General features: G+C 38.3%; 1 long non-coding RNA gene across 2 annotated transcripts; it reads right to left on the bottom strand.

Annotated features, from left to right (window-relative positions):
* Positions 1-34,468: 34,468 nt before the first annotated feature.
* Positions 34,469-143,919, bottom strand: LOC139827296 (uncharacterized). 2 transcript variants are annotated; one of them, XR_011737778.1, is made up of 4 exons: positions 143,525-143,919; positions 139,831-139,970; positions 139,109-139,347; positions 34,469-34,556 (listed from the first exon to the last, which is right to left on the bottom strand). It is a non-coding gene; the product is annotated as an uncharacterized lncRNA (long non-coding RNA). The 2 variants fall into 2 exon arrangements; XR_011737777.1 differs by lacking the exon at positions 34,469-34,556 and having other exon boundaries at positions 133,797-139,347.
* Between the last annotated feature and the right edge of the window lie 260 nt (positions 143,920-144,179).

The raw sequence follows: 144,179 nt of genomic DNA, 5'->3' as shown, positions 1-144,179 counted from the left end.
TGAAGGATTGGCAGTCCTGAATGGTTCACAGCATTGGGCAAGAGGACAGCTGAAAATATATATTTGTCTTGGATCATAGCTTTGATCTTCAGACCTAGTCTTGGGCCACTCTGGGACCTCGTACAAGTTTGCTGACAGGACAACAATTTCAGAGATAACCAATACTATGAGCTAGACTTAGCTCAAAGCACTCCAGCCTTGTAGACAAATTTAATTTTATGGTGTCAGTAAAATGGATTCTGCCAGGGAGGACGTCAGAGAAGCAGTGAGACTTCTGGTGGGAGTCTCTTTTTCAGGATTGTAGGAGGCAGATGGGAATGAGTGCCTGGGAGGAGATTCTTCAGTTTGAAGGGGCTCAGGAAGCTGTGGTCATGGCCTTTTTTGCTTCCACAGTTTCCCTGCCATTTTTTTTCTGCATACAGTCAAACCACTGAAAAGTTAATAAAAAATCCCTCCAGTGTGGATGAGAATTGTGAAATAGCCTGAGAAACCCCCATCTTCTGTTTATTTTATTTTATTTTATTTTATTTTCCAGCATTATTCCCCAGGAGGGCCATAGCACAATCTCACTTTGTGATGCAACCTGTCACTGGCTTGAAAGCAGGCAGAATGAGGAAAGAGGGGGAGGTAAGAGTAGTTACAAAAATTGAAGAGATTTCTCAAGACCCTCCCCTGGAGGCCCTGGAAGATGTTAACATAAGGTCTCCTAGTGGTTAGGGCCAGTGCTGGAGGCAGATTAGCAATAACAAAATAATCTTAGAATAATAAAAGCTGAGAGAGCTTGTGTAACTCATCATGTCCTCGGTTTTAAAAGTGCCAGTATAAAAGGGCCGCTAAAGAAAAGACCTTCAGTTTTCTTATTTAAATAAGTGACTTACAAAAGATATCAATACCAAAGGGTTACCTGTTTCATTGCCCAAAAGCAACATTTTTTTTCTAAAGGACATTCTAAAGTGAATGCAGCCATTGAGGAACACACGTTATTTTTTTATGTGAGAAAATTCTGGTTCACATTGGGCTTAAAACACTCTCCAACACAACTATTTTTTCCTTCCTCAGGGTGTTCACAACAATGCGTGCAAGGAGGTTTCAATATCTGAAATACAGTCTGTGCTCACAAAGTAAATGGTTTTCTTAGTGTCTACTATCTCCATCTCAGCTCCCCTGGTTTACCAAGGAAATAATTGACAAAAGTAAGCTAAATGAGGATACTTAAAGGAGAAGACAGACCATCTAAAAGCACAGCCTAGGAAAACTCTTTTCAGGTTATGACTGAAACTGATGACAGGTCTCTGATATTCAGCACAGCCAGAATTTCCTCCCCTACCCTTCAGTCCTTCTTCAATATATATGATGACTTATCAAATAAGATTAAAAAAATACATAATTTCTTGATCAGAGTTCCTTATACATAACATGGTGACAGTAACAATGTATATTCTTATCCACTTCTGTGTTCCTGGTGCTCCATGTATCAACATCTATAAGCATTTTGTCATCATTATACCCAGTAATTTACATTCTGAATTTATGTGAGGTTTTTCTTTGACTTTGCTGGGAATTACTATTCATGAAGAAAAATACCATTCAGAAAAATAAAATATTTAAGGCCAACATGTCATTATAATATTTATCTCAATAAAAGCCAAGAACTTGCTTTTTTGTTGTTGTGTTGCAATAGTTATTTGATATTCTCAGTTTTAGGCATAAATTGCAATTCTACTGTGAAGTTACATTAATTTTTCAGCTCAAACAAAAGCACGTGATTGAAAAGATATCGTGTGCATTAATACTCTTCAGATTGATGACTTTGGCTATTTAGGGCAAAGGCTTTTTGCTGTCACTCTCTTTATGATATCACTCAATATTTGACTCCTGATTTTTTTAAAAGGAATATACTATTCCTAATTGTTTCTCTGCCTTCTTCTCTATAGCTGAAAATGGAGTAGCCACTATATGCTGGCCAGCTTTTTACATTATCTGTTCTCTTAAGCCTTCAAATACCCTGGATACCAACTCGATCTCCATAACAAGAGAGTGTGAGAGAAGTGGGAAGGCATATTTCTAACATTCCCACCTTCCCCCTTTTCAAATGCATGAATAAGCTTTTCTGTTTTTAAGATGTGTGCTGCGAATCATTGCTTTAATTCCTCAGCAAATCTACCCCAGGACAGATGGGCTGAGCTTGAGCACTCTGAGGACACTATTAACACTCGTGAGCAACTGCCTCCATGCTTTATTTCCTGCTTGTCCTTCCTGTGCAGGGCAGGAACCAGAGCAGTGAGGGAACACCTGTCCTGTACAACCTCACCTGTCATGGGTTTGGCACCAACAGCTGTATCTCCAGCCTGAATCTAAGACTTTCCAACAAGCACATGTCAATAACACTTTCCCATGATAAGATATATAATGTTCTTCTTTGGGGTGGGGAATCTCTATTATTATATTAAAGTTAGACTATTGCAAAATGTTGATTACACTCTGTCTGTTTTAATAACTGCTTCACTCTTTGATATTGCTCAAGTAAAAGAAAAAAAAAAAAGTAATATAATTTTCTCCTTAAATCTGTCATCAAGGGCTCCAACTACTGTCTTAATAAACTTTTGTTGAAAACACAAGTTTTGCCAATCTCAAAGGCTCTCATCTCCAAGGTACATTGAACTAATTAGTAATTTAACAGGAGTAGAGGGAAAAAAGTTCACTTCAGGCACTTTGGTAGACAGAGGAAAAGAACAAAGTTCCTTCATCTATATTAAGAGTTCAAAAAATAGAATTAATGACCTGAAGCTTAGACAGTACCTGGGATGAATTTATGGAGTCAGTGTTTAATTTGAAAACACTCATACACTGATAGTATTTAATGAAACCAACTAGGGACCAAATTGCTTTCCTTTGAATAGAAGGAAAACTACATTAATAAATAAGTAATCTTAAAGTACATATTATAATAAAGCCAGTATTAGACTCATCAGGATCTCAGAGAGAGGCTAAAGTATGGTAGATTCTGCCTTCCATCAGTGACATGGGTGATGCATACTGGTATGTATCATGGTCAAGTGTATCTCCATCCCTACCCCAACAGCAGGAAGCCACTGATTTTGCCCCAAAGCCCTTTTCACTTCACTGTTTCACTTGCTGCTTTCTTACTGATGGGGGTTCTGCTTATTTTTCTAATGAAATTTGATGATTACACTATCAGAATATTTTGTTTTCAAATGCGTAACGCAAGTCCATGCCATTTACCAATCCAGAGTGTACAACCCTTTGCATGGATCTCAAGTACAGCTGGATAGGATCAGCTGCTTTCAGGTATATTAAAGTGAAGAGAACAAAATCCTTATTTCACCCACCTGCCAAATCAGTTTATGGCTAGTAGCCCTGAATTGTGACAATAGGTACCCTTTAAATAAAACTATCAAATTTAGTATCTATACCACAGCGAAGAATTTTACAACAGACCTTGCCATTTCCTCACAGTCTACGGGTCCACCTGGCTTGAATTTCTTGCCTCCAATAGTCCAGTTGCATTGGAAGTATGGTATTTTCTACAGTAATATTTGTGTAAGAGGGTTTTTTAATTGCTTTATACAAACAACAATAAATTAAACATCAAAAATCAGTATCCAGTTAATAATTGTCCATGATGTGTTAAAAACTACATGCATTAAATCGAAGGAATAAACATATAGAAAGGTTTCTACATGTGATAAGAAAGAAGTGAATGGTATCCCAAGAGTGATTGTCCTTTATTTTTTATGTTGACTCTTTTAAACAAGCAGTTCACATCATGAGATCTTTCAAGCCTTCTACAAAATCCTGAAGAATTATGAAATTATTCTGTGAGGTGATAAAAAATGTCTGAATCTTGAGACACTATAAATCCACTGATTTAACATCACTGCCTTGAATCACAATAAGTGTTTTTAAATAGAATGAAGTAATAAGTACTGGTATTTTGATGACACTTGATGAAAAAATTGGTATTACAGGTTCACCTTTGCATGGTTCAGTATTTTTTTCCTTTAGGTATCAAAACAAAACAATCGCTGCACAATTCCCCCAGTCATACAATACAGTTCACTTACTATTTTTAAGGTATTTTTCTCCACTTCGATATCATAATGCTCTTGTAGGAAACAAAATGTCAATAGTAAATTTTATATGAATGCAGTGAAAGGATTTCATAGCTTTTTTTCATACTTACAGGAGATTAATCTCACCTCTATTGGATACTACTAACTGTGTATAGATGTTCTTACATGATAGATGCCTAGTATAAAAATAATAGTCAGAAAGGAATTTTTAATCCTGAGGAAGTTTTTTACCACATAGCCACAGCATAAGGCCTTGTTTTCCCGATTGCTTTAAGTACAAATAGACAAAGCAAAATACAAAATGGAGAAAAATGTTGGTTTCAGTCTCAAAAGTTTCCACATATGCTGGAGCTGGGCACTCCTCTGGGCTGCAGACCCTTGCAACACCTGTAATCCAGCTATAAGGGATAACAACAGTGTAAAGAGGAAGCACGTAGTGAGTTTTTGTAAAAGTACCTAAATTGCTAAATGTGTTTCGTAAAACCTTAGTGTCAAGTGACTTGTCTAAAATGACACATACAGTTTTCAGAAGAGGAGGTCCTCAGAGTCCGTGAAAATTGTTTTAATTACCTCAGCATTCTTTCTCACTGAGAGCTATAAGGCAATAGAATAATTTCATACTAACAGTGCTTAAAAGCTCATCATTTGGACCAGGCAAAGTGAACTGAAGAATTGTAAACTGACATATGGAAAGCTGACCTGAATGGAAAGCAGATATACTTCTCAGTCACTTATTCTCTGAACTGGAAAATTTGAATTCCAAGCTACAGATAAATGTAACCACTTAAAAAAGATGAATAAATGAGTTTTCTGCTGGCTGGGGATACTAGTACTAAAATGCAATGGTATAATTTAAAAATACTCTGAAACAAGTGAAGTCACATCTTATTTCAGTTTCTGAATTTTACTTGTAAATTTTCACAAACATACCATAAGTAAACTGCTTACAGGATACTTTAATCATGTGCCAGTCACAGTCAAATAAGTGAGATTTCTGGGTAGGTCATTTCCTTTGGATTTGAATCCAGATGACAGAAATATTTGGATGTAAAACAATTAAGTCTGTCCAGTTATGATGGCCATTTAATGAGCTTCAGCAAGGCAGAAGGGAGTTCACTCTACCTGTCTAAACAAGGTTTAATATGCCATAAAGCTAACATAATAAATAATTTAAGTGCTGAAATATTACAAAGCTAAGTCTTTCCCACTGACTCAGTAATATGGATTGTCAGGCATGGAGAAATCCAACCGATAACAAAGTGAAAAAGAGTAGATCACAATATTTGACTGCTAAATAGTTAAAAATGTTCTGTCTTTCTTCATAGGAATGTGTTACGGTTTGAGATAGTTGTAACTTGCACTTGACAGACATTTTTCTGGCTCTGCCTATAGGTCTTCTCTCCTGTGTCATGTTGCTAGAAGGCACGGTCCTGAGGAAGAGCGAATGAATGAATGAATGAAGACAGGGAGCATCTCATAGAGTTGTATGAGAAATCATACACTGCCCTATTTTAAACAGAAAACCCAAATGGTTTCTATCAGATACTAAATTAACCCGGCGGGGATTTCTGACTGTTCCAGGCAGAAGACTACTTTATTCATAAGAATAATTGGATATTCAACCAATCATCATTTTTCATATTGTGAGTTGTAAATGTCGGTTCATCCATAAAGGATTATCATGGGGTCCGTGTGTCTTTACAAGGCAATTATGCAGTTGGTTAAGTTCAGCAATGCCCTGAAACCTAGCTTTAGGACAGAGTCAAGGTCCTCAACCAACAGAAGTTGGCCTTTTCAGTGCTGAGCAGGAATGAAATTGGCAGCACAGCGCTAGGAGCCTCCTCTGTCACTTATGACATGGACCATCTAAAAGGAAATGGAAATGATGCTATCAGGAGAAACGTATGGAGGGGAGGGATAAAAGGACCGTCCACCTTTAGGAAGAAAATGTGAAAATTAGCCTTGAGTTATGGTCCTCCAGGAATTAAGGAAGGGTATGGTTTTTACAGCTGCTGAATTTTCCAAATCCTCTTTTCTTTTTGGTGACAAAAATACATGATTCAAAGACAAAACATTTTTCAGCTACCATAAAAAGTTCACATGTTATGAGGTAATTGCATTAGCACGCTGAGAAAAGAGAAGAGTATGCAAGAAATCCTGATTGGCGTTTCTCTGTTTAAAAGGAATTATTTTCCAATACCTGAGCATGCCCAGAGGAGCTAGTCTCTGAGCAGCTGTGAAACAGAACCTTTTTACTTCAGGGTTAGTGCAGGGAGCTCATTAGCACAGCCTCAACCCTCAGCTAAACAGCCTTGTTTGCATATTGAAGCAATAGAATGTGAAGGTGTTAAAAAAGAAGAATTGCAGCCGCTACTCCTGACTGACATGTCTATCTGGGCTCTTGTGTTTACAAGAGAATAACGAAGCTGCCCCAAAGCCCCTACTGGGCCTGATTATTATGCAGAAGCTTCTTAGATTATGTATAATTGATATCCATTTTCCCTCCAGCTAACCAATGGCAGCTCTCAGGAGTAATGCTTACTCTCCTGCATCTTACCAACCAAGCAAACACTGGAAATTGCTATCTTTTACTAGGATTAATAATTTTTAAAGACCAAAAATTGACATTTACATTTTTCAGAAGCACAGATGACTGCACTGTTGGTGGGGTTTTCCTGCTAATAACAATCAAGCAGTGGATATACTGCATTTTAGTGTCATGCTGGTCTGGGGGTATGTTTGTATATAATTTCTATGTATTTATACACGTATACATTCAGTGGACTGTGTATATAATATGTGTGTATGTCTCAGTTTTTCCATACATTAACAATATGGTAACAAAAAGCAAGGACAAGTCCTGAAAGCTTATTTTCTGTCATTTGTGTGAAAGATTTGTAAAGTGAATTACGCAGGCAAGGACATTCCTTCAATTACATTTACTGGTGCCCTTTCTGTACTTACACTAGTTATCTTCATCCTTACAATTTAGGCCAAATGTTCGATCCATAAACCTGACATAGGCATGAAACTAAATAGTGCAGTGCTCATTTTTTAGTGCTTAAACAGTTCTCTGTTCATCCAAGAGAAAATCCCATTGAAGTTTTTCCTCAAAATGAGATATTACATTTGGCCTTTAAATAACAAAGCAGTTATGAGACAGGAGGTTTTTTATTTCATTGGTCAATTTGGGGTTTTTTTGGTCTGGTTCAGAGCTTCTGAAAGCATGTTTGGTAGGGGAGGACTGGGCACAATAACTTTAAAAGTTTTGTCTGCAAAGAGCTGATCTTGAAAATGAAATGCTAGTAGCTTGAGATAAACAGTCAAAGTCTGTATAACCTTCTCTATTCAATCTTGACCTTTAGCCTTTTTGCTGTTTTGGTCCCAGATATCTCTTCAGCACAAACTGGCAGTTGCATAGAGAGTTTCCATCCATACAAATACTTGGCAGAATAAGAATGTGTCCGGTCCAATCATTTGTATGTCAACTTTCTCTCCAGAGGTGAAGACCTAGCTCACTAATCCTTTCTGCTACCTAACCTTGGCAGAATTTTAATTTTAATCTGCTCTCCAAGGAGATGCACAAGAAAATGCAAGGAATATTAAAACATGGGCTGAACTGGGTTAAATGTGAAAAGGTGATCGTTCTTCCAGTCACTTAGATATATACCCAGTCAAAACTACAGTCGTCAGGAGTGCACTAAATCCACCCTCTGCACAGACCAAGTCAAGCCAGCAGAAAAAAAAGACCCAGAATTAATTGAACCACTTTTACCACCTGAACCACTTCCAAAAATCTACATACTGGTTCCATCCACCGAGGAGCCTGAGCAAAACTAGATAATAATAAGCAAGGAGCACATAACCTTTACATAGTTGATTTTTGTTCCAGCAACTTTTCAGAAACCAGAGGGTAGTCACATAAAACTGAACAGTTTGCAGCTGCCCTTACCTTAGCATAACTGCCTTTATGTTACAGAAACGTAAATAGACAGAAGCCAACCGTAACAAAAAAATTTCTGCCAAAAGAGAAGGCAAGTCCCAACAGACAGTCATTCACATAATGATCTCCTGACCTGTACTTAACAAAAGCTGCACACTCGTTCTAAAAACGGTTGAAGTCAAATAGTCATTTCAGAGTAGAACCTTTGGCCAGTGGACCACAGGACTGCAGTACCCACTATCGCACAAGGATTTCAGGACACATAATTACATTCCAAGCAGTGATAGCCCTGTGCTGGCCCTGTAGATCCATTAAGAGATGCAATAGGTCATATTTTTTTATAATGTAAGCTTCTGCTTTTTACGTAAGCCCCTGCAAAGTGGTCACTGCTATTCTGCAGGGAGCTGACTGGTCACATAGGTCTGTCTCTCCATCTCCTTTCAGGTGCTAATTTTCATTAAAAGAAGCTTTAATTAAATATTAATTTATTACTTATTTATTACATAGTGCTTTTCCATGCCAAGAACTGCTGAGCTTGCCATACAGATACTATTTGATCTCTGGGAGGAAAGGAAGAAGGCTGTGTGTCCATGGATGGGAGGAGGACATGATTTGTATTGAGATGCAGCCCACATTGTGACTTAGGTCACATCCAGCTCAAGAGTGTCTCTATTATAAGGCATATTTGTGCTTTTCATACCTTCAGTATATGATTTTGAGATGCTCTTTGAAACTATTTCTGGCATTTTGCCATTAACCTTCCTTGGGGGGAAAAAAAAATTATCAGGAGCACAGCTGCACCTTTGCTTTCACATTCACTCTTACGCACACAGAAGCACAGGTCTTCTTTGACTTCCACCAGTGTCCAAGAGAGCCTACAACACTTTATTTTTCTTCAGAAACATAGAACCACCACTGTGCTTCAGGTTTGGGGTCATCTTCTGCAGGTTTCTGACATGAAGAGGGAGCATGACTGCCCTGATTTGGCAAGAACTTGTAGAAACCATCAACAGATACACAGGCAGTCTTTAATAATATAAAATCTGGATTCTCTCTTATTTGAACATGACTTTTTTCCTTCTTTCTTTCGTTCTATAAGCCTAAAACAAAAATGTGAAGTCACCATTGCTCAGTCTCCTTCTGGAGAGCAGTCTGTGTTTCTGTCTTGGAGAAGACTCTGTTTCTCAGCATACCTTTCCTGAGGAGTGACATAATTAATATCAAATGTTTTATTTTATGATGTAAAATATTAAATCTTTTCCAAACCAATTTCCCATCATCACAGGAAGAAAAACTGTGCTGACTGTCTCACAAAGGACATAATCAGTAAATATGAAAGGTGGTGTACAAACTATGGTTTTGATTCAGTTTGCTAGATGATCCATCAATAGTAATTAAGAAACCATCTTCAAGGTTTGGTCTAGAAAGCATTTAAGTATTTAACGTATCGATACTGACATAATGAGTATAAAAGGATGACTGAGAACCTCATAAGAGGTTTTTCTTTTTATTTCCGTTTGCTTCTAGTTTACATCAGACTTTTCCCACCCTGTGCTGGTAATTCATTTTCCAGATCCAGGTGAAACCAAACCATGCAGCTATACATGAAAATCTGTATTTTAAATCAGCTCTGCAACATTTATTCTCTGCTTATCATTTTCCTTAGTAGTAACAGAGGTCTTTTGAGTAACAGCTTCTGTGCCACACTGATGGCACATGGCAGACAAATGAAGCCACAGCACGAAAAAGACTGCAGGACATGATTATAGGAAAGAATAATTGAAAGCCCGGGAACCTATGGTCCAGAATAAATTTTAGCCTGCCATTCAGTGTGTTCTGCATTCATTACTATTCAGTGGAAGTGCCATACACAAAAACAACTAAAAGTTTACTCCTGACACTAGAAATTCTCACTTGCAAAAAGGCAAAACAGTCCAAACTGGAGACAGAATAACTGTTGGAATGAATATTTAATGACTGCTTCAAGAGGTTAGCACAAGGAGGGTGGAGAACAAAGTCTGCCCTTCAAAGACTGCTCTTGTGTTAGGTCAGTGCAATTTGTTTTACAAGGCTATTGAAATATAACATAAACTCCCTCTTTATTAGAGGGTCTTCTTTGCTTTAATTTGTTGCTGATACCAGATTGACACTGTGAAACACCTGAAATTTTCTATATCCTAAAGAAACAGATTATTTTTATATAAATACAGAAATACTGGTAGTCTCTTTAGTAATCAAACGTCTCTTTAGTGATCAAGGTTCCACATTGTTTCCTATTTCAACAGAGGAACTTTACATAATTGGTTTGCACAAATCAGTGCCAAGAAGCTACCTCAGCTTTTCATTTCTCTGTACTTTGCTGGGATATAACTACAGTATGCTGATCTCAGTACCACTGATCTTAGTGTATTGCAAAGTGTTCTTGCAAAATCAAGTGCCTCAGAATTGACATAATCTTGTATATGAGAATCTCAAAGACAATATCAGGAGATAAAGCAATTCTCCTTGGAGAGACAACAAAAGTACCGCTACATGAGACCATCACCTCTCTCAGCTCAGTATGTTAAAATTTCAGGTCCTAGGAATCTAATTATGTCCATAAAAACATAAGTCCAGAAGTTTTCTAGACGCTATAAAGACCAGTTCCTTATCTATTTTTAAATCTGTTAGTCTTGGTATCTTCCGTGTCTATCACTGGATTTCTCTTAATTTCCTGTCAGACCAGACATATGCATAGAATACTGAAGAGACAAAAGAAAACTTCCACAGCCTAGCACCATTCACTTGGGCTGCTTTTTTGCTCAGAAACCCTTTTTCAGGTTGCACCTCATTGCTGTAACAAATTAATCGCCAAAGCCCTGGTCTGGTAATGAAGTGCTATGGATTTGCAAAAGCTCAAAAGGCATTACATCTGTTACCTGAAATAAAAATGAGGTGAGTCCTCAGCACAAGAAAACTAACACAGCAGTGCTGTCAGAGGCCAGTCTTGCTCTGGAGCACTTACTAGTGAAGTTAGTAAAGTCCCAAAACTCTGATGGTTCATTTTTGGCCTGGGCCAAATAGTCACCTCTATGGTTGTGCTTGAAATCTGAAATAGAGACAGACTTTGCACCAGAGCTACGTGGATCTTGGGTTGTTGTTTTCCACAGGTTTGGCGAAGCAAACAGCTCCCGAGACTGGCATCAGCCTGGTCTGTTAGTACTCACAGAGGTTTGTTTTCAAGCATAGGTTACTCTTCAGCTTGTTTTCATCCTCCCTCTTTCCAAGTCTATCATAACTTTTATCATGTCTTGAAGGAACAATTGTGATTTTATGTGTTATTCAAGTGGATAAGTTAATTAGGTTCTACTTTATCAACTTTTTTGCATTTTGCCACTGATGACAGTTCTGTAGAATAAGACAGATCGCATCTTCAGGTGGCAGAATGGACAGATGTCTTTGGTTTAAGCTATAACAAGAGGATGCATATAAATGCATAAATATGGCATTTCCTGAGTCACTGCAGAACCACTCAGCATATGTCTCCTCTGACACTTAAGGCACAATCCAAGCCTGTTATAACAATCAGTCTCTCAATACTATGCTGAGAGACCTCCTCAGGTCAAGCTCCACAGCTCTTTGGAGAGGGAGAGTCAGCAACCCCTCAACAATGTACTGTTGTCGGTCCAAGCTCTTACCCGTGGACATGGATCAAGCACAAGTAACATCCACCACCAAACATACCAGCTCAGTTCTTGTAGAATGGATACTTTGTGGCTGAGCCAGAGCTTGGCTGTTTGAAGAGCAGGTGTCACCACAGGAGTTCAGCCATCACAATGTTGCTCTGAATCCACTGAAGTCACTGAAGTTGCTCTAATTTTCTTTCCATTTCAGCTGAAAGCAGAATCAGTGACGAGTAGATTGTACTGTCCACACATAGAGCTTGGGAGCTCAAGAGCAAAAATGCACCCTCTGATCTTTTATTGGAAATTAACCTCCTAGCAATAAAAAAGGGGAGAAAATGAAGAGTGTATGGTGAGGTTTCCTATTAAAGCATCACTAAGCATGCCAAGTGCTGAAAACATATTGTACATAAACACATACAAAGACAATCTCTGCCCCTCAGCTTCTCCTAAAGTGAGACATTTTCCTATCTCTCCAGGCAATATACTTCTTTCAGCATGTTAGAATTCCCTAGAGTTCAGGGCCTTTTTCAGGACCATAATATTAGGCAAAAAATATCCATTTGAGATTTCCCATTTAAAAATAATCTATAAAAATATCAGAACCATGTTGCTGCATGATTACAGGCTATCATTTAGAAAATTTTATCTCAGTGAGTGAGGGATATTTTTCATTTCATTTCTCTCACATTTCAGATACCTGTAAATATACATATATACGTAAGTATAAAACCCTAGCTTCATGCCATGGTTTAACCCCAGCTGCTAACTAACCCGCACGCAGCCACTCGCTCACTCCCTGCCAGTGTAATGGGGGAGAGAATTAGCAGAGTAAAAGTGAGAAAACTCATGGGTTGAGTTAGAGGCAGTTCAATAAGCAAAGCAAAAGCCACATGCACACACAAAGCAAAACAAGGCATTCATTCACTAATGCCATCATCAGGCCGGTGTTCAGCCATGTCCAGGAAAGCTAGGCTCTATCACATGTAATGGAGACTTGGGAAGACAAACTCCATCGCTTCAAACATCCCTCCCTTACTTCTTCCCCTGTTTTTATACACTGAGCATGATATCATATGGTAAGGAATATCCCCCTGGGCAGTTGGGGTCAGCTGTCCCAGCTATGTCCCCTCCCAACTTCTTGTGCACCCCCAGCCTCCTCCCTGGTTGGGGGGGGTGAGAAGCAGAAAAGGCTTTGACACTGCTCAGCAATAATGAAAACATCTCTGTATTTTCAACACTCTTTCCAGCACAAATCCAAAACACAGACGCATACTAGCCTGCTATGTAGAAAATTAACTCTTATCTCACCAAAACCAGCACACCTCACCTTCTCAGTACCTCTCATTTTGGTGGTCAGGATTTATTCGTGTGTGTTAAGTCAGAAATCTATGAACTTTTGATACTAAAAAGGCGGAGCTAGACTTTCTCTAAGCCTTTTGCAGGTTGCCATTGAGAGAAAGAGCCATAATAATTAAACAAGTAGGACAGCCACTTAAAACAAAACAACGTGGCTTCATATTTTTTTACAGTGACTGTCAGAAAATCTTATGTATTTTTAAAAGGCAGGTTTCACCAGAAGAGGAATTTTGGGGAAGGAAAATAAAAAATAAACAAATAAATGATAGTAAATAAAAAACCAACTCTGACTGAGTTCCAGACATTAAGAGTCTGGGCATAGCCAATAATCTGCTACTCATGGAACACTCACTCCATGAGAACTAGCAAGCAGCCTAAATTAAAAAATTACCATAGGTAGCAAGGTCCCCCAAAACTCAAGGTAACAAAACACCTTTATGTAGGAACTAGAAATCATTTTAACCATCAGTCATCAGTTCATTCATAGTTGTCATAGCTGAAAGCAACTGAAGTATTTCAAAGAGTGCCATTTCAGAGTTGCCGCCAGAAATTGGAAATGAAGGCTTCACATTATCATCATGGAAAACACAAATCTGGCATAGACATAGTGTAAACTAACAGTAGCAAGGAAAGTAAGACACTGAAGTTCAAATGCCTTTCTTTGTGCCATTTCACCCTACTTTGATGTTGTAGTTTGGAAGTTTAAATCACTGGAACACAGAAGCTGGTCCCTTGTCTAAAAATCAGTGTTTATCTGGCATGTAGCAAAATGACAGCTTGGTCTGCAGTAACACTTCTAGACTTCACAACACAAATGAGTAAATAGCAAATACAATTATTCATTAAGGATGTAATCTTTCCATAAATCTCTTCTTATGGAATACACCTTTGTCTCAACAAACTTTTTTATATCTGCTACCTAGGGACTTCATTAAAAATACAAAATCTATGAGGAAGACTAAATCAATAAATACTTCCATGAATATCCCACTTACTAAAAGAACAATTAACAACCAGCTCCAACAGGAATCATCTGCCTACTGAACAAGTACTTGCAGCACAAAAAATTAGCAACTTCTCTTCTGTGTTCAAAAGCAGTTAGAGGAGTGTGGTAGTGAGGTTGGGATGGTCTACAGATGCAAGCATGGCAAGTTGTGGAGGGGAAAATTATGTTATTCTGTTAGACCAATTTTTATAATTAGAAAAAAAACAGATGAATTTTCCTGCATGCAAACCATTCATCAAGTTCTTCAGAATGCAGTGTTATTCTTTGTGGTTAAAAGTCATATTGCATTATCACCTTCTGTTCTTCTTAGTTACTTCCACAGATCATAAATATTTATCCCATTGACCATTCCAGCTCTTTGAGAATGAATGTCATTTACAATGTAAAAAATTTTGTTTACAGAATATGCTTTGCTTCTAACACCATAAAAGCCTTTTTATAGCTCTGTTACAGTAGGCATATTATCTTTTTTTAGTACTGATTTTGCCTAATGAAACCCTCCTCAAAACTGTGCCATGAACTCTAAAACCACAGCGAGGAACATTCTTGCATTAAAAGCTTTGTTACCTAAATAAAGAAAACAAAGAAAGAATTAAAAAGAAAGCATGTTACAGATGGGGAACTGAGACACACGCTAATTTCCTCAAAAGCGTTTTGCAAAGACCTACAATAAATCAGTGGCAGCAGGCCTGATCCCTTATTCCCTGTTCAGCCTCAAACTTTCTTTTATTATTTCTTCTTCCACATGATATTACTTCCCTACACACAGTAGCAAGGTAATTCTCACAACTATGATGCTATGTTATTATACAGCACTAAGGATGAATAAAAATGTAAGTTATGGAGTATATCACTTTTATACTGTGCTTTTGAATGTCACAGATCTCCACCCATAAGAGTACTGCATCACTGTTTCCATAGTAACAAGATAACATGAGCCACTTTGGTGTATGTTATGGTCTCTGAAAGAGTCCAACCTCAAGATGAGAATACCATATTGGACTTTGAAAATTAATTCTGATTTGTGTGTTTTGTGCAAAATATATCCCTGAATGACGTACCAACGTGAATAGTGCAGTTATTTAATTGGATGACAGCAAAGATATCATAGATAGAAAAGAAAACAGGTTTTCAGGTGTGACAATGAGCTGAAAATGCTTTTCTTCTTAGATAACAGGAGCTACAAGGCATTTTTTTTTTCTAATGTTTACATTATGTTGACAGGAAGGAATTATGGGATGGTAGTGACATGTAAGGCCCAGAAAATACTGTAGAGAATTTTAAAAATAGAGTAGTCTCCAAAATCCACCTGATGGCTGAGAAAAAGATGTGATATGAGATCATTCTTAGTACAAGTATAATGGTAGTAAGCCAGGTGTCTGCACATTATAGACAGGGGAAGTAAAAGAGCCCAACAAGAGGACAGCAAGATACAGTGAAGCTGAAAAATAACTGCAGGTACAACAGAGAAGAAGCTGACTTGTGTGATCAACAGCCTTCTGGGAATATGTACATGGAGACTGTGGTATGGAAGAGAGAGTGAACGGTACTGCAAAGACAGGTAAGAAAAAAAATCACATACAAGGTGTAGACAACTCACACTCATCCAGCTCCAGGAATCATTTCCACCACTCCTAAAAATTTGACCTGAGGTAGGGCCATCCCACACAAGCTTCTTCCCCCTGCTGAGCTACAAAGCCCACCACACAAGCTCACTTCCTCATCTATATTTTGGAATGTTTTTCAGGATATCAGTTGTTTCACAGAACAGTTTGAAATGCAAAATGCATATAATGGGTTGTAAAACATGGGGAATTTTCTGACTGGCTCCCTGTGTGTAGGAATGTGATTGAAATACTGTAACATGATGGATTCTTATAATTCAATTACTTTTTTTCATATATTTTGGCTGTTTATATATTTTATCTACCTTTTGATGTCTTAAATTAATTCAAAAGGTCTGTGCAGTTAGAAGAGCCTCCCTCTGACTTCTAGAGATGTGCATGGCTGGGCTTGTATTCTCCTACCATATGTATCCCTTTTAATGGTTCAGACTTCAAGGGGTTGGCAGTATTTCTTTATCTGATCAATAGCCTCAACAGTTGCTCTGTGTTCTGGCATGTGCAATCGAAGGGGTTCAGCAGCGCTACCTCTCTATAAAAAAGAATTAAGATGAAGTCACTTCTTTCCACAGCAGTCCTGCACACCAGCTCTTCATTTGTGCTGAATGTCGCTCCATCCAGAGGGGAGCTCCACGCCACCTCACTGGTGAGGTCAACACCCACAGGAGAGTGCAAAGGGAGGCTTTAATCAGTCAGTCCATAACCAGTTGAGGAGAGATTAAATTGCCTCCGCTGAAACTCTGGCCAACCCTCACCACAAGGAAAGTCTTCAGTTAAATGGTCTTTTCTTCTCTCAAAACTTTGCTTCGCATCATTTGTGAGAGGAACCTGGGGAAACCTTTGTGAAATCGTGAGAGCAGGGGATAGACTCGTGTGAAAGTATGAAAGTGTAGCTGGTCTACTGTGAAATATTTTTCCCCATAAAATATCCTATTCTTCTATTCCTGTTTCATTCAGGCTGGTGGGGACTCAAATGGCTCTAATGAGACAAGCATGAGCAAAAGACAGACACATAGACTGTGAACTGAGTTTCAGCAACAGTATTTCTCAGGGTCTGGTTATGCTCCTGAGTTTTAAATGCCACTCAGTTATTGAAGGAAGATAACTGAACTGAAGGTGAGTATAAACATGTATCTGAACAAAAGTGAGATTTGCACCAAGTCATCCAGTGATCTCACTCCTCTCTCAGTGAACCAGTCCTCTGACTTGGCCCATGAAAGCTTCTCTTCTTCTTCCCTCACTGGCAGCTCTGAGCATCCTTTTCATCCACAGGTCTCTGCCATTTCAGGTCATCTAATTTAGAGCTGACTTTTGCTCTAGCACTGCTCAGGTTTCTAGGTAGTTCAGAAATGACCTTATGTTATACAGAATTCATTCAAGCTTTCAAACACAGCAAGAAATTTCAGCACCTATTTTATATAGTACCTGTCCGTAATATGACATGCTACAAAACTTCATGTCCTGGCTGCAGAATATGCAGTTGAAATGTATTTAACCTTCAGCACCTACAGGAGGAATACACAACTAAAACTGTGCCTCCTAGTAGGGACATGAGAAACGCAAAAGTATGACAAATAGTGATGAAGCAAAACTTTCAGCAGAAAAGTGACATAAGCAGTCTTTACAGTAATGCTGACAAATAGATGATGATTATTATTATTATTATAAGCATTAGGATGTGTTTTCAGACTCTTCCCCCTTTGCCTTGCAAAGGAACTTGCTAAAAGATACCAACAGGACTCCAGCCTCTAACCCTAAGCTTGATTTAGCCCCACAACAACAAAACATAACAATATTCTTTAAATGGAGACTCCTCAGATTTGCTGGGTGAGAAAGGTAAAACAAAATCTTTGAAAACTATTTCACTCCTTCAAACGGAGAGTTTGAAGGGGATGCTTTTGTAGAGTGTTATTGGGGTTTTTTGGACAGTCCTGATTTGCAAGCCAGCAAGTTTCACCAACTTCCTGTATTACATTGACTCTCCACCATTTGGTCCCCAGATTATACTTCTCTTCATCACCTCTAAACGTTGAGTTTGAGTCTGCTTCTTCTTGTAGATCAGACCTCTGCACTGCTGTCCCAACTCCCTCCTTTCTTATTACCTGTGTTCCATCCCCTTCTCTTGAGGGAAAGTATAATTTTTATTTTCTTCCCCAATGCTCCAGCTGCAGGCAGGATGACATAAAGTAGGTTTCACTCTTACAGTACACAGGATGTGCACAACAAACTGGAACAAACAAATCAAGTGGCTGTATCAGAGATCCCGGTATAGAAAAGATTATCTCTCCCTTTCTTCAGGATTCTCACTTGTGACTTCACATTGTTACAAACTGTGGATGCAATGTTTCCACTATCAGACATCTGCAACGCAGTGGCAGGGGATGAATACCAAAGGGTTTTCTTAATAATCAGCTAAAAGGAAACGGACATCTTAGGGTGGAATTCATTTAACAAATTGTAAATGTTTGTTTTAGACTGAGATGCGTAAAATCTTGCTTTTCAGAGACTAAGTTTTTGAGGGACAAGGGGGGTTTTGGGGGGGCACTACATTGACCTGATTTCCCCAAAGCAAGCCAGACATAAGTGGATCAAAAATGGAAAATATATGGCAGACATTTACTTCTAGAAGATTTTTAAAAAATGGGAGTTTAGTGTCTCATGTTGATCACGGCAGAGTTATATTAGTTGCCTAAGTGGTTTAGGGCACAGTCCTTCGGAAGAAATAACACCATGTGATGAAAAATACCATCAGTAAGTGAAGAATGCACTAGGGAACGCATTAACAGAATGAGAAAAATAACTTAGGACATAATTTAAACCCTGCCCATTGTGAAAAACAAACTACTCATAACCTTCATATGCTTCATGTTTTTCCTCAATAGTATCTGCTTCTTTTCATATCAGAACAAGGAAAAAATCCAACTAAAGCCAACTAAAAATCGCCCACCCAGGTCTTTTTCTTTACACTTCTGGAAAATGCAAGTCATTGTGTTGGACAGCTGGGAAATTCCTGCTCACTAAGGGCTCTGTAACCTCATGTAACTAACCCTCTACAGAAAACTGAATAATTCCTCACCAAGATTATGCCAGTCCTCAGGTTACAGAAGAAGCCACATGTATATTTTCCTGCAAGTCTCTTGGAAATTAGTACTATCTATCTCATAAGTGGATTTATTGAATAAGGAAGAGTAGGGAAACATTTGTATTGAGTTTCTTGGAAGTTTTACCTGATATGGTTTAAAACTCTTTGTAGATCTCCTTGTAATGTCATACTAGGACCTTCCTAATTCATTCTGTACCACACAGAAAGTTGTGATAGGCCTGAAGCTGTTAATATCATAAGAGCACACTGAACTGCAAATAGAGAAATGCAAAGAGATATCATAGATATTCACCCTATATTCCTTCTCCTCTTGCCTCAAAAGTATCACTTTCAAAAATTTTAATTGCAGAAAAAGTCTCAAGCCTGATGTGCTTTGCTGTGTTGATTAGGAAAGTTAGTCTTATAACTAACCAGTACTTTAGCCAGATGCTTGTTAGCGACAAATGTTGCCTCATTAATCTAGGGTTTAGAGAATACGGTCAACTTGCGAGCAGGAAGGTGTCTCTAAAAGGAGCTCAGTTTTCAAAATCCTTTAAGATGTAGGAATACTCCAGAGTAATAAACTGCCAAAGTGCCAAAGGAGGCTGTGCTGTCCAAACTTCACACGGGATATCACTTATCCCCAAACTCTCTGTGACAAGATGGTGGGAAGTGTTCACGCCATGCTTGGGACTCTGCAGCACATGGCTGAGCGCTGGCAGCTCAGGGGTAGCTCACACTGCTTGGGTCATCTGCTCACTCCTCCCAAGGAACATGAATCCCTGCAGTTACCAGCTCACTCAAAGATCACAGAATCACACAGAATCACAGAATGTTAGGGATTGGAAGGGACCTTGAAAGATCATCCAGTCCAATCCCCCTGCTGGAGCAGGAACACCCAGATGAGGTTACACAGGAAGGCGTCCAGGCAGGTTTTGAATGCCTCCAGAGTAGGAGACTCCACAAGCCCCCTGGGCAGCCTGTTCCAGTACTCTATTACCCTCACTGAGAAGAAGTTTCTTCTCAAATTCAAGTGGAACCTCTTGTGTTCCAGTTTGAATCCATAACCGTGACTACTGGGTAATGCTCAGAATAAATGATTACTCCTATTTATACTATCTGGGTAAAGTATTAAAACAAATTATTATAATATTGGGGGGGGGGGGGGGGGAAGAGAGAGAAAAGTAATATCAGGCATCCTCCCTGGCTTGTGTACTGTATCAGTTTGAATCAGTTACCACAGAGGGCTAGTCTTTTACCCTAAAAAAGCTTCCTATTGTTTTTTTGCTAAAAGTAGAGTTTCTCTTCAGCTTTTGCAATGTAACTGCTTGAATGGTTCTTCAGCTCATTCCTAATCCCTGAAGACTCAGTTCTCCTTAATGCCTCCTGAATTTGTGGATTTCCTCTGTCTTTTCTAAAGAGATAGGTCTTCACAATATTTATAGGTGCAGTCTGTGCTAGCTTCTCACAGTGTCCCACTGTGCTGCACCTGGAATCTGCTGTTACATGACTCAGTTTTCTTCACAGCATATAGGGGAGAACGGATGGCCACAAGAGCAAATGAGCTGCTTAGGGAAAGAGCATGAGAAACAGATCAAGTACAGAGTAATCCTTTGATATGTTCTCTCAGAAGCTGACAACTAGAGGCTTAGAAATTCTACTGAAGACTAGAGCAGGACGATCATACCCAATAACTATATATGTGTGTATATATATATATGTGTATATATATATCTATATATATATGTATGTATATATACATAAAAAATAAAAAAGTCACTTATATTGTTGATCTCTGTGACTCTTTCTGCTAAAAAATTCTATGTATTGTTTTGCCTGCTTCTTGCTATGTTATCATTTTTGTACTTTTGCTGGCTCCGGTATTGTAAAAAATTGTGTAAGATGATTCCCCACCACTTCTGTTGATGACTTTCTAGCCCTCTCTCATATTCCTACTGCCTCTAATTGAATGTCTCTTCTCTGAAATAAAATGTCTTAATCTATTTAGTATATCTTCACATAGATATCTGTTTCATATTTATTGCCATACCTCTTGCTCTTCTGTCTAAATATTCCTGCTGTTGCATATGTTTTTTCAGAGGGGATATCAAAACCATTGGCAGTTTTTAAGATGTGAGTTCACCACTGATTTACAAAACATAGGACTCTTCTGATCTTTTGGTCTCTGCTTCCTCCCTGACAGTGTGAAATCATCACAGAAACAGCATGCTGAGGAGCATCTGCTCAGAGGTAGCTGATAGGAAATGCTCGGAGCAAGGAGAAGCCACCACTAAATCCTATCCTTCTCTGGGGTTTTACAAGCTGCGGATCAGGATTAAAAAAAAACACAAAACCTTCTCATGAGGTGTGCTCCACGGCATCACATACAATATATTACATTGTATGCAGAGCACTCACTGGATCTGGGAGAGCTCTGGTCCAGTTTACCCCTTTCTGCTTATGATGATTCAAACCCATCACTCTCAGCTCCAGAGGAGCACTTATAAAGGTGAACTTATAGATGGGTCTCCTTCCGAGTGATGACTTGACTTACATGGGAAGCATCCAACCCTCCTCTGGCTCAGTGGGTCCTGGAGGGGGTTTTGTAAGTAGAACAGCTTTAAAAGAGAGGATAGAGAGTGCCTTCTCTTCAGACTAGAGCAGTAACAGGGCACTTTCTTCAAAGGTAAGAAACATGGATTTAAATCCACAGAATTAAGGAACAGAACTGTGGTTTTCCACATGCTGCTCCAACTAGTGAGCTGCTGTACAAAGGGAAAAGAGTGCTCATACTTTCCAACTTTGTCAAAAGAGGGGAAAAAAGCCAAAGTAAAAAGACTTGCTCCATTTTTACACCCCGTGATCTATCAGGCTCTTTGTGATAATAGGGACTCTATAAGACATCTTAAGCTGAAAAGTTGGAGTACTCAGAAGTTATTCTTCACTCCTGAAATTTCAACTTAAAAGGCTAATTTTTGTAAATGTGGAAATAAAAAATGGACAATTGTGCACTATACAGTGACACTCTTTCAAGAACACAAAAGCAAGACATTCTTTCCTATTTTTCCTGGCAAACACGGTCTTTAGAACTGAGGTTTCTACCACAGTACAGCAGCAAGAAAATAGGGGAGTTTAATCCAACCTGACAAATTGCAGAGTCTAGCAACAGGGAAAGACAGGAAATATTTTTTGCCTTTCTTTTTCCTTTGCTTTGTTGGTAAATTTTTCCTCTAGGTATTGGAAATTAATGGAGCAAAAGGAAAGGTGGGCTTGAGATCAGAAGAAATGAGGCTTTCATCTTAACGAAGGTAAAAATCAGAGCACAGAGAGTATACATATCACTAGGTCAGGGGAAGTGATGTCACACTCATAATGAGCAACAACAATACTTCTGAAATAAAAAAAAAAAAAAAAAAAAACTTCAAAAAATGCCTCCTAGATATTAAATCAAGGGATATGTTTGCATGTTAACTGCCTCCAAGCGATCTTTTATATTAAACTACTTTACGTGCAAGACTTCCAGATCATTTACAGGGCAAACGCTTAGGAAAATAGGGGCTTTCCAAGTGCCTGAAAAGATTGTCTGACTGATTGTCTGTCTACAGGTTTTCTTTTAAAGCTATTTTAAGCATACGATCCCATCCCAGCTATTTAACTCAGGAACCTGTCAATTAAATGCTGCCTAATTGAACTCTTGGATACTGTAGGATTTCAAGTCACAAAGCTTATGAACAAAAATGTGAAGAAGAGGTTTTCTGCTGTGATTTCATTCTTCAAACTCAATTTGAAAAGGTCAAATTTCAGATTGCACAGCCACATTGAGACTTAGGGACTAAACTGGGACAATCAAAAAAAAAGGCAGCTAATTTTTGCTTCTCCTTTTGAAAGACAAGAGGAAGTCTTTAATATCAGTTACTTGTTGGAGCTGATAACAAGGTCTGAGGGTGGGGAGAGGACAATAAAAATTGGAAAAGGGAAATATATGAGTCAGTTTTTGTACTGCTGAGCTGGTAAAAGGATGAATGACAGACTGTGTGACATCTCCTTCAGAGACATTTTGCAATCGTGCTTTCTCTTTCTTGATTTTATTTTCTTCAAAGAGAAAATAAGGGATAACAAACAGAGTTTGGGGCTAAATAAGGGAATATAACTCTGGAATATATTTTACATAAGGCTAGAAATAAATTGTGTATTTCACAACAGCTAGACTGTGGTTCTGAGCCAAAGCTCCCTGAGGTTGAATGAAAACCTTCTTGATTTCAGCAGGCTTTGTGTCAGAACCTAAACCACAGTGTTTTACAGAAATGAGAGTGGCAGTATCTATCTTGACATGCATTAAACTAATTTAAACTACCTCCTCTATCAGCATACAAATGGATTTATATTGTCTCCATGTTTATTGATTGCCTGCATAAATGAGTGTGACCTCAGCTGATCTTAGGACTCCACCAACCCCAGTTGAGCAGTGACAGTTTATGTGAGCAGGCAGATCTGAATCATAAAGCAAAAAGGACTTTACACAGTATGTGGCCATCCATGTTCTTAAATAGTACGAAATATGACTGAGTGAGCTCATAATATTAGCTGATGAACAGTTACCCTAAGGAAGAGAAAGCATCTAACCACAAATGCTCATGTAGCAGCTGGTTTGCAATTACGGTCATCCCCAAATGTTGTCAGAACTATGCCTGGCACCCTCTTTGATATTTAAGGGGTAATTGAGTGTTAATTCTGCTGACCTTATTTGCAGAACCTCTTCCATCCAGGGAGCATTAATGACTGTCAGGCAGCACACTTTACATAGCTGTCTACTGAATGTTTTTCTTTTACTGATTTTTTTTCTACCTGAGGCATTTCAGTCATGTAACTTCAGCAATCAATTTTGGCCCAAAGCAGCATAGATCTCAGTCACAGAGAAGCAAGTATTTGCATGCAAGCTTGCTACTAAAGCACCAGGGAGAAGAGCAAGTCCACAAAAGCTTAAGAAATGGGAACCTGAGTTGAATCATCACACAGTCAGCTAAATTACTGGCCCTGTAATTAGCCTTTTTGGAGGTCACTTAAATTGTTAATCCCTTTGCAGGTTATAATTGCTTTATTAAATCTAAATTAATCCAATGTTTTGAGAAATAATAATGCAATTCTAATGGCTACATAAAACAAAAAAAAAAAAAAAAAAGGAAAGTGCTTTGTTTGAGACCTAATTTAGATTAGACTCTGATGAAACAATTAGTATCAGGAATGATATTTTTTGCAAAATTTTGTTGGGGGAGGGTTGACTTCGGGGGTTGGGGGTTATAATATTTTATTTACACAGTGTATGCAAAGAATTTGTATTTTAAAATTCACTAGACTGGGAGTATTCACTGCGTATGGAAAATGAGTCAGTGCCAAATTAGAACTGGATCGCTGCCAGGAAAGAGAGCCCCCTGGGTTTGACATTTGTAAAAGTTGGATGGGAGGGAAGACAAACCTAAAACACTTCTGTTCATTACAAATCTAGGCTATTTCCTAGCCATTCATCTAATTCTGAATTTCTGGACTAAAATCGCTGTATCTAAAGATGGACATTTGCATATTTTGCAACTTTATTGGGTCCCTGAAGGAATAACTTAATCTGAACGTATACCACCGAAATACCCAAGGGTAATCAGGTCTTATCTGACCCAGTCTGGGATAGAAAAAAAACCTATCACCCAGGTGTCTAGGACTTCCAACACTATCAGGAATTACTTCATTATCTTACAGCACTGGCCTCATCAGATAAAGCAGAGGATGGGGGGAAGGACATGGAAACGCGAGAAGGAGAGCAGATAAAAGGGAACTAGGGAGAAGAAAAAACATGTTGAGTCTTAATCGAGCTTGGAGAGGAAGCAGGAGGAGAAAAACATAGTTTGCTGGGTTATGATTTATTCTCTCTAGTGATCTATGTGTGCAGTGGATTGAAACGTGCTCTCGTTCCTAATATATATTTTATACCTTGTTTATCAAGTGTGAAGTCAAGGATGAACAAGTTTAAGTTATGGGCAAAGTGTGACATTTCTTTACAGTCGATCTCATCAAGCATTACTTTGTAAAGCCCAGTGAGCATGTTAACATTTTCAAGCTGTTAGAGCTGATTCTATTCTGAGCCCCAGCTCAAGGAATATGTTAGTTTAGTCTGTTACAATAAACATTTAAATGAATTGCACTTTATACAATCCCCTCTGTGCATAATGTACAATCTTGATCCCCAGTGCTTCACCAAGAAATCATCAGTGACTGAGCACAATAAGAGAATTTAAGGTTGAATTTGGAAAGATAAAGAGGAAAACAAGAGCAGAGCCAGATACACAGATAAATGCAAATACAACCCTCTTTTTTTTCCTCTCCATTCACTTGTAAAAGCAAGGAGAGATGGTCAAGCTTGGAGGGGTAGCAGGAGAGAACCAACACAATAAACAGAGACCATCGGTAACAAGTCTCCAAGGATTCATACAAAATTATAACTGTTGACATATACTTTGCATTTTTATTACTATGTGTGGAATATTTTGCTAACTTTCAAAGAATTTCTAGAGATTCCATGTTTACATATACATTTAAAATTGTATATTCATATGTACAGATACACAGGGTCATCTTTTTTACAAACTACTTTTTGGATTATTGAGGTGCCATCAGTGTACATGAATATTTAGAATACCATCACAATTAGCCCTGATAGAAATGAAAGGGGTGTTTGAAACTAGATCAATGTACTTAAGCATCTTGATACCCTTGAGAAAGCAAGTGTGTAATAAAATGTCACCTTTGAAATTAAGCTCTGTATCTCTTACACACAGCTGAAAAACTGCCACTTCAGCAGTGAAGCATGACAGCTGCTCAGAAGCATACTACAACTCTATATGCTGTTCTCTTGTCTTGGTTCTGATACCCTCAATAACTCTGCACTTATGGAGCTTTCAGTCAAATGCATTTTAATCTCTACATAGAGGATAATTTTATGACACATAACTATCAAATGATACAGTGCTATAACATGTTTTGTTTTGTTCTGTTTTGTTTTCCATGACCACCAAATTCATAATTCTATAGACAAACAAACAAAAAGAGGTTTATCTGTATATATGCCTCAAAGTCCACATACGTACTACATTTGGTGTCATTAACATGTTGAGGTCAAATTTTTTTCGTCCTTCTTCACACATAATGTAGAAAAGGAAAAAAAAGAAAACAATCTACTGAATCAACAAGCTGCCTATAGGCAACTTCAGGTAGTTAGCAATATTTTTCTCTGTTATTTTACTATTACTTTACAGTCAACCAAAGGTAAATGCATTAAAAGATAAACCATCAGCATCCTTATTATTTCTCCTTCCAGAACATCAGTCCTCATGTCTCATTTACTTCAGGTTCCTTGTTTACCTGCAAGCACTTCTTGAAGTCTTCACCCTTAGCTCCAAATGAGGAGCTTATCCTGCACTAGACAGAGCACTAACATCTGTACCACAATAGCTACCTCCACCTGAAGGAAAGGTATGAAGCATTCTAGGCCACTGGTTTGGCCTAATCATGCATTCCTCAATGATCCAATACCCAGGGAAGAGACATAAAAAATTGCATCATCAAATTAACTATATCAGTAAAAATGGATAGCACAAAACCATAGGTGAAGAAATTCTACAAGCTCAGGGACATGCCTGTGACAGAATTTGAAAGGTAAATAAAGCATCATGAGAAAAGACTTTTAAGCACACTCTTAACAAGAGAAAAAATGAAAAAGGTAGTAGTTAACAACAAAATCCAGTTATTTCCTAGCAAGTGGGCTGAAGTGTTGACTCTGAGACAGGATTTGGGGAGCAAAGTGATATCTGTTATTGGACTGGCTGACTCAGTAGTAAAAAGAAAGAAAACAGGTAAGTTTTCATGAACAAAAACCCAGATTCTGAGACAGATGTGTGTCTATCTTCCAGTTATATCCACTGGAATAATAAAAGAAATTGTCTTTTCCCCACAGCCTTTCCTTGGTTACACTCTTAGGCTATCATAGTTACAGCATTATCACTTTATCTTGAAAGTGTTCAATTATCTTTTTCTTCAGCCTTTGCTTAAAAGATCAGTTTAATGTCATAATCAATCCCATTAAAATCATAAATAGAACGGTGAAAATCAGGATAGAAAAAGGAAAAAATAATGGTAGAATCTACATACATCATAGAATCACAGATAATGTAGCAGGTTTCAAGTCAGCTAAGCCTGATGTAATTCAGCACTGAGGACACAGAAAACAAATTTCAGAGCCATCAGCAATTATCTTTAGCAACTTGAAGAACACAGATTCCAGAAGAGTAGAAAGGGCAGACACTTTTAAAATGTCAAAAAGAAGAGAAGTCTAACTTCAATCACCAGAAAAACATCAGAATTAAGAAAAAAAAAAAAAAAAAAAAGGTCTATTTGCAAGAACCTGGCATATAACCAGGATGTAAGTAAGAGCCAAGATGTATTTTTAATAAATAAATTATGTCAGGACAAATGCATTTCTCTCTACAGCAGATAACAAGCTTTAAGGATAGAGGAGAACAAATATTGTCATACATCTGGATTTTGGTTTTTGACATCTCACAGGACATGCCCATAGACAAGGTAATTAGAGAGTTATGTAGGAAATCCCGTTCAAAGAATAGTTATCAGTGATTCATTTTCAAATGAGCAAGATGCATTAGGTCAGGTTCTGCAGGAATCTGTCTGTATGACACAGCCATTAATGAACTGGTAGACAAATTAAGATGTTTTTTTGCATTTGAAAATGACACTAAGCTAAAAAGGCTTCAAACCCTTCAGAGTGCAGAACGAACATTTTACATGATATTAGTGAAAGGCAGAAATCTGAATTCAGCTGAACACTGAAATGAATTCACATGCAAGTGCACAAGTAAAATTATCTGTACAAATATAAGCTGGAGAATGACTGGCAAGACAAGCATAGAGAACCTAGCAATTAGAATGGATCACAAACAAGCAATAAGATCATAGCACTGCATAAGAAGAAATCATGCTGGCTTGAAGAAAAAGAGTACATTTTATGTGAAACACACATTCTTTCCACTCCACTCTACTCAGAGTTGGTAATCCTTTACCTGGATCCCTGTGACTAGGGAATGTACTGCAGATTATCACATGTGACCACTGCAGATTATCACGTCAAGGAATATATTGACCAGTTTGACAAAGTCCCCAAAACAGACATAGGAATGAACTTTCAAAAAAAAGTGATCTAGTATAAGACTTTGCAAGTATTGGGTTTGCTTAATCCAGGAAGGGAAAGGCTAGGAGGAGGTTTGATAACGGTTTTCAAACTTTCAGAAAGATTCTCTGTGAAATAAGATAGCTGTTTTCCATAAGCTCTGAAAAAGAGAAAAGATTGCAGTAAGGGAGAATTAGGTTAAAGGTGAGAGAAATATTTCAGTATGAAAGGCCAACTAAGCAATGAGTAACAGACCTAAGGAGATTTTTCCTGCTTGTTAGAAATTTTAAGGAGGAATAAGTCAAGCAACAGTGAGTATTAGTTTTCTGTATCGATCTTGCTTTGGAGCACACATTTGAATTAGTGAATCTCACAAATGTTGTACAGAAAGTAATATCAAACAGTATGCAACTTCTGCCCTTGTTCTACTGCATAGACTGTGATGCTAAACATATATCTCTATTAAGGGCATTATAACATAAGTTGAATATGAAAACTGAAAGTAAAATGATTGCAATAAACAAGGATTCAAAATCCCTCTAAATAGACCACATGCTAGCGACTACAACAGAGGGATGGAAACTGGAGATAGATATGATTTTCACAGATCTTTCACAGGAGAATTCTACATTCTGTCCAAATATTTCCTTGTTTCAAAATGACCAGAGTTTAATTATTCATTACACCCACAAAATGTGAATGTCTTTGTGAGCTGTCCATTTACACTGGCTTTTAAGCTTGCTGCATGCTCAAGAGTTTTCTGTTTCTTCATATCAGAAAGTAAATAAAATAAAATTAATTCCTGTATGCTGCAGCTCTTAGTTCTGCCATATCCATTATTTCACAAATACCAATTCTTATCATTTTCTTTCCCACTCTGATGTTTTCAGGAGGTCGTTTCCGTAATATTGTTGGTATTTACATCATACGAGCATGGTTATGGAAAAAACTGTAGCCTTAATATATGTATCAGTATACCACATGGAGGTAAACCCTTTAAAAGGAGTCTGGATGATAATCCTCTAAGTTTCTCAGAACTAGTGACAATTATATCTTGGGCTATTAAAAGGCAAGGTGGTCCTGACCTCACTGACATAATTAGATGCAAGCATTCTCGACTTTGTTGTAGCCTCCAAGTTCTTGTCATTTCTTACCTTAATGTTTGTGAGAGGAATAACATAGGGATGTTTAATTAAGTCTGTGATGTCCTTCACCTCCAACTCATTGTAGTGTCTTAATAGCACACGTGCACTGTTAAACAGACTTCTCAATCTGAGTGGAGAAGGACCACTGAGGCCAAGAGATATTCTGCACACAAAACTGTGGAGGTCAAGTCGAAAAACGGTGAGAAGGCAATGTGCTGAACTTACCCTCACTACTCAGAACTATGCCTGAAGGTGCTCCTCCTTCATAAAACATGTTTCCTATTGTTGAAAATAATGGGGAATAGCAAAGGATAAGTGCTGTTAAGAGCAGCTAATATTTTATCTGTCCTTGTTGCTGTGAACTCATAAAACTCAAAAGTCATGTACACGATTTTACTCACACTGGTAGATATATACTAGAAAAGGCATTCACTAAATCACAGTTGGATTCTTGTATTTAGAACAAATTTCTCTAAAATCAGTGTCATCAAAAATAATATTTGAGCGAGGCTTTAAAGCTATTTTTAAAAACAAATACACATACTTTCTGACAGGAAAGAGAAAGCTTGTGGTGAGCTGTACAAAACCACAACCTACTGCTGCTCTGATCATTATTCTGTGTTCCAAGTTACTGGACCACATGCCAAAGCAGCTAAGATGACAGGGTCCAGGAATAATTGTGTTGGAGCTTTAGAGCTGCCTCTGTTTTTGTTACATCGTTAGACTGCCTCAGTGCTGCTTGTGTTCCTTGTCCTCCCAAATGGCTCTTCCTTTCCTTTCAATATTTTTTCCTATAATTTGTCTCTATTTTATCCATTCATAAATAACATTCCACTCAAACCCTATATACATCCTACTATACACAAGCAGACCATCAAGCTGTGAGTGCAGGTTTTGCTCAGGTGGGCAGATTGATTTAAGAAGAACATTCCTGATGGCCTTGGAAATTCATACCTGAAGCCTTTCTGCTGGAACACAGCCTGCACACAAACAGCCTGCTTGGCTTTCAGTCTGAAGCCTTCACAAATACATACCACACCCTGTCACTCAAGTACCCATTTCCTATTATAAATAAGATGTTCTATTTTTTCTAGCTAGATCCTGGCTAAATCTGGAAAACTCAGAGTTGGCTTTAGATTTCATGTTCCCTGTTCAGCTCAGGAAAGTTTAGTCTGCTGTCTGGAAGCAACTTAAGGATATCTAGAGTTGGATTTGGTTTGATTTTTTTTTTATTCTGCCACTGAGATAAAAATGGAACTGTGAGGTTTTAGGGGGTGTCTGTGTCTACACACTGTTCAGATAGAAAGATCCTGAGGAAATCTAGAATATCCTGTGTGCCTCCACACCAAACATATTTGAGTCACTCTCAGCATATCTAGCTGTACCTCCTGTGGCTATGCACAAAAAAGAACCCAGGCCACAGGTTTTGTGGCATCCAATAAGCCATCTATCACTCAGCCTCCTGTTTTTCCACACTATGCAGATGTTGTGAGCTACCATTGGATCTACCATTTGAAGCAAATCCAGAAGAGTTTCTTGAAGATGATCAGCAGGTTGGAGCACCTCTCCCATGAGGACAGGTTGAGACAGCTGGGGTTGTTCAGCCTGGAGAAGAGAAGGCTCCAGGGAGACCTTATGGCAGCCTTCAGGTACATAAAGAGGACCTACAAGAAAGCTGGAGAAGGACTTCTTACAAGGGTATGTAGTGACAGGACAAGAGGTAATGGTTTTAAACTGAAAGAGACTAGATTTAAACTAGATATGAGGAAGAAATCCTTTATTGTGAGGGTAGTGAGACAATGGAACAGGTTGCCCAGAGAAGTTGTGGATGCCCCATTGCTGGCAGTGTTCAAGGCCAGGCTGGATGAGGCTGGTCTAGTGGAAAGTGTTCCTGTTCATGACAAGGAGGTTGGAACTAGAGGTTCTTTAAGGTTCCTTCCAACCCAAACCATTCTATGATCCTGATTCTACCATGCAGCCCTACATAAGGCACAGGGTCTCACAGCAAATGGCCAAAGAGGAGGGGAAGAAACCAGGGTCTACTGTCAGATGCAGGACACATGGTTGTCAGCCCTCTCCACTGGTTCCCAAGTGCTGACATTGGCAGAGCTTGCAAATAGAAACTGCACCTTTGCATGGAGAAAGGATAAGGTGGCACAGAGGTGCTCATTGGTTCAGGGACCCCTTACTAGGCAAAGCGTGGAAATGCCACCACTGCCAGCCCAGCCACTGAGCACGTACAAGCCTGATGTGCAGGCCTGGGTGCAGCACAAGGGTGCCTGGAAAGGCAGTGATGCTGCTCTTGCAGCTATAGGGCATACCTCAGAGACACAGTCAAAAACATAACCTCCCCTCACAGGGGCTTTCCAGGACCCCTCAGGGCATGCTGCAAGATGTGGGAGGGTGGACAGTCAGGGCAGTTAGCCTTGATGCCACTTTCAACAGTGCTGCAAAGCACTGGGCTTTCAGGTCCAGCTATCATGCCAGCTATCCCAATCACTCCATTTGTAAACCAGTATTACAACATCTTGTATAAATAAGGGCTTGTCAGCAAGAGTAAGATCCTTTAGGGCAAAGCTGCAGCTGACGCTTGCATGGTGTGCTGCAAGCAAAATGCAGTATCTTTTCTAAGCTCCATTCAAGTAGCTCCACACCATCCATTGCCATCTTGCCTTTCACAAGCACAGATTTTTTCCAGTGACAGGACACATTTACAGCATAAGTTCCTTAAGGCCCAGTTAATGCACTGAGAACAAAAGCATGCATTTATAGGAATGCCAGAAAATGCTATGTATGCATTGATAGATTAAAACATAGTAACAAATTGCCTTCTCAAAGATATTAAAAATGCACATTAGGAATCATTATGAAAAGACACTAATATCATGCAGTACAGATGACATTTTTATCTCCAGGGCGTCTTGCCCTGAGTCTGTCTTTATTCATTGTTTCCATAAAGATGGAGTAATCTCTGGTGACTTCACCAAGCACAAAGAGGCAAAGTGATTTGTCCACAGTAGGTAAAACAGTGATTCAGAAACATCCTTCCTCAACCCAATACTATAGCTGCTAAGCAATATTGTTTCACCTTATTAACAGCCTGAGAGATCATGAGAATTAACCACTGTGATTAATTGTGTTTATAGATAAAACGTATATCACAGATTGTGTTTTTATGTCTGGGGCTGGGGAGAAATCACACATTGCATCGAATGACTGTGTCAGTTCTGCTGCAAGTGCATTTCTCACTGTTCAGCTATAAATAGTGCTCACAACACATGCGAAAAGGATCATGCTCCATTCTGAGGTGGGAAATCGCTGAAGAAAACTGTTCTGGTAAACAAGCCCTTCCTGATGGCTGTCTGAATAATTGGCAGCGAGTGCAAGTCCTGGATCGCTCTGCTGACAAAAACTGCCTTGCTCCTCCCTGCTATTAAAGCAAGTCTGTGTGTCAGGGAAGGCTGAGACCACTAACGCAGAAAGTGAGGAGTCTTGGTGCCAGCTTTAGAAAAACCCTCAAAACTACACTCTCTAGCAAACCATCTCCTGGGTATGGCCCAGGTGTTCACCGCAGCTCCCATCTCAGCTGTTGATACCACCACCTTCCTGCCAGGACTCATCACAGGCTCAGCAGCAGCTCAGCTCCACACAGCAGACACAACAGACATATTTTGCCAAGTCAGAGATTTTCGAGGATGATAACTTCACAGCCTCCACATAGCTTCATTCTGTGCTCCTTAGAAAGGCTTTTCTTTTATCTCACTGGAGTCTTATCTGCGACAGCCTAAGCACGTTTTCTGTACTGTCCACCAAGAATATGAAAAACAAACTATCCTTTTTTGCACACTTCTTGGTTTACTTTCGAATATCCTAGGCAAGGTCACTAGACCTGCTAACAATACTTCACATAGCTCAAGACTGTTAAGTGTTCGTATATGATCCTGTTCCAGAAAGTACATGGGATGCAGTAGGAGTGCTGCATTTAATCATTTTATGGCAAGTATGTTTAAGGCATCACACACCTCTGCTGTATTCAGTAGTGTCACGTAACATCTCTGGTGCCTGCACTGAACAGCATTTAATGGTCTGTTTTCCCCCTTCGCAGATCTCATGCACAGTGCTAACTGTAACTGTGCACCGCATCCCATGAAGTAGCCCTACTAGGGAGCCTGGGAATTATTTCAATTTCATACATTTAGCCATATTTACATAGGCATAAAATATGTCAGTTGAGTTTGTTATTAGTAAACTTACCATGAAACAAATAGAAATATTTTTTGTCAGATGTATTTAGGCTGAAAGCAAACACAATGGGATGCATTCATACAATCCCCCTTGACAGCTTGTACAAGTCATCTTTCAGAGGTGTCCACCCCTTTCCACCAACACTAGGAGGAACACAGGCTCCTAAATTTTCATGCACTGGATTTTATCTCAGTCTGACATCTAAAGTAGACAGTGAGTCAATCTTGCACCAGCACCAACGCAGGTTGCTACCTCAGCATAGCCCTTTTGGTATATACAATGTTTCAGCAACACCATACACAACAAACCTTCCACAAGTATTTGACCGGTCAAACTCAATGTCTCAACTCCAAAAGAAGCAGGCCAGTCCTGACTGAAAAGAATTTGTTTCCAAATGCAGGTGAAAGCACAGGAAATATTTTGCAGTCTTCAATCTAATGATTATGATGAGGCACCTAAAGCAAAAGACTTTATTTTGAGTCACTGGTCAGTATAAACACACTTTATGTGATTAATATTGAATTTTACAGTACAAATAACACACTTTAGACTACTTTGGAGATATCCAGATCTTCACAGAGAGAACCACTCAACTATTACACTATTGACATCTAGAATATGTTATTTTTTTTAATTGTCCTTTATATTGGACAGTTACTGCTTAAGAAAAGACTTTAACCCATTACATGCTTGAGGGTATTTTCAAAAAGCATTTAGGGGGAAGAGGAATAGAATGAACACCTAAAAATAATGTCTAAATTAGTAAATTACATGTTCCCAGATGTTTCCTTCTTGAGATCTCGCATAGAGCAACAGCAGCAGGCCATCTGTAGTTTAAGGTTTTCAGTTGTCACTAAATCTTTCCTCCTTTTTCATAAGCTGATCTCGTATTTTCCAGAGTGATGTTGTTTTCACTTCACATCTTCTGTACAAACAAATAAAGTATTCCCTCCCCCACAGACACAAGCACATGCACATGCATACTCCTCTCTTTGGTCTGTGTACAGTAGCCTGGCACCAGAAAATATGTGATGAAGTTTTAACAAGTGTCAAAGCCAAGTGGCTCACAGACATTTACCTGGAGATCAGAATGTGATTTAGGTGCTTTCTGAAATTCAAATTAGCAAGTGTCATTCTTCCTGCCTTCTACCACACTTCAGGGAATGTTTGATCTGCTGAGAGAGAATAAGACACAGAAAATGAGCAAGAGACAAACCCCAGCATACAGGGGCTCAGACTTCCCACTCCCAAGCGCTGCCACTGTTACTTGGGAGCATGTGAATATCCACTGTTTCTCTTGCTTGCATGGCCAGATCGAGGGGCACCAATGTAGTGCACTGTAGAACAGATTCCCTTGTAAGTATTTAGGTCAAAGATTTCAGCATGGAACAACAGTACAATTAACAATTTACAAAACTACCACTAAAAGTTATTTCTGATGACATTAGCTGGAAGCGAGTAGACATGCCTTTGTTATTATCTAGTTTATCATTTGTAACACAATATCAATGGATAACCAATCCCTCAGAGCATTGATCAGAAATTGCATAACTTTTTTTTTGTTTTCTAAAGTACACATTTTATAAAGGCTGTCATGTTCTCATGCTACTGCCATGTTGCTCAGAAATAAAAGATGTTGCAAGGGAAGGAAGAAAATTGAACATTTAATGACCTACATGGCTTCCTTATTGTTAAAATGTTGAATTTAGGTAGTCCCTGTATAGAAAAAAATGAAATAGATTGGTATACAGAAAATGTATTGTATGCATTAAATTCAATATGCATTTTACACTACACAGTGATCAGAATTAATGTATCAGTGTTTGCTTACAGCAACCTCTCCTACCTCTCTAATACACTATCACACAGGCACTTAGAAAAATACGCCAACAAACACAGAAAGTGTTGTAATAGCAGATTGCAGTGTATGAGCAAGTGACCATTTTTTTTTTTTAACTGAAAACTATAAAGAATTAAGTCCGGTGAATTGTAATGACCTCCGTCCCTTGTCCACCTCAGTGCTCCACGGAGCTTCAGCTGACAGACTGAAAAGGGAAGGAAAAAAAAATAAAAAATAAAAAATAAATAGGTAGAAGACACCAAGTGTCAGGAAAATAGGAACTGTCTAGGAAGCAAGTTTTTCCACTCACTTGTGCTCAGTCAGTCCTATACCATCCAGTCATCTTCTACATCTTCTACCTTCGCAGCTGCTATGTTTTGCACTCCCAAAGCTGAATGGCCCATCCTCCAACTTCACACCAAGTGACATCTAGTTATATACAAAATCTTCCAACTTTATACTCACTTGTCGAACTTGGGATTAATCCTTTCCTGGATAGTAATGTAATTCGCGGTATTGATATAAGCAATGTAAAAAGTACAGGGGATGGTGTAGGAAAAACTTGCAAGACCGAGGCACTGCGAAATCTTCATCGAAAAGATTGCAGATTTAGTGTGCTTTTCCTGTGGTTCCTCCCTTAACTTTCAGTCCCTCACTGAATTGCACGAGGACCTGCCACAGCAAGTCCTTGCAGAGAAGGCAGTGGTATGGGCATCCAGCATGTACCTGGCACACAGAGGAGGAACTCCTTTGCAGTGACTCTCCTAGGTGACAGATGGGACTAAATGCAGCCCTGTCAGAGCACGCTCTTGACTGAATTTAATTCTCAAGTGATTTGTTTTCCTGATCACAGAGCAGCATAAGGAAAGGACAAAGAGGAGTTATACATTTGAAACTATATATGCCTCTCATTGTTAATAAAAGTCCACTTTATATATATATATAGAAGAGGTAATAGTGCTATGTCTTATTAATGAAGAATCAGACTACCCCACCCTGGGACTTGTTAATCAGTTTTCTATGTACCTATGAGCATAGGCTGTGCTGTGTACATTAAAATTTTTGCAATAATCCTCTAAGTTGTCTTGGGGGGCTGCTGATTTTAACATGGCTATTTTTTGCAGGCAGCAGGTAAGATCTGAGTGCTTTCTGAAAATGCAAAAGGATTTAAAAGGATAAAGGGTCCAGATATGAAGACATTCTTTTAACTTTATTTTACTTTTGTTCTTTGCATATTCAACAATCTCGTCTTTTCGACTGATGCAATCACTTCAGAAAAGGTATCATAGGAGCAAGCTTGAATTGCAGTGTAAAAAAGCAACAAAGAAATCACTCTGTTCACCTTGTCCTGAAGATTTTTGCCAAATGTATATATATACACATACATAAATGCCTTTATTTATATCTCTGTTGAACTATAGAAGTGAATAAAGAGAAAAGCCTTGAATAATTCATCGAATTTATTCCTTTATCACTCAGGTCCAATGTTCCAAAATAAACGTATAAAACCAAACTGAATTCTATCAAATTATTAATATTAAAGATGCAACTGCAGGATTTTATTAAAAAAAATGTTTTGATAGTCAGCATTGATAGCGTTTATACGACTTCAGCTAGAGACAGACACCTAGATCTGAACCAGCCATCCTCATATCTTTGCATAGTCAACGTAGACGATGGAGTCCAGGGACTAAGACATCTCATCCTAAGCAGAGATCTAAACCATCTGAACACATTACAAAAGTATCTGCTTCTTGCACTGATAATAAGGGGAGCCCAGAATAATGAACGCAGGTATAGACATCTACACCACAGATGTTTAAAGTCACGAGAAACTAAACATTCACTGTGTCCAGTCACTGACGAAACTTAAACAAACCAAATTACAGAAGCTGAATTATGACTACAGGAACTGTCACAGGAATACATATCAATATCCAAAAATAATCTGACTATACTGTTATATTCACATCACTGCAGGTAACTGCAGTTAATATGTGCTCACCAGGAACACTCAACCAGATCCATTGCAGAGTTTATACGCCAATAAAACACCCTCCTATGGCAGCAGAGCTTTGACTGGACTTTGGTGAAACCGGGTCTTATGCAACAAATATTCTTTTTACAGTGTTTACTAATTTAGCTTGCAAGGCTGCATTTAGAGGGATGTTAAGCATTAACTAGCATGTTCTCTATTTGCGGATTCTGTAATTGCCCACACGGAAAGATTAGTATATATGTCTAAAAATAAAGCTCCATCCAGTTTCCCAGTAGACAATTGCTTACTCATTTGAAATGTGTGTTTACTCAAAAGTTGGCTCTCTGGGATGGCCTTATGAAATATACATTCCATTTTAGCAAGGATTCCCAAAGGAGTCAGCTGCCAGGCAGCCTTTCTGTAGCTCCTTCAGTACAAACAATGTAAAGCAGGACACTAAATCTGCAATAGCGGCAACACTCAGGAATTAGAGTTTCAGTTCAGTTTCTGCTGAAAGTGCCTGAAGAGTGCCTGGATCGGAACAATTCTATTAGCACACTGGATAATTCATTCCCAGCAATTTGTTACCTGACATTAATTTCCTACAAATCCATGATATCTGAAAATGTTCCACATAAAATCATGTTAAGGAAGGTCAGGTGTCAATAGGGAATAAATGAATGGGTGAGATTTCCCTAGTTATGAATGTTTTCAGTACTTTTACATCCCAAACTCCTGCTAGAACCTCCCGAAGTAATTTTAGCTGTTTTTGCCTTAGGCAATGGCGATATTCATTCTCCCAGCTGGAATTCTACCTTAAATTCTGTCCCACATTTTGAAAATATGAAGAAAGAAGGAGGGGGAAAAAAATAAAAATTTAAAAATTTAAAAAAAAAAATTAAAAAAAGAGTTAAGAAAATTAAAGGTACGGATTCACATCATTGTATAAATTCTCTAACAAACCACTAGTGAATTCAGCCAAAGACTTAATACTGTATATCACATCAAACATGGTCACACAGACATTCCCCATTTCTAGTCAGAGGCAAATAATATCAATAATATCTATATAACAATGAAAGGATATGTTTATAGAGAAATATTTACTGCAGAAGTTTGTCATGTTTTGAATGAGTATGGTGTTTTATTGTATATTGTAAATCCTTTAAAATCAATGTCACAACCAGTCAAAACAATAAAACTACATTACAAGGTTTTGGCTGAAATGAAGGACTGGGAAATAGTAATATACTGCTTGGCAGGAGTCTTGAAGATGTTTTTATCAGGAGCCATTTAAAACTAAATCAAAAGGGATTCAGGCACCATTGGCTAAGACACAACCCATAAAAACTAACCTCTATGAAATGATACTGAAAAAACCTTTTAAAATGTATTGTTTTGCATCAAAGCCTTTCACAGAGTAAATGTGTGGAAAGAGTTTGTCTGAACTGACAGACAGATCTGTGCCTCTCACTCAGCAAATATAAATCAAGATGAAAATATAGATGGTTTTATAGTAGAAAATTGAGGTAAACTCCAGAGACAACTATTTCACTTTGAAGAAAAATAGTTATGAAAACAAAGAGGTGGAGAATATAAAGGGTGATAAATTCTCCTCAGAGCTTTTATCCAGCAAATAATAGCAGAAGTGAGTGGTACTCGCTACAGGGAAAGCAGAAAGTGGGCGTCTCATCTATCGTCAAATGTAGAATCAGGTCCTGCCCATTCTTTCAGCCCTGTCAGGTTTGTTGCACAGCCATCTATATTGAAACGCATTGAAACTGTAGGATAAGAAAACGTAGCTTATTGGTAGACTTTTCTATAATTGGTCAGAGCTCATAATAAGTGAAATATTAAAAATAAAAATTAAAAAAAAAATAAAGGGGTTAGGATAGGAAAGTGGGTAAGAAAGAAAATGGCTAATTTTTTTTGTTCAACCATAAGCAAATTAATTTGAAAAAAAAAAAATACAAACTCTGTCTCTTTGTAGTCTAAATAAGTTATTTTACAGAACCCTAGAGTTCAGGAAAATTTGACACATAAGGAGGAAATAAGCTGTTAGTTTTGAAAAAGAACATCAAATCCAACAGGCAACATGGTCCACCATGAGAAAGTTACATGAGAATCATTTTACAGATTTGAAATGTTGAACACTGATACACTTAACAGCACCCTTTTGTTTTAAATCATTATAAGAAACTTTCTGGCTGTTTCACAAACCAGCTAGCTGAAGCAATACTAGCCCCCAGCCTCACCATGTGTGGTATTCCATTTCCTGCAGAGATAAAGAGTAATATTAACTATGCAACTTTAGACTAAGAAAGGAAACGATCCCTCAAGCTTCACCAGTGAGGTGGGTAGATATCGTGCTACCTCCCCCCAAGGTGACAGCTATCAGCTGTCCCATCTGTCCCCAGGATGGCACACAGGAAAATCCATCTGTCTGACAGTCGGAGTACTTAACACCTCAGTAAAAAGATAAAGAGATTTTGTTTGCAGAATTGTTACCTCCTGACTGAAAAATGCTTTACAACACTGAACTGTAGTTGTTTCATATATAGAGACACTTGTTCCCCACAACCATAGTGCGGTTGTCTAGGTTACTTAAATGAAAACATCTATTTCCCCTTAACTGCAACCAGTACATTTCTTTTTCATTGCCAAGGCCACAGTCTGGCAGTCCTGAGGTGACATGGTCATCAGAAAAATCACACCCTATCTTCTCTTTCCTGTCCTTGCCCTTATTTCCAGCTCTGCAAGACCCCAGGCTGTGCCAGTGCTAACACCACTTATTTTCCCAAGGTATCAGCTCTTCAATCCAGTTTTCCAAGCAGGCACAGCAGGTCAGAGGGTGCAGAGCAGACAGGACTGGTGGGAGGAAATGGGGACACTCAGGGCAGCGCTACCTTCGTTCAAATGCCCCACAAACTGCTGGCCAGAACACTTCAGTTCAGTTCGATGGCACTATACCATAAGGTACCTGAATAATTAGAGACCTGAGATTTACAATTGCATACACTAATTGCTTTGTGAAAATACAGGTAACAAAAGCTGTCGCGAGAACCCATTTATAAGTTTATTAGATCTATGACTAAAATTTCATTGGAAGAGCAGACAATGGTAAAAGTGTTAAAATAATTATGCCTATAGCCTTACTAAATAAACACATACATATCTACTCTAACTATGTGTCTAATATTACTGTTTACTAAACCTGCCATGGCACTATTATGTTTTCTCTTATATTTTAAAAAAATAATCTGGACTGCTAGCACTTCTGCTTATCTTAATAGATGTGTAAACACCTAAATTCTATTTGTCCATTAAATCACTGATAAAAAGAAAGCAAGCTTCTGCTATTAAGGTTCACCCCTATTAAGTTTTGCTGGATTGCTGTACTCTCTCTTCATTACTGTTGTCTCTCAAAATATCACCTTCACTGCAGCTGTAAATAGCCCAGGAAAATAGTTCAAGCCTTAAAGTGAAACTTCCAAAGGAAATTTTTTTTTTTTCTCTCATAGCTGAGACCTTTCCCAAGGGAAGAAGCCACTTTTGGAGGTGTTAGTGCTTCATGTTTGTAGCAATGGAAAAAAGTATATAGAAATAATGGGTTGGCTGAGTATATTATGAAAGGATTGCTCCTATTAGGGGATTCAGGGCAAATAAGAGTCAAGATAAAACAAAGTTATGGTGGAAAGCTTGCAGAATTCGTACTAGTTTCAATATCTTTGCTTCCATCTTCTAAATTGCCAATTGTCAAATGTCATTACTGGTCAGGCTGTTAGCTGCTTATTTGATTACACCCTTTCCGGGTGAGTGTGTCTGTGTGTAAAATCACAAAATGTGCTTGTGCAGGTGTAGAAGCTCACGAAAGCATGAAGATGATAATTAAATATATTGTTTTGCCTTTTTAATACATAGATACAACAAAACACACAAATACTAAGCTGTTTGCTTCTATTCATCCTTAAAGAATTTGCATCTGTATGCACTTCAGTAGTTACCAAGAGTTCTTGCACAGTTTTAATACTAATTTATAATGAAGCCTACCAAATGAACCACAAGTTATTTAAGAAAATGAAATAAGGGAACATTTGAGGTTTTAGCAGGAAAACAGACTGGAGTGAGAGCAGTCTGATGTAAATGAATAGATGACTTCAATGAAAAAGAAAGAGAAGAAACTCCCTCCTGGGGTTCATTATGCTTCTCAAGTTGTTGGTAGTAAAGTTAATTTTTAAATGCTTTGAGGTGATTAAGAACTCAGGCATCACTCTAAATGTAAATAAGTCCTGTTTCATTTCCTTGTAGTTAACTGATTGCAACAGTCACCAGCTACTTAGCTTGCTGATGTATTTGAGATTCGTAGTCTAGTTCATCATTAACCCCCTTCATATGAAGTGAAAATGCTAGCAAGCCTGGGCTTAAATGTATATAACCAGGATCTGACATACTCACTCAAGAAAATTAATATTTATGTTTGTAAATACTGAGGGTGCCATTTGAAGCAAAAGTATCACAGAATGAAAATCAACATTTAAATTAAAAGTTTGTTCCACCCACACTGAATGCTGCTTTAAAACACAACCAAAATAGATACAGTTTAGAAACTTCAGCGTAAATAGATGAATTATTTATAGGAAAATTTGGAAACCCATTACAGCTGGACCTCTTCTCCCTCACATCTACTCAACAAAAATTTCAATAAGCTGTATATAAATATCACATACAAGTGAAAAATGTCACATCATAATCCATTTTCGTAATGTTTATATACAAGCAATTAAGATTTAACAGCAATAAACTTGTTCAAGGCAGTGACTGGGTCCTGTGAAATCTATATTCTCATTCCAAATGTATTTCAAGGCTTTTTCATGGCTAGGCAAATCTTTCAAAAGTGACTATGGCTGTGCACCAGTTTGTAATTACCCAACCCAGGACATGCTAAGCTGTAAACAATTAAAATATCTCCACTGCATACTGAAATACTGAGGCAGCCAACTCAGCTCTGAAAATGCTGTCCTGAAAGTTCCCTACACTTAAAAGAGGACAACTACATCTCTCTTTCTTAGAAAATGGAGGCTAAATTTGTTCACAATTCTGAAATATTTTAAGTAATCCATTTTTAGCAGAGGTTCTTCACATCTGTCCTACTTAAACTTTGATCATTCCTGTGATACAAGCTAAAAAGAGCATGCCAATAAGAGCTGAATTCAGGACATCTATACTCCCAGATTACAAATGAAATGAAATGACAGTTACTATAATAAAGAGCACTTTTATTTCCTCACACATGTCAGTCTGTCAGGGATTCTCTGCACCCCACCAGGCAGATGGAGAAAGATCAGCCTTTTCTATTTCAGCCCAAGAGTGGTTGGTATCAAAACTAAGAAGCACCCAAGCGTGATATGCTGAAGGGTAACATCCTGCCTCCTCAGCATCCCAAAGGTACCTGGCTACATTCCCCAGACTTTGCAGTTCTGACATGATTGCAGGAGAAGATGCTGTTTCTCAAGAAAGGTGAACCTACACCTGTGTTTTCAGCCCCTGTAAGGAAACAACACACAGCTAATGGCATGAGCAGCATATCTGTGCATCCTGTGCTTCAGTATCTTGTCCTGGCTAATAGGAGTCTCCATGTTCCACACTGCTTATTTCAGGCTGATTGAAGGTGACATCCTATATGTATGTATTTCGCTGCAATGACAGTATATTCAGATCAGATATTAGAAAAAAGTTCTTCATTGAGAGGGTGGTCAAGCACTGCAACAAGCTCCCTGGGAACGTGGTCATGGTTCCAAGTCTGGTGGTGCTCAAGAAGCATTTGGGCAGCACTATTATGAATATGGTTTAAGTTTTAGGTTGCCCTGAGTAGTCATGAGGTTGTGTGTCCCTTCCAACTCAGGATATTCTATGATTCTGTGATTCTAAAAAGAGCAAAGGTATAGGCTTTATTAACTATACAGGTATCCATGACAAAATATGCAATATCCCTAATGTTAAAATATTAGTTCAAAGGCCATGAACCATGGGTTCAGCTCCTAGCCCCAAACACTCATGGTGAAACATTTTTCTCACCTGATGTCAAGTTTCGTTATGACCCACAAAGGCATCTGATGTTTGTTAAAAGATACTATAAATACTGCAAATAGGGCATCCTGCAGAGAAGCCAATTTTCACATCTACATGTGAAGTCATTTCACTTGTTTAGTCAAATCAGATTTAAACTTTTTTTCTTTTTTTTTTTCTTTTTTTTTTTTTAACTTCATGTCCTTTTATTCACTTGAATACTCGAGGAATTGCAGGAGGAAAATGTAAAGAAAATGTAGACCAGAAAGCCAAAAATATCTCACAGCTGTTGGGTACACCTCTGCCTTGCAGAGAAAGAGAGATTGTGCTTCTAGCCACAGCAGATTTAGAAAGAACAAAAAAGCAAAGTAAGATTCATCAGCCAGTGAACTAGCAAGAAAACTATAATTTCCAAGTGAATAACAAAATGCTAAAGTCACTGTAAATAAACTCTACAAAAATGCAGCATTGATATTTAACCCCAAGTGGTTGAAGTGGAAGAAGGATAAATGTCCTAAACTGATCAAGATAAAGACTTCCTAAGCCAGCTGGCAGCCTGAGCTTAGCTCAGCACTGCACCAGCTAGAATCCTATTTCTGCTCCCAGATCATCACAAATTATTAGTAAATTTACTGAAATAAAATTGACTCCACTCATTTTGCAAACAAGGTCTTTCCAGTGACTTTTGCTTCCAGTTTCCGTTCTCACACTGAAAAACATTTTACTCAGTGTTGTTTTCAGATTAAATACTTCATTACAGTTTTATCTAACAAACATCTTGAATACAAATGAACAGCTGGATTGCTAATGCTTTCCTTCCAGAAAACACAGCACAATATAGTAATATTTGCCTAATGAGTATTTCACTAGATTTTAATTCTTAGATTTTACACAAACTAACAGAAGAGTTTCTCTTCTCTGCTCTTCTCCAACTTTTAAATCAAATTACAAGAAGTATTACTCATGTCTCACTTTCTGTACTTCACATTTGTAGCTGGAAAAAGATAGGGAGGTGAGGGAGGTTGATCTAGTCATTTATTAATGTCAGGGAGCTTCAGGCTAGATCTATTCAGTGGGGGAGAAACATTGTTATTGCTCTCAGTAAATTGAGGCAGGTCCCCTCAGTCTTGCAAACAAAAATTCTTCAGTTGTTCACATTTGCTAAATAAAGGTCCTGTGGTCAGCTGCCTGCTGGCAGCCACTGAAAGACAGCAGCAAGAAACATTGTACATCTCTCGGGCACCCGCAGGGGAAGCAATGTTGCCCCATAAGAAGGTTCACAGAATTTCCAAGTAGCAAATGAAAAGCCACAGACAAATCACTAAAAAGCACATATTGAAACAGGTGTCTGATTGTACAGTTATAAAAATAGATTATTTATAAGGAGGAGCTGGCTGCAGCATCTCCAGCAGGCAAGGCTTTCCTTTCCTTTTCTTTTTTCTAAATATGGTTGACTTCAGAATTTATTTTTAAAATTATGTCAAGCTTTGGACATCAAGACTGAATATTCCTGTACACGGATATGTGTATTCAATTATTGTGAAGATGCAAATTAATCTATGATTATAACTAGAGATTAGTCTTTGAAAATGATTCTCAAAGCAAGCTAATACCTCCCGGACAGCACGTCTCAATATCCGTTCTTGTAAGCACAGCAGTTACTTACTTCTATGTTTAAAACTCAGGCCCTGTGCACAGTACTTTAACTACAACCTAAGAATTCTACATCAACGACTTTATTTGAATCACAGCTACATTATGAGCAAGTGGAAGTTCTCTCAAAGGCCACAGCTATAACAAGCCCGTAACATTACCGATTAATACGTGTGGATTTAGAAAGGTAAGTTCTGTTATATACTTATTACCAGGGATCTGATAAAACCTCTCAGCAGCAGTAGCACTCCACAAGAAGGTGTGCAGGCAAAAAGCAGGATATTTTGTTCCTTTTGCTGTTAATCTTTCATTGTGCTTCGCTTTTGTGTGTTAAATGAGGAGGGATTCTTTGCATGGAAGTTCTTCACTGCTCACCTCTCCTCCACCCACCCAGGACACACATCCCCACAGGGAACAGGTCACCCTCACTGTTCTCCTTCCCTCTGGGACCGCTCACTCACAGTCAAAAGGGAAGGTAAAAGTCTTCTCACCTTTTTGACTGGCCACGGCAAAAGTATCAGACATCCTGGCAGGTCTTTCTACCCATTCTGACAGCCAGCCAAAGCAGAAGCAGCACATTGCAGGTGGATGGACACCAAAAGCGCAGGGTCCTCTCCATGCAGTGGAGCAGGTGACTGTGGTCCTGCAGCAGGAATATTGCCTGGCCCTTCCAGCTGAACATCCAGCAGGACAAAGCCACCTCCCAACTAGGAGGAGGGGACTTTCCCCTCACTACTTGCTAAAAGAACATGGTCATCCCAAAAGCAATACATTTATTTTAAGTCTCTAGATTTTTAAAATAATCTCATTGTCTTTCATAGCAGTGAAAAAGAGGACAAATGCATTTTGAACATTTGCAAATGGCAACCAGTATGAAGCATATAAAACCACAGCAAGTGTTGGCACCTTGTTACAGTTGCATGAGAGGATCTTTCACAATATTTAGGCATGTATTATAGTTTTCTTTGTTGTACTATTTAACTAGTTCAACCTCTCCCATGCCTTATCTATCTGGGATAATAACAAGTACTTCTTCAGAGGACTACTGCAGAAATCAATATTGAAATCTGCAGAAATCAATATTGAAATGTACACAGCATCATAAACACTAATGTCCCACTGGCAGGACAGAAGCCCAAGTCTGGCTTCCCCAAGCCAAACTCTGGAGGAGGCTCAACCTCAGCAATCCTCAAGTGCAGAGCATTAGCGGGTGCTCAGCATCTCAGAGTACGAGCAAGACTGAGCAGTGCCAGCCCACCCTGGCAGTCTGAGCAAAGATTTTCATATCTTACTCTCAAAGCTTTTCAAACTCTGATCCTAACAGTGGTCCTAGTAGACTTTTTAGTTTTCCCGTTTCTTAAATTCAATTTAATTTAGTTGCCCCGTCCCTCAAATCAAGGCAGAGAGTTAAAGGGATTTGAGAAGAAATACAATCTTCTCTCATTAAAAGCAGGGTCTTATCAGAGATCTTTGTGATTTGTATTGTCCTGGCAATAGGGAAGATCACGTAACTGGGAGTGTTTATTTTCTATGAGGCAATTAAGGTTGGGAGATATGATTGTAATTCTATGTACTTACTTGCAAAACTTGTACTCACTCACACCTGGGCTGGGCCTGGTCACTCTGGCACCAATTGCCAAAGTTATTTGTGTGTGTACATATCAAGGGCTTTATGAGGTCAAAGAGAGATCATTCAATTAAGACTTGAAAAACCTTGTCAGTGTAAACAAAATCCTTATCAATTTGAGAGAAATATTGATTTTTATATCACATTTCTCTTTTCCCAGCAAATCTATAAAGATGTAGCACAGAAAACTCATTATTACATTTGAGCTGTTCTCTGCAATTTAGAAAGATGTCGTCTTTTAAGGTTTTTTTTCTCATGTTAAATAGTTATTCACTTGAATTCACATCCCATTTTATCCTTGATCATGCTGGTCCGCCAGTTCTGAACACACAAACAGTTCCAGATTGGGTTGGAATCAATTCTCACTGCTCAAGCTTGCCAAGCATACTTTTTTCTGCAGGTTATGCATCATTTCTAGCCACTGACAAAATACTGCTGCCTGTTTTAATATCTCCTGAATTAAATAAATAAATAAATAAATAAAATCAAAATAAAAACACAGGACAGAGAGAAGGTTGCTCGGAGAAGGCTATGACTTGCCAAGTAAGGGCGGCCACAACTGCTGTTACAAAAACACAGTTTTCTGCTGTGACTGGGGACAAGACTTTCCAGTAAAATACAATGCCAATTAGTATTTAGTACAGACCAAAAAGACTGGTTCTTAACCTTCTCTGACTCTGGAGAGAGTAGAAGATGCCCAAGTTAGTAATCTCATACACAGGTACTCAGTTAATCACCTGGTACAACCAGCTTCATTCTCAGATAATCATCCAAGAACTGCTAATTATGAGAAGAATAGATTATACTGAAAAAAAACTCCATATTTTCAAACCTCTCTCCTGGGCAAGGTGATTTCTTCTCCTTTCTTACCCCTCAAGCAAAGACTGAACATCATAAACATCAATATTTTCTTCCACCAGCTTTCTGTTCTCAGCTACACCTAATCTCTCACACCTGTTCAGACTCAACAACCCTTAAAGTTAAAAAATCCTGCAGAATGATACACCTCTTAATTAACTCCACTGCTTGTAAATGAAATCATAAAACTAGGAAGAATTTGGTTTGACAGTTGGCTCTTAATCATTTTCATTTATCGTCCCTAAAATCTGATATAGGTTGACCCGTTTCTTCCCCAGTCAGTGGTTAGTTCCTGCTTAGCTGAGGTCTCTTGCTCTCAATAACTTCTATTTAAAGACCAGTTGGATGAAGATGATCCCAATGAAGACTCTGGTGACAAGAAGAATCAAAGCATTCTAAAGTATTTTTAGCCCTGGGGTATCCTGCTTAGGACAGAGGACCTATATTACTGCTCGATGAGTTTGTCCTGAGTTCATCAGTGTCATCAAGCTCCCATTTAACATCAGCTTGAAGGTAAGAAGAGTAATGAACCCTGACCGGCTGCAAGTTGTCCTCAAGCTCATGTGCCACTATTGTACTGCAGCATCAGAAATGTCCACAAAATCTAAAAACCTTGCACGACATCTTGCACTGTATAACAAGAAATACTATGCATATATGAGGTTTGTTTCCCAGATTCAACAATAGCATTGCAGGGAATACTAAATACAGACAAAAATATTAAACATCATATTCAAGGTAACAGGGCTGATATCTAGAAGACTGATTAAAACTTCTGGACAAAGATTATGGCCAAAAATATCACACACCTGGCACTTTGGGACTTCCACCATGAGGGTGGATTTTGAGGGCTAACACAAAACTGCAAGATAAAACTCCCATAAACCTGACTACCTCCTCCTACCTTTTCACAAGTTTAGTTAGCAATGTATAGATGTATGTGTAGGGATGCTCATATACTCAAAAAAAAGAAAAAAAAAAAGAATTTCCGAACTCTTTATTGCACATGCTTACCCCACTTTTTCTTAAAAATTAATCCAGATGCAGCAGGTGTTAGTTCTGTTAGTTAACACGGCTCTGGAAGGCAGGATGCTGTGCAGTATAAGAATCCATAGAATGCAAAGACTAAATGGAAATGAGATTAGCAGGGTCTGTCTCCAGAGACAAAGTGATTATTCAGTCAAAATGATTATTCAAAAAGAGCAGCGTCTGACAAGGGAAAAAAAAAAGATGGAATGAGGGTCATAGGGAGACAGTGTGCATTGTTCAAATATTGATAAACAAGCAGCACAGAAGGGGGTAGAGCCTAAGGTACCCATCAACAACTGGAATTACTTACTGACTGGATGCTAAGAATTACTGAGACGACTATCTACTGGGAATGGACAGGGAATAAGAATGCAGAAAGACAAACAGACCCATGTGGAAAACTCAGGAACCTCCTGACAGGGATGGATCAATACCCGCCATTTGCAGACTTACAGGCAGTAGGAATGGAGCAGTATTGATTAGTCAGAATGCCTTTTTAATGATTAAATTAAGATTTAAGAGATTCAGGGGTGGGCATTAAAATGAAATGGGATTGATTACATGAGAAATGTTGTTCATTTCTTAAAATTACAAAGTTGGGGGTCCACTTCTACTACAATGTCCTAAGCTTTCCAGCACACTGTTATCTACAATTCCTGGTGTGTAATTAAGTGTTTCACAAAGTGGCCCAGTTACGGGAAGCCATGACTAAATGTTCCTAGTAAATTAGCTTCTTATGTATTAGTCATTCTGTTCATACAGGGAAAGTGGCGCTTGACTCTTCTGTCATGTTTACAACCATTTCGAATTGATGTAAGTCTGGCATCTCACTGCATCTACATGGCATCTACCTTCGCAAGTTGAAGAAGACTCCAATCTGCTGTTTTAACTTTTCAAGAGACATATTTTCCTCTAAATATTAATGATATGTAGAACCCAAAAAAATACTAAGCGATGTTTATAATAGCATTTTTCAAAAAGAATAAATTATTTAACAAGTGTAAGCATAAGAATAAACTTTGCCTGTTTACCATTATGCAGTAAAGGAATGAAGGAGTATGAGGGAACTTTCATGTATATTTTTATGTACATAGTATTAGAGATGTGCATTGACCTTGACATTTCTTTAAATAACAATTTTTTTTTATGACCACAGAGAAGAAAGAAAAAAAAAAAAGTCAATAAAATATTTTTTCTCCTTCTCCAGTCAAATCCCAATAAAAGGGGAGGGGTAGAGAACCTTATTCAAATAGATCAAGATACATACTTCTCTTAAATATAGTTGAATCTTACCATAAAATGGCCGTAAAACTCGTCAGTTCCATATATACTAGCTACATAAAGATCCCTTTTATAGTGACATCATGAATTTTATTTGGAGGAATTTTGCTGACCTTGCCTTTGTAAGAAAATTTTACTCCTTGCATAGGAGTAGATAGAAATGAACAGTTCATGTAGAAGTCAGACAGTTGCTATTTTGTGTCTGCACATCACAGTGGAGTCCTTACCACTTTGCAAAATGTCAGCAACCTGCAAGAGATTTCTTCTTCCCCCTCACAGTAAAATTATAGCAGAATTGCACATGACCAGATTACATCTTTTCATTGGAGCAGACATTGAAAGCTTTACTCAGCTATTATCTTCCACATATTTAAGATATTAAACAGTAAGGCTGACCGGAAAAAAATAATGCTATAGTTCTTTTTTAATGACATTAACGCAGACTGAACTGTCACTCTGACGCAGTATTAGAATATTTTAAAAACTGTTTATGTTAATCAGTTGTGTCAGTGAAGAAGTAAGAATAGGCAAAGAATTATTAACTAAAATCACCTGAAAAGGGTTTGTACTCACAGCTGATCCAGTTCCAAAATGAAGCTGTGAGCTGAGCATCTCCTTTTACTCATATTCACAACATAACTTTGGGCTCCCTCTGTTTTCACAGAGAGACAATAGTTTTCAGTGCTCCTCCTCTTCTAGCATCACCAGGATTTCATTTTGTCCATTTCAGGAAAAAACTGAGTTCATTAATGTAATATCTTGTGCTGTGACTTCAGATTAAAGAAGCACCCAGAAAAACACTATAGCTTCAACAAAAAGATAAGTAGGACTAGAAAATAATACTTCCCCTTGATTGCTCTCTCTTCCTTTCTGATATAGTGATTCTGTCTGAGAAAAAAAGAATTACCTTTTTGAATGAATGAACATAGGAGAGGGACAGTTAGCCTTCTGTGCTTATATGTGGACTAGTTGAGCAAGAAATGTTTCAAAGACCTTGAGTGCAAATCTTTGTTTATCAAGAATAAGCAATCAATCAGTCAGAGCACACAACAAGACCTTGTTCAAACAATGGATAATGATGAGGGCCTCAGTCACACAGCTGAGATTGAACAAGTAAGCCTGACATTACCAGCAAAAAAGGCAAAGTCAACAGTGTAAAAGTCACAGAATAAGAGAGTTCAGGGAGGTCTCAGGCACAGGAATGTTAACATACATTCAAATGGACAGAGGGCTTTCCTGAGATTTCTCTTAAACAAAATGTTTATTATTTAAAGCTATCAAAAGTCACCTTGGAAACTAGTTTAAATAAATCCTCACATTTGAAATCCCTATGACTTAAGGTCCACTTCTGTTAAATTAATTTTCATGAGATTAGTACTGGTAGATTTTCTTCCTATTTGTATATGCTTTCCAGATTTCATTTACAGCAATTACCCCTGTTTATAAGCTTCACTGAAAGCAGGCCAAATGTGAACAACAGCACAGAAGAGAAACAGTCCACATCATTAAGAAAAAAACTAGTGGAAAACCTAGCACAAAAGCAGAACTAATTATTCTGTAAAATACATCACTTTCTCTTTCCAGCAGTTTCTCAAGTATGTCTTCCATATTTCAAATGAAATTATAAGAACTCTCAAATTTTGCAGCCAGTAGATCCTGACAGTCTTCTGATTACCTGATGATGGATGAACTTGCACTATTTATACAGGAATGGGGGGGAATGTCTGGTGAGAGAAGAAAGACCAGATATGGAGAATGATTTCACATCCTTCGGCTAATGAACAATAACAAGATGAGAATGACATTTGCTTCATCAGCCTGCAAAGTGTATTTGAAAACAGAACTTGGTTCAACTTAAAATTTATGGATCTGCTTTATTCACTGATAACTGCAAATTGTATCACATGTAGTCTTTGTTATCCCCCACTTTCCCAGAAGGTAGTGCAAATCTTCAGATTAGCAAAGCTATTTGTGTGAGAGTTTACAAGACCATAAGACCATGTCAGCTGTGTGTAAAACATCGATTGATAACCCAGGCTGTTACTGCAAACCACTTCTGCTCTGCATTCCAACAGCCCATTTCACAAAACATCAGCTGGTTGAGTAAGTTGATTTTCCTTCAGCCCTTGCAGAACTTTTCTGTTCAAAATTTGTCTGTCATGTGGCTGCTGAAATTCATGCATTTATCATATTTATATTTAAAAAAGAGTCAGCCAAGAGCTAAATTGTTGCCAAAAGAAAAATTTGTATCAGAATCTAGTTTTTGATAAACTTAGCATTCCTGCAGCTACAGAAACAGAGGGCATTATATCTTCATAAATAAGTATCACTGCTATCTCATTTATTTCCACGTGCACAGGAGGGACAAACGCTGGAAATGGAAGTCTGAGGTATATTTCACAGTGAACAGAACCAGGATGCATTTCCCCCTCCTGTGCTGCACTTGGACAAGGGCCCTCCAAGGCCTCAGCTTCTGTGGTGGCTATGAAACATTCATTTTCCACAGATAGAAAGGAACAAAATTACACATTGACCACTGTATTCAACTGCTCCTTTTGCCCAATGGGGAAAACACAGTGCTGCATTTTAAATGAAGTGAATTTGGTAGAGTTTCAGAGTATGGACTGTTTGATGCCCTCTGCACCCCGGGGACTGCAGAAAGGAAAAAGATTCTTGGTTCTTCAAGATTTCAGGGCGTGAAGGGCAAAAGTAAAGAAATCTGACTTTGTGCTTTGCTAATTTTCCTCCATTTAGGAAAAAATATGTACACATAAGGAAATTACTACTTATGATAAAGTCTAGGAAATTTCTTCTTAAATGCATACTGACTTTGTTATTTTAAAGCATTCTGTAGATCTAAAACCAGAAATATACACATGGAAAAGGTTCCTATTCACTCAAGTACTAACGATACACATTTTTTTCAAAGAAACTTATTTCTAAGGAGACTTTTTCTATCCTAAGCTTTTTAATATTATTATTATTATGCTATGCTATTAAATTAATTTGGGTGAGATCCATAATCAGCTCTCCAGGAAATTTCCACAATGACAGAAGAAAGCTTCATCTAAAATATATGTAATATTTTAGCCCTCTTTTCTACTGATCTGGTCATAGGGCTTCCCCAAAGGATTGACATGACACTCTAGCAAGTAGGTGGCCTACAATAAGCTGGATGAAAATTTGGCTAGACTGCCACACTCAAAGGGTAGTAGTCAACAGTTCAAAGTCTAAATGGGGGCTAGTTAAGGGTGGTGTTCCTGAGGTGCCAATATGAGGGTTGACACTACTTAATATCTTCACCAGTGAACAGGGACGAAGGTCTGGGGAGGCTCATGGCTGATGCCAAGCTGAAGGGAAGAGTTTCTACCCCGGCGGGTAGCATTGCCATGTAGAGGGACTTCAACATGCCAGAGGGATGGACAGACAGGACACACATGAAATTCAGCAGAGGAAAATGCCAAGTCCTGCCCTAGGAATGGAAACTCCCCTTGCAGCAGTACAAGCAGGACGGACTGCCTGGCTTGTAGCTCTAAGGGGTAATGGGATACAGTGCGGCATTAGCAGAAACGCATCGCCAGAAAGACAAGAGGAATACTTCTACTCAGCACTTGTGAGGCTGCATCTGTGTCCAGTTTGGGGCTTATCAATAGATGAGATATATTTGCCAGCTGGAAAGAGTCCAGAGAAAGGCCACATAGCTGGAGGACGGAGCACATGAAATCCGAGGAGAGGCTGGTGGAACACATTTGTTCAGCCTGGAGAATAGAAGGGTATGGGGGAATCTCATTGAAGCTTCTGCTAGAGAAAGAGGTCTCGTGAGGGTGGAGCCAAACTCTTCTCTGAGGTGCTCAGTAAGTGGCAACAATCACAAGCTGCAGCAAGACAAGCTCTAATTTGACATGACAGGAAGAAAATACAGACTGAGAGTAATTAAGTACTGAAAGAGTTTGTCCACAGACATGGTGTAACTGGACAAGGTCCTGAGTAACCAAATTTAAATCTGAAGTTATTCTTGCTTTGGGTCAGACTAGATGACCTCTGGAGGCTTCTTTTAACTTGTTTCTTTGCATCAAGCTCATCCTAATGGGCAAAACCATCTCAAAAGGATAGAGATGGACTGTGGTCCCTCTGCCATGTCAAACAAAAGCACAAGACCTGGTTGCCTTCAGCAGGTCAGGTGCAGCAGCAGCATGCAGCATCACTTCTGGAGGATCATCTGGGCTACTTCACATCTGCTCTCTGCTGCAGAATCTGAAAAGGACTGTCCGTTGTTGGAGTTTGTTTAGAGCCCAGAGGAGTCTATTATGCACAGAGAAGAGAGCCCAAACAGAAAAGTAGTTTGCCCAGGAGGCCTGTGTTCTTGTATCCTGTCCTGCTGTCATAAGTTTCATTCAATAAACTAACTGAATCTCTCTGGGAAGCCACAATGAGATGGTCTTCACATTTACTTAGAGCACAGCCTAGTGAGGTCCAGCTTTATAAGATAAATATTTATTAATTTGAGTTACTATAATAGCATGTTTACTGTCTGTAAGAATTGCTTCCTTTTAGCCTCCTCCCTGCGGTTTTCTACAGCTGGAAGTTGTTCTTTCCTTCACACTGCCCAACTGCCCTCTGAACTCCCCCTCACCTCTCTCCATCCTTCCTGTGTAACTGCTGTTAGGCTCTAACCTCAGTTCACTTTTCAACCCTGCTACTACTTCACCTACTCCTTCCTCAGCACAGCCAGCCTGGGAGAACTCTCCCTTGCCATTTATATGGATTTCACATGTCATCTGTCATTCCTATCATTCCTGCTACCACTTTCTGCATTGTTTTGCTTTGTCTGTTTGGATGTTGTGTCAGACCAGGTGCTCAAATACTCACAGGAATGGGTGTGGTGAATAAAATTGGTAGCTTATGGTAACAGGAACTTCAAACAGCACTCAGAATATTTGGAATTAGGTGAGTGCAAATCCTGTAGGAATCCACAGGGCCAGGCAAATATCCATGAAGGAGCAAAAGTAGGGAGATAGATATATTTATATCTGCAAACAAGACATCCTTTTTTGAGTCTGACCCCTGCAGCCCCTCCTCTGGTGCATGGCAGCATCACACAGCAGTGGCACACCTTGGCTTGCAAAGGAATGAAGACAGCTGTCGCTTCTGCAAGCTGCAGCAGAACAGACACTCATACATGAGGGTTTTCTCGTCTTTCCCATGCTGTATGCTCCTCTACCACAGAATCAAATGTTACTGTATTTGAGGATTTTGTTATCGTTTTTAAAAAAAAAGAAAGAAATTGTAGGTGATTACTCAACACCAAATTTGTGGCACTGCCTTTTTATTAGCCAAAAGATAAACCAAGCTGTTCTGTGAGTGCCCAGATTAATCCAGCCTGGTGGATCAGAGCACCACGCTGTGATTGACATTGTGTGTCGGGGTAGGCAGGAGTTGTGGCTGAAGCTTTCTGTCTGGAGATATTCAGAAATTTCCCCTCTTTTGATTTTCGTGGTGTTCCGTGAGCAGTGAGGTTATCTTGCAATGTGCCAAGGAACAACTACAGTCTGTCCCTTTCCTCTCCCTACCCACTTATTTTTACAGAACTTGTAGAAAATTATTTGGTTTTGACAATTTTACTTTCTGGCCAAACTTGGGTGAAATCAGCTAACTGTTCAGGCACCACTGTAGGAGCACACCCAGGAATCAGTACATGTGCTGTTCACACACACGTACACACAGAGGATGAGCACACAAGCTTCATCTTCTTAGGAAATCTGGCTAAACAAATGAAAGCAAAGAGATGGAGCAGAGAGATAGATTTAGTAGTCAAACAGGTTTTGGTTGGTTGGTTTTGAATGAACAAATAGTTTTGGGACACTTCGTTCTACTTGCTTTTGGGCAGCAAAACATTTTTGACACCTATAACTTTATTTTTTCCTTCTACTCTACAGCATGTGTAGGTAGCTACCAAATCTCAGGCTTTTCCTGTTTCACCTCCAGGTTTCCAGTGAAGATGGCAATATATAAATGCAATAATGCAAGCTGCTTTATACAGACCATGAATTTAATCAACTGTAATTTGCATTTATCAGTCTGTCAGCTGTAATAATTACAGCAACTTTTGAACCATAAACCTCCAAAACCATCAGTCTTGTAGCTTTTGAAATAAATACAAGAAGATATTAATAAACTTCAAGGAAAAAATCATGCTTCTAATTCCTACACATCTTCACAGTTGTATTTTTAGGTTATATATAATAGACAGCAATCTCTGTTTGGAAGCCAACACACACTTCCCCAGTGAACTGCAGGATACACATAAATAATCAGGGCTGGAAAAAGGTCACCACACAGCTAGAACTGAGGTTAGCAACAGCACCATGCAAACCAATTGTTCAGAAAGCCTTAAGCAAAGCAAATCAAGCTACGTGTGACATGACTGACTGTGCTGAAAGCTGAAAAGACTTAATCTTAGGGATGAGCCAACCCTGAACCTCACTGTTAAACACATTTTTTTCAGAATCAACAAATAGGGGGAGAAGTTATACAGTTAAGCCATAGCTCAAGGGAATAAGAGTGCAAAAACAAGATGAGGAGCATTTAATAAAGTCTGAGGACCACTAGCTGAGCTAGTAAGAATCAATAATTAAGAGCTTGGTCCCAAGGCCTCCTTATTGCTGCAGTGAAGAACATACTAATGGTACATATTGACTTGTAATTAGGGATTCCTGAAAATGTTTCCCTTTTAACTTTTGCAACATAACATTTAGTTAACAGTAAAAAAAATAATTTATTGATAAACTGTCTGCTTTCCATCAGAAAAAAAAAAAAAATAGATTTCATCAAGAGCTACTTGTCTGAAAGTTCAATTTTTGCATCTGAAAATTGAGTTATTTACTTTGCAATGCACCTGGGTCTTGTCTCCTGGTCATGTCATGATCACATTTGCTTCGTTGGGCCAGAATTCCTAGACAGATTTACCTGTACTTATCTTATGCCTAGGTACTCCCATGCTGTAAGCAAGAGAGTCTGTGCCCTAAAGTGGGAATTGTCTCATGGAAGATACAGGTATTTCCACAAAAAAAAGGAACCCCTTACAGCGGCCCAAAAACTGAGTACAGAGTATATAGCATGCTGAGAGTCAGGAGGATAGGTGGCAGAGAAGAAAGCAGGAAATTCAGAACTATTATACACTTCGCAACTGAATTGTTGTATGCCTTAAACACAGCTTCATAACACTAATTAGGAAACTAAGCCCCGTGATTTCCTGATAGGTTCCTAAATATCTTTGAAAATCCCTCAGGGAGCACTGTAAAATGCAGGAACTCCACAACTGGACTGTAACTAAGCAGACTGAGTTTTGAATCTCACTCCAATCTGTCCACAAATTCTGTTTCCTATGAAATTTCTTCTGTATGTTCCATATCAAGGAAATATATTTGTTTGTTTGTTTTTCTTTTCTCTCAAAAGTTTCCCATAAGCCAGATAAGACATCTTGCTTTGAATTCTGAAGGCATTTAAAATTAATACTGCATACTTAATCTTGTCTTAACATGCTTCTTTGTTTATTTTTGGTTTTGTGTTTGGTGCTTTTTTTCCTTTTGCTCTGGGAGTTATATTTGATGGGATGCAGCAGTTGTACAATCATACTGATTAACTGATGCTCACTGCTGCAGGAACATTATGAAACAGCTGAAGTTTGTAAAAAGCTTTTCAGGATCTTAAATTAAAGCTGTTTCTGTTTGAGCAAGAAATAGCTATCAGGAGTAGAAAATGAAAAAAAATTATGCATAGGAAAACTACAAAACAGAGGATCTATGCAAATCTCAGCTAGATGAACACTCATTTGTAGCTCCTTTAACAGATATACAGTGTTTGAATACCATGTGCTGGAGCCTGATATCATTTACCTTAACTGCGCTGTTGGAAGCTGAGTTACTTCTGATTTACACCAATATAAACAAGACCAGAATCAAAGCCATACAGGAGCCCTAGAGGTGTGCTTAAAATGAAAGAAGGAAGAAAAGGAAAGAGCTCCACACTAGACAAACCCACCAGCCCAGGAGGATTCCTGGTTTGAACTACTTGCTATATGACAATTACCAGTCCTCTAGCAAAACTGCTGCTTGCTCTGTACAAATCCTTACAATCACGAAGAAGAACCTTCCTCTTCCACAGAGGATATATAAAGACACTGTTTGGGGAGGGGTCAATATCTAGTCATTATCAGAAAAAATGATCTGGTAAAAACATTTCCTCCTTCCTTAGCAATCAAATTTATTTCCTGTATGACTGAAACAAACCTGCTTAACTTACTGACAAAAGAGGCTTTTTTTATGAGATACCTACAATCTGGTTGTTCTTTTGAGCCAAATCTGAAGCACAAGGTGAATCTTCTTTTACATCCCCAGCAACACTCTCGGTGAGGCTTCACTTGCAGCCCACACAGGTGCTGTGGTGGAGTTACAGCACAGCTGGGTGTGAAGAACACGATTACACTTTTAGGTGCACTGGTAGCTCTTGAATAAAAATTGAATCTGCACATGTCTGATGGAAAGGTCACTTGGATACAGATGTGTATGCCTGCAACATACCTTCGCGGGTAACTTCAAAGTAAATTCAGTGCCAAGCAGGACAGAAGCTATTGAGAAGCCGTGAAGAACAGTAAGCCCAAACAGAGAACGTTTGCAAGGAGACTTACAGCCCACACTGGCCCAGTTGGTTCCTGGACTGTTGTTTGACACAGATCCTGTTTTAGCATTTAATCTGTAATTTTCACTTAGTTCTTTTCACCTGTAGCAACCACCTGCTTCACATTGCAACACTGCATAGAAAGACAGTGTCGCTGTACAGTTATTCTTGCCTTACACCCCAGAACCCCATTGTGGGGAAGAGTCTAGATTGCATACTACAAACATATCCAAAAAAGTGCAGTTTCGTAGAGTTTTTTAAATCCCTCAGTTCTCTTGTTCATTAGCTGAGTAGTGCCCTTTTTACATATGTTGAATATGCTTAAGTGCATGTCACAATGTATATGTTTCTACTTATGTAACATACATTTCTAAATACAGTAGTAAAATTTTATTATTTTCTCATACAATAAATGTAGCTCTGTCTCAATCATATTTACTTCAAGAAAGCTACTGATTAAGAGGTGTCATCATTCCCTCTTTAATTTTTAGATCAAGGTCTAATATAAGATTTCTCTATTGTGGATACAGTATTTTTGGCTCAGAAATTACAATTTTAAACTTTTTTTAAAACCCGAACATTTTACTTTTATACTATCATATTTCTAACACATTGCTCACACTAAAGTCTCGCAGCGTAACGCAAGCTATTTCCATTATTAAAAAGTACTCATGAGGGACAGTACTTTGGGGTTTTTTGGTTGTTGCTACCACAGTAGATAACAACTAAATTCTTTGTCACGTTTTCCTCTTTTAAGACCCTGAGAGCAAACACCTAGAATCTTTGCATTGTCCATCATTTTGAGACTTTTTTTCCCGTTGACATACAACACTAATCCTTGGGGAGTTTTGCTTAACTGGTCCTTCCTTAGTTTTGATAATAAATGTTAACTCTCTCCATCATGCTTTTTTCCATCTCATGTGCATAATGAGACAGAAAATATCTGAAGTCTGTTGCTTCTTCTCACCACAGAAGGTTGGACAACATTGCACAATCACCCCCTCCTGCTTGTTCAGTACATTTCTGCTCATCACCTTCTATCTCCTGCTGTGTACAATGGTACCCACTTCTCCTACCTGGGGTGATTAATAGCAGACTACTTTCATCCTGGTTTTCACTTTTTTTGGTTCCTCGGCAGACAGATCCCTTCTTCATAGATCTGATATGCCACACTACTTTACTCATCCTTTCATTTAATTTCCCTGCTCTTTATCTGCCGGACCCATATACTGCTGTATTCGAACCAAGGTGGCAGCAAAAAAGGGACAGATTTGTGTCTTACTCCCTTTTCATTTGCCACAATCCTCATATTTTCTACCTTTTGCTTTTCATGTTCTGTTTTGGTAAAGCAAATTTTTATCAGCACAAATATTTGGAGAAGGCCAGAGGTCTTCCTTATGTATCTTTCTTACTGTTCACAACAGTCTTTCTTTGTATCCAAGACATGATATAATATGGCTCTGATTACACCTGCACAACTGTAAATCTATATGCTTAGATTGAGTTAATCCTGACGTAACATAAATGTCAGAGCAGTAAGCCCCATAATTTCATAGCATAGCAACTCACTTTAGCTAAAATATGGGTTTATTATTATTTTGTAAAAATAAGATACTTTCATTCTGACCTAGATAAGAATCTCTTTCCCCTCCCTCCTTAAACAGCTATGAAAATGAGATCGTAAATCTCCTATGGAGAAGAGACTTGGACAAATCAATAATTTATGTTATGATTTTGAGAGATTTTCACATTGAAGAAGTGCCAGCCCTATCGTACTTCTGTAGATCTTGTTTGAAAATGCTCTCCATTACTAATTGGGAGAATCTTTTTATTATTATTTATACACGGCTCCTTTGATTTCCAGTGTGTGACACTTAGGAATGAAAATGGTGTCTGCATTAATTAAAAACAAAGATGAGAATTCTTACCTTTCTCCCTTCTCGCTTAAAATCCATGTAGAATGCTGGCAGGCAACACTCAGCATGTAGTACTCTACTTCCAACCATGAACCCCTTTTATAGATTTCTGTCATTTTATCTGCTCCTGGCTAAAATCTCTGGTTATAACAGTGAGTTGCAAAGAAAAATGAGCAGACAGTTAAGACTAAAGCAGGGGATAGGTACACATAGCAATTAAATAAGCCTTCTGCAAATCTCAGGCAGAGAACATGTCAGTCATACAGCTCCTCAACAAGACCCTGGCAGTGCCAGGTTCATGCTGAGGCCTTTGGGGGAGAAAAACTTATGAGTTTATGCCCAAACATCTTACTTTTGACCTCCAGAGCTTTGTCAAGTGCAGACTGCCATGTCAACAACTCACTTCCCCAAATCTCCCATTGTTTCAAGAAATCTTCATTATAACTTGTAGCAACATGTTCGAACCACTTGCTTGCTTCCTTCCACAGGATCTTTTAGAGATGAGATAACGTTATTAATGGTCACCCTTTCTTACCCATTGCACCATCAGTCAAAGCCACTCAAAGCGAGGAAGCATGCCTAGGAATGTCCACATAAAGTCATGTACAAGAGCTCTTGGAATGGTACAACCAACAGCAGGAACAAGTCCCCATTTCTGAACCCTACCTAGAGATAGCAGATGACCTTCAGTCCTTCTGGAAGCTGTAGAATTTGTGTCTGACTGCTGTACATCAAACAAATTTATTCCTTTACCTCTTTATACCAAACCAAATCTAAAACATGCCAAAGGGCTAAGAAATCTGGCAGAACAGGAAATATGGAAAAAAATAAATTAAGGGAAGAGTTCTTTGGCCTGGGATTTTCAGTATTAGCAACAACTTTCAACTCTACTGGATTTAGCCTTAGTTTAAAATGAAGCACCATGCCGCACAGTTTTTACAGATTTGTGGGATGAAATTACTTGCTTTGTGCAGACATTTGCTTATCACTCCAAACAGCCACCCTTTCTCCCAGTTCACTGCTACCATTGTGAAAAAAGCCTTCTAAGCTACATGATGCTGGAAATATTCATAATCTGAAGAAATAATGCTTCATTGAAAGTGAAAAAAAAAAAAAAATAAAAAATAAAAGGAAAAGGAAAAAACACCACACACTATGCCTCATTTAAGTTTCTCAAACTTCCCAAGTCTTGACAAAGCTTTATGTTGGAGTCTTACATTCCTAACATAACAGGACATCACATCAAGCAGGGCACAAATCTAAAACAAACTCCAGAAACATTTTTCACTGAACAGAAAGCATGGTCTTATTTAAGCATTTTCTTTTCCACACACAATTTTAAACAACATAAGTAATGAATGAAAAGATAGGGTAACAAAGAACTTCATGGTCCCTGGTGGATTTAAGATTATTTAATCCTTATTTCAAGATGAAAAATAATAATTCTTGGGTTTTCCATAAGGCAAATAATTGGTCAAAACTCCCAGTCCGCATCAAGAGTTATACTGGGAAAGAAATCCATACAACCTATAAAGATTCAGATGTATAGACTGGGAGCTATATAGCTCAGACTCCCTCCTAACTCCTACTCTCACTTGCTCCCTCCCCTTTCTCATATTAGATGTTTTTCTCTTTTCCTTATTTCCCCTCAGCCCTACAAAGCAGCTCAGATATCCACATATTTACACAGCATTCATGGCAGCAACTGTGTGACTATGACAAACTGATGAATATGTAACATGATCTCAAAAAATGCATGTGAATTATGCAAAGGCACCAACTTAATGAGTACTTTCATTTTGTCCTTTTATTGCATTGAGGGGTCAGTTTATCTAACAAAGAGCATCAGAATAAATCACTTGTATTCTGAAACCCAGATAATTCATCTGGCTAAACAAGCAGAATTACTTGAAATGAATCAAAGCACTGGAATTCTTCTACCATAGGATGGGATAGGGTGTGCCATTTAAAATGTCAGGGCATGCAGTACATTTTGGTATGCCATCAGAGGTCTAAAAAAGTGTGACATAATAAGTAAGCTTCCAACTTAACAGTCAGTAAGCAGAAACTTTTTAAGAATCTTCACTGCATGTAGAATATTGTCATAACAATTATTTGTTTTGATTTCTGGAACTGAAGGGGTGATGTGACTATTTTGCAGAATGTAAGAACAAAAAATGTGCCATCATTTATCATGCCTTTGCTATTTCACCTACCTGCTCATTATCATAAAAGTTATTTTTGTGTAGAATCTTTAAGGGTGAGAGAGATGGGTTTTTCTTTGTGCAGTGGTGCATGAGGAGTATATAGGAAACTACAGGTATATTAGAAATACACATTCAGAAACCTCATAGATTGCTGCCTTTGGGTATTGCCTATAAAGTGCAGCCATTAACTTAAAAAAAAAATCTTATATACAGTTCTAGTCAGTCTGGCAAGAAGGACATTACCATGTAAGTTGTGCAGATATCTTAACAACTTCAGCATTTGAAAATATCAGAAGCAATACTCAGTGGAAAATCTGATACAAATTATATTTGCATCGAAGTCTTCAAATAATTTGGAATTGGCACATCCCTAATAATTCTCAGCCATGTTTGTTTGGAAACAATTAAACAAACCTGGTTTAAAAGATAATCTGTTGATGTATTGCCTTCATCTCTTCCAACTAATAATTCAACTTCAGAAGTTTCACTGCTGTTTTTATAATGTATGCTCTTTTTTTTCACCTGGGTCCTTTCTTACACATGTGAAAGTTCTATCTCACTTTTTGTCTTCAACAGTTTGAAAACTTTAGAGAAATCATTAATATTAAGAAGAATGCAAAAGACGATAGTTTTCTCATCTTGTCTTTGTTTCTCTTTTCCTCTGGGCCACATAAGGCTGTTCAAGTCAGCAGAGACAGTGTTGCTCTTTAAAAAAATTGCTGATTTAATATTTAGTAGGTGATGGATTCCACCTCAACAATCAGACTCAGGAATAAAAATAGTCTGAATCTCACTCAGTGCCATGCACAAATCCGTAGGCAAAAACCCAAAGTATTGCACAGCACAACATTTCCTGCTCTGTGAGCCGGAGACAAGCTGCTGTGATTCCCTATACATACACATATATCCTGAGCTGATGCCTGTCAAACCAGCCCCTGGTTAAGTGGCAAGCATAATATAGCTTCCTTTCCCTAGAGGTAACTGTCCTCATTACTGAAGCGAATGAACCCCTAGGTGTATAATAGAATCTTCTTTAAAATATTCATCATATGGCATCTGATATTTCAGCCATATTTGGCTGGAATGCTACATTTTGGGCAACTTAGGACCCTGTAGTCAATTAACCTAGTATATTGCTCAACATCTGTTTTTTTTTTTTTTTTTATCATAAATCATTAAATATTTATGCTAGTCTGTAACTTGTTACTTTCCTATTCAGGGCTGAGCAAGGAAGGGGTTTCTCTACTGCAGCAACATCCATTAAAACATCTGGACTAGCAAGGCTGAAACTTTCCACTTTTGCTCAGCTGGAAAAAGCCAACTTCTCCAAGGTGAGTCACAGCATCCAGCATGGTTCTGTTTCCTTCATACTTCTCAGAATCAACACTTGTGGCTGTGAAAACCTCCCTCTGCCAGCAGGTCTCAGGAAGACCACAGCCAGACAGGGAGAAATAAAACAGGGGCCAGAATACTTCATCAGAAATCAGAACAAAGAAGCTATGTAAGGAGAGAAAGAGAGACAAATGCAGTGGCAGGTTATTCAGCCCAAATGTTTCCATTCTCAAACACCAAACGATCCTTTTCATTTTGCCTCTCTATTCTTACCTATTTCTTAAAAAAATACCGCCATTTTCCCTGTCTCTTCCCTGCTTTTGTTTCCCTACCTGTTCTTAATTACAGCCACAAACTTCAATAGATCCTATTCCACCTACGCTTCCACTGAACCCCCTCACAGCACAAGTACTTGCTGCCTCTTCAATTTAACCTTTGAAAACCCGCCCCAGCCCCGGGCTCACGTGTGGCACGTAAAGCAAGTACAAATAACCCCCGTCAGAGCAGAAGGAGGGTGTCACCGACATGCAAGGCTGCACAGGACGTTTGCAAAGCACTTGCTCAGCTTCTGCAAGCCTTCCTGACATCAACACAACATTCCAGCACAATGGTATTATTTTTAAGTGATTTCTCATGTGATTAGGACTGTCTCTGTTCTCACATGCCACTCAAACACCAGTGGCAAAAAATTCATCGTTACTCTCACCAGGACTTGTTTGTCATCAGAATCTCTCTTTAGTTTTAGTCATTTGCTTAGTCTTGATCTACTGATCTCATTAAGCTCGTCTAATTAAAATCATTTGCTGATGAATATTGTCAGTAGTGTTACAGTTGACTAAATTAACACTGGCTTAGCCTTATCTTTTTTATCAGCTTAACTATGCAGCACTGAGCATTTTATAACAGGAATTCCTTTCTTCAGGTCAAAGGCATAAAAGGAAAGCTGGAGGTCTGAATGTGATATATCAACATGTATCACCAAAGACAGTCTGATATAATTGTACAGAAGGCAAACCAAATACACCTCTCCACAACTTCCCCGCAAGCTAGGTCATAACAACCGAGATGCATTTGGCCCAGCCTGTTAAAACAGCAGGAGCAGACCTTAATATTGTGCTCTAAAATTGCTGTTATAAGCAACATATCTTGTTGTCTGACTCTTATTTACTTTTTTTTTTTTTCTTTTTGGCATAAATTGAGTATTTCTAGACCATGAGTATTCCTACAGGCAAAAATTAATTGCAATATTCATCACCGTATATGTCTAAATGATAGGGATGCTGGAGTGTTTTACAGTGAAAACACATCCAATTTTAATGAAGTTCAAAAGAAGAAAGGTTTATTTATGGATTAAAGTACACAAAGATCTGCTGCTCACACTTTCTGAAATACTGACAGCTTTTCTCTTTTTTTTTATTTTTTGTAAGGGAAGCAAATACTGCACATCTTGTACATAGTTGTGGTGAGTGGATCAATGTTCCCAGCAGACGGGCAGAAAGCTCCTGGGTCTTTTGACACTAGCTGAGAACAGATGATATATATACAACTGGAGCTTGAAGACAAAGTTGCCTCTAAGAGGTTGCCTCTGGTGAAAGGGCAGAGATGCGCTGATAGCCCATCGCAGCTGCAGGGGGATGTCTCAACACGTCTGCATATTTCTCTGTTTGGGGCTCAGCTTTGCTACTGTTCAAATTCAGTGACATCATTTTAACAGTCCTAAAGTTATTCTGCAGAAAAGAGGTGGAATCCAAGTTAGAAGAATACCCTGGAGACATTTATTTTCTATTTAGTAGGTTCTTAAGAGAAAAGAGCATAATTAATGATCTAAAATTAGACCCTGTATTTAACACCCAAATAAAATCCACTTTAAGAGGAGATGTGAAGGTCTCAGAGTGACATGTAAATGTAACAGAACTATGAAAAAAAGAAAAATAAAGAGAAAATTCAGCTCTTGGATAATAGTCTCAGAATGCTCTTCCCCACTTTAGCAAGTTTCAACCACCATTTATTGAAAGAGGGCTGCTGCTAATTGTCTTCATTAACTGATGGCATGCAAAAATATTACTAGGGGAAATACTAGACTCCCCAAAATACAGATTCAGCCTGTTTGGAGTCAGACACTGGGAAATAAAATGCTAACACCACCAGAAAACTGTGGCTGTGCATGGCCTCCACAGTCCTCCACTGGATCAAAAAGAATCCAGGTTTGCACAGGCTCAAACAAGTTAACTAATGCAAGAAATCCTGACTGGCTAAAAAAAAAAAAAAGAAGTTATTCTTGGATTGCTCTGTTCAAGCTGTCTGTCTGTCTGGTTAGTTCATTTCTGGGAGGGGCAAAAAGGGGAAACAGAAAATATGACAGGCAGGTAATCCTTGCTGCTCTGAGAGCCATTGCTAACACTGATCTGCTGTCAGACCATCCAAAGAGAAGACACAATCTGTTGCCATTATTACAGTCCAGATCCTCTACGGATTCAGCCACAGGAAAAGAGTAAGTCCAGAGTTAGACCTTAGCTTTCAGTACATGGACAGAGAAAGAAAAAAAAAAGAAAAAAAAAAAAACACACAAAACCCACCTTTTGCTAAGGCAGCTAACAGTGTGCTGCTGCAATGCTCTGCCTCGGGCCACGCAGCCTCAGCTGCACCATCTGCCCTGGAAAGACTCCAGGGAGGAAGGAGCAGCTGGGAGTGCAACAAGTCGAGGATCCAGCACAACCACAACTGTTCTGCACTAGGAGTTCACCTGAAACCTCACCTCCCCAGATCCTATTTCTTGTTCTCAGACACCTACTTTGTGAAATTGTTATGTCCCCTTCTATTCAGCTGTCTTAATTACTTATTTCCCTGTAAGTACTAGTTTCATATGTTTTTCCAGTGTGTAACCTCCCTGAATTCACAAGGGACGCCATCCTGGGTAACAGGCACAGTGAAATGCCACAATGGAGGTATTAGATACCAGGAATAAAACACAAAATGAGATTTTTGTAAAAGCAGTAAAATCACTCTCAAATGTTGGTGACATCAGCTATCAGAGATAGAGGTAACATGTTTTTTCTTATGTTCAGAAGCAAAATTCCCATTGACTTCAACACTGCAGGATAAGTCCCTGTGCACTGAAACAAATCATCTGTATATGAATGCAGACAGGAAGAAATGGCCTCCAGCAAAGCACTTTTTTATCTTTTGGTTCTGAGGAGTAATAGTGAAAAAGTCACTCCCTTCAATGCGTATCTCAGCGAAGTCACCCACAAAGAGATGTAACATTCTGGATCACAATCTTTTGTTTTCCTTTCCTTGACATTTTACTATGCTTCCCATTTTGTTTATACATTTTCTCTTTATTCTTGACATGCAAAAGTGCCTGACTTCATATGAGGCCATAATGCAAAAAAATTTGTGCCTTCTGAGGGTAGACAGTGTATGCTAAGGAATAAAATTCAATGGTCTCCTACAGGGAAGAAAGAAAAAGGCAGTATGAATCTTCTGCAGATACAGGTATGAAAATCTCCATTTCAGCTACCAGATCAGGGAGCAGACTGGGAATACTTAGGTTGTAAAGTGCAAGTCTACAAATTCAGCCAGAGAATATTACTATCTTGCTGGCAGGGCAACAAGACACACACCCTTTGCAACTCTCTTTCACAGGAAAGAAGAAAGCAACTCGTGAGCTGCACTGCCTCGACCTGCAGAGCACAGGTGCAGCTGTCCCCACTTACCCACCTGTACACCCCAACTCCCTTTCTGCTGACCATGGAGGCAGCACTTCCCACAGGACATCTCTACATTGGGCCGGAAGATGCTTCTGGCAGTGCAGAGACTGTTCTCCTAAAACCCGTCCATGCTCCTGCAGTTGTACACAGGTCCATGTGACAGGGGTGGATCCCTCATACTGAGATCTGAGTATAGGCAATGACTTAAATATTTTTATCCTCTCTTCATGACATCAATGTCAGATCTTACATTGCCTTTAGCAGGAGCATGGCAGGAACCCTGAATGGCATCAGACGAGTTGCTGAATGGAAGACACCTGGAATACAATACAATACCTGGAATACAATGCAATACAATATCTGGAAACTGTCTTCAAAACTCATTTTAAAGAGGGACTTTGGAATGATCTGCCATTGTTTTCATCTTTACAGATGGGTTAAAAAAGACACCTGTAAATAATTTAGAAAGCTCCCTATGTTTGTTTTTTTTTCATATGCATACAAAATATTTTCTGCTTATGCTTTTTTAATACCTAAATCCTGATTATTTCCACTGGTCTTACTGCTCAACAGGAAAGAACTGCTTCTCTGCTGCTAGTTCCTCACATCCCTGAGGTAAGGGCAGGACCTGTTCTTACTTGTTGAAAATGACTCTCTTGTCTCAGAGCACAGAACAGAATTTAATAATCAAAAAAGTACGTATTACAGAGGCAATTGCAAACAGTTCAGTGCTTAGGATTTTGAAGGAGTTTCTTTTTCTAGCACAGTTATGTGGAATGTTTTCTGAAATATCCATCCTTGGGGCCTGGATGTACAGCAAATGGATTACAAAATCTGATTGCAACTGTTTTATTATCACTGCTTACTGCTGCCAAAGCCATTCATTTTGATATCTCTGGTATAATCCCATCATCACTTCAGGGAATATGAAGTGATACCCAGCAGACTAGTAAAGGGTAGAGGTGGTCAAAATTACAGGAGAGTCAAATTTCCAAGGTCAGAGAAGAATGTAAGGAGAGGTGAAGGAGAAGGAATGAGCAAAGCTGTCCGCTCCGCTCGCTGCAGCGGGTCTGTGTGTGCAGGGGTACATCTCTCCAATGCATCCACGTTCAGTTCTCAGACCACAGCCATCGCTTACTCTTTTCTGCTTGTGGAGAGGCACATAAGGTCACACATGACCTCTGTCAATGAACACCAAACACGCTGTGAGGCTCATACAGGTAGTTGTAGGAAAAGGAAAGAGAAAAAAGAAAAAAAAAAAAAAAAGAAGGAAAAAGCAGCATAAAAATACTCTCTAGGCCAGAACAGGTCAGAAGAGCAGTCACAGGATGCAGATCCAGCCATTCGTTGTCAGTTCTTATCCAGTGCAGTATTTACTACCTGAGGGCCCTTTGGCAGCTCAGGTTGAAGTAAATCATTTCTTGCAGGGAGCACCCACCAGTGTTGTATTACCACCACACTCATGCCAGCTGACACTGTTTCGGCTGTATCATAAAGCAGAAGAGCAAACCATGCAGGGAGACTTAATTTCTATTCGTTAAAGGGAGAGGACTGGACACATTAGGAGGATGCAAATGAAAAGTTATCTGTAATGACTTTGCTTAGCACAAATGCAGGGGCTTACAAGCCTATCACTTTCCATAAACACATTTAGAAGGAGAAAGTTACCTGTCGGGCACAATTTGACAGTTGTGCGATCTATTTATATCCCATCATATTTTCCACGAGTGCCAGTGTGCACAAGGCAAACTCCTGCTCATCCAAACAAAGACAGTAAGACAGAGCTGTTCTGTGATACCACAGGATACCCCTCAGCAAAACCTATGGCAGGAGGCAGCAAGGACGAGGCCAGCCCTGCTCACAGAATGCTTGCTTTCCTCTCCTGTGGTCACACCAGAACACTGTAGGCTGTGTCTATGCTAAGATGTCTTTTCATGCATGGGAAAAACCCCAAGGAATATTTTAAGATAGCAGTCTCACCATTGCAGTCATGAGCTTAATGAAGATAGCCTTCACAAACCAAGTGAAGAGCTCTGGACACGATCTGAAACAGGATGTTGGGAAGAAAATTGCTGACAATAAATTAGATTCCTGTGTCCAAATTTTAAAGTATGTAATTGTGTTGAATTTTGAAGCTATTTCCCTCTGTAACAGCCAAGAAAGATGGACCCTGGACAGAAATTTATAATAAATAGTTGCTCTACAGACTGTATCTGAAATTCTCACTTCCCATACTTACATCCTTACCATTGAGATTCACAGTACCAAACCCTTCCATGAAATTACTGGCCAAAATAACACTAATGCAGTTAGTACAAGTAGTGCAACATTCTGTACAAGTTTAGGTACAATACAAAAAATAGTATGTTTATGAATTATGTACCCAATGCTTTTTAACTTATCATCTTAAATATACCTCACTAGTCAACTACTTGTCTTTATAAAGTAATATTACCCATGACACAAGTGGTAGCATCTGAGTTATGACAGGCATCAAAATTTGTGATCCAGGCTTCCAGATTCTTGCAGGCGGAGATCAACAAGGTCAGGCAGACAGCAAGAATTTGCACAGAATACAACCTCAGGATCAGTAACCTTTACTCTTCTTCAATGACATTTTACATCTACCTATTCCTTTAGGCTTTTAAGGACCAAAATTACTCTGCTTTAGGGACAAACTATTCTTTTCCCTAATGGGAATAATTTGTAGCAACCACTTGTCACCTTTTTAAGAGCTGCCCATTCAAAGACATGTTCCAGAGATGCACATTAATCATACGAAAAAACACATTCTCTAGTAAGCTCTGACATATTGCAAATGCACTGAATGCTTGACATTTTTATGATTATGCTAATATTGTGACATTTGATGTGCTTGTTTTTGAAAAAACATAGTGCAATTAGGTTCTCTGAAAGAAAAAGAGAAAGAAACAAATCAATCACTGAGAAGGCATGAAGAATGAAAACTGCCTCTACCAGCTTTGGAAACAAATGCCTGCTAGTGAATGGCAAACAACATGTTCGAACTAGATATTTCAGGAGACTTGTCACTTTTACTCTGAAATTAAAGAGCACTGATAGGGTGACTTTCCATTTTTAGCACAAGCACTGGCTTGACTTTCACCTGTTCCCTCTACCTTTGAAGTATATTAGCATCTGTCACAAAATGAGTCCTTCCACCACTAAAAGAATTTTTAAAAAATTCCGGTTCCACTTAGACAACTTCAAACTATGGATAACCCAGTTAGGTCATGGAACCTTGCTTTTAACTTCATTCTCATTTAAAACGCATTGCCTGCTTCAGTTATACCCCAAATCAAAGTAGGAGAGGAGCAAGATTTGTAAACACCAAAATAAATAATTTTATAATTCTTCTCGCCCATGTACAGAGTAGAAAACAAACAGGAAGAACCAGGGACCTGAATGAGGCACTACTGGACAGCAGAGTGCTTGACAGCACAATGGATCAGTGCTGTAGAGTCAAGAAGAAACACAGAAGAGCATCTTTGGCAAAGGATTCAGAGAACAGATGATCAGAAAAGTACCAGGGGGAGTTAGAGTGAAAAATCCCCAAGGGCCTGGAGAATGTGCTGTTTATCTCATGAAGTACCCTAGTATCAAAGTGTGGATGGGGAACTCTGCAGAGCTCTAGCAGAATCTTCAGAGGGAGGGAGGCAATAGTTTCTGATACACAAACTGAAAAAAAAAAACCCACACTACTACATCGAAGGTTACTAAAGTCCCACCAACATCTGATCTTACCAGTGCAGAAAACACTGGAGGAGAACCAAAGTGAAAAACAACTGCATATTTTTGGTACAAAGCTACAGGAGACATAGAAATGGCTACAGCTTAATTACAACAATGCTAAGAAGGAAGATCCAGCTCCCCCGCCAGATCCTTGGAAGCAGCAGCTCACTGAAAATACTGAGGTAACTTAGTAGCAACCTTGGAAGCAAATTAAAAGAACATTCATAACCTCAGGGACTATACACATTTAATTTCTTGTTAAAGACATATACCAGCCAGATTGAGTTCAATAAGCCTAACTCAATGGAGACTTAATATTGATGAAATCAAGAATGAGCTTAATTCTCAGAGATCCAATTCCTTACATAATACATAGTCAAGGTAACAACAACAAGCTTAGGAAAACACAGAAAAATACTCTTTTAGAAAAGGGGTTTGATCAAAATAAATTGAACTCAGAGTCAATTATTGGCACATCCTGACTTAAACTCTGAAAACATAAAGAAGAAGCCAGAAAACTACAGAAGTTTCAGCACTTTTCTGTGAGACAGTGCAAGATAACAGATTTAAGTTAAAGAACTGGTCTGGAATTCAAGGGAAGAAATAAAAAGATTATTCAAACCAAAAGGAAGAAACTAGCATAACACAAAGCCTAAGAAAATAATCCTTCCAGCACACTCAGAAACTCCAACAACCTTTTCTGTTCCTAATAAAATGTGTACATCTAAACTTTGTTAATGGTCTCAGTATTTGTCTTTTTTCAGATACGTGCACTCTGGGATTAATAATGTAGACCCACCTGACCTACAGAAAGAGCTCCTTATATAATTGGCATGATAACAGATGCAGCATTTCTTTAACAGAGGTGACAATTAGTGTGTACCTCTTCTGCTACCCATCCAGTGTGACACTAACCCTTTCTGAGTTACTTTCCTACACTGCAAAACTAAGCCCAGAGTGTCCCAGATCAAACATCCTTCTCTTGGGATGTTTTAACTTGGGACAGCTCAATGCCCCATCTATTTATTTCATTGGGCTTGGAATCTAACGAACACTTTCTATTTTCTTCACCTGGGACCAGCTAGTTCCAAGCTGTGAATATTTTGGGTGGGCTTCATCTCACCTTATTTCAGTCACCTAGAGGGTAGATGTCTATATCTGGGTGAGCAAATGTAGATTTTTGTTTAGAGAAGAAAAATAAGCATTCCAAGATGATTCATCTGACCTATTTTAGTTGATCTCCATTACAATGAGATTGATGACACCTTACATTTTATTGTCTAATGACTTAGTCTCTGTCTGATTTGGTAAATGGAGCATAACTACTGGCTCAGATATTTTGAAAACACAGTGCTGACAATGAAGAGAAGACATGTGCAGGTTACTAGAATCAGTCTATCTAAATTCTTCTCCTAGTGCTCTGAATATGTCTTATACAGAATGTGTGAGCCCTCCACTTTATCTTCCAGCAGCAAATAGGACCTTTGGCTTTCTTCATCTTAGCTCCCTTGTATGATTTTTGTAATGCAGAGGAGTGAGAAGGTATTTTGCTTTATTATTTTCCTCAGTGTTCAGGAATCCAAATCAGAAAAGGAAGTGTATCTAAGGCATTCAATGCTGCATATCTGGATGTCCCAGATTCTGCTAGATACAGAAAAGAGCCAAATTCTGAATCTTGGATTAAATTTGCTTTCTTAGACAAGCTCTACTGGTAGAAATAGAATAGGATCTAATGGAGTAGAATACCAGTCTTTAGGCCCACCATGAACTGCTGTGTTCTTTTTAACGCCAAACCTGACTAACAACCTTTTTTCAAAACTTAAACTCATTATAATTAAATGTAATTACAACTCCCACAGCTTTAAATCAAGGTTTGCTCAGAACGAAAACAGCTTCTTCTAAATTAAATTATTTTTCCCTGTAGGTGGCATGGTAAAAGTTGAACTAAATAAAGGAAGCATATAAAAATACCAAACAAATGAGCTCACACATACATATGCATTTTTTTTAATCCACTGTCATTGTAAACTCTAATTAATGAAGTAGACATAATTATTACAGTAAAGTCAAATAAATAAAACTCAAAATAAGAGAAATACTTTCCAAATTGTCTGAGATTTTGGCTACCACTACTTTTGCATTGCCAGGTGTGAAAAGCCAGTTCTCTCATTTCAAAGTGTTAAATTCATTACCATGAAAACCAATGGCAGCTGGGATTATTCAGCATCTCTGAACATCAGATTCAGAATGCCACACCTTCTTCCAAATTTAGAAAATCCTTTTGATAATATTTTCCAAAGTAGTTTCCTGATATACTGTACAGCTTCTCAAACTACTGACAAGGCAGTCCTTAGACCAAAAAGGTCAAACCTCAGTTCCACCAAGCACAGGGGAAGATCTGATACTTATTGAATGAGGCAAAAATTAGCCTCTGGTGCAGAAATAAACTGGAGGGGGAGGGGGCAGGTGTATATGAAGATATATGTTGCATTTCTTATAAGGAGTGAGCCTTACCTTTGAGTCATTCAGTGATAAATATCATATCATTACTCAATTGTATGGAAATTATGATTAGTCGTTCTGAAAAAGTTTTGTTTGGGATTTGCATTTTCTCATCAAAGGACACTTCTCTGCCTTAATATGCTGTCAGCCGCCTTCGGATGTGACAGCTCAGCACAGAGTTGCCTTAACTATATCAGGAAGAGGATGTATTAGACCACAAAAAAAGTTCAGCCACAAGACCTCAGCAATGGAGGGAGTTGGGGCAAAATATTTTGGGTTGACTAAATATCATGCCCCAAATTTAAAATACTGGCAATTCTTCAAAAAAGAAATCCCAGAGACTAAGGCATAATGAAACCCAGCAAGTAATTTTAACTTCCACTCCCAATTTCTGGCTTTGAAATATTTTTACTTTAAGATATTTTACATTTCAAACTTTAGGGGTTCTGTATAGTTTAAACAGCTGCCAAATACCTGTGCTGTAGACGCTCAGCCATGAGGGAGTGGTTGATAACAGGGAAGGTTCATTAGGATGGGGCCACCCTCTGTTTCAGAGCTTCTGAAATAGTTCTGGTTTTCAACAGGTCTCCCTCACCACGCTGGTATAGTCAAGGAGCTCCAAAACTGATTCGAGTTGTGAAGATCATGTTAAGTAGAACTTGCTATAGCACTTCTTTTCTTAGATAGACCATACAGACGAGGTTTGGTTGGGTGGGTTTTTCTTCTTTTTTTTTTTCTTTGGCAGCGGGGGAGTGGAGGAAGAAGGGAGAGACGGGGACAGCAGAGTTTACCTGAGATTTAAGCTAAATCTAAGTACTTCTGAATTCATTCAGGTATCCAAAAACAAAAAAGAGCCCTCTGAGTTGCATTGGTTTTGCTAAGAGAAATTTCCCACAGGTTTACTGCAGGCTCTCATTGTAATGCTAAGATAGAGATATCCATTTAAAATGCTTTTCAGCCTTGCAACAGACAACACAACAAACTACTGCTGTTCTTTCAGTTTGTCTGAAACTATAATTCTGCAACGGCATGGCATAATTCTGCATGGCATCCTTTATACAAGCATTTCTGTAAACTACTTATAAATATGCATTGTGTTGCCAGCATGATCATAACAACAGTTTGAAATTAATGGACCTTAACTGCCATTAATTCTGAATGGATACCACTGTGAGCATTAGGGATGTGAAACAGCCCTTGCAGTTGAGGAAGCAAGTGTTCATACAGGATAGAAAGAGGACTGAGCCACAAATTCAGCCTATTGGACACTCCTGGTGTGGGAAAGATTGATTACGAACCATTGGTTATTTAAACATTAAATGTAACAACAACAGCAGCAGCAACCATTTGAAAAATGTTGGTTTGCCTTTGTAAAAGGCAAGGCTTCAGTTTTGTCATTCATGATATATAAAAACATTTTGGAGAATCTAACAATTAAACAAGATTATTTTTTCTTCTTCTTTTTCTTTCTTTTTTTTTCTTGTCTGTGAAAGGATTGTTCTGAACTGATGACTTTAGAGGATGACATCCTATGCATAAAATATTAATTAATAAAACATAAACAATGGGTGTGCTTCTTCCAATGGTCTTTAAAGATGGAGGACAAGTGAACACAATGCTGAATTTTCTAATACCAGAAAGGGTGTTATCTGGAGCTAACTGAGATGTACATTTACAGATTAAGGATACTACCCATCAGGGGTGAAGTGAGCCTACAAACTCATTCCACCACACAGATGTGAAACAATAACATCTTTAGTCGCTAAATGTAAAGCCAGATGTTGTGGTTTAACCGCAGCCAGTAACTAAGCACCACGCAGCCACTCACTCACTACCCATCCCTTCCCCAGTGGGATGGAGGGAAGAATCAGAGAGGAAAAAGTGATAAAACTGGCAGGTTGATGTAGAAGCAGTTTGATAAGTAAAGTAAAAGCTGTGCATACAAGCAAAGCAAAACAATGGATTAATTCACTGCTTCCCATGGGCAGGCAGGTGTTCAGCCATTCCCAGGGCAGACGGGCTCCATCACACATAATGGTGACTTGGGAAGACAAACGCCCTCACTTCAAGTGTCTGCATCTTCCTTCTTCTTCCCCGAGCTTTATATGCAGACCATGACGTTATATGGTGTGGGATATCCCTTTGGTCAGTTGGGGTCAGTTGTCCTGGCTGTGTCACCTCCCAGCCTCTTGTGTACTCCCCACCTTCTTGTTAGCAGGTCAGTATGAGAAGCTGAAAATTCCATAAATGCTTAGCAATAACTAAAACGTCAGCATGTTATCAACATTATTCTCACAGTAAAGCTAAAACACAGCACTATACCAGCTACTAAGACAAAAATTAATTCTATTCTAGCCAAAACCAGGACACTAGGCTATAACTAACAACCCAGCAGCTGCATATTGCATATTCTTCAGTTAAAGGTTCCCATTTCTGCTCATCTATTTTATTTCACATGATCAGTAAATGGCTGCTCAAACAGCATTCTCTACTGCTATAGCCTACATTTGAACTGTCACTGAATCTACTGCCTGCGAAAGCCTGGAAAACAAATACAGCACACATTCAGAACCACAGGATGATTGAGGTTGGAAGGGACCTCAGGAGGTCATCCAGTTCAACCCCACTGCTAAATCTGGGCCACCCACAGTCAGTTGCCCAGGACCATGAACAGACAGCTTTTGAATATCTCCAAGTACAGAGACTCCATCAACTCCATGGGCAACCTATGCCAGCGCTCAGTCACCCTCACAGTGAAAAACTGTTCCCTGATGTTCAGAGGGAACCTCCTGTGTTTCAGGTGGTGTCCATTGTTTCTTGTCTTGTTACTGGGTACCACTGTAAAGAGCTTGGCTCCGTCCTCTTTGTGCCTTCCCTCCAGGTATTTACTTACATTCATAAGATCCTCTCTGAACCTTTTCTTCCCAAGGCTAAACAGTCTCAGCTCCATCAATCTTTCTTCACAGGAGAGAGGCTCAAGTCCCTTAATCATCTTCATGGACACTCATTGGACTCTCTCTAGCATGTCCATGTCTCTCTTGTACTGGGGAGGCCAGAATTGGATGTAGCACTCCATGAGTGGCCTCATCTGTGCTTAAGAAGTGGGAAAGATCACCTCCCTTGACCTGCTGGCAACACTTCTAAAACAGCCCAGGATACCTTTAGCTTTTGCTGCAAGGGCACATTTCTGGCTCATGATCAACTTGGCATCCACCAGAACCCCCAGATTCCTTTCTGCAAAGCTTCTTTCCAACCAGTTAGCCCCCAGCATGTACTGGTGCATGGGGTTGTTCCTCCACAAGTGCAAGTCCTGGCACCTCTCCTTGTTGAGCTTTATAAGGTTCCCGCTGGCCCAGTTCTCCAGCCTGTCATGGTCCCTCTGGATGGCAGCACCACCCTTTGATGTACCAGAAGATAAACAGGTGCCTGAAGTGTAAAACTTGGGACAACTTCCTCATCATTTCTTCCAGGATCTACAACTACAAGGCCTCAAGACTGGTCTTCAGGTGAATTACCAGACATCTCCTTCTTGGGCAAAGCATCACATACACAGGTTCACTAGGTACACTGGCCCAGTTCTGTGTTCACTCCAACAGCACAAGGGATAGCTGCATTTTACAGTTAACCTTTTAATTAGGCTAATTACATTCCTCATTAGAATGCTGTCTTAAAGGCACTAAACTAAAAAAGGATTGTGCCTCACTCTAACTCGTTCGCAGTGATTTCTGTTCTATCAAAACAAGCCTCATAAAGACAGATCCTTTCTCAAATATGCCAGTATTTTTTTAAGAGAAAACAAAAAATAATATTTGAACAGGGGAAAAAAAGGAAAAGAAAAAGAGAGGAGAGGTAGATTTATAAGAGAAGTGAGGAGTTTTTTTCCTGTGGAAAAAGATTAGTGTCACAAGGTTCAAGTATTCAAAATATTGAATCTATTGGCTGATTAAAATTCACTATTACAAAAATGTTATTCAAGGGAATTGATGAAAACCCTTGCCAAAAAGGGACATAAAAAACGAAAGCTTTGATTTTTGCTAGCAAACAAAAAAAAATTGTGGCTTAATACTACTCATTCCAACTCTTCTTTACAGCTTTTCATTACATTCCATTAACTTATGATAAAATCCTGAGGTGTAGTTAAACTTATTGACTTCAGGAATGATTCCAACAGCACTAGACTAATGAGAGAATCAGGCCCTAAGAGCTGCTTGTATAAATACTGTCACACCTTTACATAGCAATTTTTTCTTTTTTTTTTTTTAACATTATTACATTTAAGTGGGAGGGCTCTTGCAGGCTGCATATTCCTCAGTCATTTTTGCCAATTTGTAAAGCATGTGTTTAATAAGGTTGGGATCAAAATGAATTCTTCATGTTTACCTGGGTATCGTAAGTGAAGATCTTTTGGACTACAGTGGTGTGAATTATTATAATACATCAGCCTGCAAACAGGGCTCCGAAAATAGAAAGATGACTGAATACTCAAAGGAGAGAGGAACTTTACAGTGCCCCAAAGAGAAGCTTTAATGAGCTCTAGAGGAGACACTATATCAAGGCAAATTGAATTAATCCCAGATTTATTTAACAAGGCTGGACCAATATGATTCTTGTACAGTTTACTTCACAGCTGTTACTCATTAAACACAGTTTAGATAATCGTCTGATATTCATTTTACATGCAATAACATAATTGTACATCTTAAGAACTTCATTGACAATGTTCCCTTAGGAACCAAATTATCTGCAATGTAACGCCATGAGTTGTGTCCCTCATGGGTCAGCCAGTTTGTAAATACACATGAAGTGAACACATATCATTATTACATTAGTCTGGTGCTGTATATACCCCTGCCTTACTATGCACAGTAAATATTTTGTCCTTCTTTGTGACTATCACTGATTCACTCCTTCTGGAGACTCAAGAGAGGAAATAGAGGGATTGTAGGCTACTGTTGTACAGTTACCTTGTTCTTTCCTGTTTTGAAATAATTATTTTTAGACCAGATCTCTAATATCTTTCTCCAGACTTCAAGGAAACTCCTCCCAGAAAAATTACTTTGGCCCTAATCCTGGAAGCTGATCTGTGTCAATGGACATACACAATATCCCATTGAACTCAGTGGAGCTCAATATGAATGTGAAGGTTTTGTGGATTTAGTATGAAGAGCGAAGTAAAATTCAAAGGTTTTCCAACGTAAGGTTTATACTCACATCTACAGTGATTAACCAGCCGGTGTTTGGCTTCAGGTTATGCTAGCCTATTTTCCTAATGAAATGTAACGGGAATCCAACAAGAACAATAAAAACATTTCAAATTCTCAAAGACAATTTTCTGTACTGGAATTATATTCATTTCAGTGACTTTCTGACAATTTTCTTTCTAAAAACATTTCAAAATGAGCTTATGGAAATAGATATTTTTGTAAACCCTTTTCCTCCTAATTACCCAATTTTAAGTTACACAAAAAGAAACACTCCTAGTTCATCCTTCGCCTGAAAATTCTGGTTATTCTGGTGAATAACCTCATTAATCAGAACTAAAGTGAAGGTGAATTGCATGTACCTGTTCAGAGATGATTCTTGACAAAATCCTACCCAAGTTTTAAAGCTTCCTTAAGTAGAAATCTAATAAACCTGTAGCCACTAAAAGCTGGAGTTTTTCAAAGACTTTAACAAGCTGCTTGTAATTTTTTCTGACTTATTGAAGGAAAGGGAGTCAAGAGGAAAATTCCAATAAAACTGTATGTAAGCCAAAGGTTTGTTTATGTTTGTATGGATTAGCATTCACACGTTTCCTGTTACTAGACTTCCTATTAGTGATATTTAACTTTAACCACATATCCCAGGTTAAGGAATGACTCCTAAAGTCAATTTCCTGATTAGGTTAAGAGAGGTCAAAGGTTAATTTTGCAGCCACATAGTTAAGCTACCAAAAGCTACTGCATAGCCTTGTTTTAACATACAAAGTTAGTGCAAATATTAGCTAAAGGAGGTGGCACGCTCTTGTGACTACGCGAAAGTGTTGGGAAAAAACGATCCCAGAGGTTTATTCACTCTAAGTGAAATTTACTCTATTCACATGCGCACACGAAATACACATCAGTAGAGACATCTCCCAAATATGCTGAGGGCAAGGTGGCAACTACAAACCTGCACATCCTTTTAAACATGGCTGTGTGACCACTGCCAGAGCCCAGCTTTCATCCAAGAAACTTCCCACTGTACATCCAATTATAAACTGTCTTCATACACTTGCTGCAGACCCTCAAGAAGAAACAAGGTTTAATGGCAACATAAGGATCCACAAACTTAAATTTATCCTATTCTTAAACAAGAGGCACAAGGATTTTTGCTTCCTTAGAAAAAAAAGGCTGATGGATGATGCATTCACAAACAGCACTGCAGCAGATATTCCTGTTGTAGCAAAACAGCAGGAATTGATGGATCAGTATTTCTTCCACTTAAATACAAAAAGAACAATACTCTGCTCAAACACTGCAGATGAAACAAGTATCTGTAAAATTCGTGAGGCTTCTGTCTGGAGGGCTACTTGTTTTCAACAGTAAAATCTTTTTCATTTTTTAAATAGTAACATGAGGAACAACAGCATATGGACACATATCAAAAACAATGAGGAAAACCAGAGTTAAAGCTGATAACCCAGATTCATTCAAACTGCACAGAATTCTCCTCCCCTGGTGAGTTCTCGTCTACAAATAGTTTCATTCTGATTCAGTTTTGGTAACCTATCTAGCACAGAACATGAGAGTCAAATGAATGTAATCCCATGTACCGACTTTACAATTTTTTTCAGATCTGTGAGATAGATGGTGGGGAAATTTGACATTGGACTTAGTTACTTGTGAGTTACTCTTTTAGTCTACAATAGTTATAACAAGGTAACTAAACACCAGACTAACCTCACTAAGCAATTAGGGTTCCAAGTCAGAGTTTGGAAAGTGAAACTTGGTTAGACTCTTATTCAAGGCCTCACATCTCTTTTGGGATGCATTCTCTGTTCCTGTCTCTCTCACTTTACCATATATACTTGCATCAGTGTGGCAGCATTTTACACTTGTTTTGCACAGTGAAGGCCTCTAGATAAGATGCATGACAGCGGAGACAATCAGTCATAGGTCTTTACTCAGGACTTCCTGACTGCATGTAAACAAAACCAAAATCTATTTTTTTTGCAAGAACTAAAGCATTTCAATATATATAGAAATACAGAACACCTGTTTATTACACTTAAATCTGGTTAAGTCTAGTCACAAGGAACTGGTTCCATTTGTACATTTGGGCTGTTTGCAAGTAAGACATAATTTTTGTGAATTATTCAGTCATTTAGCATTCACTGCTTATAAACAAAGCAAATATAAGTGGATGCACATGAGCTGTTCTTTATTCACTTGTGGACTTAACATCTGGAATTCACTTTTCCAGCCACATGACTGGTTTTACGAGTCAGACAGTACAACTTCTGTTCTCTGACTAGAGTTCTTAAACTCTGTAAACAGGCATAACACTTGAAAAAAAGTGTTCTACCATCCACTAAAAACAATGAAGATTACCTGAGAAACAGCAACTTTTGCCAGAAAGAACGGTCTGATTAAATTTGTTATACTTTAAGATATCTTCTTTCTTCTGTGCTAAGGGATATTTCTGTCTGGCTAAAGATATACATTTCAAACTTTAAAATACTCCATTTCTTTCCCAACATGCAGTGGAGCAGGGGAGAAGGCACAAAGATTTCAATCACATTTATTGTCTGGATTTCTCTTGTTACAATCACAGCAACTCATCACTATAAATGCAGCTTTCCTGTCTGTTCAGGAGCTGTCACTTCACTGACCTCCTCCTCTTCCTCCTTCCTCTCCACGTCTCCACGGCTTTAGTTCAGTCTGATGGTTCCTCTGTTCAGCAACTTTGGTATTTTATGACTTGATTAGTTATCCCAAAATATGAAGTTCTCAGACTGTTAACGTTTTACATTTTAAACTCTTTTGTAGAACACATGAGGACGTTTCAGCGGCACAAGCTCCACTGATTTAAACCCTCCTGTCCCAATATTTGACTATACTGCAGGTACGAATTCCCTGTATTCTCCAGATGGAATACAGCTAGGTCCACAGCCAAGGAATCTCACTTGCTAGAGTGCCCTTGCCCTCTTCTTTCTATAACTGGGAATGCCCATACTATTGCATCTTGGAAAATTACTACATTTTTCAGACTCCTGTTTCCTTACTGCCTATACTACCTGCATACATACATCCAGCACATACACAACTATTGGGTAGATTATTCCAATAAAAACACAACCTTTGGCAGCCAAACCCACTGACGCCCTGCACCATGCATCTTACAGGTATCCCACAAAGAGGATAGCTGCCACTGTGTTCTAATAGCTCTGAACCTGCAACCCAACAAAGGGGCATAAAGATCATAAAGATTCTAGTTTGTGTAACTGCTTTTTTGGTGATGGAGAGCTGAGGAATTAACACAAGTTCATTCATGTAGAAATATTTCACACTTCTCAACTCCATTGGTTTGAAATCCCAGACAAATGGCCACTGATTATGAATGGTAGGACTTTCCATCACATGGGCAGTGAAGTAGATTATCTATTTCTCTCCTGTAAGAAGACATATTGTATGCTTTTTACACTAGTGGAAATATTGTCAGTGTCCTTGCTTTAAACAACAGTGGAGCAACTAAAGTATGTAATCAGATCCCGAGAGACTTGGGTAGTATGTTCTCCTGAGATAAAAGAAAGTGCCCTAAACCACTAAATTAAAGCTTGATCAAAAGTTCTCTAGTATGGCATTGCACTGCATCACAGAGCAATACAAGAACATCTACAGAATTCACCTAGAACCTGAGTCTGATCTGAGTTTCCTCTTCAGAAATGAAGGGAGAAATCTGGCCTATGGTTAGATAATACTACGCAAGATTTCCTAGAATACAAACTAACTGTATTCTTTATTAATTACTGTCTATTTCTGTCAAGAAAATACCACAGTATCTCCAATGAAGTTACAACACACAGTAGTACAGCTGATAGCAAAACTTGGCTTGATATCCTCAAACATAAATGGATATTTTATCTGTTTAGTGCATGCTGTCTCTTTTATTGAAACTGAAACAGCGAAACAAAAGTCATCCTGAAGAGACTAAAAGAAACCTAAACATGTATTTTTTTCTAAGAAAATGAATATTTTATGATCTATGGTTTCCACAGTGCTTATTTACTTCGTGTGTTCAACATTTTGAGTTGTCAGAATAGGCATTAGACAGAGCAAAAACAGAAAAATGGAAAATAAGTTAGCAACGAACAGAGTACTTACATTTTTCCCTGGCACAGAGACAAGAGTATATACCCACAATCACCGCATTGCAAATAACATATTAATTGTTCATTCACCCCAAACGTAAGCCAATACTTCAACAATCCCCAAAAGTATTTACTATATAATTTGAAAATAATTCTGGCCATACTAAAATGTAGAAAAGACTAAAAAAAAAAAATTATAGCAGTAGAAGCCAAGTCAGGTATATTTTGAGAAGAAAATAGTGTGTCTTCAGTATAACCAGTTTTTCAGATTAGCAAATTTCTTACTAATATCTACAATGAGATATTTTCAAGTCACTTATTTGTGAAAATAGTTTCAGCAAAGGTTAAAGTTATCAGGGATTTTTAAAAAATCCATATTAATACAACTTCCTCCATTTATCATTCCTTCTTCGTCAGAATTAAATCCCTGCTTGCAGTCAGTATTTTAGTATTGGTTTTAAATGTATCAAAATTTACCTCTTCCTTTAAGATAATGATGGAGTGGGAAATAGCAAAGAACAGCTCGCTTGAGAGATGCACGATATTTTTGACTGTATCATTTCCAAACTCTGTGTTGTCTTCCAGCGAAAAGCAAATAGCAATATTTTAATTATTTAATTGCCTCCCAAGGCTCTGCCTAAACTCCTCCTTCCATGAACCTCAACAAGAAGGCAAACTGAAAGCTTTCTTTGTTATCCTGGTCTAAGGCACCTGAATGGTGCCAAACAAAACTCAGAGCTCTTGGGGAAAGGATTTCTTTCTCCAGCTCCTTCCTGATACCCAAAAAAGGGGAAAAAAAGCCTTGTTTTCCTCTCAGTACTAACTAAGAGCAGAGACAATAAAAATATCATCTCCCTGACCTGACAATTTACGTACACTCAGCTTCCTCCTTTTTTTGTTTTTCTCTTTCTTCTGAGTCTCCATTTGATTTCTCATGGTAATTATTCGTCTACATAAAGGCGTTACCTCTTATGGTATGAAGTGGTTTTATGTGGAATCCTTGTAATGCAGCAACTCATAACCATAATCTAGGCTAAAATGTGTTATCTCAATTGCTGTGGTTTCAAAATTTACAAAAATGTATTTCCTAGAGCAATTTAACTTCTCCTTTTACTACAACAACAAAGTAAACCCATTAGGAAGACTATGAGTTTGAGCAATTAATTACATACTAAATAATAATTTATTATTCTACCGGCTTTAAAGTTCTTTCCAAATATTATGATTCAGATCCTGCTACCATTCCTCACACAGACTAGGAAAATAAATGGAACTACTCCAAAAGCAAATATATATTTAGGTTCTAGGAAAATTTGGGTTCAGATTAAATATTTTTTTTCTAAGAATTCAGTGAAATAATTCCAACTGTACACATTTTGCAGAATGAGAAATAGAAACACAGACATTAAGCAACTTCATTTAACAAAATGATAGAAAGCCAGGGTTTCATTCTTTTAAGAAAAAGCTTTGACTCTAAGTATCTTGCAGAGGTGGAGAGCTCCAAAGGTACAAAAGGTGGTCAGCCACAGAATAACTAGGGAAAGCCTCAGAGTTGGATCCTACCTCACATTTGATTTCTGTAAATTCTCCCTTCACTATGTTACTGCACCATAAGAGCATAAAGAATGAATAGCTAACTATTGCTTAAGAGTTTCATGTTTATTACATAACTAATGCCATAATCATATCGAGAAGATACATAAATTAAAAGACTATAATAAGAATATCTAAAAATCTTCAACATTTCAAGCTTACCACTGACATGGCAAAGACTTCAGCCACTACTCAAAATACGTGGTTTGCAAAGGCATCCTTTGTCAAACAAAATAATTCAAATTTAGGTTCAAAGTTAGAAAAAGAAAAAAAAAAAAAAAAAACAACAACAACAAAAAGACGAGGACAAATACTGGTTCTGATATACCTAAGTTGGAATTTCGAAAATACTAGGAAAATATTAGCAATTTAATTATGTTGATTCAGAGAGTATTATCTATTTACTGAATGTTTAATGAAGCCAGGTACAAATTTAAAAGCTCAATACGTATTTCTCAATTCTGCATATAAATCCTCAGCCTGGCTGTTGGAACCACGTCAAATCAAATTTTTACCAGGTTTGAAAAAAACCTGAATATATTCATGGTTTCCACAGACTAGTCAAGAGGTTGAAATATTGGTCTTGACTATCCAGTCAAGACCAATTCTTTGCACAGGAAACTAATTCTCAGAGGAAATTATTTGTCACGCTACTTCCAATCTGAAGATCTAAACACAGACTTTCCTCTAGCCTTTGGCATAACCCATGATAATTGGACCATACCAGAAAGCAACAAAAAAGTATATCCACAAGATGCATGCCAAATATCACTACTGGTTCAATCATTTGCTTTCTCACCTTTCCCCCCCAATCAGGAATAATCAGTAGCTGAAGTATTAAATGACATGTCATACTCATTCACTGACGGAGGAGCAAGACAGAATGACATATTCTGCTGATCATTTATAGCTATTGGTTTTTATAGGGTATTAACTTATAGTACACAGCCCTGTTTGAATTTCAAATGAGCAGATGGCCAGATGGATTAGCCTATAAAATTAATATTCCAACCCATACATGGCAGGACTTTGTATGGATACTGACTGCTTCAAAATCCATGAAGTCAGTTTAGTTAATTTCATTTTTTAGGCCTTGTTTATTATTTCATATACACACGCTGAAACCTGCAACTGCAAAAGGCAACTCTGGAATACTTCAGCATTTTGGTGCTGCCGTTTCCTTTCTTTCACAATGCCAAGAGCACTCATGGTGCACACCTGGTGAAAAGGCCAAAATTCATTCATCTATTTTACCTGTAAATATTTGTATATCCCCATTGCACAATGACGTGTACAATGCATGAGAACTATAGATATTAGGCACCTGCTTTTGGCAGCAGGTTTTAGCAACACTATTGAAATTATTACCCAATAATTTTCTCAGTGTTTTTCAGAATGATTCATGGCCTTCCCCTATTAGCCCCCAAAACAAACATATATGTACAGATACCTGGGAGATGTCATCTGTGGTTCTCGAACTGAGTAGAATACTAATGCAGATGTGTTGAAACAGGAAAGAGTAACCAGTGATTTCATAGTGATAGAGGCTGAAGTCAGCAATCGCAGCCTTGGACAAGGTGACAAGTTCCAGTTCTGAAAATCTGCAGATTTGTCATGTCACCCAGATCTTTCTGAAAAGTTTACCTCAATTGCCATCACTCTGCCTCGGCCTCTACCCATTGCCAATGAATATAATAAAAGTCTTGAGGGAAACTGCTGTATCTTAGAGCCACCAATTCGATTATTATTGATTATCTGCTGGCATAGATAGTGATTCCCCTTTGATGGCAGCACTTCTGCCTGACTGCTCCTTCTAGGATCTAAGTTTTCCGTTTGTTCTTGTTTGGTTGGTTGGTTTTGGTTGGTTGATTTGGGTTGAGTTTGACTTTTGGTTTGGGGATTTTGGTTTGGTTTGGTTTGGTTTTTTGTTTGTTTGGTTTCTTTTGTTTTGTTTTTTTCCCATATTGGTTCCAAGAAATGCATTTTGATTACTGTTTTGAGCAAAGCAAGGGAGGTAATAGAAGGGAAGGGCTCAGCTCTTATCATGGCAGGAACTTATTAAATAAATCCCTCATTGTTCCAGGCTAATCAAGAAAGCAACTCTACTTTGAAAATTAGACATTATCATGAGGCAACTTTTCCTTTCCCCCTTTAATGGGGAAAAAGATCTTTAAAATAAATAATATATGAGACATTAGAGTACCCCAATATACTTATAATGTCACTAGATAACGTGTGGATTGAAAGGGTTCCTACAGTTACTTTACAGTGCAATGGAAAACTAAGTTTAGAGCTGACTTTCAAATATGATGACCCAGTTGAGTGGTTCAGTAGCAATGAGGTTGAGCCTCCAAGTGAGCAGATGAAGCTTTTGTTTTATTTGTTTGACAGTAAATAACTGGCCTGTTGCTTAGCAGCCACACACAGAAACAAAGGCGTTTCCAGACAAAATAAACTACATTACAGCAGGTAAATCTTTCACAGCAATTACCAAATGGAAATGAGAACTGAACTGATCATTGCAAAACAACACCTTTGTTTCCTGCAGATGTTTTAAACACACAAATGGCAATTCAGGATTTCTTTATAGCAGTGTGAGAAGAATTAATATATATAAAAAAACAATAAAAATGAGTATACAGATTTTGAAAAATTATATGCTGAAAGTCCTAAAAATGGAGACCAAAGTTTTGAAACTTCTGTCAGCTTTTAAATCCATATTTAACTACATTAAATAACTAGATTCTCTCTCAGAGACAGTGGGTATTTACAACTGTTGCCAAATTCAAGGGAATTTGCATGTGCCCTAGGAGCACTGCACTCATCTGGAACTGAAATACAAAGAGCATCAAAGACTGAAAAGCTTTTGTGGATATTTTAACAACTCGATATTAATTCTGTCAAGCCTTATTTCTACCTTTGCTGTCACAAACGCATCCCCACATCTCAAGTTCTCAGGCCACAATCCGTGCCTGACACTTGGCCTTGCATTCTTCATTTTCATGGAGAAGTCTCCAGCTTTTCCAGGACTCACCTCCTATACCCAGGAAAAAAAAAAAAAAAAGGAAATGCCAAAGCTACTCTTGCATACCGCAGCTGTACAGCTTTAAGGCAGGTATTTCACTGAGAAAGCAGCACTTAGCCTCACTGAGCAAACAGAAAGGGCCAAATTCTGCTCGCAGTTACCCTGGGGCATTCCACCACAAGAAGGAATCTACATGTGAATAACCGAGGGGAGAAATGTGTTTCCAGACACTAGAGCTTAAAGACTAAAAAATGCTGCTGTGAATTCTGTGGTTTTATATATTCGATGAGGGTTTTTTGGGGGTGGGTTGTGTTGTGGGATGTTTTTTTACCCTCAGAGTTGATCCACAGGGCATTGTCATTATGTTGCTGTCTCACCTTTCAGTTGATAGACAGACTTCCTGCTGGAGACACATTATTATTTAACCGGATCCACTCATCCTGCCACTGATTTGTTTTACTTTTGTTCCTGGCAAAGAACAGCAACTCTAGGTAATGTTTCTTTTCTCATTTGGCTAAGTCCTTCAGAACACTTCAGTAAATTAACCCCATGTAGCTCACTTAGTAAACACAGGATCTGCTGAAAGGATTTATAAAACTAAGTTACTTCAGAATTTCCAGGCAATCTTTGTTTTTCTTTTGTTTTGTCTGATGCAACTTAAGACTCAGGAAGCAAACATCAATGTTTAATTCCTCAGCAAATAGGAGCTGTAAGCACAGCATGAGAGAATCAAAGCAAAAATAAGGGGTTTTAATAAACCATATAAGCGAAGACATGACAATTCTGTTTCTGGAGTAGAAATATTAATGAATCTGCAACCTGTTTTTAATTACAACAGTCTTTTCTAGCTAGGGTTACTCTTTAGCAATTGTAATCCCTCTGGAAATTCACATCTTCAATTTGACCACAACCAGATTCTCATTCATTAAATTTAAGCTGCATGTACATACATATATGTACAAATATTTATGATGTATCCTGTAGTGTACAACACTGCTCAAAGAGAAGTAATAGGCTTCCCAAAAATACTACTGAGTAAAAGCTTGACATCTCAAGAACACCAGGCCAGACAGTTATAATAATGTCTTACATTCATCTACAAATCTAGTATGAAAACATGCTCAGCATAGCTGTGTTCAATGGAATATTCTCTCGCACACATTGAAAGAGTTTTGAAACTTCAAATGGTAAAAAAGCTTTAAAATACAAGGTTGTAGATGGCATTCATAAAACCTTCCTTAACAATCCAGTCCCAGCTTGTCCAGTAAGCGATGAAAATATTCCAGTTAACCTAAACAAGCCCTGATCTGAATTGTAGAGTGACCAGCCACCCACCAGCAATTTCATACATAGTTTCTCTTTCTAACTACAATTAGGAACACAGTTTGCTCAGTGGTGCCTGTGTCCTAAACAAAAGATTTATCTTCCTACAGTGACCAAACAGGATCTCAGAGACATGAAGAAATCACAGTACGATGAAATCTCAGAGTGATACAATCATCCCTGCAGGATGCCAGAACATCCAGCACCTCAGCCCCAGACTAGCATGGTACCTGACAACATCACAGCAGCACCATGGTGGTTCCCTGAACAAAAACATGTATACTCGGGCTGGATTGCAATTCTTTTAGAATCATTCCTATTTTTTCATTTGCAAGTAAGTTAACATGACTGAGTCTTGTGAATACTTAGCAAAAATAAATCCACACATGCTGAATGTTCCTGCACAGCCATTTTGAATGGTCTTTGATTTAATTCTTCAATCAAGAGTGGTATCAGTTATTCTGTCAAAGAGAAGAAACAATAGATCTGTTCTCAAGTAATTAACAGCACATAAACAGACAAAATAACTTGTAAATACCCCATCGATTAAAGTATGTTTGTAAAAACAGCATTTGTAAAACTCAGAAATTGTAAAAAAAACCAGGACCTACTGTAAGACAGTAGGTGAACACAGTAAAGTGCTGGATAACCGGAACACCACAGCTCTGAATCCTTTGCACTGGCTTTATTCAGGCTAGGAAGCTGGAGACCCAAACACTGATTCTTTGCAAGGGAAATGTGGGAATCTGCAAAATGAACTGAACTGCAATTGTCTGTAGGGAGAATGTATAAGGGTCCATGAAAAATATACAGATCACTTTATTTTTGCCTCCACACTCCCCAAATGTTCCAAGAATCACCAGGACAACAGGACACCTTCCAAAGTCTTCATTAATGCAGACCAAAAAAAAAGAGGAAAAAAAAGAATTGTTACCCAGAGTAACTATTAGACACATGGGTACAAGAGAAGAATCCATAGATTGACAGGCTCAGGGATATGCTTTATACGGGAAAAAAAAAGATGCCTCTGATTTTTAGAAGTTAAGCAGGAATATTTTCAAGCTCCTCGGTTGGGATTTAAAAATATAAACGGGACAGAGGAGAATCACAAACATACATGTAACCTACTTGTAGTCTGAAAATATACAAAGCAGCTTTAAAAAACCTAGTACAAGTAACAAGAACAGTTTGGCTCCAGAGCACAGAACTCTGCAAGCTAATTTGGGTGATGACAACATTCACCTGCACTAAGCTTTAAAATGGATTAACCCTTGCCCAGAAATTAGCTCAGTTAAAACCAGTTTATATACCTCAACACTCTCCTGTAGTCTGTCCAGCCCGGAGAACACCCTAAAAGCTTTTCCCAATAGAGCTGTCAGCAAGCATTCTGCCCCAGAATAGTTACAAAATGGAGAGGGGATTTCTCAAGCAGGGTTAATATGTTAATGTTGAAGCAGCATGAGCAAAACCCAGCAACTCTGCACAGAAAGCAAAGTGAAGTACAAGCAGATGGGAGCAAGTACTGCAGGCGGGCAGGTCTGACTAGGAAAAAAAATGTTTCATAGAAACTTTTGAAGATCAATTGGGCAGTGTTACCTCTGCATCAGCTTCTTCTAAGTGAAGATCTTTCACACATTGACCAAAGGTGCAAACAAAACCATTAAAAACAATCCCTCTGAAGTCCTTTGTCCTGTTAGCTGTCTGGGCTCCCTGTCTGTACGGTATATATTGTCTCGGATATCCCATCATTTGTTCAGCGAACTCCTTCCACTTCAAGACCCCTTCTTCCAGCTGAGCTTCTTTGCAGTGACCAATCCAGAGCTGAACATCAGTATTTTGGCAAGCCCAGGATGTGGCAAACCCAAGCCCATAATGCATAGTACTTAAACCAGTAGCAAATCCCAGACAAAACTGGTGTACGAGTAAAACGGTGCTTAGGAACCTGCCCAGCAGTAGGCACTCGCTCAATCTTACCATTAAAAGCTGTGTATATCCAAATAAATTCAGACAGTGCAACTCACCACCACTAACTCCTCTCTACACATGGCAGTAAATCCCTATAGGTGTTCTCTTTTTCTTGTAAATACTCTGCCTCAGTGTGTTTAAAGCTGTGAACACTTGAAATTAATAGCTTTTGACTTCAATCCACAGACAGTACGGGACCTATTTCCTAATTACATACATAAAAATCTGTTTCCCCTCACCAAAAGAAAAAAATAAGACAGCCATAATAATGCACAGACATTTATTTATAATGAATTCAGGAGACCTGAACAAGAGAAGTTTGCAGCAAGATTTATTCCAGTTCTCTTCACTTTCAGTCTCCCTGCCATGGTTAACAATTATTAGACCTAAAGCCGAAGTTCCTCGGAAGGAGAACAAGAGCTGGAACTGTCAGCACAGAGGCTTAGGCATGAAGTTAACAATTTAGTGGCAGCAACCTACCGGGTATACCAGTTCACATTCCTCCTTTTCTCCGCAGAAACATCTTCTTCGTGAAAGAATTTCCTTGGGAGGTCACTGCTAGAGAAGAAAGTAGTCAGTGCTATCTGCAAGGAAATGCCTATTCCAGGCTCCAAGAATTAATCTGGGTAACTTGCACAGACTTCTTTAAATGAATGGTAGTTATATTTTTTAAGAACATTAAATCCTTTGTACAGAACTGTTCTGCCACATTGCAGCATTTTATCTGATTTGAAAATAATTTAGTTCTTGCCCTTGTGAAGGCCTATCAAGAGATTCATGTAAAACATACAAACGAAAATTTTAAAAGTGTAATTAAGCTCTTCAAAATCTAAATTTTAAGTTCAGATAGAAAAAGACTGAGGGTGAGTGAGGTATATCCAAAACCTAACGTCAAATCTTGGGCTGCTGGAAAGAGTCCATTCTTCTCTTCTTATAAAAGAATGTTTATTCTCATGCATTACTTTTATCTATTATATATTTCCCATTTTTTGAGGTCTTTGCAGTTGGCAGTGCAGGTAAATATTACCATTACTTCTATTTCTCCTTAAAAGAGTGATCCAAATCAAACAATATTTCTGCAGAGCATCATCAAATATTATATATTCTTCAACTATGATATAAATGGAATTTTCTAACTTCAGATTGTAAAAATACGCTAAAACGTAATAAAGGTGGTACAAATGAAAATTAGTTGGAAAAAAAAAAAATTCATGCCATGACTCACCTCCTTAGCCAAGCAAGGCAAAGTGCTTATCAAAATAAGTTTTAGTGATCAGCTCTCCAAATTAAAAATACATCTTTCTGTCAAATTTCAATTCTCCTATGTTCTCCCATGTTCAATTTTTTGCTAGGTACAGGAGAACAAATTAAGGGAGTTTTATTCCACTGAGATCCAAATTTATCTCACTAACTGCATGAATTTCTATGGGGTGCCTAATTAGGGTCCCATCAACAAAGGTTGCCTATATAAGCCAGTGCTGAGAAACAGCTTTAAAAGATAATTCAGTGTCAGAACTCTAAAATTCCCTCTTCTCATGGTCTATAGAACAGGGCTCCTAATCTCAGCTGAGTATTACAATTAGTTTAAATTAATTCTGGCCCCAGTCCCTAGGATTCTTTCAGTAGTTTTCCTTTTTTCTCATAATTCTCAAAAAATATTTCTACTCACAAACCCAAGAAATACATAGGACCAACGCTCCTGTCTTTCACTTGGCTCTGCAGGCTTCTGGCAACCTGTGAAAAATACCATTCTCACTGATGCCACGGCTTCACAGACTCAACCATTGTCACTGTCTCAGACTGTGCTCCATGTTCCCCGGTAGACATTTCTAGCTAGCTTTCTTGAACTTCAAATTCACCCCACTTCTAAGTCATTGCAATGTCTAGCAAGGAGCTTCAACTGTCTAAGGTGGAATGAAAGAACCAATGACATGGATCCCCACTGCAAACCTGCAGTGTTTATGAACACAGATGGAGAAAGTAAAACAGAGCCCAAAGGAACTCTCTGCATCCACGGAATCAGTCCACTCTGGCGTTCTGAGGATGGACAGGATACCCAGCTCTCACACACGTACTCTGCTCCTTAAGTTAACTGCTTGTGAATTTGGCACGGGAAGAATACAGAGCCATGAAACAGAAAAAAGCATCAGATGCAAGTATTTATTTAACTTCTTCTCAGGATATACTTTGCCACAGTCAAGGGACACAGCCTTGCAGAACCCCATTCCAAGCCAAATCAACTCAGCCAAGTCCAGTATTTCTCCAACAAACCAGGTAAAAAAATAAAATAAATTTAAAAAAACCCACGAAAACAAACAGGCTAATGACATGCCAACACAGAAAGGGCCATTTAGGAATGCTAAACGAGAATTTTCAGCTGTCTATGGTTTGGATGGGGGTAAGGGAGAGAGAAAACTACATTTCCCCATGCTCCATTTCTTGAGACAATATTTTTTTTTCCTCAAACAATGCTTTGCTAAGGAAAAAAACTGCTCTATATGATATAAAAAATTATATATCTATATATATATAGGATATAAAAAACTAAAGCGTAGAATCAAGAAGATGATTCAGCTTGGTTTTACAGTCAAAATTCACTTTTGCATATTCTGGAAAGGCTGCAGTGACTGAAAAATTTATGAAATTATGATGTGAGAAAAAAAGAAACAGAAAGCAGAAAACCCTACAGAAATAGAGATTGTGTTTTCTGGTGTCCTTCAGCCAAGATTTTCAAGAATGACTAATGATTTTGGCTATTACAATGCCTGAATCGCCTTTGTGGAGACTCATTTCCAGAAAGTGCTGAGTATCTTTCCTCTGGAAATCAAGCCTCTTAAAACTACATATAGCTGAGAAACCAAATAGGAGGCATGGAAAATTTTATTTAAATTTAGAATAATTTTTTTTAACACCCACTTAACTGCAATGCCCAAAAACACGCTTGGAAAAAAAATAATATCATTGTTAAGGGATTGGATTATCTGCTATATAGTTACAGTATTGCAGTACATACCCCTGAGATATTCAAGCAGCTCATGAGGAAAACTAGGGATTATAATGTATTATGTGACACATGTAGAGTTTAAAAATAGGCAAAAATAATGCCTCCAGACATTTTTTTCTTCGGTATACCAAGACTGATACTTTTAAAGTACTTTGTACATTTACTCGACATTTACCACATTAGCCATAATTTAGACTATTTCGAAAGAGTTGTTTTACAGAAATTTGTAGGGTTTTTTTCCAAAAGTAGACACTGTCCTGCAGTTATGGATATACATTGTGAACTCATACATGAAGGCTGCGGAAATTGATAAGTCTGATTTGCATGTAAAAGTTCGTATAGCTACCAGGCCAAATGGGACTACACAGATGCCTTCAATGAAGAATGTGTTTGGCTGTCTTTATAAGACTGAGGACCTTACCCATGTAACATGACCTTCACTGATATACAAACATTCAGATAGCTTAATATCCAAATATTTAACACAATCCCCTTGAAAATACACCACAGCACACAGAGTTATTACATGCTACACGATACTATTACTTACTTACCACATTCACTGGGAATTAAAAAATTGCCAGCAAATTGCAAGAAGCAATCAACTGCATGCATGATTAAATCTCCTACCTCCAGCAGTTTTGCAAAAGTTTTACATGATATATGTTCATCACACAAAGCTAAGTGACTACCAATCAAACTGCTATGAATACCCCCAAACTGGTTCTCTCTTTAGAAGATAAAGTGTGCTGTTTATATAACTTATTAAAAATTGCACCCTTGCATTCTTTTTTCATATAAAAAGTGTGAGGGCACTGCTTTATCACTTTAACTATGTGTTTCTTTGAACATATTTGTGCTTTAAAGTAAACACCAATGCTAGTTTTTTTACGACTACTAAAATCAAAACACATCTTTCCAAAGTAATCTGTACAATGGTTGGGAAGAGCCTTTGATTCAGTACCGTAATTATAAACAGGCACTTAAGTCAGACATACTAAAAGAGCATCAGTCATTTAAAATCAAATTAACAGTTTGATTAATCAAACACCAGACTGTCAAGTCAGATAACATACCTGATGGCTTTGTTCATTTATTAAAGAGGCTTTCCACTTTAAGCACCACAGATTTCTTCAGCAGAAAAAATTTACTCAAGCAGAAAATGTTGGGTTACTTTAAACACGATCTATTTTATTGCAAGGAAAATTCTCACCACAAGCCAAATTCTGCTTCACTTTCATGTGATCACATGGCAAAAATTGAGAGACTTTACAGATGTATTTCCTGTCTCTTTGAGGCCCATTTTTCAGGGAGAAAAGTGCAGTGGGATTCAGGAGGATATACATTAATAGAATCAGGCCATGCTTATAAAGCATACCAAAGTGGTAGAAAAACAGTTCATTGACTTATTTCTGAAAGTTGGTAATTATTTATTAAAATAGGTATGAGAGACTTGCACTTAGCAGATCATACTTTGAATGCGTTTTCACACCTCATAATGTTAAAAGCACTAAATGAGAAAGCTCATGCTATGTCACTACTCCCTCAGAGTAACAAAATGCACAGACTGGAATGTATCATGCTAAAACAGCCTTGCATCTCTGGAACCATCACAGAAAACACCAGCCCTCTCTCACAAAGGAGCCTGTTCCTTTGTACCAAGAGTGTGACTGAAGAATTGTCTTCTGAAGGGAAGTACCTCATCATTGATCCACTACAAGAACACACAGCAGCATGGCTGGCAGGAGGTGTCACCAGGGATGTTGTATTTGATTTGTGAAGAAAAATTATGCTAGTCAATACACAAAGGTGGCAGACACTTCAACTGACCAGGAAGGTCTCCAACCTTTCTCTTTCTTCTGCAATATCCAGCTGCTCCTGATGCTGGGTAGAGCAAATCAGGCAAAGATTCTGGATGGTCCAGAATCGAAGTTTTCAATCCCTTGGCCTTCACAAATAGCCTGAAAACATCTATGAAAGTGAAACTAGAGAGAGAGTTCTCACTGTATTGGTTTACCCTCTATTATTAGACATTCAAAGATTGCACCTATGACAAACGCTCTGAGTTGTGAAGCGGCATCAAGAAGCAGATGTGTGCTTCTGAGGATAGGCCTGTTTTCAAAAGAATGATTGTAAATGCATGTCCTTCACAATGTCTGATCTGGAGCCCAATTCCAGCATGGCAAGGAAGGATAAAATGGAAGCATGCCAAGTATACCAACATAAAACCTCTAAATTCATAAGAGACAATTAAAATGAATGGGAATAAGGACCAATTCCAAATTAAACAGCAGCAAAGGAAAAACTTGAAGAAACAAAACCCACCACCTCATACACCAAAGATCTTTCTCTCATGATTCGTATGCAGCTTGCAGAACATCTGTGGATACGTAACCAAAGAAAAATCAAAAATGCCTCTTGTAAATGGTGGTTTGAAAAACTGATAAATTCTTGGCTCCCTTCCACCACCATTTTTGATATTTGTTCATTCATGATTATGATTCAAACTTTAAATATGCCTCTATGCTTTCAGCATAAAATACACATTATATGCTAGCTGCATTCTAAATGACAGTTCTTTCAGGAAGGTTTCTGCCTATGAGGCCATTCGGTAGCTGAAGAGTCTAATTCAACTTCATGCATCTTGGTGTTCAACACTTCCCGTTGATATGCTATGACTCTTGAATGTGAGAGACCTATTGATGTGCAGAAAGTCATTGGACAGTGGGATATTACCCCTCACATTACAAGAAAACCCCCTAAACCTGGTGGTGGGGAACAGGGGAGGAACACAAAACAAAACACATTTTAAGTGTATTAAGAATGAAAAAAAGATCCTGGGTTATAAGAAAGAAAAAAGCTTATGGTAAAAGCATTTCTCTTGCTTACATTGGCATAAAGACAGACAAAAGATTTCAAAGAAAACATATGTGGTTTTTGCCAATTCATTACAGTATTTCTGCTAAAAGGAATTTCCAGCACAGGTCAAAATCCAATGATATATGAACCACAATGTGTTTTGAGGTTTGGATTAAGTATGCCCCGAAAATTACGGCTGCTTATCTAAGCCCTGAAGTTTCCTTTCTTCCCTTTCTCTCCACAGTTTCGATCTCTCCCTCTACAGACTCATCCCAGTTTGCTACTATCTACCATGCTGACCTAAGAATATTTTGGATCAAAGATAAATTTGATCGGGCACTTTTCTGTGGGGAAAAAAAAAAAAAAAAAGGCACAATTTTAACAAAACGCAAACTTTTAATCAATATTGATGAATCTTAGATGTGATAGTTTCTAATGAACAATTTCTGCAGTATTTTTCTAATTTTCATTTTATTTCTATTTCATTACCTCATTTATTTTATACCTTTGCCCTAAAATACTGATATGTAGCATGTTTCAATACTGAAAAAGCAAAATCACTTACGTGCCAGGTTACAACAACTCAATGTTTTAAAAGCAAAATTTCTCAGAATTCCCATCCCATGAAAAACTTCAGGTTTTGCTCCAAGCTAGAATAAAAAGAGAAGGCTTCAACACATCTTATCTTGAACAGAAAAATGTCATTTTCAACCAGCAATACAATACCTATTTTAGGAATGTCATTTTAGCGGTCTTACATGAAATGAAAGTGTTTAAAATAGATACGGGCTTCATTTTCAGAAAAACTCAGAAACACAAAATAATGATCAATGGCCAAGACTGAATTTGTAAACAGTTGGATTCCTTATTTTTCTTCTCTCTTTTTATAAATAAGAAACAAACAAACAAAGAGCCCTTTCTTAACAGTATAGTCCCAGCTACAGGCAGTGAGGAATCATTCTCTTCCAGGTCCTAGAGGACATCTGGCTCTCTCAATGACACCCTGTCAGGCTGGCCACTCGTATAGGAAATCTCAGCATAAAGGTAAAAATAGGGATGAACTCTTTTAACCTTATTGTCTTGTCCCACATGAATATTCAGACCAATGTATTTTGTCACTTGTGTTCCAGAATATCTTCCTGCGCAGACACAACATTCTGGAACAACACAAGACAGCTACATTGTAAATTAACAGTTTTGCTCATAAATTAACAAATTTTATTCTATAACAAAATCCCTACATAAGAAGCTATGCTGGAATAACTGCAATAAAATCTTAATAGCTTATTTTCTTATACATTGGTCAGTTTGTTTACCCATATTCCATAGAGAAGGTCACTTCTAACTGATGTCCAGGCAAACTGTTACCACACCAACACCTGCATGGCCACTAACAACAGTAATACCTGACTCAGGTTTTAGTCTCATAGTTTGCCCAAAGTCTAAAATCATTTGAAATAAACAAATGAAAAACTATTTATCACATTTCACAGCTTATCTAAATCATATTGACCTAAAGTAAAGCATCTGAAATGAACAGGAAGGGAGAAGTTCAGACAATTGAGTAAATGCATGTCCCTCATTTGCTGCAGACAAAGATGACTCTCTTTAAGTCTGTCAAAGATTCAAACAAAACTAATTCAGGCTGAATGAGTTTGATCTTTTTCTCTCAAGCATTTGATCAATATAACAGAGTTCAAAAAATATCAGAAAGACAGTGAACTTCTCCAGAAGGCCACCTCAGCTGAAATCTATAGTAAACTTCCATCTGCTTTAATCTGGCATATATAGCATATATGTATAATCTGGCACACCAACACACATATTTCTCACTATTCACAAGAATTTGTAGGAGTCTGGACCATTTCCTTCATAAATCTTAGGAGTGTAATAAAGAGAAGCCTTTCACAGTATGTTACTGTGATTCTAATTCCATTAACAACTTCATTTCAACAGAAACTCTGGCCCTCCAAAAACGTGCTCCTGAGACTGCAGGATTTTCTTTTCCCCTTTGCATTAGTTTTAAATATGGGCTCATAGAGCTGCATAGAGTAATAGCACTCAAAGGAGACAAAAAAAAAAAAAAGCTATTATAGAAGGCGTTGTAATCAGCAAAATTCCAGAAAAGGGGGAGAAATGGGATTATTTTAATAGCTTTTTCATATTGGTACTTGCTGTATCTTTAGAACAAACATTTATGGAAATTAAATCAAGACTTTCTCAGACTTCCTGCTTCCTTTGCAATATTCTCTCCTTTTTTGGTCTATGCACTGCAGAATAGATTTTGCTCCCTGTCCACTTTCCACCTTTAGATTACGCTTTCCAAAGGGCATTTGAAGGAGAACTGCACCTAACTCGGTCAGCCCAGCAGAACCAAACTGCATGGGATAAGATCTTCCTAGATCAAATAAACTGTGCCACACTATTGTTTGTATTTTTAATTATAGCTAATCAAAGTGCTAATCAAAGACAGGTGAGTCATCTGCATGAGAAGTTAAATTATCGTAACATTGTTTTAAACATCCAAAAGGTCAACACCAATAGAAACGTGTGCTCACAGTGAAAAGTTCCCTTATTTGACACCATCTTGCTTAAGTCTAAAACCAGAGACTGCAAACAGCTTAGCAACTGGCTCGACAAGTACAATGGTATTCACCCCTTTTTTCCACTTTTTGCTCACTGCAATATGAATAGGTGTCATTAAAGTAGCACTGGACCATGCTCTCTTGAAGTCAAATCTGAATTCACTTGCCCCCTTCCAGGGTAATTTTCCCTGGCTGTGGGTTTGAGGAAGATAACTTGACAGAGAGTATCAAATTCAGGCCTCTTTTCTTGTATACTCACCAAAAGACATTAATCCAGGGCCAAGCCTACTTTCCTAACAGTGGAGATTTAGGAAAGACGACATATTATTTAAACAAAAGAATGAATTATTTATTCCATTGCCAGCAAAATTCTAACTTACACTTTTACAGTCTTACATAAAGGTCTGTGATCTAGAAAGAGAAGGTGTATCTCAAGCAGACTGTATAACCTCTCAGAAAGACTGGCTCCTACCATCTCAGCTTAAAATATTGGTCATGTGTGTGATGCAGCAACATCTAAAGATCCCAGATAAACCTGGGACTCCTTGTGTTAGACACTTCAATCATATATGCCAGGGGATAGTGCTACAAAGAATGTACTATTTAAAAAAAAAAAAAAAAAAAAAAAAGCACAGACAAGGAGAATGAGAAAATATGTAAAATATGTTTATTTCCAGATTACTACTGTAAAACTGGGGCACACATGAATCAGGCAATGCTGGTAGAGTGTAGAGTTCAGTATAACACCCATCAAGGTATCTCCTGCTGCAGAATCACAAGGTAATAATTTCTGTGTTACTCCAATGTCTTTTTGAATGTACAAGCATATATAATTTGCTTCTTCTAAGTAGGACTCTATTTCCAGTGGATTTTCATATTTTTAGACAGCACAACATTCCTTGAAATGACTCCAAACCTGAATAACAGTGTTTTAAAATTTACTCCAGTCACAGTTTCATTCACCCTCAGTCGGGATCCAGCTCTGGAAGGGGTTGGAGATCAGAACCACCCATGATCACATGTGTTCTTACACAAGAGTGGCCACAGCGGGTCAGACCAAAGGTCTATGTGGTTGGATATCCTGCCTCTGGCAGCAGCCAGCAGCAGCAGCCTGAGGAAAAGCAGGAGAGCAGGGCGAGCAGGCAGTGATCCTTCCCCTGGTTATGCTTCCAGCATCCTGCGGTTCCAGGGCTTCCTGAGCCAGAGGTTCTGACAGCAATTTTATAAACTAAATTACAGGATTCAAATCCCCAGCCCTTTACTCTGTGTAACAACGGGAGAAAGAAATGTTTTGCAGTTAATTAATTCATGTGATAAGCAAGACCTGTTTATTTAGCCTCAACACAATTTAAGTGCTCCTGCTGCAAAATTACATTTGTTTAGGCACATTTCCATGTCACACATCTAGACACGAAATCCATCGATCTTCTCATTTCGTTTGCTGTTTGAAGCTGCAAAGAATTCACAGTTTGTCCATAACAGATGCCAAAAGCCTAGAAACTTATTACACACTGCTCACAGTGTGGGTTCAGATACATTATCAGCATAAAAAGAAAAAGGCAAATTAGGCCACAGTAGGAGAACACATTTTTAATATTACAGTCCACAGCTTGCATCTCTAATTTAATGTTGCTGTTTCCCAAAGTTATGGTGCATCATTCTAGGTTGCTGAATCGAAGAGATGACAGCGAGCTAAATTTTTAGAAGCAACTGGGCAATGCAGATAGGCGGTGCACTTGATGATTTCCACATAAACCTTCAGGGCCAAAGTGAATGAGACATTTTCAAATAATTCTTTAAGTATTCATACTGACAGAAATTAGGTATGAATATGTTCAATGTATCAAACTTGGGGAAAAGGGAGATTTTAGTGCATTCTTCCAAAAGAACAGGAAGGAAAAACACTCAGCATCTGTAAGCAAAATTAATATACCCCCTTTTAGCTGTAAATGCTCAGTCCTGTTGATTAAATACACGTGCCACACACAAACTTCACATAAATTATCATCTCAGGAAATCATTGCTTACTGAGAGGATTATCTGTGCCATTATGGCTTCTCTCTGGAGCTGATAGAGAGTTATCTTTTATATCATATCTACTATGTGGTCCAGCTACAGCAGAAATCTTGACAGTAGATATCAAAGAATAGCAAAGAAATACAGCCAGCTATGAAAAATAAGTTGCAGAACTTGCAGTTTTGTGATGCATCTTCCCAAGATCCTTTTCATCTGAGGCAACTATGTTTTGCTTAAAGTTTCTTTTATTAAGAATCTCCTGACTAAGGATTAGATAACTGATATTGAAGGATATCTCAGAGATAATTAAACTTTAAATTATGGTATTTTTATGAAATTACAGATTTTTCTGTTTAGGAAGGAAAAAAAATCAGACAGCTCATATACATGGAAAGTTTTGACCTGGTCAGATGGAAGCAGAAAGGCAAAAGTCTGTTGACTTTAGACTAAATAGAAGTCTTTAATATTAGATAGGTTCAATTTCAACAGTTCCAGTTCCCTGAGATTTTGCAATACTTTTCAGAGGAGACAGGCTTATCAGAGTCTACCTACTAAAATTACTGCCAAGGGATGATGAGTTCCCACCTTGTACATTTACTTTGCTAATATTCAGAGGATGCACATGTGTGCACCACAAAACCAGTCACCAATGAACACCATGTCTGCTCTTGCTGCTAGCTACTAGGTGAAAGGCACAGTAGAAAATGACTCAGAATTGTAATTAATCTCATGATTATTCAGCCAGCATTTCATTTAAGATGCTTACAGCAGGTCACTTTACGTTGTCCAAAATAAGCAGTCTGCTACCATTAGATATTTCGCTCATGCAAACTAAAAAATTCACAGCACAGGAGGATTTCAAAAGCACTACGTAATAGTCAATTTTCATGTCAGCAAATTGTTATCAAAAACGGCAAAAAACTAGCTGCTCTTCATGATGGATATTCAACATGTTTGGGCCTCTTCTGCTTTTCTTGCCTTGCTCTGGGGAATGAACAGTTTGAGACCTTTTGGTCTCTATTATAATCCAAAGTATTGTGTTACTTGAGCAAACAAATTAAACACAGCAATTAACTGGAAAGAAGGTGTCTGTGTTTCTTGATATCCTGAAGTGGAATTAAGTTAGCTCTGGCACTCATGTATTGAACATATTATTACTATTAGATGTTTATTCAGAAACACTGCAGTGCCTCGGAGCCTTTAAATTAAATTTACATGGCTAGTTTTTAAATAAAGAATCAATAGTGTATATGTCTGTACTGTTTGAGATACGTATGGTTTGCTGGACTGAATCATCAGGCAGTCTTTTAATTGACATATTTATCATTATTTTTGCAGGAAAATATATTCATATAAGAAGAAAGGAAATGTTTAAAGCTATGAGGCTCATTTATCTCTCTCAGGAAGAAATCAGGATGAAATCAGGATCAATTATTGAAAATACTAAAACAAAACGACTTGGTTGTTTCAGGCCTAAACTAATTTATGAAAATAACATTCTAAGTGTATTTTACAGATACTAGCCTGAAATACAGCAAAGTTGGTGAGCTCTGAGTGACAGACGAAATAGGGGAACAGTGAATTGACAAGGTTCAGCACCCACTTCCAGACAAAAAGCTCTGTAAATTAATTAGCAAAAGTAACAAACCTTCTAAACCACCTCCATGGACTCCATACTGAAACAATCACTTCAACCAGCAGACTTCTTTCTTTCCATTTCAATAGTCTTATAAATCAAGAACATAGGCAAGGGCACACTTGACTCATAAGAATATAAAATTGACCAATCAAGGTTGAACTGAAAGTCTACCTCATACCAGAAGGTGGAGAGCACAAGATACTTAAGGAAATACTATAGAACCAAACAAGAATTTCTTCTATGATACTCTTCCAGTTTTGGCAACATGCAGTTTAGGGATAGCCTGACCCAACAGCCATATCCACACACTCCTTTATGGTTAGCAGTTCATCATAAACATTTATTAAATGATTCATAAATATTTTGAGTAGTTCGAGTTGTACTGCAGACTCTATGGGAGAACACAATGGCCAGCCCTTTATGAAAACCTGTAATTTTTTTCTACCCCCTGTTTTTATCTTTTACTAGTTATTACTCTATAAGAAGGCAACACATTTTAACATTTCTTTAATAATGAGGTTGGTTAGAATATAAATTCCATGCTGTAGCTAATAATTCAGCAATTCCATATTTGAGTTCTTCTAGAACTCCTGCAATGGCATTGTGAATCCTGGGACATAATTCATCTCGTCCTGCTGATCTGTCATTTGCACTTCTGAGTAGTACCTTGTTGCTGTACTGCTGGCCAAGCTGGCTTTAGGAAAAGGTTCTTTTTTAATTATTTTCTTTGATAAGTGGTACACTTTTCCTCTGAGCCTCTAATGCAGGGTCTTTAATCATTTTACCCTGTTGGCTGCTCTTTTAAATTTCTTTTCAGGAAGCTTTCTTATTTTTATGTGTTTTCCCTTTCTGAAGTTAAATATTACTTCAGTGGGTTTTTTTTCCTTCCACATGACACAAACTTTGAATTTGTCCTGATCTCTTCAGCCTGACAAGTAGTAACATCTTGGCCTACAGTGTGTGTCATGCTGAGGATTTATTCAGACAGCACTTCTCCTTTTTTAGATTTTTGACTCATCGCTAACAGAGAAAAAACTTTCTAGAAAATACCAAGGATAGTACTTCTTAATGGCAAAATTGCAAGCCTGAACTGCTTCTGATGCATTAGAGAAATTCCTATGCCAATGAGTCAACCTCTGCGAGTATAAGACTGTCACAAACCACAAATCACAGGTTGCTGATTAATAAAGTTCATAGACACCTTTCATACTACGGGGTAATTTATTTTTTAATGTAGAAAAAAATCCCGAAAATGGCTTAAACTGTCTACTTGTAATTGTGATTTTGCTGCATAATACTAATATTTACTCATTTTTATATAGAACAAAGTTATTCCATCATGCTTATATTTTGAGTACATATGTAAGGTTAGCGAAGTTAAATGCAGCTTCATATTCAAGTTCCAAGCAAGCACTGAATGGCTGGTTATTGGTCAAGGTATCAATCAGAATCTCAAGAAAACTAAACAAAAGAGAAGACTTGCCTACAACTGAAACTTTCACTGCCATACCTTTGTTAAAAATAGGAAAGGATTATGGTAGACCAATAAAAATCCTGGCATAACTGAAGCAGTATCATGTCCCCAAAAAATTCATTTATTGAAGTCAACAGTCAAAATAAGCTCTGGCAAAATGGTTCTTGTTTGCAGCTGTAATTATGGAATTTGCAGTCTTAACTACGGAAATTTGTAAGCATAACACAAACAGTAAACCTCACATAGATAAATACAGCCTTAGCCACTTCCATGAAATATCAGTACAGTGTTTCTTAAATGCAAGTAGAGCAAAGGCTAAAACCGCTTCAGTACCAGATCTGAGGCCCTATGTGCATGAAAACAAGTATGATGTAATCTGTATTGCAAACATTACTACTGCAAATTGATTTTGAGACATTCTGGAAAGACTAATTTTAAACATCAAAGGCAATTTCATTTTCAGAAATGTGCGGTGTTTTAATTTAAATAAACATTAGACCTTACATTGTTTGGAACAGATCTACATTTGCTTGTCTAAAGCCACAAAATAAATAAACTACAGTCACCCAGGTGTTATGTAGTTCATATTAAATTCCCCATCTCAGGATGTGTAGATGACAGGTAGGACTGGAATAAAAATACTGACCACCTGTTTCTGCTAAACTGATTATCAGTAAAAATTACCAGGATTGATATTTAAAGGCTAGATTTTAAAAAAAAACTCAGCATTTGACATTTAGACACCTAACTCAGCAGACAGACTTACAAAAGAATTTTCTCCCCATTTTGGCACCAAAATGTATTAGTTAGATTTCCAAGGGCTTGCTCCTACAAAGCATCAGGCCTTCTGGCTCTGCAGCAGTGAAGCACTTCAACACATTTAATTTAAACATGTAAATGGTTATTTGCACACTTAAAAGCCCTCACACAATCTGTTGTGCTGCTGGGTCAGGGCCACAGTTTTCAGCACCTCACAGGAGTGACCCCAAAAGTAGCAATGGGCATGTTTGAAAATCTGCCATCAGTACTGAGGCCTGATTAAATTAAGGAAAGTTTGTCTGAGAGTTTGCCAGTAGCTGGGGTCTTGCTCACTTCCTTCTATTTGGAGGAGGAAAGAATGTATATGAAGTCTTGCTTTATTGAACAGAAGAAAAAAAAATACCAAAGATGGAGATAATTATCTTGAAATCTAAGTCTGCTCTTCCGTTAAGTACTGTATATCTAAGTTCTGCAACGATCTCTATATTCCCTGTTGTCATCTCTGCTTTTCTTCATCCACCTTCCTGTTCACTGATGTCCCTCATCCACAGACACCTGCAAATCAGCTGAACTGGCAAGCATTCCCTCTGGAATGTCTTATCCCATTTTAGGTCGTGTTTGGCTTTTCCACAGTCTTGGACATTGGCTTCTTATTGTTTCTACCATCACCACATAAAGGCAGAGGTCACTGTCCTTTCCCTTTAGCTCAAGTGAAAAGTGATTATTGCTGGTGAGGAGCAGCTGGGCAGATGCCACCTTTAATAAACACAAAATAAAATGCTGCACAGAAATTGCCCTAAGGGTTGCTATAGCACCAGTGTGAAATACCAGTCACAACTGGATCTGTGATCACTCTGCAAATTAGAGATGGCAGGCACTGCTGTCAACATGAGTTGTCCACTCCGATGCTACACGATCATACTTCTTCCCTCAAGTCTCCAAGGCCACAGTAATTCTGCGACAAGGGGTCTACTCCTGCGTTTCTCACCCGTATGCAGGAGCTATATGAGCCATACCATCTGGTTTTACAGCTTACATTAGTAGCACTGTAACAGCATTTGCAACTGCTTCTGTGGGACATTTGCTTTTGTTTCTGTGAAGCCTGACAGCCTCCCAGCTGCAGCTCCTCTCTAACGTACAGTGAGCACTGGTCAGGATGCCAAGGTGATAATGTCAGTTCCAACGTTACATCTGATGGCATCTTTCTGCTACCATGTGCAAAACTTCACACAGTCTTTTATCCCTAGTCTGTGCTCTTATATATATACACATACAGCTGTTAAAATTGCCAGCATTCTTCACGAAAAGGATGTTAACTCCTATGAATTTATCACTTGTAAAGAAAGCTTTTTGGATAAAGAGAATTAAAACTGTTCTTTAAAATGACACACATTCCTATTATGTGTAGTAAACATCACACTGAAAGTGGGGGGAAAAGGAAAATAAAAAGAGCATTCCATGCAGCCAGCAGCTGTCAAGCATCAAAGAATTTATTTCAACATTATGTCAAAAATCGTGATGCTTTAAGGCTCGTCAAAACACGAGCACATCTCCAAGGCAGATGTCTTGACTCTTGAAGCTGTTGAATGGCTGAATTACAGAAAACTTACCAAAAAAACTATTTAAAAAAAAGCACACCCACCCACACATCTATTTTTTTTTAAGAAAAAAGCATCTATACAAACACAACAATAATAGTTATCCTTACTTTGGCTCTCTTTCTAACTTGAGATTTGCAGCTACCATATGTAGCGCTCTTTTTCTCAGCTGCTAAGGCCCTTTCAAAGTGTCTTTGGATACTCTTTTGGTTCCGATTCGTCTTGTTCTCCAGCCTCAAGCAATTGTTACTGCTTTTCAGTGACATTCTTCTTCATTTCTGTTTGTGTAGGTCATACAGATTTTTATATATGTTAAAATTTGCATTAATAGACTCTGCAAGAATGTATCAGGTTAAGGATAAAAAAATGATATAGAAAAAAAAAGCGTTTAATTTAACTTTGGTCTAAGCTAACATGTTACCAAGCACACAGAATCTGTTATATACCTGTGCTCTAAAACTAAACAGTGGGGAAAAAAGTATTCTCCAGAACTCAGTGGGGTTCAAATAGAGAAATTCTTCAATTCCATTGGCTTTAATTTGGCCTCAGCACAACTAAAAAAGCTGGTGGCAGAAGTGTTCAAGATATAAAAGATCCATTAATTGCATAAAGATGTATAAAACCAGACCATATTGGATTTACGAACCAAATTACATCAAAACATATTATTAACTTTAAGGTTCTGGGGGAAATAGCCATTGACATGAACTATAGCAGCAACAGATATCTAGACTCCCAGAAAGCCTTTGACAATTTTTCACTCGATGGATTAGTGCATACGGTATTAAATATAAGCTGCCCTAAGGAAAATTTTGAGACTAAATAATTGGTTTATAGACAGAAAGCAGAAGATCAGAATTTAAAGTATCCATTCACCATAACATGGCAAGAATTGTTTTGCATGGGATTTGTATCAGATTGTTATTCTTAATATTTTGATGAACAATTTACAGAAAATAATTAAAAGATGAAATTCATCTATTGCCATCAGCATTAGAGATTAGGAACTGGTTAAAATGCAAAGAAATATTTACATTTTTATTAAAATATAAGCTCAAGGTGATATGGGAATTTTAGGTTCCACATGTAAAACGATGCACCCAGAAATGGTAATTCATTAATTAAGTACAGGCCAAATAACAGGAAAATGGTGTAATGGAGAACGTGATCTAATTAGACATAGTCAAACTTTTTACATTCACTGTCTAACACAAAGCAGAAATTTTAATGTATTTTGCTTTTCTCAGAAAGGTTCTTTTGTAAGAAAGAAATCCTCATGGAAATCCATGAGTGTTTCCCACTAATTCCAATGGGTCAGGGTTTCACTAGAAGTGTCAACCATTGTTGACTCTATCTAAATTAAGAAGGAAAATGTCACATGAGTACATGGTGTGGTTAAATACAACAGGAAAGCTTTTCCACATGAGAGAAAATTGTAACAAGTGCAAATTGGGATGGGTAAATTTACCCTGATGAATTCACTTGACTAACTTTAGGACTTACTTTCTGTAAATCAGCCACAGTCAGATGCATCAGATGCAAATGGGCTTGTCTGAAATTACTTAACAAACGTTTTCTGCAAATATACATTATGCTCTAGAAAGTTCAGTTTCCTAAAGATATGCTTCTGTCGCACACCCACCTCAGATCTTACCTTTGTGTGTAGAAATGTACAGTTATCACCTTGTGGATTGTTTCCAGAAGGTCAATAGATAATCTAGATGTCTCACAGATTTTGTGATGAACATGCTCTCTCCTTGGGCCTCAAAGATAAAAATGCACAGAAGGCCATTGAATTGTAAGTATGACTGGGGTTGTTAATTGTGCTGGAGCTGCTGTAGAAAGCCTATTTATTGAAACCTTGTTTATCAGGAAAATGTGGAGCCTAGGACTAGGGGAAGGTTTACCTTTGAAGGATATCATCTTGAGGTATATCCTTATAGACAAAAACAAAAAAGGATTTCATACAAAATTACTATAGACTTCCTCAGAAGATACAGTTCACTGCTACTTTACACCACGGTGTTCCAGAGCTAGCACAGGAACTGCAGTCTCCAAACAGATGACCATCGCTCATTCTTCATGCCAAGTTAGAGCATTTTGTTTGAATTAGGTTGCCAGCTTGCAAATTCTGTCAGATTTAGGTATGAAACCAAAAAGAAATTGCTGCCTCAACTTTCATCCCCCCTACAGTAGGAACAAAATATTCATGAGGTCACTCAGGCACCATGGTTCACTGTCCAGCTCATTTATGTAAAACTGCAATCAACTTCAGCCTCCGTCTTTTGCTTCTTTACTCTCCTGAAACAACTCTTTGGGTTTCCTCTTGCCTGACTGTGTCTTAGATTCTTTCGTCTGCATTTCTTTATCTACAAGAACCTTCTGTTATATGTACCTTCATTCTCCTTACAATCACTTGTCCCTTTTGAGATACCATATACTAACTACAAGTCTAAGTGGAACTGAAAAATCATGAAGTTTTGGAATCCACAGTGCAATGATATTGAAAGCAGGGTAGAAATCACTGCTTCAGCGATATTCAAACTACATAGTAAATATTTTCTTAAAAATTATGGAGAGATCTGTAGAATATGAAACTACACCGGAAGACGGGGAAATTTCATGGTGTCCTAACCACTACACAAATACGTCAATCAGAACGTAAGTCTGAACACCTTCTTCTGTGCAGATGGAGGTCTTAGTGACCCTAGGTGTGATTCATCCTGCAGAGCACTGGCATTTAACTGAGGTGCTTAAATAAGTAGCCTCCCAGCTCAGGAGCCTTCTGCTATCACAGAGAGACACAGACATGCTGATTGGCTTTCTGAGTAATCCTGATCCATGGGAGTCTAATTGCAGAGAGAGGACAAAACAGAATATCCTTAGCAGTGATACTTCAGTCTAGTGCTAGATATTAGCTGTAATAAACTAAGGTTATAGAATTTTGCCTAGAACACCTATTAGCAAGCATTGTAACTTCAGAAAAAGATTAATGTTAGCATTATTGACTCTCTTAGAGCCTGTTTACATTCCAACTGGGATTAAAAGGGCATATGAATTTTAAATGGCTGTTATGAACAACTAGGAATAACCAAGAGTGTGAAGAGATTTATTTAGAATAAATATATAGGTACACCAAATCATTCAGAAAGAATTTTGGAGTGGCTACTTTTGACTAACTCAATATATAGACAAGCTCTCAGTCAAGATGGTCAGGGGAACATAGGTCAGGGGACATGGTTCTTAACAGAGAAGTCCTGTATTACAGACTACCAGCCTTGGTCAACTGACTTGCCCTCTGGAGGTGCTCATCTATCATTAGGAATGACTCACACTCTCATCTTGTTTTGGCAGAATATGTGAAGTTATATGAAATAAACTGTGGTCATATCAGTCTCACAAGAGTCTGGAGCAGTTGGGAAGAGAAAAATTTAGGAATTAGTATTTTTCATCCTTTGAGATAATCTCAAAGTTAATTTATCCTCTGTGGAATATTCTCACTTCAACAGAAACAGCAGTTGCTCCACATAGAATTCAACCAATGCTTGACAGCCCATCCCAAAACTAGTAGGGACAGAGCACGGAGCTGGCTGATTCAAAGAGAAAGAATATCTGGTCGTGGGAGGAGATTTCTTGACACTTCCAAAAATCTACATGGACCTCTGAAAAAAAAAAAAAAAGACAAAATGGGAAGTATTGTCCCAGGTCATCTATCCATAGATTATGAACAAAACAAAAAACAAAAAAACAAACAAAAAAAATTTAAAATTTATTAAAATAAATTGGAAGAGTAAGGATAAAATGGCATTGTGAAGAGAGGAATAATGAATTTCCAGGAAGAAGTGGCAAAATTAAGTGTTATTAGTGTATGTAAGTACAGAAGTGGATAACAAAAGCAGTTTTCAGTACGTTTGAGTATCCATCAGTTCAGCACCCACAAAGGCATCTCACCTTTCTGGGACTCATTGTGTATTTTGTATTCGTCATATATTTTCTCTGCAATACTGGCTATGAACAGTCCGGTGTCCTTTCATTCCCCAGCAGAAGGTCTAACTGTGATGTTCACCCTGCTTTGACCAGGGATGCGGACTAGATCAATGCTAAAGGTCCCTTCTAAGCTGAATTATTCTATTATTCCAGAATATTTTTAAGACTCGTGATTTCACAAATTGATCAGGTTGGGAAGCTTATCTTATGTCCCCAGAAATTAAAAGCTCCTTGTACCACATTCTATATTGAGTTAATATAATGCATTGCCTCACGGAAGCCAATGTTTTCAATAAAGGACAACGGCCCTCACACATCCATTGCCCAAAACCTACAACCAGACCCATACGAATGCTAATCATGGTTGTGAAAAGAAAAAGCCCTTGGTACACATGCAGTACTATAGAGGATGAAACTTCTTACCTAAGGGCTCTGTCTCAGTGACAGAAGTTTTTGTAAATACTTTGTTTCTCAGTAAATGCCAGATAATCCCTTGTGCCATACTGCATTATTCTGCTTTGGTGCGAAAAGTCCTCAAGTCATCAGTTCCAGACTATTTATTCTTCTCATGGAAAAATGGTTATGAAGAGTTGTTGTTACCCAAAAACAGCCAATGATCATTATTAAAGGTTAAACATGATTAAACTCTGTACATGTGCGTAATTTTTCTACTCTTTTTCACTTTAAATATCAGACACTTCATGTAAAATTTATTCATGCTGGCAAAAAATGAACCTCTTCTGCAAGGAAGAATAAAAGATTGACAAAAATATTAAATATAATTCGAAAAATATATACATCTCCTTTTTAATGTTCATCCCATTATGTAACAGCTCTCACAATATGTTCCTAGAATCATCTGGGTTAGGAAAAATTTCAGTCTGTAGGATTTCAAAGGCTATCTGAATCCAAGCTTCCTGCAGCATAGTTTCACTAATCCTACACCGCCCCTGACAGAGAAGCATCTTGTTGAGTCTTGCATATTCCAATGATACTGGTTACAAAACAGCCCTTGGCAGACTTTGCTATTGCATAATTGCTCCTACAAGGGCTGAGTTGACTTTGTAGAGTTTGAAACCTAGCAAATATCTTATCCTCCTTTTTGACGAGTCACAAAAGTAAAATCCAAATTTGGGATCCATTTTTCTTATAACTGAAACTGTTTCTTACCAGGCACAAAAAAGCTAGGCTACCTTAAGTTGGTACTGAATATTTTGAATACATGGAAGAATTTTGCTGTGAGGTTGCCCTGTTCTTCCACTATACCTTTATTTCTGAAAGCAGGCCATTTTTTTCTCTTTTCTACTCCAGTCCTCCCTTCATAGCTCCTCCATACAAAAAGCAGATTCAGTGGTTGAATAAGAAGCGATAAATTTGTCTATTCATACTTCTCATCACCAGAGTGCAAAGCGTTCTTATTATTCTTAAAATAAGTGTTTTCTCCCTCCTGCTGAAGTTTAAGGCTATTCATTCATGTTGTTTTCTTTTTAAGCAACAGGAATAATTGATGACAGTAATCCACAGATATCCCTTTGAATGCTTACAGACATAATCAGGACTCTTTCATTACACATCTTTAGATTTCAGCATGCAGTGACAGCATCTATAACATTTTATTAGCTCAGTGCATACTATTTTGTTTTCTGTTATCAGAGCAATAAACACTCCTCATACTAGAAAGGGACAGTGCCATCCACAGCAACGTTCATACTACATGCACTCATTCAGATTAAAAGACAGTACAACTGATGAGTGATTTGAATTAATAACACTCTCAGGAGATGGAAGAAGCTACTGCCCCCTAGAACCTGCTTTCCTACTATGAAGTATATTCCAGTTTTACCCACAACTTTAATAAGAGTTGTTTACTTGACTGCTGGAAACATTTGATTAGCGTTAGGAACGTTTAAATTCCAACACTCATAGAAACTATTTTGACCCCTCTGGAATATTAAAAATGCTCAATGAAGGCTCAGCTGCTATTTGTAATTTGTAGACTGTGAGTAATAAATGTTTCAAAGTGTTTTGTTGGTGAACTTCAGTGAGCATCATTAAGAAGGAGCAATGGGTAACCAAAACAAATAGAAAAAGGCTGTTGCTCTGAGCCAACATTTTTTTTCTGTTCTTTAATACACAGGAAAAGCCACCAACACATAGGGGGGAAAAAAAAGCTTTTACCTTCACGGTACACAACAGCCTTTGCTGATTCTTGGATCTTTCTCCTGTGCTTCCTAATAACATGAGCTGTCAGTGTTTACTCTAATACTTAGAGCAGCTCTCTAAATACATAGTGAATTAGCAAAAAATATCATATATAGTCCCAAATATAGTCCTGAATATGTTTGAATGTTATGACATTTGTCAATGTAATTATTCAATGAATGCTAAAGAAAATTAAACTAAGATATTATTTTGATGTTTCGTTTTTTTAATTCCTCATTTGATCAAATCCTTGGTCAAGGAACTTAGTTTCTAAGTTAGAAAGCAGCACAGAGCTTGCAAGCAGAAAACTATGTTAATATTTAACTTGGACTAGAAAAATTCCCCATGCGTTGGTGGAATCAATGCACAGTGACTACAAGAGTTGGTACTGACAATACACCTGGGATAAGACCTCAGAAAACTTTGCTGTAGTGACCAGGCAGCATATTGCAATTAAAATCTTTGCTTTCCCAGTTTAACCTAATGCTTATGGCAACTGACAAAAATAAAGCATTTCTGGTAAATGCTTTTTACATGCTTTTATTTCTCACAAACATCTAAGAAGTTAACTTTCATTTAACAAGGCTGAATTTCTGCCTACTACTTGTCTACTTAATGCACAGTGATGCTCTTGTTGTAATGGTGCAGGACCTGTACAGTAAGGTGTCCATACCAATGTCAATTATATGTGAAGGAAACTGAAGCAGAAGCAAAAGTAAAATGTTGGAACACTTTTTGAAGACTTTACAAGGTATTTATCAAATTCCACAGAGGTAGTGGGTCCAGCATCTTTTTGCAAAATGCATTCTTTAAAAGCCTTCTCAGTCCTTGACTCAGCAACACAATGAAAAGATAAGCATTACCTGAAACCTTACCAGGATGACCCAGTTCTCTGTCCTACTGTCAGTCATCATGAGCAATTCCCAAGTCATGGTACAAAGCTAAGCTTCATCCTGCTTTTTCACAGAACTCAAATACATTCCTGTTCTCAGTTGAATCAATAAAGCTTTTATATCCATAGCAAGAAACAGAACGCTGCCCTGCATCACCATGCTTCTACATACCTAGTTGCAAATAAACATGTAGCAAGTTAAACAATTCAATTAACTTTTCATTTCTCTCAGTCAACTGCAGATCACAAAGGAAGTTCCAACGACAGCAAAGACAGATGATGAAAACCTGATCAATTGCTATCACTTCAATTTAGATAAAAAGTCGCCCACTTTTCAGCTCTGCTTGGTGCCCAGAAGAGATTAGATTAAAACTAGATCAAGAGGAAAAAAGTCTAAACAACAGCTAAAGAAAACCTTTCCCAACTCTTATAAGTGTCCCCAGTTAATCCCACCATGTCAAGTCAGGCTACCAGCAATGGCTAAAAGCAAATTCCAAAAGGCTTTTGAAAGTTATCAGTGCTATTGGGCCTCCAGAGAAAACCAGCATGAAAAGTTATACTCCCTGTTTGCTAAAGTCGTCCCCCCTATACTGGATTTTAGAAAATATTAAGAGAACTTTCTAGACTATTATTAGGGCAACGATCACAAATTCTTGTGTCTGCATTAATCACTATTGTGTACTGTCATACTGTGTGTGATTCCAAGAGGAATTTCTGCAGTGGCTTTACAACTGAATAACATCAGAACCTGGTGTTACTCAGTTGTAAATCACTGCAGAAATTTGCTAACACCTATCTATCACACTCTGAATTATCTCAGTTTTGTGGGTTTCCACCCAAAAACTCGATGGAGATAAAGCACTAAGATGCAGGTTCAGCAACTGAGACTTTAATTTGTATTGGATAACAGTCTTGCAAGTGGTTTCATAAAGCAAAACACAAAGAACAGTAATTTAGCTCATTGTTACAAATAAAATGCAAGAAAAGGGAGAAAACATCTATTTCACCACTATGCTGCTGTCATAACATATAGGAGTCTCCCAAGCAATAGAAATAAAAAATCTTCACTTTACTTAAAAAAAAAACAAAAAAAAAAAAACAAAACACTATGCTTTATTCAAAGGCTGAGGAACTACATTTGGTTCTTCCTACCAAATTCTGGACACAGCAGCAGTTCAAATATGAATAGCATATCTCAGCAGGCAGAATTAGCACCAAAGGAAACATTTTAACGAGAACAATATTAATCCTAGATTTTATCTTTCTTCCGTCAACATTTGTCACTAGCAGAAATCACGCAGTCACTTAACCCGTTGCCTGGTGATGCCCAGCCCTGTGGCTGCAACACACATCAAGGTCACCTACCACAGCCTTGGCCTTTGGAACCACACGTACTGCCAGCATATGACCATGCACCCCACAGTGAGATCCCCGTGAAAACATATATATCTCATCACATGACTGAATATACCCCTCTCACACAGCTGGGCTTACCAACCCCAGCCTAGGATTTAATGTACACCCCATATGAGACCAGAGCTGCGCTAAGGAGTGCAGCAGGGATGGGGACGCAGGCACCCAGGACAGGTCATCCATTGGCACCCTCACAGCTGAGCAGGGAGCAAAGGGAGCACAGAGTGGATCACAGACTGTGTCAACTATTCTGCTGGGCTATATCAGGATCGCTATTGCCATCTCTACATGATATGAATAATCCTTTGGCTTAAATTCTGTCTTCTAGCTGTCAACAATCAGCATAATACAAGAAAAATAGAATTTTGCAGTAGTCAAAAAGGATCAAAATTTTTAAAGTATGATAAAATATCTTTCTTATTGGAAAAGTCTTGTGTAGTATAACTTGGCCAAATCACCTTATAATGCCCTGTGATGGCTCAAAGCTGAGGGCACTAATGAAACTGCAAGACAGAAAAATTTGAATGCTTTTCTGTCTCTGCTGCTAAAATAAACTGGTTTTCCTTCAAACTTTCTATGATTTAACTCATTCAGTGCCATAATCTTGGTCAGCTAGTTGTTTTGAGAGAAGGTAAAGGGAGACAGAGAGCAACAACAACAGAGAGAAGGTAAAGAGAGACACCACACAAGTGCAAGTGCTGGCTGTGTACTCACATATTTAGATGAAAGAAAAATGGGATAGAAAATTTACACTAGACCAAGGAAGCAAAACAGGGGTAGCCTAAAAATGCAGCAGGCAGAAAGAGGATACAAAGCTGAATGGCAGAAGCTTTCATATCTCACAAAAACCACACAACTTCCAAAATACTCAGAGGTCCTAAAGCTGACCTGAGTATTGAGACAGCTTATTCACAATCCCTCTTTCCTGCTTTATGTTGGCTGAGCCCACTTTCATTAACCATTTGTCTCTCCAGTTCCATATAAACTGTTAATTAATATTAACATTGTCCACAAATTTTCTCCTATTTGGACAATCAAGTCCAAATTTTAGCTCAGGACTGCAAAACTTCATGCAAAAAGTAAAAGGCTTGATTGCACGGTATCCAGAGCTTATATCCCTCTCGACACCGTCATTTATATCCAGAAGTTATCTCGCTATGGTGACTGTTGGATATTAGGTGATCACACAAGCAAACAGCAGAGGAACCCTAACAAATTTTTGCAGAATATCACTGGGAAGACAGGATAAATGCACGAACAGTGCTTTTAGTAATGAATACCTTTATACTTTACACTCATGCAATTTCACTCAGCCAACATCTCAACAGTTCCAAAGCTGTACACCACTTGACATGATTCACAAGAGAAGTTAGCTGGCTGACATGCACCAGGCTAGTGTAAAGGGATGGAGGTCAACCAGCCACAAGCATGGACAAGCCTTGAATTTCACAGTTGGACAGACACTTGCAAAAGCATTGTTTGGCTGTGGGGCTGTTGTTGGTTTTCATATTCTTATACATATTATTAGTCAACTACAAGAAGAACACGAAAATGGCTCGATGAGTAGCATTTCTCCAGTAAGGCAGGAAAAGGGGAGGCGTAGGTCCCATGGTTAAATTTTCACTGAAGCACTTCATGCTGGAAAATATCAGTTTAGGAAACTGCTGCTTTGGTTTCTTTCTTTTCTTGCCTTTTTTTTTTTTTTTCAGGAAACTATCTCTATTAAACATTTCTCACTAGAAAAATGCAGGACTCGTTCTTCTGCTGCACTTTTAGACATTCATCCCTAAAATTACTGGCATTATGCTCCAAGATTTAATTTTTATACCGTTATTATTATTCTAACTTATATCCATAAAAGCACTGCACAGTGCCATGGCTACTAGAGAAAAACAAGGAAATAAAGAAAAAGCAAAAATCAAAATACACATCAATATAAATCCTCATTTGGAAATGAAATTACAAATTGTTATTTTGGGAAAATACAGTAACCCTGCCCTCAAACAAAAAGAGACACGCGTCAATTATATTCTCATTGTTTCCATTCCAGAGGAAGACTGGAGAATTATTACTGTAACAAGAAACAGAAGAGCCAATATTTTACACAAACAAAATGTATTACTTTACCCAACCCTATACCTGCAGCATCCCATCTTCAAACTACATTTTCTCCCCCCTCCTCTCCACAGATACGTGGGAGCATGAAACCTGTCCGCAGGCTTCACCAGAACCAACAGCTTCCACATTTATGAAGACTCAGAAGTTAATGTAGGCTTACTGCTGAGATGATAGTTGTGTCTAATCAGAGCAAATACATAAGAAAGAAAAAAAAATTTTAAAAAGAGAGAGAGAGAAAAGAGGTGAAAGAAAACACTTGAAGTAGAAAGACGAGCTCAACAATAGCTTTTTAGATCTTCCAAAAGCAGCAAATGAAGACAGAATACGGGCTGACCAAGCCTTGTATAAACCAAGGCTGCTCAGAGGGTATGTGGTAGCAGAGCTGAGAAGCCTTAGCTTGTTACTGCAGTGATGCAAACAGCACACGCATCCCAGGGTGATTTTGCATTATGAGGAACTTCTGCCACATAAAAACAGTTCCACTTGGTTATGTGATTATATGTGGAATCCTGGGATTTGTTCAGCTTTGCTATGAATTTACTGCTATATTATTTTGCAGAGACATTTCTTTTCCTAGGTGCCTAGAGTCAGCATTTGATTGATTAGTGTGGTTTTTCGGGCTTAGCCACTAAATTGATTTGAACAAGTCATTTGTTAATATAGTGAAACACACGTTCAAGATTACAAATTGTTTAACAAGTCTTGACAAACAAGTCCCTTGGTGGTCTTGAAGTTTCTCAGAAGCAGATGGATGAGGTACAATTTTATAGATTCTCTTTCCTATTTGTGTAAAGCTGCTAAGGTCTGAAATAGGCTTTAGTGTAAACAAGGGGCATTGTCACACAATAAAGAGACAATTGCCTGTGTTAGCACAACAATTAATTTATTTGCAGAGAACCACTCAGTCTATTTGTTACCAGAAAAGTGCTAATTATTCCTGCTAATTACATGCAAAACCTTCATTATCACCTATATGAGGAAGAGGACCCCTCAGGTTTCAGTGACAAATTAATTACTGTGTTTTCCTTCTGAATGCACTTCTAGACAGTCCCTGTTATCTAAAATATAAATTGGCTAGCAGGAAGTTTGTCTCTCAGAGACATTCTGCAAACTAAAAGCAAACATACAAATATCATATCAAGTTACTATTGCTATTTTTTTCAGGCAGGTATATCCTGAAGCTCTCAGAACTACTATATTAATTTACAAGCTCTTAATCCTAATAAAATATATCATGCACTGCTAAATTCCACTATGTGGCTGCTTTCAGAGCCTTTTACACATCTATAAAACAATGGATAAGATAGCAGAAACCAAGTTTTAAAGATATAGCGAATAAGCCTAATGGTAAACTACTCAGTCAGTAAAACACAGATATAATTTCAGTGAATACATATGATTTAAAATTCATAATAGCTGAAAAGGGCAGCAAAATGGCTGAATTACCCAGTCTTTCATTATCATCATTTTAATTCAACACATAGGACACTTGCCATCAAGTACTCACAATGCACATCAGGGACAGGGGAAACTTCACACAGAAGGGTGGGGAGGCACACAGGACCAAAGTTTTGGTTTGGAAGGTAGGAAACAGCATGAGCGAAGGAGTTACAGCACAGTGAATCTGGCAGAGGGACGAATGGAGAGGCTGCAGTGAATTCTCAACACACAGGCAAATAAATCAACTATTTTAAAAATGTTTTTAATCCTCTTAAATTTTGCTTAGAACCCATTAGGTAAGTTTCAGCCATTTCTGTATGACACCTTGCCAACAGCCCATCTCTGCTTCTAATCAAAGGTGCTCTGGAGTTGAGGCCTCCCCAGTTCCTGTGTTTGGCACAGCAGAACATCAATACCTTAACATTTCAGAGTGTCAGCAGTATCCATTAATGGGCACATGAACATCATCGTATAATTCCACTGTGTGGACTTCAACCACAACTTCAGCAGCACCAGTAACACTAGGTTGTACAAAGCAACGGCTAACCCATGGCTGGGTTAATCGTGCAGTCTTGGCAACATGGAAAGGAAGGATGGAGTAGTGCCCATAGGGCTACTGAAAGGCTAGAAACACAGTTTCATAGTGAATCAGGTGACAATTCACATCCATACAAAGTCATATTTCAACAGCCACTGCACCTGACCAAGATAAAGCAGGAGTGGGGGTGTGGATTCAGATGCTAGATGTCTACAAGACACAGCCCCACCTCTCCAGACCATCAGCACACAAAGGCAATGCCCAGGAGCAGGGAACGCAGCCTGAGAGACTTGTTCATACATGACTCACTGGGTCTATGCCCTTCCATCACTTTAATCTGGGTATCATTGTCAGGCACTCTTCTCTACTACATAAACCACAAGATACTTAGCTTCATCTTTACTTGCATTTGTAGCCCTTTCCTCAGACCCTCATACCTATTTTGGGTATCAAAAGAGTGACTTAAGCCTTTAATTCACCCACGATACCTCCCGTTTCTACTTCTTTCTTTTTTTAAGTAACTGTGTTAGTGCTTTCCGCAATGTTGCTCTACAGAGGCAGGAAATCCCATAAATAATTATATGGCAACTTCATTATTCTTCAAGTCTACATTCATCCTCCCCTTTCACTTGAGGCCTTCAAAAACCTCAGTAACAATAATGTTAATGCAGATAACAGAACATTTTACATATGAAGAATTCTCAGCTCTAAATCCTAGCTTATTACCATGTTTTCTGCTCCAAAGCACAGGAAAGTTTCCTTGGCCTAAGCAAAAAATCCCATCCCTGAAATTTAGAATGCATTTTTTTAACACGCTCTATGACTAAAAACCTAAAAAGATAACAGAATAATTAGCATTTCTGCTGCATCTCTAACAAGTGGCCTCCAACCTATTGTACATAAAAGTAGCTCAGATCCAGAAAATGTAAAACTAACCCATGATCAATCCATTGAAAATTGGTCTCAACAAGCAAGAGTTCAGCAGCAGAATCCAAAGCAGAGCATAACTCGCTCAAACTCAGGACACTCTATGATTCTATACTTATGATAGAAAGACCTTTTTTTCCATTTATTATTGTCAGGTTGCTCAGCAGATTCTTTTATTTGTTTGTCGATAGCAAGAACAGCAACATTTGACTGACTTTGAGAGACAGTTGGCAACAGGGAGGCCACATGCCAAGAACAGATGGATTATAAATTTGAGGAGAAAGTGACAGAGAAGGGGGATTGAACTGAACAGGAGAGGTGCACAAAGAGAGTTGCATGGCAGCAAAAATTATTGAGAGCTGGAAGTGAAGGGGAAGATGGAAAAGCAGGTGATTTCAACCTATTTTTTCTATGAGCGGAGGAGGAACAAGACATTCCTTTCACAGTGAAACATTTGAGCAATAAAACCATGAGTTTGGCTAGAAGGCAAAACCTTTCAATATGGGCCTTAATATCTTCTAATTTGCCTGGACTGAATTATGAGCACACCTTTTTGGCCTGGCCTATACCACAAAGTATGAGTAGGATTAAGAACATTCAAAGTAGTTGACAAGATGCTGAAGCAGAAAAGAATCTTCCTGCAGAGACTAGAAAGTAGGGGTCAGCACTGGATTAGCTGACACATAGGCTGCAACTTGTATTCCAGTAGCTTCATTGCTTCGGCAAATACTGAAGTTGGAAACAACTGATCTAATTCAGAATTAAACTACACTAGAATCTATTTTATGAAAATCCATGTGCACTAAAACACCAAGTAATGTTGAACTCCTTTACATCTGGTGGGGATGGGGAAAGTAGTTGTTGGGTATGGGATTTTTTTTAGATCTACATTTTCCTTCAGGTTCTCACATACGTGCTCTTGCATAAACATTTCCTGGCTCAACATTGTGTTTCCTCACACCACAGTTCTTCCACAGAGGCATTTGCTTCCTGCTGCAAAGAAGGGGGAGGGAGGCAGCGTGCAGTGTAGCACCGTTTATCCATTTCAGACAAGGTTTGATTTAGGAAAGAACCAGGCACAACTTGCTGGGTACCAGGAGCCAAATAAATTATTTTACTGTTTGATTATCCACATCATTCAAACACAGTCTAAGTGGCAATTGGTCTGCTTTCTGTCCTACTGGGACCTGGGTTGCACAACGGGTCTTGCACAGAAACACTAGGTTTCTGAAGTTGAAAGGCTCCTGGAACTGTTAGCTTTCAATTATTTTGTCTTGCACTGAGCACCTTCACTCCTCCCTGTTCTCCAGCACAGCAGCTAAAATGGAGCCATCCTGCTGGAGCCTGTACAGGCAGCAGCTTCCCTAGGGACCCCCACACCTTTCCCCTCACATTAATGAGTGACTAACTAACAGAGTAAATAGAAATAAATTAGCAACTAACTTAACCTGGTAGATGTCAAGCAGGAAGAGAATCCCAAAGAGGAATTTAAACAGGGAAAAAGATGTATGAGCTTTACAGTTTCGCATAAGAAAGAGCACTTGGATAAGTTACTGCATATAAGAAAATAAGAAAATGGTTTTAAACAAAACAGAAGGTAAGTCTCCAAGGCTTGCACCATTAATGGAACTGAGAGGAAGGATGAAAAATGTTAGTATTATCTCTGGCTCAGGAAGTCCCAAAGCCATGATTCAGTAGAAGGTAGGAGAGTACACCAAGAAAGGATCATTACATGCTTGACATTTTCTTATATGCTCCCCCAGGCTGCTGTCAGAAACAGGATACCCGGCTAGACAGATGTTTAGTCTGATCCTGTATGACTGTTCTTACTTTGTGATAGTAAGACATAAATGTGGATAGGAAGAAAGTTATGTGCAACTCAGGGGGATCACATGAAACTTGAAGCTGATGCAGGCACAGCTGCCAACAGTCAGGGGATCCAATGTGAGGGTTGTCAGCTCTGGGCAAATTCCCATCACTATGGACTTCACACCTGGGAGAAGTTCATACTGTCTAAAATGCTCTCATACATGTCAGGACTTGTCTTTAGGACACTCTCCTCTGGTCCTTCCCTTCATTTTTTCAAAAAACAATACAAAAGAAACCAAAACAAACTAATTTCTTTCCTCTCTGCCTGTCAATTAATATCTGTCATCATGCTATTGCCAACATGGACATTTTCTGCATCGCATTTTCTAGGTCTTTGGAAGAAGACAAATATCCCAGCTGCCACCAGTCCTTCTTATACGTAAGTCAAAACATACAAAGTACAGTGTCCATTATCCCTCCAGCAGGCATTTGAGAGCAAAAGCAGATATGCAGAGATATTTTGCATTATAATAACAATGTGAAGATGTCAGTCATAATTTCTGAGTTGTACATAGATGCCCCAAATCATCACAGTTCAAATACAGCTGGAACAATGGGTCAGGAAGGGTTTTATTTCCTACTTTAGTAGAGACTACAGCAAAATGAGGAGCAACAGCCACAAGAACTTTTCTTTCAGCATTGTCATCAGAAAGAATACCATTTCTTGCTCCTAGCCATTTTAATTCATGATCTTGTTACAGTCAGGCAGACTTGCTAAAGAAACTGTATATAGAAAATGTTATACAACAGTTGCAGCAAGTAGCCTATACAGCAGCTTATTTGCTGTGACAAATTGCACAGAGCATGCCACACACCAATACTCCATATTCTCTTCTGGGTCACTGAATTGATTCTGGTTCAAATTCCAGGCAAACCATTTCATATGCAAAGCCATTAAAGGACTAGTACTACTTTGTTTTGCTAGCTCAGACTAGTTTCTGCTCTAGGAGCTGGGTAGTCTGCAAGACAATATGCAACATGGATGCAAGCCCACCCAGACCTTTCTTGGATGACTACCTAGCCACTATAATGTTATGTAAATGGGAGCTGCATGGTCTTTCTCCCAGCAGTAGCAGCTCATTTTATGAGGAGATGAAGCTGCCCACAGATATTGAGTGCTCTGGGAACATTTACCAGATCAGTTCTCCCAGGTAACTCTGATCCCAGAACATCTGATTCCTGGATCCCAGCCAAGCTCAAGGAGCAGAGCAATGAGCTTTGCCAAAACAGGACCATTTTGGACCTCAGCTGCAACAGCTTGCCAGGCACCATGGAACAGTAAAATTGGTCTTGGAGCTCAGGTGTCTCCAGGGCTAGTCTGCAGTTAAGGAGGTACTCTTGCAGCCACAATTTTGGACTTCAATAGCTTACTTTTCCAAATCTCATTTCAGGTAAAAAAAGAGGGGACTTCAGTGATTTATTTCACCCGAAGTATTGTACAGTCTACAGATTTATTCCTCAACTGATTAAGAAAATGACTTATTGGTTGTGTGCACCACAGCCTGATCCCTAAGATGAATCTTCAGGATGGAAGTGCTTTATAAATAGTTATAATGGAATGATTTTCACTATGGAGTTATTCACCTCACCTCATTTCAGCCATCTTTTAAAATCCAGTATTTTCTTAATCAGTGATCAGTACCAGCTAAGGCAGCATCTTCAACAAGGTCTTAAAGAAGAAAAATACTTACAAACAAAGTTTAAAACAAATGGAACAGGTGGCCTGGGCATGATACTTTGTTCTGACAACGGATGAAGAAGCAGAGACAACTAGCTTAAATTAGAGAGCAACATCCATGTGCTTATGTTATGATAGTCAATGTCATCTTGTACAAGAAGAAACAAGACATATGCAGAAGGAGTTATTTAAAGCTAATGCACTTTAAAATACAGTGACATTACATTTTTAGTTAACATCTATAAACGTTTTCTGTTCTGAGATTCTTGCAGAGTTGAGACTTGTGCAATAGGGCAAGGATACCAGGCAAGATCCACACTACATTGTGAACGAGAAAAAGAGAGGTCCTCAAATCAGCAACAGAATTGTCTAATCTACCTTACCCTACACTGTTCCTCAGAGTAACACTAGTTCTTCTTCTTAAGAGAGATACAGAGGTGGATATTTTGTTAATTTAAAAAAAGGCTACAGACTTTTAATCAACCTTTACATTTTAAGGAGTGTTTATCATTTCTATAACAACACTTATTCCAGTCATAACAACGTGCTCTTATGGAAAACCACAATTAATCTGCTACCCCCCAACTAAGTGACCTCGGAATTATTGAAGACCCCTTCCAGATTAATAGCTCCCCATGACTGAACCTGTGTACAGGAAAAACTGTACTGGGGGCGGGAAAAAAAGTAATTTCTGTTAAACTTATAATGTTTATCAATGATATTGAGCAGCAACATTTTTGATGCTGGCTGACACCAGATGAGAAATCACTTTCTAACTAAATGGAAAAGTAGCATATATGAGGTAAGAGACAGCTTCTGAGCATGGAAACAGTACCTTTTTGTCATTTTGTAGGGTAAGTCTGCCCTGCTTCCTTAAAAGACACAGTAAAGGAAAATGTGACCTTGGAAAGATTTGCTGTGTATGGCATACAAAAACTGTTATTCTCAAGACTCCACAGCCCCTAAGTGTTTCAAAAACAGGCACAGAAGAATGAAAAACTGGACAGGTGACAATGATGGCATCAGCAAAATACCTTGTGCCTCACTCAAGTATTTTATATTCCATGCGCAAGTTACAACTCATATATTTCATTAAATCTACCTAATTTATACCAGAATCCATTGCCTCTTTGTATTTCAAGGGAACAGAAACACACAAGATATTGTGGACAAAACTGATATTTCTTGTGGGAATAAAATCCAAACAGAAAAAGAGAGAGAGGACTTAGGCTTAATCTTCCTTATTATTTGATAAGAAGCATTTTCTGAGTAAAGGTACAAGTCATTTGTGGTTCAGATCACTCCAGTATGCTGTTCCATACCTAAGCATAGAAAATGTTTCAAATATTTAACAAATCAGGGCTAATTATATAGAATAATTGAATCCTTAATATAAAGCCTGAGAGACTTTATTCTTCTAACGTTCGTTGCTGATGATGTGAATACCATAAGAAGAGATAAAGCTACAGACCTGTTAATACAAAGAAGACAGTAAAAAATTATTTTCACTTTTGAGAAAAACACTAGGCTCTGGATACAAGTTAATTATTAAAGTTCAATTTTCTTTAAAAAAAAAAAAGTTATTTTAATTACTGCTTTTTTATGCCAAGCGTCTGTTTTTCTTAAGAGAATAAACTACTTTCTACTTGAAGCAATGCCTACTAGAAATAAGAGTTACTCAAGGGCAGTGTTTTATTGATAAAGCCTTTTTCTTTATAATCATCATATGTCATAACATTTCACAGAATTCATGAGGTTCATATTTTTTCAAAGGCAGAAACAACTGGAAGTTCTGATCTGGAGCTAGCAAAAAACCCCAAAGCACTGTCTAGAGTTGGAGTAATTTTTGTATTTTAAACCCTAGATATAGTAAAGGACAGGGCTTCATAAGAGTAGGAAAGGTTGTTACCCTAAGAGCTACCATTTTTAAACTGTTATGAGTATTTGCATACATTTACATGCCCTGAAAGCACAGCCATTCAGAACAAACAAGGTTCATTATGAAGACAAACATGCAGAGTATGACTGAGTGACAATCTGCACAATGGCTGATTTAAACTTTATCGGTCTCTTCCATTCACCGACCATTCTTCTGACGAGGAGTAACAGCTAAGGAAGCCTTACATCTCTTTGGCCACTTTTTACTCTGGATAAACCCTGGAGCTGCCTCTGTTAAGGCAAGAGAATACGCTAAGCAGACTGTTCAGTCTCTCAAAACCTCCGACATGCTCTCGGACTTGTAACAGGCAACCTTAAATGAATCTCTCTCTAGCAGTGGAATAGGTAGGAAAACTGGTTTAGCAAAAAGACAAACACAGTCCCCTTAAACAGTTCAACTTTAAGGCATGTCTGCATGCATTCCTACCGCCTGTGACAATAGTAACACTTCCTTTCAGCCTAATAGGTCCTGAGCCCCATCCTTTGTCTGCTGATTAACTGCTCTATTCATTGACCAGAGCACTAATTGCATGCTCCTTATAGTTACCCTACATTACTGTAAGAATTAATGAGACACAATTACAGCTCCCAGAAATCTCAGGCCCAGCCAACTGCAAAGCACTCCAACTGAATAAGAACTCCCCAAGAATAAAGAGAAAAATTCAGCCCATTGTTCACAGGAAGCAGAATGTTTTTTGTTAAAAAATTGTATTTATTTGAAGCTGTTTCATAATTAGGCCCTGGAGAAAAAAAAAAAAAAAAGAGGAAAAAAAAAAGGATAGAATAGAGAAAGAACTTGGGAACCAGCATTCACTGTGAAATCACAGTGTATGCAAAGAGACGCAGACTGTCCAGATATGAGGAGAAAAAAACATAAGGGGTGGAGTGCCTGAAAAATTAGTGCTATGAATAATACAAACACCTATAACCAATCAGCTGTTTAAACAGAGCATGTCCCACTGTATGGAAATTACGACTAATGCAATCTTACATTTGACTAACATAGCTTCAATCTTGAACAATTTAAAAGCTTATGGCATGCTTCTGCACTCGTGTCTCTACTATGAGATGGAGGAAGAGGAATTTAATTTCCCACTCCTGGAATTTAATATGCATTAGAAGTCAGTGTCATTAGCCATGAAAGTCAAAAGGAAGGACAGAAAATGAGGTTTTGGAAAATCAGCCATATTGAAAACTGCACTCACATTTAATCTGTGTAATCAACAGTCACAGCTATTCAAAGTCTTAGTGACTACAATCACTACCTATTAGCCTGTAAGTAGTTCAAAAGCTATTATTCTCACTTGAACAATTTTCCAATACACGAGAGACAGCATTCAGTTAATGAAGTTAATATGCAAAGTCAATATTCTTTGTTATGAAGTCGTCTTCTTCCACTGGTTCATCTTCAACATATTTTCACCACATAAATTTGATTTAAATTGTATATATAGTTTGACAAATCCACTGGTACTTAAAATAGAGCTTGAAATGCAGCACTACACTTTATAGTCCCAGTAACCATTTTCCAGGGCACAATTTATAGCGGCCACTGAGACCCCAAACTAAGAATGTCATAGACAGGCACTGCTATATTCCAGAATCAACATCTTTGGACAGAGACAACATTTTTGTACAACTCTACAGGGATTCTCAATAATTGCACCTAACTGCGGCAATAGTTTAAATTCATAGAAAAATGGATGTTCTTCTGATACTATCACTCACTGATATCACAGCAGAATGCTTTCCTGCATGAAGCAGACAGTTATCACCATGTGGTGCTGAAACCCAAGCAGGAAACAAGGCACGAAATGGATCAGAGACCTTCGTGTTCAGTGTATAATAAGTCCAATATCCCTGTCATAGAACAGCAATCATTAACTCAGGGATCTTTTGTTAAATGGCCCCTGTGGCTGAACTGCTAACAGCAGGGACTGAATTTGCAATTTCTGTACCTCAGAATATCTCCCTTTTGTGATTATGATCGCATCCAATGCCACAGTTCTACCTGTAGTTACCATCCTCAAGACTAGATTCATCCGTCAGAGAGACTACAAGCCTACACATTCATGCATTTACAAAGTAAGTCTCTAGGACCTGAAGTGAAAACACCCATTTCCTTTAACCTTGGCTGATTAATCAACCTCAGTGCAGGACCACAGAGCTCTGGCAGTATTATCTGAAATGAGTTTTCCGCATCTCTTGAAAAAAAACCTTTGAGAAAAAAGGAAACCTTTGTCTCAAATAAAACATCACCTAGCTAGTTCAAGCTATTCCTGTTTCAAGCTCAAAAAAACACAAGTCCAAATTCCTGCAGAGTGTAATGCGAAATTATTTCTCCTGGTGCAAATAGTGTATTCTGGTATCTGCTCCAGCCTTCATTTCTGACGAAAGGAAATAACTTGAACCAATACCAAATATGCATATGCTCAAGGCTAGCTGCAATTTCTAGTTAGGGTCTCTCTCTGCATCAGTGAAAAGGGAGTCTTTCCTGCAGACAAACACTAAGAGCCCACTCTTTAGGTGGTCACTTTCAACTAAGGTATAACGTCTAAGCGAAAGATAATTAAAGAGCCATACAAGAACTGCATCTTAAAAGACAGGGAAGGTTTCAAGTTGTAATCTGAGTTCACTCACACCATTTCTACTCTTCTGCTTCACTAACAATTTCTTAAGAGCTACTTGTGGTTTGTGGCACTGCATGTAGTATCAGAAAAGGACAATCCTGATCCACCAAGTGCTTCCACGTGCTTTTTTTTTTTTCTGGAAGTGACTCACTGAAGGAAGCTTCCACTTTTGTACTTCTCATCCTTTAGTTTGTGTGTTGCACATCACAGGCGCTGCTGCCAGGGTTTCCTTCCTTCCTTCCTTTTCATTGTCGTACCTGCATCCAGCCTCCTTTTTTCCTGCAAGTAGTTCAGTTAAACAATGGTTATGCCTATACTGTCTCCGAATTGTGGCCTCAAAACTGTTTAGTACTAGAACCACCAACAGGACAGGTGCTAAACACAAAAATTCATGCATTGCCAGGCATTATTCACGCAACTTGCAGCTGTAAAACAACCCTGCAGACAGAATATGAACAGGAGACAGAGATCACATACTATTCTTAGAGTTACTCTAGAGGTCGTTCTTCAGAGCAATGTAAGCATAGTCTATGATATATCGTCTCTGTGTGCAGTGACAAACTTGCATATGAGTCCCTGCAGGATGAGGCCTACAGCTGATTTACACAAGAAAGGTTAATATAGAAATTATACTAACAAAACTCCTCTTCCCAAGCATCTTATACCTATCCCCCAAGAGAAGTAAAACGTACTGGTAAAAGAACTTCTTACACAGCTTCTACACTAGGGCTTTTGCTGGCATAGCTATGTCAGCAAAAAAATCATATCCCTCCCTGACAGGCCTCCTTGATAACACTTTTAAGTGCAAACCAGGTGTCAGTATTTCAGTTATGACAGAAAAAGAGTTCTACACTAGTCATGAGCTGAATATGTAGCTTTTCATGACCTGGCAAAGCCCTTGCTTCCAAGGAGGTCAAATCCCATGATCATGTTTTCCACCAGAGTAATCTCTCACCAGCACTGATTAATACAGTACTAACATGCTACTGTAGTAACACATAGAGGTGAAAATATCATATCAGTCGACAAGCCACTTATATTCTGCATTCCCATCTAAAAAATGGTTATTTACACTACATTAAATCCACAAAAAAAAAATCCTGTGCGTGGGAGGCACCAACACTTCTATGTAAAAATGTGCTGTGATTTTTAGATTAGTGTAAAAATAATTTTAAATCTTTCAATCTCTGGACATTTCAGTTGGTTGCATTTGACATTCAGAAAGATTTAGATTATTTTAAGAAGAGATTCTATAGATTGAGAGTTCCCAGATGCACCTGACCAGGAGACAAGATGACCAAGTACAAACATCTTCCATTTCCAATCAGCATCCTTAAGTAAAAAGTTAACAATACTGACTGGTTTGAGAGTAGCTAATAGCTTTTAAATAAAAGGTTCATAATTAAATACATAGACTTATCATATGGCATTAGGCAACAAGCCCACAGCTGAAGACTGGAAGAAGCCATGCTACCACAGAAAGGGTTACAGCGTCTCTCGAGGATTACCAACATCGTACCTATTCCTAACCTACTTTACCATATTCTTATTGTCTCCAGTTCAGTTGTTCTCTGATCCTATGAGATTGTTTATGGAACATGTTTAGGCCTTGCACTAATGTGTCAATAGATTTGGCCCTTTGAAAGCACACCTCACGGAGGGGGAGCGCAAGGGCCATGGTCCACCTGGGGTGCTCCTCAGTACAAGTGATGGTGCCCTGTGATGAAAACCAGCACAAATAAAACAAAGTGTTTCTAACTACTGAGACATGCAACACTCATGGCCATTGATTAGCCAAGCAACATGAATCTCTGAGCTACAGGAAGTCAATTGCATTAATCTCTTTAATTAATGTTCTTTTATTGAATATACAGAAAGAAAACAAGTTTCACAAGCAAAAAGCAGGCTGTGATATCCAAGTGCTTAAACCACTATTGCAAACTGTATCCTACTTCTGAAACTTTTTTTACTATGTTAGTATTATTTATAATTCACTAAGATTACTCATAGCCAGAACTGTGGCAAAACTGGGATTGTATGAAAACTGTTCATATACCACTAACTGAGAAAAAGACTGGTATTAGTCCAGAAACCAATTTACTCTCATAAATCAGCTTTATTCTTGCAAACAACGCTGAAGTGAAACTATTTTGCAGTGAAGCAACAGCAACACAGAGTACCTCATTCACTGCCCTTCCGAAACTCTTTCTTCCATCCATTTAGCTGCACCCATCCTTGACAGGGTGATTTCCTCTTTCCTGTGTGGTTGGTGGGCTATGTACCCTCAGCATTGTGTGCTCTTAGGCTTTCTCTGTCAAAGTCCATAAGCTACACAGGTAAGACATTGCTGTGACCCCACCCAGAGGCTGGAGGCCCCTCCCTGCATTCTCCTTCCCCTGGTATAACTTTACTTACCTTTTAAAAAAAAGAGTGTGGTACAATACACACTGTGATGAAAGAATCAGAACCCCCCACCTCCACTTGTTCACCCTTTCCCTACTCCTCCTAGGCCTAGAAGCTTTCTGTTTCCCTCACCAACCCCCTAGAGGTCCTACTGACACTTGTCCAGTGCATCATTTGGGTGGCTGCGGAAGCCAACATCTCCAGGTTATTTGCTTTCTTCCAGCCACTTAGGTCTACCAGGACACAGAGCAAGGGATCCTCTTGCTGACGACCACTGTGGTCCTGAGGAAAACTTGGTTCATGATCACATGAAAAAAAAGAACGCAGTGCAATTGAAAGAGGGTAGACCTTGTTTATGTCTGTTTTCATTCCTCTCCACTTCCGAGACACTTTAAGGAAAATTGTACTGTGGAAGCTAAAAATCTAACATGGGAAGTAAGAGCTATGCTGTCATTATTCACTTCAGTTACAGATAACCTGTGTAGTGAGCTACAGAACAGAGAAGTCAGATCATGCACAGTATCTATTACCTAACACACAGCCAGAGGAAAGATTGATTTATGCCCTGATTTACTGTTACTAGATTCAGAAGAGCAACCAGCAGAGTCATTTCAGTTACAAAAGCATTAGACTGACATACAGTTTTGCATTATTTAACTATCTGTGGCACGTACCCCTAGCCCTACCCTTTTTGTCAGTCAAAGCACAATTTGGCTAATATGTAACTTGCATATGGGGCACACATTGGTCAAAAAACAGACTGAGCAGACAAAATAGTCAAATCCCTGTCAATTTTGAGCCTAAATGATTCTTTTTAGAGCATCTTTACAAGGTAGTTAGCTCCATTAATACCAAAGGTCTTATGTTTCATACATGCCAATCTGAAAGGGAAGTTAGTAATTGGAAATTAAGTGTGCTAGTGCCTTTATTAGGTATGCAAAGTGTAAGAGTGGAAAGAGCTGTAAAGGGACAGACAGTCCAAAGAAATAGAGGATAAGACTAGGAAGAAGTATATCCCAAAACAGAATCATAATTAAGCAAGCAAATTGCCATTTAACAGTAAACAGCCAACAAAGAACATGCATGGAAGAATGCAGAGATATGTGGAGAATTAAAGGGTTATATTGCAACTATGTTTCATTCATGGAGAATTCCAAGGAATTTAGGCTCCTAAATCCTACTTAGGAACTTAAACTCCCACTCAGTCCTACAGGAAACAAGCAACCTCCACACCCCTCAGGATTCGGGCTCAAGGATCGTTACCACGCGGCATCAGCATACACACCTCTCTGGTGCCTGTCTCGCTGCATCAGGCGAGCAGAAGAATATTACAAAGAAAGTTTTGATGCACCAATGACTCAGAAAAAACTCCCACTCTACCATAAATACAGTTCTTCACATAGGACCATTTAACGAGACTCACTAAAAGCATTAGAAGAGCACTTGCATTGTAGAAACACAGAGTATGGGGGAAGTTACAGGTAATTGCTTGTCCTGAACCTACCTACAGGCTCAGAAAAGCTGCCAGTCTTTTTTCATACGTAATTATCACGTACCATTTGTATTACTGTAGAAACTACAAGCTCAGGTCATGGATCAGTCCCACACAGATGCAAACAAAAAAAAAGAATATGCCTACACATGTGATGAAAGTCATGCAACCCAAATATCAGCCATAACACAATTTTTTAAAGTTTTATTAGCTTAGAGTAAATCTAATAACTATCATCCATTGTAGAATTATCATAATACATTCTTCATATTACAGTTGAACAGGCTTCGAAAGGGGAAATATGCATTGACCCACTAGGAGGAATGCAGATCGTTACAGCGTTACATATACTCTGAGCAGGCAGGAGAAACACTGTCTTCGCATGCAGTGAGGGCTTTTTAATGTAGCTAGCCAGATAAAATGTATTCCATGTAAATGACTTACAAAAACTGAAGAAATTGGAACCACTCCAGTAATTAATATCTTGGAGAGCTTTCTGTTATAAACATGAGAATATGTTTGTATATCATTTATAACACGTATTGCCCTGCAATAATTTTTTCCTTTCACTCAGAAACCTTGTACAAAGATACTTCACTGCTACACATGCAGAAAATCAAAACTTATGAGAAAGCAACAAAGGAAATCTGCATCTTTCAGGCAACATGATACTAATATCTTCATAGGGTAAATTATATTTTAATGAAGATATTCTCAACAATACATGTGTTTATACATTTTTTCTTCATACTTGTTTTTTATTTCATTTATGTCACTATGTACCCTGCAAGTTTAAGAAGTGCATCATTTATTCATGACCTCTACTTTCTTTCAGACCTCCTCAGCTACACAGATGACCAGGTTAAAGAAAAATCAAGTGGTTTGTCTAATAATAGTGTCAAAGCAAACCATATATACTGTATTTCTTTTAGCTGAAGTCATATTTTTTAAAAAGAAAAAAGAAAAAAAGAGAAAAAAAAAAGTGCTTGATTTACTTTACCTTTTTCCAGAATAAACTCTCATAATCTCATAATTAAAATTTCCACTTCCCCAAGTCGCTGACTATGTATTCCTGCACAGCAGGAGGTTTTCTCCACAGACATATTGACTTGGACAATAAACAAAGCAGAAATCCCTGACTAGAATTTACAGCTAAACTTAACCATGCATATTGTTAGCAAAATTTGCATATCTGTCTTTCAACATTAAGAAAAAATAAAAGTTGAAATTCAGTGAATTTGGGCACTGCATTGCTTTGCAAGAAGAAAAAAAAAAAAAGAGAGAGAGATTTAAGTTGCAATTTCCATACTTACTGAGGCTGTATGTCAAAGGAAATCTGTGCAAAACAAATACTGGTGCTGCCTTGATGAGATTTGAAAGATGACAGCATACGAATAGTAAAGGAGCTTCTGCTTAAAAAAGATGCCTTAAACAGTACATATAAAACACTGCTGAAGGGCCAACAACTGCTAGAAAACATTCCCAGCATCTTTTGTCTCTTTGTCCTTCAATTATAAAATACACAGAAGTAGTCAAGATGCTTTGAAGAGATACCCACCTTTTCCTCTCAGTGCTGACTTTCCCCAGAATCAGTCAGCATTGGCTTCTTACAATTGTAGATGGCGGAAACTTTCCCTGGTACTCTTTCATTGATTTTTTGTCACAGCACTGCATCATCACTAACCCTCCAAAGCCAGGACCCAGCAGTAGCAGATATTCACTTTCTCTTTTTTGATTTTTGTCTCTATTTTCTGAGCATCCTGGACACCTGGATGTCTTAGGAACTTGATTTAAAGGAATTAGGGTTTCTAATTCCTTTAAAACTAAGTTACTTCACCTGTGTCTGCCTATCCACAAAAAATGAGACACTGGGATACAGTTGCCCCGCCATTAAATGTGTTAGATCAGCACAAATACTTCCCACTGAAGAGAGAAAGTCATGCTACTTTGAGGTACTTTTCCAGTACAAAAGTTAGATGTATTCCAGGGACTAAACTATCGGTTGGGTGGTTTGGGTGTGTTTTTGTTGTTTCTGTTGTTTTCGGTTTTTTTATTTCACAATTATTATTGCTTATTTTTTAAACTGAAGCAGTGAATTTTTATCAGTAAAGCTCTCATTAAATTATGAAAATGCTCACACTACCACAGTACGTACTTTATGGCTTTCCATACATGCACTTATAACCTATGTTTAGGTCTTTAGAGTTTGGCTACTCCTCAGCCAGAGGATGAAGAAGGAATAAATGGCATTCTGGCAAAAGTGAGGAGCTTGGTCATCACTTTAAGACATTACCTACAGTTGACTGTGCAGATAAGGGGCCCAGTCTTCCTCTTCTTAGGCTTCACATAAAACAAACACACCATTAACACTGAAATTACCAGATTTCTAACACCCCAGTGAGCTGCACAGATGAGCTCACACCTCTCAGGGCACTTCTAGCATCCCTTGTAGACTTGAGCAGGAGATGTCTGAATCATGCTCCTGAATTTTTCCTGCAAATATAACTGCAACTTCCTTATTTTCTAGTAAACAAGCCGTGCTGTGAGAGAAGTGCACCACAACCACCACCTCTGGCATTCAGGCTGTGGCTATAAACAGCTTCATATCATCACAAGGTCTGGCTGAGGTTGGTGAGACTCTAAAATAGCATGACTCCCGACAAGGTACCCCTTGTGAGACCCCGGCATTGCACCTTTATATGAGATATTTTGCAAAATGTTGCATTCAGATATCGTGTGACAGAGACAGTTGAGGAAGTGCAGGAGTAAGTTTATTCTGCAAAAGTGCAATGAAGACCAGGTAAATGACCTCACTGACAGAGCATTTACCTGGAGGTCACCAAGAAGCCATCTGCATTCTGGTCAAATCATAGCAAACTAAAAACTACCAGAAAATATGATTTCCAGTGAGGTAACGATGAGATGCTGAGAGCTCCCTGGGGTGTGTTCATGACATTGGAGTCAATGCGAGCCGAGGCCCGCAGTTCGCCAAATACAAATTGCTGAGTAGGAAACCAAGCCAGCAGTTAAACATTTCAGTCAGGCACTGAAATTAATGAGTTAAAGATTAATTCACTCACAGACTGCGTGTACATGGTCACCTCATGGGGCCATCACCAGGAAGACAAGAGATGTTCTAAGGAGAACTGGCTCTACCTAAGCCTAATTAACAGTTATGCTGACTGTAAATAAAAGCAGGAGGTGGTAAACAGAAAAGAATAGGAAGTTTGATGGGGCTCCCAACTGATGCTGTGTGTCAATAAACGTCAGTTGAAACTTAGATGCTGCTTTTGTACTCTCTTAAGGAAATCATTATTATCACATTATTCTGTAACACAGTCTAACCTAATCTCCATGCATCGTATTATGGAAGGTATTTTTAACCAACTCTACATTTGGTAATTTCAAAACTAAGCTTATTGAAATAATTTTGTTTTACAGAGAGACTGAAGCAACTTATTTAAAAGTGTCAGTTATGATACTCAGCTTTAGTGCCCATAAAACTAACAACCATTTCTTATATCCCCATCCAAATTAGTGACTCTTTTAAAAATACTGTTTGTTTCAAACCCATTAGTGAAATAGCATAAACAGCTGTATAAAACAGACAAGAGACTGACATACTTGATGGCAATTAGACTTTTTAAGCACAGAAACACTTTTTCAATTTACCTTCATCATTTCCTAAGCCTGTGGAAGATATATCCCTTAACTCTCTGGATTTTGGCATTTTGTATTTTTGGTATGTATTTGTACGCATTTTATCATAGCATTTTCCTTCACTGACTCTTTTACAAATCTTGAGCCAATATAGGGTCACCTATAAGAAAAACAGTTTTGATAGTACTGAACATTGAAAAATGGTGATATTAATTGTTCATTCTCTGCCCCACACTCCCAAAAGTTAATTCCCACTGCAAATGGGATTTTATCTGTTGTTTCCTCATCCCTTCTCCCATTTAAAGACCAGATTTGACAAACCTTTTCTCAAGCAAACAGACTTCAAAATAACCAGGATCTTGAGGACAGACTAGTTTGCATGAGAAAGTTTTGCAGAGTGCAATCTTTGCTTTTCCTTGAAGTTTAAGTAGCTACTACCTACTACTTAAATGAAAGAAATGTAATAGTCTCAGTCCAGTTACTTGTGAACACATTTATTTTGCACCCAATTACTTCCCACAATTCCACCAGTTTCAAAAGAATGGACAGATTTGGCAGCTCTACTTGCTTCTCACTTCTTGACACTAAGACTCAGATTGAGGCACACAAACGGTGTGAGAGAGGTTGCACTGCTCTCGCTGTTCTTGACACACTTCAGGGAGAGGTTTACAACCTCTCCTTTCACTTCACACAATTCATTTTAAAAGAATTTACATATTTTCACCGTATTTTTAGGAAAACGTGGACTTTCTTTTGCTACTTTTTCCAACTCATGAATTCTAAGGTAATAAAATTTCTTCCTTATACAATGATTACTTGAAGTAAAGTTAATTGAGTAGGTAGCAGCATGCTTCAAAAAGTGCTTGGATTCCACATGTGAACAGCTGGTACCATAGGAGCTCACTCTTATACTTCAATATTGTGCTTTCCTTTCTCCGTCCTCTTTCCTACCATAATTTTGGTACTAGCATGATGAGTCTCTTTCTCAACAACATTCAGACTATTTATTTCTTTTAAACATTGTCTGGCTATTTTCTTGCAAATATTTATTTAAAGTAACTCTAAGATAATAACAGGGAAGAAGGAGATCACTGGTCATCTACTGACAATGTTGTATAATCAAACTCTGCTGGCAAAAATTTGAAGGAAAAATGTATACCCTGTCAGGAAAATAAATTTTTAAAAAAATCTATTCTGGTCAATATAACTATCAAGCAAACTTAAGTACACAGGAGCACAACCACATATATCTACCTTCAGGTAATTGTAAAACTTCTGAAAAGTTTATCAAAATATAGAAAAAAAATAGCTGTTGTATTCCAAAATTAAGCATATGCTTATTTACAGATCTGATCATTAATGCCTGTGAAGGCTAAAAAAGCATAGTATTTCTTAGCAGTCATGAAGCGACCTAAATTAAATTGCCACAATAACAAAGTTTAAAATATCTGGAAAGATATTTCTGTAAGAGTTGCTAAAATGCAAAACAAGCAATAAAGAATAACAACCAACTTTTGCTTAAGAAACAGCATATGTTGCCAGTTGCTGATACATTCTGGCTACAAACTGCATTCTAACACTGAACTAATGACAGAACATAACACATACTAAAACTAATGTAGGTCATATTAACAATTTTCCTCCCCAAATTTCAATATTTGCTTTGTTTTCTCTTCTTTCTCTTAATACAAAGTCCACTGAACAGGAGTCTGACACTAATGTTCTACCCACCAACTTCGGAAGAACACCAAAAAGCTCACAATTGTATTTAAGACACAGTTGTAGCAAATTCTCACCACTATAAGAAGAAATGAAAGAGAAATGGAAGCTGTAAATGAAAAAAAAATTCAACAGAAAGCTTGAGGGTCCAGAAACACAGCCTATTCAGCTGAAATTATCTATCCCCACACTCACTTTTCTTGGAGGAAGGAGTTTCATTTCTGGTAAATTTTGCTGATTTCCAGATTGCCAAAGCCCACACTCATTTATCAGTGCACTTCTCCTTACCAAAGGATGGCTACATCAATTCAGATCAAAGGTCTGTTTAGCTCAGCATCCTGCTTCAAAAAGCAGCCACAAGTCAAAGCCAAGAGAAGAGAGCATGAGCAGTGTTTTCCCAGAATAGCTCTTCAGCCTTCAACTATACCCCGTTCAGGAATTCCTGAGACTGATGTGATTTATCTGTTTAGCTTGTCCAATGGGTCTTCTCTTTCAAGCACTTAGCCCATTACCCCTTAAACTCACGTATACTGTTTGCATCCACAACATCCCAAAGCAAAGCTACCTTGCTTTATTTACAATTCAGAACTGAAATTTATTTAGAATTTAGAACTGTGTCACAGTGATGCTGAGTTTTGTGCATATTCAGTGTTCAGTGGATACAGCTACTCACATTTCCTTATTAGAACCCAGACAAAATGAAAAAGGAAGAGTGATGGCACCCCTTGAAATAAACTTTGTTTACACATAGTCCAGCAAGTTGAGTCCAGTGGGAATGAGCATTCTGAACAACGCAAAATGATGCAAGAGCAAGAATTATAACAAGGCTGAATATAGCTGGAAAAGCAGGCAGATGTCATGAGTGAAAAAACAGATACTCTAACAAAAGCAGCAAAAAACCTCTGTGAGCCTCCCTCAGTCCAACAACTGAATTTTGATCCAAGAAGGTTATATATAGGACTGCTTGAAAATTTTCCACTGCATCTACTTTTTATGGAAAATGAGGCTTTCAGCTAAACGCTTTTTGGTTGGATTTTTTTTTTGGCATGTCTAAGTATGTGCTTCTGCAAATATACTTTTCTTACCAAAAAGCCAAACTTACAAACCAAAATATTTTGAGTGCAAACAAAAAATGTTGTTAAGAAATGCTAGGGTAGCATCTCATTAAATCTGTGGCTCTACCTGCTTTACGTGGCAGATCTCCTCTGTCAACCAGACTCACCGTTTAAATGACGACTCTGATAATAGATCACTTTGAGGGATTCCCTACCGCCAGCACTCCCTTAAAGGAGGAAAGATCACGGCACAGTGTTGAAGGTGGTGAGCAGCCTCAGTCTTGCAGCAGACATCCAGATGATAACGTCGGAGCAGGATGACAGTAACATTTTTCAAATCAGGAAGTTTTAGTTCTCTAAGTCTTCCAGTCCTTCTCTGAATTCTGCCAAAGCATGTAGTTTTCTTCTGGAAAATTAAGACAAAAATGAAAAAGCTTTGTATTTTTTATCAAAAATCCAAGCAGGAAATTTCATAGGTCAAGCAAGGTCTTATTCATTAACCTGCAGATTCATAACTAACATCTGGATCCATCCATACACGAATCAGAAAAACTTTAAACAGTAAAATGTTTCAAATTTTCCATAGCATCACACAGAACACCAGGGATTGGAAGGGATCTCAAAAGATATCCAGTCCAATCCCCCTGCCGGAGCAGGAACACCCAGATGAGGTTACACAGGAAGGCATCCAGGCGGGTTTTGAATGTCTCCAGTGTAGGAGACTCCACAACCTCCTTGGGCAGCCTGTTCCAGTGTTCTGTTACCCTTATTGAGAAGTTTCTTCTCAAATTTAAGTGGAACCTCCTGTGTTTCAGTTTATATCCATTGCCCCTAGTCTTATCATTGGTCGTCACCAAGAAGAGCCTGGCTCCATCCTCATGACACTCACCCTTTATATATCTGTAAACATTAATGAGGTCACCCCTAAGTCTCCTCTTCTCCAGGCTAAAGAGACCCAGCTCCCTTAGCCTTTCTTCATAAGGGAGATGCTCCACTCCCTGTTAGCAGGACTGTTCAAAAGTCAAGGAGCTAAAAACCAAACAAAAGCAACAAGGACTTGTTAGATAGGATAACTTAGTCAATGAGCCCTAAGCTAAAGACAACCAACCAGCCTCACATACAACAGCAAAGGACAAAGTTAAGATTCAGACAATGGCTACACTTACTGGGTAAAAAATCCATAGTACAAAAAAAAAAAAAAAAAAATCTGTATAGCTCAAATGGCAAGAAAACGAGGTATTCCATTTATTATTCCCTTTCAGGGATCTCTAATTCAGTGAATTAACCAAGAGGAATCCATTTGATAAGGCAAATGCAATACAAAGTGAGACTAACAGCTATCCCATTATGGTTGCTATCACCCCTTTCCTTGGAACCCCACAATCCACTGGAAGAATTGCAAGCCTCTCATCCTGAGATGGGCCCTGACTAGACCAAGACAGAAGGACCCAACTCATAGAACCAGAGACAACGTTAGAACTACAATTCTAACATCTATCTCTTCCCTTGTGGCTATTTCCTGCAACACAACTTCCTCAGCACCCCCTCCTCCTCCCAGAAGTCAAAATAAATTAATAAAGAAAAGAAAGAAAAGACAAGAACTCAATCAGGACTGCACCTTTTGTAACACTGTTAAGAGCCCACAAAAGACAACTGCAAAAAATCTCATACCAGTGGCGTACTACTTTTTTTCCCCCACCACACACACAGAGGACTATTACTGCCATCATCACCATCCCTGGAGGTTTTTAAACTGAGATTGGAGACGGCACTTAGTGCCATGATCTAGTAAATGGACTGAAGTTGGACCAAGGGTTGGACTTGATGATCTCTGAGGTCTTTTCCAACCCAGTCGATTCTGTGATTCTGTGATTAACACCAGCTATGAACCAAGAAAATTCAAAGGAACTGGTAAAGGAATATCCTTATTAAAAGTTCAGTGGGTAAAACAGAAGGAAGGACATTTTGCTCTTACAGTGAAACTCCTCTCAACACTTTGCTTTTCAATCACACTACTCTTTTACTAGAATAAAAATAGACGAAGGTTTTTAAGAGCGAGTTTCTGCTGAAACTCCCTGAGAGTTCCCTATAAGCAGTTCCAAACGCTGCCTAATGCTGATTCTCTGCACAGAGTTAACATCTGTGACTGTCTAATGTTATAAAGTGAAAAGTGCTAACACAACTTGTCATTCTCGAGGCAAATTTATTCATCAAAATTAGCGCAAGCCCAAGCCTGCTGTCCTTATTCATATTTTGAATCACCAGCCATTTACGTGTCGTCCCAGCAAAATTAACGCAGTGAAGGATTAGTCAGGATCTAACCCTAGAGATTAAAAAATTGTTTAGAGTAAGTGAAATACAAAGAATAAATATTCAAAATGAGTGATGAAAGATACGTTTGTTATTTCCATTTTAACTCCAGGGCAATGAGTAATTTCAGTAAGAATTTCTCAGGGTGATTCTTATCATTCAATACTTCAAAAATTACTACTGTGTGTCCTCCATCAAAAGTCAGGACTGGAAACAGTGAAACTTAAAAAATGTCCACTTCAGACATGTATGCAAAACATTATTTCCTTAAATTATGCTATTACTGACTTACGAGGTGCAAAAAGTGGTGTCAGAATTTATGAACAACTTTGTATTGTTCAAGGATTTAATGACACACATTCCTCTTCAAATCAGTCATACAAAGTTTGGCTTTCTCATTATATCTGGGTTTTATCCCTATCCATGCCTTTCAACACAAAGTATCATTTTTTTCATCAGTTCACTTCTTACTTGTAAGTGCATCACCTCATTAATTTTTCATTAATTTACACCACGCAAGAGGGCATACACGTGAGCTAATGCCTCCACATAGTTTATGCAAAAGTTAGTAAGTCAAAGTAGACTACACTGCCAAATCTTGTCTCTGCATCAGCTCTGATAGCCCAGACTAGCCTGCTGCAGATGGGGCATCGCTAGCTCAAAGCCTTTCATATCTAATTCCACCAGGCTGGAGCAGCCAGTGGGGAGCTGTGCACAGGCTGAGCCAGATGTCTGGTCAGCAGTCCCACCGCTCCTTGCAACTGAGACACTCCAACTCTGATTTACTGCGTGTAAGAGAGAAACCTACGCTCCCCAGATGCTCTGTTGTAGGTCTTCCTCATACCCTGTCAGCATCAATACTCAGAGTTGGTAAAAGTTACTTATGCTATTAAGCTGTCCACTGTCATCTAACCCAAATATAGATATCACAAAGTTAACACAGGTTAAGTTAATATATAGACCCTCCTTAGTTCCTCCACTAGATCTAACATCAAAGCCCAGGTACATGCATGCCATACCATCCTATTGCCAGATGAAAATTTTTGTTTGGAAGCTGTTCACCCCAGATGCCTACGGCTCAGTCAGGTAAGCCAGACGGTGGATGTTGGTCTCCTTTCCCAAGTAACAAGTGGTAGGACTAGAGGAAAAAGCCTCAAGTTGTGACAGGGAAGGTTTAGACTGGATAACAGGAAAAAATTATTAAGCATTGCAACAGGCTGCCCAGGGAAATGGTGGAGTCGCCATCCCTGGAGGTATCTAAAAGATGTGTAGACATGGTGGTCAGGGACACGGTTCAGCAGTGGACTTCGCAGTGTTACATTAATGGTTGGACTCAATGATCTTAAGGGTCTCTTCCAACCTAAATTATTCTATGGCAATACACTAGCAGAGGATATTTACCAGAAGCTTTGCAAGGGTTTATAACCAAGTTGTTAAAACTGAGGTCCCTCAAAACTGAAGACTGATCAAATGGACTTCCCAACCCATGCTGGGAGTCACGATGGTACATGTGCTATTTCAGCATATATGAGCATTAATGACGTTCTGATGGAACATGGAGAGAGAAAATCACAGCCATCACCACAGCAGTCACTGGCATGCTAGAGATCTGGACAAGCTTTGGCCTTTAGGAGAGAGTAGGGTGTGTGTGTACACACTCGTACTATCCCCAGAGACAAAATATCTCTTTGTCAGCCTGGATCCACATAACCTTCCTGAGATCTCATAGTGCATTTACACACTAGTGTTCTAGCAGTTCCAGAAAGTAAGTGGATGGTTTCCTGGATAATCAGAGGAAGACAACACTGCTCACTGTCTCCACATCTACTTAATTGCATGATAGTTGTATTATTCTCCAAACACTGTGACAATGAATCAATGGACTGCTTAACTCAGGACAACTTGTCTTTCAAAGTCAGACGATTTATCACATGTGAAACATCACACCATGAGGTATTACAACCTGCAGCATAGGTAGATTATAAATAAAGTTTGCTAAAAAATGGGCAAAAATTAAAAAATATTATTAAGGAAAATTTAAAAGATTGCCCTCAAGAACACTTATTTTCTTTCATAATCTATATAATCCATATTTTCTTGCATTCCTTCTTCTTCCATTGTTTCCCCACTGAGAAACGAAGCAATATACAATTACACTGAGTGAGCCAATACATTGCAGCCCAATCATCAACTGCATAGTGTGGGAGAATAAAAGTCAGCCCTTTGATACACATCAGTCTTATGTTGCCCTCATGCTAAACAGCTGTTCTTACCAACTTCTTATGCTGATTTTGTTGGTCGTGCTGCTTCTCTAGCGAAGCCTATACATCCAGCACAGCCTTGGGAAGAAGTCTAATCATGGTCTGCTCCTACATTCAGCAGAAAGTCCTCCAGCCACATTCAGGGCCACAGCCTGCAGCTTCACTGTTGAAGCAATCCTGAGAACACAGCACTGATCAATCACTTCGTCATCCTCTGTTATGGTAACAGGACAGCAAAGTGCTCTGCCAGAAGTTTCTCCTCCTTCTCTGCCACCTGCTCACCGCACTCTGGAAGCAGGTACTGTAGCAGATCATATTCAGTCTATTTCCTTTTTGTTAAAGGCTCTCTCACATCTCGAAGACCAACAGTAGCATCATGATACTGTGCCAAACCACAATCAGATGTGACATCCCTGAAAAGACGTAAACAGAACATTGCTTTTATTCTCCACAAAAAAAAATGAAAAAAAAAGTTCTCATGAATCACAACAAAATACAAGCTGCTTCAGAAGATATGTCAATGCCATCTTTTTTTTGTGAAAGGAAAAATATCTATCAAAATATAATATATATATATGCATGCTATACTCCCCCATCGCTATTTCTTTGCAGGTTTTATAGTGCTGGATTTTTACTCATAATTTCTGTTTTGCAGACTTGCAGAAGT

Source organism: Patagioenas fasciata, chromosome 2 (genome assembly GCF_037038585.1).
Source record: "Patagioenas fasciata isolate bPatFas1 chromosome 2, bPatFas1.hap1, whole genome shotgun sequence".
NCBI lineage: Eukaryota > Metazoa > Chordata > Aves > Columbiformes > Columbidae > Patagioenas > Patagioenas fasciata.
This window is presented reverse-complemented; position numbering and strand designations above follow the sequence as displayed.